General features: G+C 41.9%; 1 protein-coding gene and 1 pseudogene across 4 annotated transcripts; both read left to right on the top strand.

Annotated features, from left to right (window-relative positions):
- Positions 1–32,559: 32,559 nt before the first annotated feature.
- Positions 32,560–36,637, top strand: LOC101842445 (annotated as a pseudogene).
- Positions 36,638–85,242: 48,605 nt separating this feature from the next.
- Positions 85,243–126,837, top strand: Klhl24 (kelch like family member 24). Of its 4 annotated transcripts, none has more exons than XM_021231522.2 (9): positions 85,243–85,356; positions 90,564–90,626; positions 91,531–91,571; positions 97,686–98,666; positions 108,223–108,407; positions 109,967–110,085; positions 115,418–115,606; positions 116,818–117,006; positions 120,967–126,837. In XM_021231522.2, exons 4-9 carry the CDS (start codon positions 97,747–97,749, stop codon positions 121,165–121,167), a joined length of 1,803 nt encoding a protein of 600 aa, XP_021087181.2. In that variant the 5' UTR covers positions 85,243–85,356; positions 90,564–90,626; positions 91,531–91,571; positions 97,686–97,746; the 3' UTR covers positions 121,168–126,837. The 4 variants fall into 4 exon arrangements, with proteins under 4 accessions (XP_021087181.2, XP_012974159.2, XP_040607038.1 ...); XM_040751104.1 differs by lacking the exon at positions 91,531–91,571 and adding an exon at positions 86,461–86,560 and having other exon boundaries at positions 85,253–85,356; XM_013118705.3 differs by lacking the exon at positions 91,531–91,571.
- The last annotated feature ends 1,804 nt before the right edge of the window (positions 126,838–128,641 follow it).

Raw genomic sequence — 128,641 nt, 5'->3', positions numbered from 1 at the left:
TAGTAATAATTGTAATTTTTAAAATCTCACTATCTTCTGAGTGTTGGTGGCTCATCCCTTTAATCCCAGCACTCAGGAGGCAGAGGCAGGCAGATCACTGTGAGTTTAAGGCCAGCCTGGTCTACAACAAGTTCCAGGACAACCTCCAAAGCAATACAGAGAAACCCTGTCTCGAAAAATAAAACAAACAAAACCAAAAATCTCACTATCCTAGGGGTTTATGATACTTAGTGCATATTAACCTTTATTGGAATGCAATGGCATTAGGAAGGAACTTCTTGTTTTATAGCTAAGAAAACTAAGGCTCTACTCAAGGGAGTGTCACGGCCCATACTGATTGCCTTTAAAACTTGTTCCCTCCAAGAGGACTGGCACCTACAACCTGACCTCTGACCTCTACAAGTACACTGTGGCACATACGTGCACCCCATAAGTAAAAGGGAGGTTTTATATGTAAAACATGATATCAATATCAGTGTGCAAATTTGCTTTAATCTTCAATAAAATGGTAAAATTATGCATATACCAGAGAATTGTTTTGAAATAAATTTCTTTGTAATTAAAATAATGTTTCCTCCAATGCAAAAGACTACCGAGGCTGATATACTACGTTGACCTGAAGTTCCGTCTCCCATAGAGAGAACCACAGGGATTGCCTCCCTAGACGGAGTAGCCCTGTGCACCTGGACAAAGCAGCTTCCATGCTGTCCTCTGTCCTGCTGCACAGTGCTGCACCTCTGCAGGGGTTCCCCTTCCGCTGAGCTGCTTTGTCTTCTTTGGACCACTGCTCCTAACATGAAGGTCTCTGAAAATCCTCCAAAGCTTCTTTACCTGGAGCTCTTATAGTGACGATGCTTTTGGCTTCCATGCCTTAGCAACAAGAATCTCAGTGGAGGAATACAGCATGGGGCCTCACACTTGATGTAGCAGTTGCTACTATCAACTTCAACTTTTAAATTTTTTTCTTTTTAGAATTTCATGAGTAAGTACCATATTTATATCATTTCCACTTTTCTGTATACCCACACCAACTCTTCCCACATTTCTCCTTTCTCCCCACCTCAAATTTTGACCTCTTCTTAATTATTACTGTTACATACACATGTACATATATATATGCATATATATATATGCATGTAAGTACAGCTGTTGGATCCATTTACTGATGCTTATATCTGTGTGTGTTTAGGGCTGATGGCTTGGGACTGGATGATCTATCAAGGATCTTGTTCCTAGAGAAGACTGATTCTTCCTCTTTCAGTAGCCATGGATTATCTTTATCTCTTCATCTAGGAGTAGAGCTGTAGTGGTTTGTATGAGAATGGACTCCATAGGCTCATAGTTTGAATGTTTGGTCCCAGTTAGTGGAACTGATTGGGAAGGATTAGGAGGTATGTGGTATTGTTAGAGGAAGTGTCACTGGAGAAGGGCTTTGAGATTTAAAAGTCTATGACATTTCCAGTTAGCATTCTCATTCTCTCTCTCTCTCTCTCTCTCTCTCTCTCTCTCTCTCTCTCTGCCTTTTGCTTGTGAGCCAGTAAATAAGCTTTCAACTATTGCTCCAGTGTCATGCTTGCTGGCCGCCATGCTCCCAACCATAATGCTCATGAACTCTAACTCTATGAAACTAATGAAACTGCAAGATCCCAATAAACTTTTTTTTCCTGTAAGTTGCCTTGGTCATGGTGTCATGACCACAATAGAAAAGTAGACATAACTCTTGTAAGACTTCCCCCATTCATATTGGCACACCAACCAGTGCAACATGTTGCCTTCCCTGCCAGCCACCTGGGCCCTGCTGAGCTGTCTGAACCCCCAAATAATACACATGACACTATATTAATTATGAAGCTGTTGTCCATTTGTTATTGTTTCTCATTGGCTATCTGTGACTTAATTATTGACCCATAATTACTAACATATATGTTTATGAGGACTTATCTTTCTGAGAACACAGACTCTTTCTTGTCCCCTCTTCCCAGGAATCACATGTCAACTGCTCAGATCAATACATTTCCCAGAATCCTCCTAGACTCCTTGTCCCACCTATCTTGTTTGCCTATTGGCCAACAGTGCTTTATTGACATATACACAGGACTTCCCCATCATCTCCTATTTTTCTGTCTAAATAAAAAGAAAGGTTTTAACTTTAAGATAGTCAAATTATGAATAACAGAACAGTTATCAAACAAGAACTATAGTTACAATATTTTGTCCATTAACATTTAGTAAGATTTAAAGACATATCATCTATCCTATCTTTATGAGCCTAAAGTCTTATATGAAACTTATCTTTTATCATAACTAAGGAAAACTATAACTACAACTATCGCTCTTCAACTCCATCAAAGACCAAAGAAGGATAATATATAAGCACTAGAATTGACAGAGACATCTCACTACCTGGACAGTCACCCGAAATCCCTCTGTAACACTGGGGCATCCATCTTCAGCCAATAGGGCACAATGTGTCTGGAAGACTTTTCAGCAAAGCAGGAAATTTCAAACTGTCCATCTGCATTGGCAGTCTATCAGTCATTTTTCTGTGTTCTACAGAAAGTCTGGCAGACTCTTCCATGAAGCAGGAACCCTGTAGGACTCTTTGAGTTCAGCAGTCACTTTCCTGTTGGTCCTGCATGTCCAGTTTACACAGCAACAATCAAACAGTCCAGGCAAGAGCAGTTTCTTGCCCAAATGGCTAATCTTTCCATGTTGAAAGCAAACTCCATAACGAGTTTCTTCGATGCCCATCTTCCCCTCAGATGTAATTGATATGCCAGGAGCAGACATTTCTCATTGTCAAGAAAAACCCTAAACCATTTTAAATGCCGTTTTCTGAAGGTCTTTGAAAGGTTTGAAGACTATCTTAAATATATCTCTGTATATCTAGAAAAACGTAACTTACCTAACTGTAAGTTGTGACTACTATGAGTAACCATCTATAATCTGTACTTAATTATACATTATATTTTTAAAGATCAGTATAAACACAATACTTAATCAAGAGGAGAAATACACATATCACAAAACTGACCTTAAATTTGTATCAATAAATGAAAAATCCATTCCAAGACAAAGTATTCATTTCTATATCATATTCCCTTTTTTCCCTTTAGAAAAATATTCACTGTGATCATTACCATTTATAGCCAACCTTGTATAAATGAAAAAAAACATTTAAATAGTATTTGGAAATTTGGGCCTTGTTCATATTCCAAGCTGCTTCCTACTGGATGGGGACGCTGTCCATACCATGGGGAATCATAACAAAACACAGAAACCTACATAAGTCCTTGTTTTTGTGGTCTGTACAGCTGTATCGTCCCAACTGTTTCAGATGCTGGATTGCCCAGGACATTGCTTCAGGAGGTCTTCCTTCATCAAACCACAGAAGCCTGGAAGAAATCTACAGCTTTTCATTTTCTGTGGAAATATAAATAAAATATTTTTCCCAAGTAACCTGTCCTTATGTTTAAATTTAGAAGTCAAAGTATTTTTAAAATATATACTTTGGATTAATTTAGCAGCATTTATAATCAAGTATATTTCAGCAGCTGTTCCTTCCTTAGACGTTGAACAACTGAAAAACACAATAGCATACAGTATCCAGACTGTGTTTTTTCATCTTTATGTGGCTTATATTACTCTGTATGTTTTACTTTTATTTATTTGTTTTTTCTCTGAGACACGGTTTCTCTGGAAATCTGCCTGTCTCTGCCTCTGCAACAAATCCTATCGGTGTGTGCCACCACAGCCGGCTTCTGTATTTCTTTCATCGCTATCCTGTTTCTTTTTCTCTCTCAAGCCAATGTATATTTTTAAACCTTTAGAGGTTTTTCTTCATCTGAATCTGACTTTACTGTAAATCTTTATGTTTTTCTGGCCATGGGTCTGTTATCTGCTAAACAACATTGCTAATCAAAACTACAGCTGTTTTAACTGTGGCTTTTCCAAGATGGCAAGCATAAGTTTACAGCCAGTGCTGGCCAGCAAGTCTCTGCTTGTCTCTAGCAAAACAGAGCTCACCCGAGAAAAATGCTGCTAGTAAGTAATCGTAATTCTCTCTGCTGTTTTGTTTCTAAAATCCTTTTTAAGCTTTTGTCTTTCTACGTGGAAATTCATAATCCCACTCCTGACACCAAACCAGTGTTGTCACTTTGCTGCTTTTGTTTGTTTTATTAATATTTCAATGGGTGCAGCTTCCCTATCATATTAGAAGATACTGTCTCTCAGCAGATGTCCTGATCCTCTGACTCTTAAAATATTTCTACCCGCTTCTTCCAAGAAGCTCCTTGATCTGAGTATAAGGGTTGTGCCAAAGATGTACCTATTGGCATAGGGTACCCAACTGTCAGTTGTTTTTGGCATTTTGACAAGTTACAGATTTCTATAATAGTCCACATCTGATGCAAAAAGAATCTTTTTTTTTTAATGAAGAGTGGGAGTTACACTTACCTGAGGGGATAAGGCTTAGTGTGTTTAAATTTAAGAAAGTGATAGTAATAAATTCTCCTAGGGGCTATGATGTCACCAACCATGGATAGTTGGCTGGGTAAATAGTACCAGGGATGATTTCCTCCTATTTATCAGGTCTCAAGTCCAATTAGATGGCTGTTGGTTACTCCTAAGGTATAAGTGCCATTTCTTGCACCTTTGAAGCCATCTTGCTTTGCTGGTCATTGTTGTGGTGCAAGCTTTATAGCTGGGTGAGACTGGTTGATTTCTCCATTGGCAGCTTATGTAGCATCTTTGAGTACTACTAAAGTTAGTCTTCAAAGAGAAGGCTTCCAGGTTAATTCTAGCCTTATTCCTCCATGTCCTATGTCTGAAGTCTGCTTTGTCTTTAGTAATACAGTCTTACCCTCAAATTCTGGGAGGCAACCAAGAACAATGGCAACAGCCTATATCACTCTGTGAGTGTCTTTGACCCTCTGTAGTTGATGGCTTATACATTTTTTAAAGATGCACTTATTTTTATTTTATGTGAATGGGTGTTTTGACCTGCATGTATGTCTGTGTACCGCATGTATGCAGTGCCCAGGGAGGCATCAGATCCCCTGGAACAAGATTTACAAGCCATTGTAAGCCAACCAAAGGAAGTTAACTACACTTAAAAAACATAGGCAATAGATAATCCCACTATACCAAAGCCCAAAAAGGGGGGAGATTCACACACAATACCAACAACAACAAACCCCAAACAAAAAAGAATTAACAGTCAATGGTCATTAGTATCCCTCAATATTAATGGTCTTAACTCGCCCATAAAAAGACACAGGCTAACAGAATGAACTCGAAGACAGAACATCCTTCTGCTGCATACAAGAAACACACCTCAACTTCAAAGACATATGTTACCTCAGAGTTAAGGGTTGGGAAAAGATTTTTCAATCAAATGGACCCAAGACTTCAAACTAAAATCAATCAAAAGAGATGAAGAAGATCATTTCATATTCATCACAGGAAAAATCCATCAAGATGAAGTCTCAATTCTGAACATCTATGCCCCAAATACAAATGCATCCACATTCATAAAAGAAACATTACTAAAGCTCAAATCACATATAAAACCTCACACACTAATAGTGGGAGACTTCAACACCCCACTCTCACCACTAGACAAGACCACTAGACAGGAACTTAACAAAGAAACAAGGGAACTAACAGAAGTTTTGACCCAGTATGGCTTAACAGACATCTACAGAGCATTCCATCTAAACACAAAAGAATATAACTTCTTCTCAGCATCATATGGAACCTTCTCTAAAATTGACCAGATACTTAGCAACATAGCAAACCTCAACAGGTACAAAAAATTGGAATAACCCCCTGTATCTTATCAGACCGCCATGTTTTAAAGTTAGAATTCAACATCAACACAAATTGCAGAAACCCTATAAACCCATGGAAATTGAACAACGCACAACTGCACCTGGGTCAAGAAAGAAATAAAAAAAGAAGTTAAAGACTACCTATAACTCAACGAGAAAGAAGACACTTTCCAAACTTATGGGACAACTTTGAAAGCACTTCTAAGAGGAAAGTTCATAGCACTAAGTGCCCACATGAATAAACTGGAGAACCGTCACACTAGAGAATTAACAGCACACCAGAAAGCTCAAAGAAGTAAAAGAAGCAAACTCTCCCAAAGGAGTAAATGCCAGGAAAAATCAAATTGAGGGCTGAAATCAATAAAGTAGAAACAAAGAAAACAACACAAATAATCAATGAAACAAAGAGTTGGTTCCTTGAGAAAATTAACAAGACAGACAAACCTTTATCCAAACTAAACAAAAGACAGAGAGAGAGAGAGAGAGAGAGAGAGAGAGAGAGAGAGAGAGAGAGAGAACACACAGATTAAGAAAATCAGAAATGAAAAGGGGAACATAACAATGGACACTGAAGAAATCCAGAGAACTTCAGGTCACATTTTGAAAACCTGTACTCCACAAAATTCAAAAATTTAAAAGAAATGAACAATTTTTTGGATAGATATCACTTACCAAAATTAAATCAAGAACAGATAAGCAATTTAAGAAACCTATAACCTATAATGAAATAGAAGCATTGGTGGCACACGCGTTTAATCCCAGCACTTGGGAGACAGGGTCAGGCAGATTTCTGTGAGTTCGGGGACAGCTTGGTCTACAGAGTGAGTTCCAGGAAAGGCTCCAAAGCTACACAGAGAAACCCTGTCCTGGAAAAAAAAGAAAAAGATAGAAGCAGCCATCAAAAGTTTCCCAACCAAAAAACATCCAAGGCAAGAAGGTTTCAGTGCAGAATTCTACCAGAATACTCCTCAAAGTGTTCCACACAATAGAAGCAGAAGGATCATTGCCAAACTCTTTTTACAAGGCTACAATTACCTTAGTAACCAAGCCATGCAAAGACACAACTAAAAAAGAGAACTACAGAACAATATCCCTCATCAACATTGTTGCAAAAATACTCAATAAAACCCTGGCAAATCAAATCAAAAGACACATCAGAGAATCATCCACCATGATCAAGTAGGCGTCATCCCAGGGAGGCAGGGAGGGTTCAACATATGAAAAATCTATCAATGTAATCCACCATATAAACAAACTGCAAAAGAAAAACCACATGATCATCTCACTAGATACTGAAAAAGCCTTCGACAAAATCTAACACTCCTTCATGATAAAGGACCTGGAGAGATCAAGGATAACAGGAACATGCCTAAACATAATAAAGGCAATATAGAGCAAACCAACAGCCAACATCAAACTAAATGGAGAGAAACTCAACTCGATTCCTCTGAAATCAGGAACAAGACAAGGCTGTCCACTCTCTCCATATCTCTTCAATATTGTACTTGAAATTCTTGCTAAGAACAATAAGACAACAAAAGGAGATTAAGGAGATACAAATTGGAAAGGAAGAAGTCAAACTTTCACCATTTGCAGATGATATGATAGATAACATAAGTGACCTGAAAAACTCTACACAGGAACTCCTACAGCTGATAAACACCTTCAGCAAAGTGGCAGGATACAACATTAACTCAAAAAAAATGAGTAGCCTTACTATATACAGAAGATAAATGGGCTGAGAAAGAAATCACAGAAACATCACCTTTTACAATAGCCATAAACAACATAAAATATCTTGGGATAATACTAACCAAACAAGTGAAAGATCTGTATAACAAAAACTTTGAGTCTTTAAAGAAAGAAATTAAAGAAGAAACCAGAAAATGGAAAGATCTGCCATGTTCTTGGATACACAGGATCAACATAGTAAAAATGGCAATCTTGCCAAAAGCAATCTACAAATTCAATGCAATCCCCATCAAAATATCAGCCCAATTCTTCACAGACCTTGAAAGAATAATATTCAACTTTATATGGAAAAACAAAAATCCCAGGATAGACAAAACAACCCTGTACAATAAAGGAACATCAATTGGCATCACCATCCCTGACTTCAAGCTCTACTATAGAGCTATAATAATGAAAACAGCTTGGTATTGCCACAAAAAAGACCAGTAGACCAATGGAATCAAATTGGTTATCCTGATATTAACTCTCTCTCTCTCTCTCTCTCTCTCTCTCTCTCTCTCTCTCTCTCTCTCTCACACACACACACACACACACACACACACAAACACACACACACACACACACACACACACATGAACACCTGAATTTTGACAAAGAAGCTAAAACTATACAATGGAACAAAGAAAGCATCTTCAACAAATAGTGCTGGCATAACTGGATGTGGACATGATATAGAAGATAGAGCCATACCTACTGCCATGTACCAAACTTACATCCAAATGGATCAAAGACCTCAACATAAATCCAACCACACTGAACCTCTTAGAAGAAAAAGTGGGAGGTATCCTTGAGTGAATTAGTACAGGAGATCACCTCATGAACATAACTCCAGTAGCACAGACACTGAGATCAACAATTAATAAATGGGACCTCCTGAAACTGAGAAGCTTCTGCAAGGCAAAGGACACAGTCAACAGGACAAAATGGCAGCCCACAGAATGGGAAAAGATATCCACAAATCCCACATCTGACAGAAGGCTGATTTCCAAAATATACAAAGAACTCAAGAAGCAAGTCACCAAAACACCAAACAATCCAATTAAAATGTGGGGTACAGAACTAAATAGAGAATTCTCAATAGAGGAATCTAAAATGGGTGAAAGACATGTAAGAAAGTGCTCAACATCCTTAACCATCAGAGAAATACAAATCAAAAAAAAAACTCTGAGATATCATCTTATTCCTGTCAGAATAGCTAAAATAAAAACTACCAATGACAGTCTGTGCTGAAGAGGATGTGGAGAAAGGGGAACACTACTCCATTGCTGGTGGGAATGCAAACTTGTGCAGCCAATTTGGAAATCAGTATGGAGGTTTCTCAGGAAAATGGGAATCAGTTTACCTCAACATCCAGCAATTCCACTCTTGCACATATACCCAAAGGATGCACATTCATACAACAAGAATGTCTGTTCAACTATGTTCATAGCAGTGCTGTTTATAATAGCCAGAACCTAAAAGCAACCTAGATTCCCCTCAACCAAAGAATGGATGGAAAATGTGTGGTACATTTACATAATGAAGTATTACTCAGCAGATAAAAACAATGAAATCTTGAAATACCCAGGCAAATGAATGGAACTGGAAGAAAACATCCTGAGTGAGGTAACCCAGTCACAGAAAGACAAGCATGATATATACTCACTCATATATGGATATTAGACATAGAGCAAAGGATTACCAGCCTACAATTCACACCCCCAGAGAAGCTAGAAAACAAGGAAGACCCTAAGAGAAATACATGGTCCCCCGAAGAAGAGAAACGGGACACGAACTCCTGAGCAAATTGGGAGCATGTGGGGAGAGGAGATGGAGGTAGAAAAAAGAGAAAGGGAGAAGAGGAGAGGGGAGGAAAATAAGAGGGATCAGGAAGATTGAGACAGAGAGGAGGAATAGAGGAAAGCAAGAAAAGAGATACCTTATTAGAGGGAGCTAGTATAGGTATAAAGAGAAATCTGGCACCAGGGAAATATTCAGAGATCCACAAAGATGACCCCAACTAAGAATCTACACAGTAGCAGAGAGGCTGCCTTTGATTCCTTTCCCCTATAATGGGATTGATGACTACCTTAATTGCCTTTCTAGAGCCTTCATCCAGTAGCTGATGGAAGCAGAAGCAGACACACACATCTAAGCACTGAGCCACACTCCTGGAATCCAGTTGTTGAAAGGGAGAGGGGATCAGCAAAGCAGTCAAGACCATGCTGGAGGAACAACAGAAATAGCTGACCTGACCTAGTGAGAGCACACGGATCCCAGCTGTAGAGCCGGGTAACAAGCATTGGACCAAAACAATCCCTCTGAATATGAGTGCCAGTTAGGAGGCCTGGGCAGTCTATGGGACCTCTAACAGTGGAATCAGTATTTATCCCTAGTACAGAAATGGACTTTGGGAGCCCATTCCTTATGGAGGGATACTATTTCAGCCCAGATACACAGAGGAGGGCTTAGGCTCTCACCCAAATGATGTGACAGACTTTGATGATCCCCCATAGAAGGCCTCACTATCCTTGTCAAGTGGGTGGGGGTGGGTTAGGAGGGCTTATGGGGGGCATGAGAGGATGGGAGGGAGAGGGAACAGGGGATTGATATGTAAAATAAGATTGTTTCTAAATAAAATGGAAAAAATTAAAAATAAAAACCTTAAATCAGATATAGGCACAAATGCTGAAAGATCAAAGAAACAGGGCAGCCAGTCACCAAATCTTCAGATCAAATGGGCAATCCAGTCTCTATGAATCCTTAGACTGAATGCACTGAACTCTTGTCTCCTCCCGCTTTATATTCCTCTCTCTGCCCAGCCATATCCCTTCTGGTCTCCACCTCCCTATTGCTCAGATTAAAGGCATCTGCCTCCCAAGAACTGGGATTAAACGTGTGAGCTACCTATGATTGGCTCTGTTTCTCTTTTAGACTGGATCAATTTTGTGTTGCCCAGGGTGGTCTTGAACTAACAGAGATCCCCCTGCCTCTGTCTCCCAGGTGCTGGGATTAAAGGTGTGTGTCACCACTGCCTGACCTCTAGCTAGTGTGGTTAGCTCTGCACTCTCATGTCAGGCTAGTTTTATTTGTTAAAGCACAAACAAAATATCACCACAGATGCCCACTCTTCTCACATTCCGAGAAGAAACTGCTAGGAGACTTGGCTTCTGCCTACTGGGCAGTATTATTTATTTTTTGCATAATTCTAGAGGACCATAATACATAATAGGAACAACTGCTGTGGAAAGTTTAACTATGTAAACATGTGCTATATTTGTTTATGGTACAGAATATTACTTTAACTGTGCAAAGGTGTGCTGCATTATTTGTGTCACCTTGCCTGCCTAAGGCATCTAATTGATCTAATAAAAAGCTGAATGGCCAATAGCTATCCAGGAGAGGGATAGGTGGGTCTAGTAGGCAGAGAGAATAAGTAGGAGGAGAAACCTAGGCAGGAGAGAGTGTGTGAGGGAGAGAGAGAGAGAGAGAGAGAGAGAGAGAGAGAGAGAGAGAGAGAGAGAGAGAGAGAGAGAGAGAGAGAGAGAGAAGAAAGAGGTGAGAATGAGGGAGAAAGAGAAGGATACACCCAGGGCCAAAAGCAAGGCAGCTACCAGCCAGACATGGAGGCAGCAAGAAAGTAAGAGATACAAAAGGAAAGAAAGGTGAAAAGCCCTGAGGCAAAACATAGATAAAAAATAAATAGATTGAAGTAAGAGCTAAGCTAAGGCCGAGCATTCAAAACTAATAAGTCTCTGTGTCATGATTGGAAGCTGGTTGGTAGCCCAAAAGAAAGCCTGGTACAAACAACTTAAGGACCAAAAGATTTACTTTGACCTATAGTTTCAAAAGATTTCAGTCCATCATAGAGAAGTCATGACGGATCCCATGGTGGTGGAATCACGTGGCAATGGACCAGGATGCAGTCAATGAGAACAGAGCTATAGTCTTCAAAGGCTTTCCTAAAGATTCCACAGCCTGCCAAAGGAGCACTATCACTAGGGACTAAGTACTGATAACACAAACGCAGGGAGGAATCTGACTCTACCTTTGGTCCCCAAGGGCTCATGGCCATTTCTTAATACGAGGTGCATTTAGTTCAACCTTAAGAGTCCCTCATAGTCTTAGTAGTCCCATGATGTTCAAAAGTCCAAGTCATCTGATACTCAAGGCAATCTCTTAGCTGTGAGCCCCTGCAAAATGACAAAGAAAAGGTACCTACTTCCAAGATAAAATGGCACAGAGCCGCTGGGCGTTGGTGGCACAAGCCTTTAATCCCAGCACTCGGGAGGCAGAGGCAGGCAAATCTCTGTGATTCCGAGGCCAGCCTAGTCTACAAAGCGAGTGCCAGGAAACCTCCAAAGCAATACAGAAAAACCCTGTCTCGAAAAACAAAACAAAACAAAATGGCACAGAGCCAACATTTTCGTCTCAAAGTGGAGGAACAAGGAAGCAAAGAAATGAATAAAAACAAGTCCAAAAACTGACAGGTCCAATATGGTGCCTCTGTACTCCCTTTTGGACTAACCACAGTTACCTGCAGGTTTCCTCCACAAATCCCCCATACTCCTGTAATTTCCATTATCCTGCCATCTACAGTGCTTTGGTTTGACACTCACAATTCAAGAGTTAGCCCTTCTTCTGTTCCCTGCAGGAGTCTAACTCTGCTGCATGGTTCCTGCCTCCAGGCTTTCCTTAAAAGTTTGGGCACCAGCGAGCATCCGTGACACTAACTCATGCACTCTGTGTAACTGCAAAACCAGCACCTTACGTAGGACACAGGTTTGACTGCCCGTTCAAGCAGTGTGCCGGTCCTGTTGAGCTGAGGCTGCAGCTGCTTCTGAGTCCTTGAGAAGCTGGGCCTGGGGAAGCAGTCTACCAGGCGGTCCTGCCTCAGCAAGAAATGTGCTCTCCCTTCTCAAAGGCGAATCTATGGAGTGGATTTAAAGTTTTACACCTCAGAGCCTTGCCAAATCCAAAAACACCCTCAAGGCACATTTCCTGTTGTCCCAGGGAGTTGTTAGTCTCTTAGGGAAAGGATTTATTTGGCTTGCATATCCAGATCACAGTTAATCCCTGTGGGACATCAGGGCAGGAACTCAAGGCAGAAACCTGGAGGCGGGAACTAAGCAGAGGCCTTGGAGGAGTGCTGCTTACTGGCTTGCTCCCTATGTCTCCCCCTACCTGCTTTCTTGAACAACCCAGGACCAACTGCTGCGGAGTGTTACCACCTGCAGTGGGATGGACACTCCCACATCAATTATTAATCAAGAAATTGCCCCCGCAGAAATGCCCACAGACCAATCTGATGGAGGTAATTCTTCAAATGAGGGGCCCTCTTCTCAGGGGACCCTTGTCAGGTTGACAAAAATGAACTGTCACAACTTCATTTTCATTATACTAACACCTTTAATGGGTAGGGCTTCTCTGCCCAGCGATTTACACACTCCAGCCAAAGTGCACGTTTTTATCTTTCTGCTACACCTTATGCTCTCAATTCTCACAGTAAAACTGGCTCAAAAGAGCTGTCAGTCACTGTACCGGCAGTCACACTGCTATGCTGTCTTGAAATTTCCTCCACCAAACCAATCAGATTGTTACTTTGGATTTCAGACTTACTCAGATCTTCAGGACATAGTCAAAATGTAGACACATTCCATCTCAGAAAGTGACAAGAAGATAATCTGGCCCAATTCCCACAGAATTCCTATTTTAATCTGAAACTTCATGAGTGTGGTTTTCACTGTCCATAGTTGTGGTGGCATTCTTGTCTTCCAAATTCCCACCGGAATCACCCTGTGAACTTCCTTCCTGCATTTTAGGGCTACTCTAACACACATCTTCAGATTTTCCCTTCTTCCTCTGCAAACCAGTTCCAAGGGCTGAAGAAACATATGCTCAGATTTAGTCAAAGTGATGACTCTACTCCTGGTATCAGTTTTCTGGGTTAGTTATATCTGGATCATTCTGGTCATAATATCTGACAGAAAAATATTTAAAGAATGGAGATTTATTTTGGTTCAGGACTTCCTGTCCATTATGGCAGGGATTGCATTGGATAGTGGGTCACTCTCCAACACTAACAATATGTGGCATATGTTGTTCATGTGATAATGGATCAGGAAGCTGAGAGGGCATCAGCAGCAGGTTATAACCTTCAAAGATCTGCCCCTGAATGACCTACTGATAGCAATTAGGATGTATCTCAAAAAGTTCCATAGCCCCCCCAAATAACACCCAGCAGCTGAAGAATAAGTATTCAAAACATAGAATCATGTGGTAAATTTTCAGATTCAAACCACAACAATAATTCTAACTATATCCTCTGGTAAGGTTAAAGAAACCGTACAACCATACAACCCAATCTCTTCAAGGCAACTTGTATCCCATAATCTCTCAAACTATAAAAAATGAGGCCAAAAACTGCTCTTTCTACCTCCCTACTTCTCCCTGTCACACACAGAAAAAAATAGAAGAATAAAATTCAATTTCTCATTCATAATAGATTCTGTCCACCAAACTCCTTTATTATTTTCTTTTTTCTCACATGCCCCAAAACCACTAACTTAATCAGATGTCGGATCCTTCTCCTTACATATCATTTACCTAGTCGACAGCTACATACAGAATTGTATCATAGGCCTAGGGACATCTGTTAGTAAAGAGTAAAACTTACAATCACTTTATTTATATGTCTACATGAATATGATCTAAGATTCATCATTAACTAGTACATAGTCTTTATAGGCACCAATTCCATCCTATGGATTTTTTTCTTCCTATAAGACAATAAAATACATAAGCCACTGGCAAAAGTTTGCTGTTTATTTTTGAGACAAGGAGAGTTCCACCTGCTTCCACCTCCTGAGTTCTGGTATTAAAGGTGTGTACCACTATGCCTAGCTAGACAAAGCTTTAATACTGTGTAGACAGTTTAATTATATGCCAGTTAACTTTATAATGCCCACACAAAATAGACTGTGTTCCCACAGAAGTGGGTAGTTGTCATGCTTAATGTTAATCATCAAATTGACACAATCAGAAACTACCATAAACTCAAGCCCCCAGGCACACCTGTGAAGACTATCCAGGTTATACTGGCCTTTGGGCAGCCTGTGAGAGAGTATCTTCATTAATTGGGAGACCCACTCTAAAAATTGGCAGAAGTACTCCATGGGAAGTAATAAAATTTTATGAAAACCCACTACTTTGTAAACCTTTTAAGAAATATTTTTTAAAGAAGTTTGAACTGAGGAACCCTAAATTGTCGGACAATGTTGTTCCCAGAAGACATGGGTCATTAAATGGAAATCTCAGTATCAAGCACAGGATACCTTCCCATGCGTCATGGAGGTCCCAAAGACAAACAAAACAATAAGCTATAGCCATTGCTCTTGGTGGTTGTGCCGTTGTTATTGTCAACTCGATACAACCTGGAGTCATCTGAGAAGAGGAAACCACAACTGAGAAAATTCCCATTGAACTGTAGGCAAGCCTGTGGGGCATTTTCTTGATTGGTTACTGATGTAAAGGCCCATCCCAATCTGGACAGTGCCATCCCTAAGTAGGTGGTCCTGGATGTATAAGAAAGCAAACTGAGCAAGCCAATATCCTCCCTGGAGAGTTGCGTGGGGATTGGGTGGGGGGTTGCGGGGCTGGTGAGGAACAGAGGAGGAGGGGAGGGAGAGGGATCTGGGATTGATATTTGAAGTAAGCTTGTTTCTAATTTAAATTTTTTAAAAAAAGTATTCCCCTATGGTCTCAGCTTCAGTTCCTGCCTCTAGTTACTGCCCCAGCTTTTCTCAGTAACGGAATGGGAACTTGGAGTTGTAAGATGAAATGAACCCTTTCCTCTCCAAGTCTATTTTGGTCAGAGTTTTATCCCAGTAACAGAAACCTAACTAAGATAGTTGCCTGCCATTGCTAGATGGTAAGACCCTATTGCTGAAGATGCCACACACTTTGGTTGTAAGACAGAGAAATCAGTATTGAACTGATGTGGAAACTTCCTCCCTGCTGGCTAGGTTTCACAGTGTCAGAAGGCAGTGTGCGGATTCTGGCAGTAAAAAGACACCCATGGTCTGACTCAGCGCTGAATCCTGCATTCATACTGGCTGGTACAATGTGCTCCCTGTGCAATGGTGACATGATAGTTATGAGAGTAACCAACTGCTTTCTGACTAGATTTGAGGCCTATTCCACAAAAGGGAATTTATGCCTGGTACTTTAAACCTGGTCGGAAGCCATGTAGAGGGGAGCTACTCAGACATGTTACCAAACCACCTTTGAAATATTTATGTGTACACCCACAGATGAGTGGTGCTCTCAACCTTGGTTAAAGAAGATTCTTTTTGTAATGGACAGTAGTTTATGCAGAGACATATAACTGGTGAGAGTGCTGATAATGAGTGCTGTAACAGGCCCCCAGACTTGAGCACAACTAACTCCATGATGAAAGTGCTATTCAGGTCATAAAACTTGAATGTAGACAGCACCACCAGCCAAAACAAAGACAAAGACCTAATCCATCAACGTCCACAGCTCTAGGAAAGTACTAACCTTGCTTTTTGGTTTCTGTAGTATTGCTTCTGGCTAACTGTTCTGTTAACTGAAGTGACTCCACCGAGAACAAGGTTTCTGTGCTTAGAAGCTCACCTTGAGAAAGGCTCCAGGATACACTGGGATCCTGAACACCCAGTGGACTCATTGGCCAGCTAACATACTTTCTATTGGCTAAAGCCCATGTCTGAGCAATCCTTTTTGGTGGATACCTGCAACATTTCTGGAAGTCCCCTTGGGATCCTCACAGACCAGATCTCAAGACACTGGGGGTCTCAGATCAGCTTGGAGAGAAGAGTCTAACGGTCAAGTAGTTCCTTGTTTTGTTTCGTTTTTAACTTATTCTTTGATAGTTTTATGCATGTATGTAGCGATGTTTAGTTTTTCTCACCTAACCTCTATTGCCTTATTTTATTACCCCACTTCTCGTGTTGGAACTCTACTTCTCAACAAATCCTCTTCTTGTTTTCACGCCTTTGGTGTGTGTGACTGAAAGTTTAAACAGGGCTCCCTGATGACTCTCCCTCCTTCAGCTATCAGCAGAGTCATAGAAATTAGTATACACAAAGAAGAGACACTCTGAATTCTGATCTGCAATCTATAATCAGTTTGGAGGCACCACTTCCTATGTCCCTGATAGCAAAACAACTTTAAGGAAGTGAAAGTGCTGGTTTGAATGAAAATGGTCCCCATAGGCTCATTTATTTGAATGTTTAGTCCTCAGTTGATAAACTGTTTGAGAATAATTAGGAGGTGTGGCCTTGATGGAGGAGGTGTGTCACTGGGAGTGACTTTGAGGTTTCAAAAGCCCAGGCCAGGTTTGTGTATCTTTGTCTGCCTGTGGATCAGGATGTAGCTCTCAGCTACCTCGCCAGCACCAAGCCTGCAGGCTTATCAGCTGCCATGCCCCATACCACTGGTGACAATAGACAACAACTGTAAACAAGCCCCATCACAACCGCCCCTCCAATGAAGTTGAAAGAGACTATGAAAGGGGAGAGAGCATCACCATGACTTCAGTAAGAATTAAAACCTAAAAGGAAGGAAGGCAAAAGTGACAGGGACCTTTTTAATCCTTGAGTCCCTTTTGAAGGGAAGGCTGTCTCCCCAGTAAAGGATGGTTACTTGTAGATTGCATTTGTTTTTCTTCTTTTAATTCTTTCTAATCTACTCTGTTTCATGACTTTCTCTTTCTATTTTGGTCACAGTATTGAGATCTGAAATTGTACCTCTGCCCCTGAGCAGAGACATGACTTTCAGAACTAACAGGCATATTGTAAAATTACTACCTAGCAAGAGATTTTCTAGTAAGGAACAGACTGTAAAGGTGTCCCCTTACTTAAGAGTTATTTGAAGCACTGCAGCTCCCATCCTGGCAAGAGCCAGCCCACCCAGAGACTACCAGCATCCAAGTCCCACTTTCCACCCATGGGGCAGGCTAGGTAAGTATGGGACTGTTTCCAGCCTGGCTTCCGGTACCCTGAGCAGAACCGCTGGAGACCTGGGGACTACACATAGTGTATCCCATCCCAACAGACTCCAAGCTACCCAAAGATTGCCAACATCCTGGTACTGGGACCGCCTCCAGGCACGCAAGAGGAAAGCCACCAGAGTATTGGATCTGCTCTTATCCACTGAAAAGGAACTGTGGTCACATACCCACCAAGAGAGGAAGAGACTCCTTCTGCACCCACTGGAAGAAATGATGGGAAGGAGACAATACAAAAACACACCCAGCAACAGAAAAGCCAATATGAGACCACCAGAGACAAGAGACTCTATACCCACAAGACCTGAACAGCCCAATGCAGATGAAACAGTTGAAAAAGATCTTAAAAATTACTTCATGAAAATGGCAGAGGCCCTCAAAGAAGATATGAGAAAATCCCTTAAAGAAATTGAAGAAAAAAAAAGAAAAAGCAAGAAATGGAAAAAAACAAACCAAAAAATCCAACAAATGCAAGAAAGAGAGGAAAAAAACAAAGCAAAAATTGCAAGAAACAATTCAAACAGTGCAAGGATTGAAAGCTGAAATAGAGACAATAAAAAACACAGTCTGAAGGAATGCTGGAAAAAGAAAAGCTGGGCAAATTGTCAGGTACTACAGATACAAGCACAACCAACAGAATACAAGAAATAAGAGAGAATCTCAGGGAAAATAGATTCATTGACCAAAGAAAATCTTAAGTCCAACAAATCCCTAACACAAAATATCTAGGAAATGTGGGACACCATGAAAAGAGCAAACATAAGAATACTAGGTATAGAAGAAGGTGAGGAAAACAAACTCAAAGGGGCAGAAAACATATTCAACAAAATCATAGAAGAAAACATTCCCAACTTAAAGACATGCCAATGAAGGTACAAGAAGCTTACAGAACACCAAATACAGTAGACCACAAAAAAAATCCACTTGTCACATAATAATCAAGACACCAAACTATAGCGGTTATCGAGGCTATATAGGGAAAAACAATATATTTATTTATCAGGGAGAGAGAGAGTCGCACATACCAGGAGTTATGCGGGTAGCTTTGTGGGGTTCACTCCTACACCAAACATACAGAATAAAGAAAGAATATTAAGAGCAGCTGAGGAAAAATGTCAAGTAACATGTCAAGTAACATATAAAGGCAAACCTATCAGAATTACACCTGACTTCTCCATGGAAACACTGAAAGCTAGAAGGTCCTGGATAGATATTATACCAACACTGAGAGACCACAAATACCAGCCCAGACTATTATACCCAGCAAAGCTTTCAATCACTATAGATGGAGAAAACAAGATATTCCATGACAAAAACAGATTCAAACAATATATATCCACTAACCCGGCTCTATAGAAAGGTCTGGAAGGAAAACTTCAATCCAAGGAAGTTAACTACAACCAGAAAAACATAGGCACTAGATAATCCCACCTTACCAACAGTCAAGAGAAAAGAGAGGTGGAAATCCGCAAATAATTCCACCACCATTAACCATTCCAAAACAAACAAGAATGAACAATCAATGGTCATTAATATCCCTCAATATTACTGGCCTTAACTCGCCCATAAAAAAACACAGGCTAACATAATGGATTCAAAGACAGAACCCATCCTTCTGCTGCATACAAGAAACACACCTCAGCCTCAAACACAGACATTACCTCAGAGTTAAGGGTTGGGAAAAGACTTTCCAATCAAATGGACCCAAGAAACAAGTGGAGGTAGCAATCCTAATATCTAACAAATTAGACTTTAAACTAAAATCAATCAAAAGAGATGAAGGAGGTCATTTCATACTCATCACAGGAGAAATTCACCAGGATGAATGTTTCAATTTTGAACATCTATGCCCCAAAAACAAAGGCATTCATGTTCATAAAAAATTACTAAAACTTAAATCACATATAAAGCCCCATACACTTTTAGTGGGAGACGTCAACACCCCACTCTCACCACTTGACATGACTTCCAGACAGAAACTTAACAAAGAAGCAAAAGGTCTAGTGGAAGTAATGAACCAATTGGGATTAACAGACATCTATAGAACATTCCATCCAAATAAAAAAGAGTATACCTTCTCTCAGTGCCACATGGAACCTTCTCAAAATAGACCACATACTTGGCAACATATCAAACCTCAACAGATAGAAAAAACTGAAATAATTCCATGCATCTTATCAGACCACCATATGTTAAAATTAGAATTCAACAGCAACACAAATTGCAGAAACCCTACAAACTCATGGAAATTGAATAATGCACAATTGCACCATTCCTAAGTCACAGAAGAAATAAAAAAAAAAGAAATTAAAGACTTCCTAGAATTCAATGAGAATGAAGATACAATATACCCAAACTTATGGGGCACTTTGAAAGCAGTGCTAAGAGGGAAGTTCATAGCACTAAGTGCCCACATGAAGAAACTGGAGAATAGTTACACTAGAAGATAAACAGCTCAACTGAAAGCTCTAGATCACAAAGAAACAGACTCACCCAAGAGGACTAGATGTCAGGAAATAATCAAATTGAGGGCTGAAATCAATAAAGTAGAAACTAGGAAAACAGTGATGGGAAGTCCTGTGTATATGTCAATAAAGCACTGTTAGTCAATAGGGAAGCAAGATAGGTGGGACTAGGAGTCGAGGAGGACTCTGGGATGGAGAAACAGCAGAGCCATGATGTAGCCGCCATAGGGTTAAGAAGTTCAGACCCTTTCTCTGGTAATACAAATACTTAGATTAACAATTAAGGAATAATACTTAAGTCAGAGATAGCCTGTAAGAAACCAAGAAAATGGCCAACAGTTTCAGAATTAATATAGCCTCCTCTGTGTTCATTGGGGACTGATGCTGCTCTGGAACCAGGCTGGTGGGAAGGCTTCTCTCTACAAAACAATACAAAGAATCAATGTAACAAAGAGTTGGTTCTTAGAGAAAATCAACAAGATAGACAAACCTTTATCCAAACTTATGAAACAACAGAGTTTTAACATGCAAAATAACAAACTCAGAAAGGAAAAGGGGGACATAACAACGAACACTGAGGAAATTCAGAGAATCAATAGGTCATATTTTGAAAACCTGTACTTCACAAAATTTGAAAATCTAAAGGAAATGGACAATTTTCTGGATAGACATCACTTGCCATACACGTATGAACACCTGATCTTTGACAAAGAAGCTAAAATTATACGATGGAAAAATGAAAGCATCTTCAACAAATGATGCTGGCATAACTGGAAGCTAACATGTAGAAGACTGTAGATACATCCATATCTATCACCATGCACAAAACTTTGATCCAAATGGATAAAAGACCTCCACATAAATCCAGCCACACTGAACCTCTTAGAAGAGAAAGTGGGTGGTACTCTTGAACAAATTGGCACAGGAGACAGATTCCTGAACATAACTCCAGTAGCACAGACACTAAGATCGACAATTAATAAATGGGACCTCCTGAAACTGAGAAGCTTATGTAAGGCAAAGGGCACAGTCAGCAAGACAAAAAGGCAACCCACAGATTGGGAAAAGATATTCATTAACCCCACATCTGATAGAGGGCTGATCTCCAAAATATACAAAGAACTCAAGAAGCAAGTCTCCAGAACACCAAAGGATCCAATCAAAAAATGGGATACAGAACTAAATAGAGAATTCACAACAGAGGAGGCTAAAATGGCTGAGACACTTGAGAAAGTGCTCAACATCCCTAGCCAACTAGGAAATGCAAATCAAAACAACTCTGAAATACCATCTCACTCCTGTCAGAATGGCTAAAAATCAAAAAACACCAATGACAATTTATGCTGCAGAAGATGTGGAGAGAGGGGAACATTCCTACACTGTTGGTGGGAGTGCCGACTTATACAGCCACTTTGGAAATCAGTATGGAGATTCCTCAGAAAAATGGAAATCAGTCTACCACAAGATCCAGCAATTCCACTCTTAGGCATATACCCAAAAGATGCACATTCATACAACAAGTATGTCTGTTCCACTATGTTCATAGCAGCATTATTTGTAATAGTCAGAAACTGGAAGCAACCTAGATGCCCCCCAACTGAAGAGTGGATAGAGAAAATGTGGTACATTTACACAATGGAGTACTGTTCAGCAGAAAAGAAAAACAAAACAATGGAATCTTGAAATTTGCAGGCAAATGGATGGCACTAGAAGAAACCATCCTGAGTGAGGCAACTCAGTCACAAAAAGACAAACATGGTATGTACTCACTCATATGTGGATTTTAGGCATGAATCAGGGGAGTGCCAGCATACAACCCCATTGCCAGAGAGTCTGGGAAACAGAACCTTCATCCAGTGACTGATGGAAACAGAGGCAGACACCACAACTAAACACTAAACTGAACTCCTGGAATCCAGTGACAGAAAGGGAGAAATGATGACCAAAGGGGTTAAGACAGAGCTGGTTTAACCCACAGAAACAGTTGACCTGAACACGGGGGAGCTCTTGGACCCCAGACTGATGGCTGTGTGGAAAGCATGGGACTGACCCAGACCCCTGAATGTGGGTGTCAGTGAGGAGTCCTAGGTAATCTATGGGACCTTGGGTAGTATTTATCCCTGGCATACAAATAGACTTTGAATGTCCATCCTACAATGAGGGATGCTCTCTCAGCCTGGGCTCCTGGGGGAGGGCCCCCCTGCCCTAGATGAAATGACAGACTCTGGAGATCCTCCATGGAGGGCCTCACCCTCCCTGGGGATCAGAGTGAAGATTGAGTGGGGGACTGGGGAACTGGGGGGAAGGGGGAGGGAGAGGGAGCTGGGATTGACATGTGAAGCAAGCTTGTTGCTAACTTAGATTTTAAAAAGGAAGAAAAAAAGAGTTATTGGAGTGGCTGTGGGGATGGCTCAGTGGGTAATGTGCTCGCAATGCAATCATGAGGACTTGCGTTCATATCCACAGCATCCACATGCAACCAGGGTACAGCAGCGCAAACATGCAATCCCAGGGCTGGGGGCAGAGGCAGAAGCCATCAAAACGGAAAGGAAAGCCAGTCAGGCACTTTTGGGCAGGGAACTAACTCAAAATGAACAGGCCCCCACCCTACACAAAGATACAGGCAACCAAGGGATGCTGAGAGGGGGAGAAGTAGTCTTCCCTGGGGGAGAGCACACCAACTGGTTATCCAGTGGTCAACTTGGAAAAGGTAGATACAAGTAACATTGTATAGACTGAGCAATTTGTATTTATGTATTTAGGAATATCTATGTATGTAACAACAAATAATGAAAACTGTGACCCTGGACTTAAAGGAGAGCAAAGATGGGTATTTGGGAGGGGTTGGATTAAGAAACTGGAAGAAATAAGTGATCTAGTTTCATTATAATCTCAAAAAGAAAAGAAAAATCTGAAGCTAAACTAAATCTTTCAAAATGTATTAAGAAAAAAAAAACAGAGGATTTCAGAACAAAATAATTTAGCACTTCTCAATGTGGAGCCAAATTGTATAACTGTTATATTATTACGTTTGTGGAGCTGAATTGTTACATTGTTTGGGTATCACTAAATCAGGGAAGGCCCTTGCCTCCTACCTGGTCTTAACACTGCAAAGCAGAAGAGACAATAGTCAGCTCTGTTGTCAGCTATTTCCTCTGAGACAGCGCATCCACCTTGGAAAGAAGAGGCTTAAGAAAAAGGACCTTCTAAATGGGGAAACATCCCATCCTTTGTGGAAGCTCCTTAAGCTTAAAAAGTAACAACTCAAAGGCTTTAGAAAGTCCCTGAAGCTGACCGGATACACCAGGTCCCTTTGTCCCAAAGTCTATACAGGTAGTGAGGATACTGAGATACACTCTCAACATTGGCCACATTTCAGAGGAGATTCTCAGACAGGTACCATCCTCCAGCCTGCTGAGCAGACTGAAGGTTGGGTGATGTTCTCCAGCTTTCCAACTTCATAAGATGTCACTCATGCCGGGTGGGCTTTGGGTGTGCTTTGGGTGGGCTTTGAGTCATTTCTGCTCCATGAGTCACCCATACTCCTGTGAGCAACCCCAATAAAGCTCACTGACTCACCAATCACACCTTACTGGTATCCTTATTTTGGTCTGTCATTGGTTCCCTACCTGAGGTGAGTAGACATTTGTTCATGTTTTCCCAGGAATAGTGTCTCACAACAGACACTATTCCCCAAAAGAAGAAGCAGGACCTGCATCTTACTTTCCCACATACCCTTGTCCCTGAGGTAGAATGAAGGAAGAGGGACAGAAGGACAGGCATGTAAGGTGAGAGTGCATTAGAGGTGGGAGACAGAATCTATGCTCAGCCATGCCTGCTCTGAGTTAGCAGAGTCCGTGCTGTTTGTTGCTCAGACTTGGCTATGGACAAGCAATACTATACTGTGAACTGTTGGGTAGTGCTGAGTCTCCAGTAAGCTGTAAAATCCACCACCAAAAAGAGTGCTAATAAGCAGGCTGTTTGATGAATAATTCTCACATTCACAGCACTATTATTTACAATTTCCAGATGGTAGACCCAAACAGGTGTTACCTGACAGATGCATGGATAAATACATGGAATGGAATATTGTTCTCCCTTTTCAAAGAACAAAATTTTGATGTATGCTGTAATATAATAAACCTTGAGGACATTATGCTAAGAAAAATAATCCCAGCATAAAATGACAAGTATTGTATGATGCTCTTCATATGAGGTCCCTGAAACTGAATATTCGTAGAAATAGAAAGTATAGTGGTAATTGCCAGATGCTGAGAAAAGGGAGACATGCAAATTCTCATTTAATGGGTACAGAGTTTAAGTTTTGTAAGATGTACAGCATTCTGGAGATTGGCTATTAAACACGGTGAAAGTAACACTACTAATATATGCACTCCAAAAACATTAATATTTTAACAACAACAACAAGATAAAACACCTAAAGAAGAGGTCTTTCTTTCCAGGTTTGGTATATTTAGGTTATTAAGTAGGGGTATTCCAAAGTTCCACAAGTATTAGCATTAAATGTTGTATCATTGACAATATCTCGGGTTATGAAAGCAAGAGAGCTGGCCCTGGCCCTCATCTGGGCGGTACAGTAGAGCTGACCCTGTTGGCAGGGGTGTGGGTGAGTTGGCTATAAGAGTGGGAGAGCTGACCCCGCCACCCTGTCTGCCATGTGGCAGCTTGGATGAGAGAAAGATGCCCTATCTCCTCGCTACCTTTGGCAGGCAAGAGTGCTAGCCTAGCCTCAGGGACAGGAGAGCCACAGAGCTGACCCTACCCCTCACCAGCTGCAGCACTCAGGAGAGTGTGTCCTGCACCTCACCTGGGCAGCACAGTAGAGCTGGCCCTCGTGGTGTGGGTGCAGGAGAGCCTCGGTCATGAGAGCAGGAGAACTGGCCCCACCCCTTGCTGCTTGCTGCTTTGGGTGAGCTGGGGGGTGGGACAGTACTGAAGAGCTCACCCTGGTGGTGAGGATGAGGGAGATTTGGCAGGCTGACCAAGCCAGCTGCCACCCAGGCCCAGAAGCAGGGCTGTGAGTTGGCCCATCCCAACATCCCCCCCAGCTATGAACTGCTGGAGCATGTGAAGAGGCCTGACCTGCAGAACCAAAGCTGCAGGATCTCCACCACATGGAGCAACAAGCGAGTATCCAAGAGGAGCCCCAGTGAGGGCCCAGTATTGATCATTGCAATGAGCATTCGCAAGTAAGGATGTGTGACCTAAAGGGCTTACTGTGTAGCTCACTGTGTCACACAGCATCCACAATGAGACATTTTTCTTTTGAATTTTTTGTTTTATTTTGAGAGGGAGGGTACAAGAGCAGAAGGCATATGTGAAGATATGGGGAGATGAATGGGATCGGGATGCCATGATATAAAATCCACAAATAATCAATAAAAAGTTAAAAAATAAAAAGAAAATATCCCTAAATAAAATAATATTAAGCTTAGATTTTAAATAGATAGTTGATGAAAGTTGAATCTTGAAACATCTAAAATCACCAACAATGATTTTGTTCATGAAAGTGGTCATAAATGTTTAAATACATTGCTTTAAAAAAGCTAGTAAGGACATTTGTAAATAAGGAAATTTTGAGTGTGAGCTTTATTCCATGATATTAACCAGTGTTGCATTTCCAACATGTGATGATAGCATTATACCCATGTCCATCTCCTTGGAAGATATATGTTCTTATAAAACGAGGCACCATGACATCTGCCACTTATTTCCAAGTGGTTCAGCAAACAAAAAATATTTCACATAGATACCAAAAGCAAAACATAATGAAAACTCATCACACTCCTGTTTAATATTTCAAACTTAAAATGTTTGGGGAGCTGCACAAGGATCAAAGGAAACCTCCAGGAACATGATTTGTGTGTAATTTGTCCCTCAGAGGTTCAAAATGAACGTTGGCCATGGTGCACCAGTACTGAGAGCTGAGGGAACCTTTGAGAGGTGGGTCCTAGTGAGTGGAGATTAAGTCTTTGTAAAAGATGGATGTTTTTCTTGCAGAAATATGTTCATGTTCTCTCGGCATGCCCCACTATCCAAGTTGCTCTGCGTAAGTCTGGAGCTGCCCCTAATCTCTCCCAGATACACTACTCACAACTCTTCCTTGTATTCCCAGTCAGAGAGATGTCACCTGCCATGTGGCCTCGATGAGAGTCAAGCAGATGCTAACATCACCCTCTTGAACCTCAAGAACTAGGAACAAAAAAAAATTGTTTTATCACAAATTACCCAAAGCACATCCAATATTTTGATTAGCAGCATAAAACTGACCAAAAGAGACGGAGGCTCCCCAAACTGCTCAGGCAGAGTGCTTGGTGTCACCACTATCGATGCCATTGTCACTGCCTCCTCAATAAGTCAATCTTACCAAAAGTTCCAACTGCGTACAAATTCCCCAGAAATGGTCACCTCTGGGTGTACCATCCACTGAAGGTAAGAACAGGGCACAGGAGGGAGCTGGGAGCTGGAGGCTTTGGACTTCTGCCCAGTCTCATTGTGAAACAGACAGGTGGCCTTTCACCCTTAAAATACGTCAGCCAGGGAAACGAGAGGAGATCAAGATCGTTGAAGCTCAAGCTACAGAATTTCAACACACCTCTAGATAAGATAGGTAAGAAACGAGGAAGAAGTTAGGTTAATAAGATCTGCTTTACTGTTTCTCCATGTCATCTGCATCTATGATATGCTGAGAGATTCCAGAATTTGAATTAACTAAGGTTTTTCTAAACTCAGTATCTTACTGATACAGTAAATATGATTCAGTCATTCTAATTGTGTGAGGTTCTTGAAAAACATGGAGAAATATCTAACATACTCCAAACACAGGTCTTTTAGATAGCTCCAGTTTGTGTCAATGGCACTGCTCAGCATTGTGGAGATACATACATGAAAAGAGGAAATATCATTGAACTGTACTCACTAGTCAGCCTAGTTCATCACCACATTTATTTTTCCATGTTCAAATATAGCAAGAGAAGTTGAGGGTGGTGCAATTTGAACGTTAAACACTCCATGGACATTTTGCAAATTGTTCCTTCGGTATGGGAAAGTGAAGGTGTATTTGCGATTCTAACTGCAAGTAGAAAAATGCAGCCATCATCTTTACAAAGGGATAACAGATTTTTGAGTGTTTGTATCTGAGGTGATAATCGTATCTAGCATTGGGCAGTGGTGGCACACACCTTTCATCCCAGCACTCAGGAGGCAGAGACAAGTGGATCTCGGCGATTTCAAGGCCAGCCTGGTCGATAGGGTTAGTTCCAGCACAAGCTCCAAAGCTACAGGGAACCCCTGTGTTGCAAAAACAAAAGCAAACAAAAAAAGAATCTTCTCTAACCTGGGAGAGAGGGTATGAAATCCACTGCCTCCTTTAGGAGTCTAGCAGACGCCTGTGTAAGCAGAAGAGCAGACTATCAGGAAGGGATCAAAATCTAGAGTCACATAAACATGAATTTAATTCTTAATTATTGCATTTACCAGACTATGTTCTTGAGTGCTTTGCTCAAAGTTTTTAATTCTTGGGGTTTTTTGGCCTGGGTGACTTTCTTTCTGTTAAAGAAAATTATTTTAAGAAACTTAAAATGATTTACATGTCAATCAGCCAGTACCAAAATAGTTTTCGGTGTATCTGGAGGGAATTTCTCTGCTTTTCTTTGCATAGGATTCAGAAATTTCTTTATTTAACCGAAGTTGCTATTCATTGAATATTACTATGTCAGGTGCCAAGGACATTCTATAAGAATGTCTCGCTCAAGAACTCTCCTGAGAGATCATTACAGGAAGTCATTTCTGTGTCTAAATTGGCCAATACAACCTCTTCACCACACCGCCCCCTTTTCTTTGTCTTTGGGATCTTTTCTGAGTTAATGTCATGTCCAAGGGGATACTAACAAAGGAAATTTTCAAGTTGGTCTTTTTTCCAGAATTCAAACTTAATTGATATTTACAAAATGTCAAGTCGTGTCCTTTCTACAATGCACTCATAAGACACAGAATCAGTATCTCCCCCAAGCCTTGCACTGAAGGATGCCCCCAACCTCGTAAGACAAACGCAGACAGAAAAACCTTGCTTGTGGTACTATGTGGGGGATAAAGCCCAGAATCCTATGGACCCTTTTAGACACAATTTTTAATGGTATGTTTTTACTTTATAATGTTCTTCAATGTAGTTGTTTTGCAGAACAACAGAAACTCATCAGGTGAGCACTCAGAGCTGCCTACAAGAAAATCCTCATGGGTGATAAAATGGGGTATTCCTATATCATGGACGGTACAGTGGGAGACTCCTACAGCAATCTTTCTGTGAATGTGTTCAGGTGTCCACAAAACCTCTCCCACGTGTCAGTTCCCATGAGATGTAATAAAGTACAATGGGTCAGAGAAGCACTTGGAGACAGACCACCTGAGTTTGAAACTCATTTTTACCACTTGTTAGTATGACCTTCAACAGCAACCTGGAGGCAGGATATGGTGCAGAGGCCATGGAGGGAAGCTGCTTACTGACTTGTTCCCCATGGCTCCATCAACCTGTTTTCTTACAGATCCCAGGACCACCAGCCTAGGGATGGCACTACCCACAATGGGCTGGACCGTCTCCCATCAATCACTAATTAGGAAAATACTTTACAGGCTTGCCTACAGCCTAATTTTTTCAAGACAGGATTTCTCTGTATTGTTTTGGAGACTGTCCTGGAACTCGTTCTGTAGACCAGGCTGGCCTGTTTGAAGGCATGGGCCACCAACGCCCGGCTTCACTTTTACCAGTTTTAAAGCCAGCTCCATTACATCTCCAAAAAGATGCTGGTAGAGCCAGCTGGGTCCTCTTCCTGAAGTTATTGTCTCTGTGATGGCTTAGCATTCTCTTTTCAATTAGTAAGTTGGCAGTTCTGTGTCATCTCAGTATTCTCTCATGTTAAATTATTTTTGTTAGAAAATATCTGCTTTCCATATTTTAATTGGCTGCTGCCTGATACAAGTATTACCCAACTCATTTCAACTAGCAATAATTTTAAGTAACAATCTAAAAAGCATGTTTTAATCTACCTATTTATTTTTAAATCATACAGTTATCAAACTTTTTGTAGCTAGGAAGTTGAGGGGTGAATTTAAGCGAGTTGTTGCAGCTCTCCGGTTAGATGGTGACAGTGTTTGCATTTGGACGGAGGAAAGCTAATTGTGCATTAGGTGTTCTTAATCTCTGAGCTCAGCAAGAATTCCTGATTCTGTGAGACTGCAATGTGATTAAGACAAAGATGAAACTAACTGAGGAGGCTTGGAGTTGCAATGTAATTGGGAGACACCGGCCAAGTTGTCTCACCTGATTAGTGCTGGAAGAACTGAAGTAGAAAGCCAGCGGACTCGAAGCGGCACAGCACTCACATGCAGTTTGCACAACAAGGCTCATTGTTATCACCACAGCCGCTTCGAAATAGTTATGAACTTACAGATCATCAGGGAAGCTGTCTCCGGGAAAAAAAAACTGGTAAAAGTGCAAACAGAACTGAGCTACTTCTGGGATGAACTTTCTCTGCCAGAGGGAAGTGACAGCATCACTGGATGAAGGCAACAGAAACAAGAAACCAAACAGAAGGAAGCAAAAATTCACAGAGACAAGTAAATCCTCACTTTCTCAGCTAGCCCTGCCATCTCCCACCAATGCCTTTGAGTGACAGAGCCTATGTGGCTGGGGATGTCTATCAATTGTAGGTAGAATGCTTGCCGAGCATCGGGAAAGCTCAGGGTTCTACTTCAAGCATCACAAAAAGCAGAGTCTAATAGGAAGTGAGTGGAGGAAAAAATGAATCCTTAGGAGTTCCAGCTCCTGCAACACAATACTAAGTATTAAGGAGACAGCAATGCACAATACTCAATGTTTCTACTAATCACCAACATCATAACTACCTTGTTCTCCTCACATTTTACAGCTGGTAAGAATACAGTGTAGTAAACATTTTAAACAATGTATCAGATACACTGGGAACTATTAGCAGCACTAGTATCTGATGGGCTGGCCCTCCCTATCCTCCAAATGTCATCCAGAAAAAGATGATGTGTATGTGCAGTATGTGTGCTGTGTGAAAAACAAAGGAACTGATAATTCACGGCCAGACTTGATGACCAGCCTTTCCTGTGGTCCTTTCCACAAAAGGACTCGGTTACCGACTGCTGCTGCTTCAGTGTCCGGGCCATAGCTACCACATCCTGCTGAGCATCCTTAAACGCCTCTGCTAATGAGAGCACCACTAATGAACTGTTGTCACGGATACCAAGCCACCCCAGGGGCCACGGCCACCCGATGGCTCAGAACTAACATTTGGGCCAGCGAACTGCACACTGTACATGTGAAAAGCAAAGGTGGAGAACAGACCAGGGCAGAAAAGCATGGAGACAGGTAAAGGAGCCCTGAACAGGAGAATGGCTCCTCCTGCACCATTGCCAAGCAGAACTGTAAGGGAGTGCTGGGCTGTGGATCCAACACTGTGATAGCACATGATCCTCAGGTGGGACAGTCATCGCAGTCCTTTCAGAATAGCGATTACAGAAAGCCCCGGCCTTGGAGAGTTCTGTTCACTGATTCATTAGGAACAACTGTACCTCGCTAGGGTGTGGCACTGGGGTGTGGCACTGGCAAAAAGCAGTCTGCGCTCACAGCAACACTCGTCTGAAAAGGCACCCTGACTTCACTCGCCTGAAATACTGAACTAGTAGTCTGCCCCTGAACCAAGGAAGACTGATACAAATGGCAGGCTTGGGGGAGAGGGAAAATCATCCCAACAGGAGAAAAAAACATACTAAGAGCATAAGACTTGAATTCCACCTTTTTAAATTTGTCTAACTTTTTTTTCTAAATGTGATATTTTATCGCTATTTGCAACCTTGTATTAGTCATTAAGCTACTGTGTTTTGACTTCTGTCTCACCAGAAAAGACTTTTGTGGCTTTACTTCCTACGCCCACATTTCAGTACTGATGGCAGACTCCCTACTACTTCTTATGTCTTCAACCTGTACACTTTCCTTCTCACTCATATTTTACCTACTTCCTCCTTCCCTCTCCTTCATTCACTACTTAAATATTGATACCTTTACATCTAAAGCAATGTCAGGAATGGTAGTGCACGCCTTTTATCCCAGTACTTAAGAGGCAGAGACAGGCAGATCCCTGTGAGTTCCAGGCCAGCCATGGCTCCATATTCAGTGCCTGTCTAAAAAAAAAATTAAAAAAACAAAATAAACATCTACAAACTTTTCCCCAACCAGGATCCACATGCTACTGTCCCTGTAAATGCTAACAGGAACCCAAGCAAAAGCAAAGTATTTTTTGTAGCTATAGGGGATGCTGCAGTTGTCTCCTCCATAAAAAGCAGCAAGAAACACAATTTCTAGTGAAGCCAACACTCCTGGAGGACTCACATGCAGTTAAAAAAAAAGAAAGAAAGAAGAGAATTGGAAAGGAGGAAAAGTAAAACTGGGAAACACATGGGGTGCATAAAGCATATCAAAGAGACGCAAAGAATATGATAACGCAATGCACCACAACACATTCCCAGCCCTACAACTTGCCAATAGCAGAAACAAAAGTCACTGAAATAACTGAAATGTCAGAGAAAGAATGAAGAATCCTATTTTTAGAAAGAATCAATGGCCATAGTAAGCAGATGAACAAATTAAGGAAACCGGTTGAAGACCGAGACAAAACAGTTGCTAAAGTGAATGAGATGGCTCGTAACTTGGAAGAGAAATTCAAAAACATGGAAGGAAAATTCAGGAAGGGAGCATTGAAAAGGACCAAACAATGCAACCTTTGACCTGCAGTCTGTCTGTCCTGTCTATCAGAGGTTGTATAAGGATGGCATAGAGATAACAGGAGTGACCAACCAATGACTGGTCCCACCTCAGACCCAAACCCCAAGAGTGATCTTTCTCCTGACATTGCTAGAGTGGCAGGACCCAGAGTCTGGGTGGCCTAGAGACAGGATAGAACCAAACATGATGGGAGGAAAAATGTCAACATAATACGCCTGACAACATTCTGCTATACTCATAGATTGGTAATTATCCCATTGTCATCAGAGAGCCTTCATCCAGTAACTGATGAAAACAGATGCAGAGACCCACAGCCAAGCTCGGGTTGAGCTCAGGGAATCCTATGGAAGAAAGGGGGGAAGGATTGTAGCAGCCAGAGGGGTCAAGGACATCACAAGGGAGCCCACAGAAACAACTTACCCGGACTCACAGGAGCTCATAGAGACTGAACCAACAACCAAGGAGACGGCATTGGACTGACCTAGACCCTCTACATCTGTGTGACCATTATGTAATGTGGTCTACTTGTTGGACTCTTAGCAGTGGGAGCAGGGGCTGTCCCTAATGCTTTGGTTGGCTTTTAGGAACCTATTCCTCATACTGAATTGCCTTGCCCAGCCTTAATACAAAGGGAGGATCTTAGCCCTACAGAAACTTGATATGCCCTGTGTAAATGTCAATAAATTACATCCATGGAGGCCTGACCCTTTGGGAGAAGAAACAGAGGCTGCAGGTAAGGGGAAACTTTGTCCGGGTGTAAAATGAATGACTAAATCTAATTAACAAAAAAAAAAATTAAAGCATTGTCAACAGATAAAACCAAGCATAACAAATTTGGGAGGATAAAAGAGAAAGTTAAGACACAAAATTTACATACATACTAGTGAAAAAAATATCAATGAAAACAGTTGGTGGTGCACACCTTTAATCCCAGCACTTGGGAGGCAGAGGCAGGCGGATCTCTGGGAGTTCGAGGTCAGCCTGGTCTACAGAGCGAGTCCCAGGACAGTCTCCAAACCAATACAGAGAAACCCTGTCTCAAAAAACCAAAAAAAAAAAAAATGACCAATATCTCCAGAAAAATATAATGCATTCAAAAGAACAACCATATGATTCCATTGGATGGAAAAGGATGACATTTTAAAAAAAATTATTCACTAAAATTACAGCAGAAAATTTCCCAAGAAAAGAGAAAGAAGTTAATATACAAATGCAAGACGCATTTAGAGTCCCAAATACACATGACCAGAAAAGATCCTCTCCACAATATACAGTAATCAAGATGTCAAAAATATAAAACAAAGAAAACAATATTAGAATTACAAGAGGAAAATATCAGCTCATATAATCTTCTCCTTTGCTTTTGTGTTGCTGGGATAAACACCATCAAAAGGAATTTATGGAGGAAAGGATTTAGTTCACCTTCTATTTCCAGTTCACAGTTCATCTTTGAGAGAAGTCTGGAACCCAGGGCAGAAACCACAGAGATTTCTTACTGGTTGCTCACCCTGGCTCATGCTCATCCAGATTTCTCAGACAGCTAAGGACCACCTTCCGTGGGGCAGCACAGTCCATAGTGGGCTGGGCCCTCCCACATCAACCAACAATGAAACCAATTCCCCCAAAGACATAGCCACAGGCATAATCCCTTAATTGAAACTACCTCTTGCCGGGTAACCCTGGGTTTTGTCAAATGGATAGTAAAAATTAACTAGGCATATACAAAGGCAAAAAAAAAATCATGGTAATATCTCTCATCACCATCCCTGAAAGCAATGAAAACATGAAAGGAACTATAACCAAGATTACTAGACCCAGCAGAGCTATATCTTAAAATTGATGGTGGGCCAGGTGGTGGCAGTGGTTCATGTCTTTAATCCCAGCATGTGGGAGGCAGAGGCAGGCAGATCTCTGTGAGTTCCAGGCCAGCCTGGTATACAAAATGAGGCCAGCCTGGTATACAAAATGAGTTCCAAGACAGCCTCCAAAGTCACAGAGAAATCCTGTCTCGAAACACCCCCCCAAAAATTGATGGTGGACTATGGGCTGTATCACCCAGGGAAAGTTAAAAAGGTTTCAAGATAAGCATAAATTAAAGCAACTCAATTAAGCCATTGCTATAGAGAATTACTTTTAAAAAATACAACACATTAAACGTAAAACAACACATTTTGTGAGACAAAAGGATAAACAAAGAATAGGGAAGAAATCAACCAACACAGAAAAAAAAATCTAATATAGACAAAGGAGAAGAAAAGAAATACCAATAATCCAACCACACAAAACATCAACTAGCAAAATCATAGTATCGCCAATCATTCTGAATAATAACCTTAAATATAAATGACCTAAACCCATCATTAAAAAGAGCCACAATAACTGAACAGACTTTTTTTTAAAAAAGTTCCAATTAGCTTTTATCTTCAAGAAATGCACCTAGATATCTAAAAACTGAAAGTTAGTGGGTGGAAATCAATCCTCCAAACAAATGACATCCATCAGCAAGCAATTATAGTGATTCTTATACCTTATAGAATAGACTTAAAACCATAACTAATCAGAGAGATAAATGGAAACACTACTTATAAGACTCACCAAGAACAATACAACAATTATAAATAATAATGATATATTGGGGCTCTCAATTTCCTAAAACATTAAAAAGTATAAAATGTCACAAAGGTCTTCACACAATAGTAGTGGCCATACCTTTAAACCCTGCACTAGGGTGGCAGAGGCAGACAAATTGAGGTTCAAGGCCAGTCTGTGCTACAGAACAAACACTAGGACATCCAGAGATACACAGAAAAACCTTGTCTCAAAAATAAATAAATAGGGCCTCCAAACTAAAAATCAATAAAGAAAAGGTAGTCTCAATTGAGATATTTTCCGGACCAGAACTTGAGAGATAAATTATTTTATACATCAACAGAGTTTAATAAATAATCCACAGAATTATTCAATACAACACATAGAGTACACAGTCTTTTCGGTAACGAAGGGAACACTATAAAATTGTACACATTTGTCTTAGTTTGCTTTCTAGTGCTGTGATAAACACCATGACCAAAAGTTTTACTTCATCTTAAGTCTTACAGTTCATCATAAAGGGAAGTTAGGGCGGAGACTGAAGGAAGGAACCTGGGGGCAGGAACTGAAGCAGAAGCCACAGGAGAGTGACACTTAGCATTTCTCATCAAAGCTTGCTCAGTTTGCTTTCTTACATACCCTAAAACTACCTATCCAGGGTGACACTGCCCACAGCGAACTGGACCCTCCCACATTGATTACCAATCAAGAAAATGCTCCACATACTTGTCTATGGGCAAATCTCATAGAGGTGAGATTCTTTGCTTAATGTCCCCTATTTCAAAATGGCTTTAACTTGTGTCAAGTTGACAAAAAATAAAAAAACAAAACAAAAATCTCACAATTGATCCCTTGTTAACGTGACACATAACTATTAAACCATAATCTTTCCTTTCCTTTTTATCCCCAAGATGTCATGTTAATATAATGCAAACTATAGTACATTTTTTGCCCTGAACTCTTTTTTTTTCTTTTTTTAAATTTAAATTAGAAACATGCATACTTCAAATGTCAATCCCAGCTCCACCCCCACCCCCACCCCCAGCCCAATCCCCACATCTTTCCCCAGGGAGGGTGAGGCGCTCCTTCAGGGGATCTCCATAGTCTGTCATTTCATCTAGGGCAGGACCGAGGCCCTTCCCCATGTGTCCAGGCTGAGAGAGCGTCCCTCCATGTGGAATGGACTCCCAGTGTTCATTTGTATGCCATGGTGAACACTAATCTACTACCCAAGGCCCCAGAGATTTCTGAGGCCTCCTCACTGACACTACATTCATGGAGTTTGGATCAATCCTCTGTTGGCCTCTCAGTCATCAGTCTGGAGTTCAAGAGCAAAGTACCACAGTCTTTAAATTTTCTCTTTGAAAAACACCTCTAGAATTCTACATTCTTGCTCTATTGAGCAAGATACCCAAAGAAAAGAAGGCCAAGGGGAAGAAGGAGACCCCATTCATAAAAAACAGGAGGCCTAAAGGTGCTGAGTTTTGTTTGAGAAAAGGCCTAGGAACTCTGGCATTGGGCAGGACATCTAGCCTGAAAAGAGATCTCACACACACTTCATCCAGTGGCCACATTACGCTAAGCTGCAGTGGCAAAGGTCCATCCTCGATAAGCAGCTAAAGTACTTCCCAGGCCCTGGACCAGCCAACAGCTACCCAGCTGCTTAAGCTTGCCGACAAGTATGGGCCAGAGACAAGGCAGGAGAAGAAGCAAAGCCTGTCTTAAGAAAAAAGCTGCTGGCGAAGGGGCTGTTACGGCTGCCACCTGTCCTTTAAGCAGAGGTCAATGCAGTCACTACCTTGGTGGAGAAGAAGAAGGCTCAGCTGGTGATTACCTATGATGTAGACCCCACTGAGCTGGTGCTCTTCCTGACGGCCCTCTGTCCCTAGATGGGGGTCCCCTACTGCATCATCAAGGGAAAGGCCAGGCTGGGGTGACTGGTCCATAGGAAGACACGAACCACTGTAGCCTTCACACAGGTTAACTAGGAAGACAGGGGTGCTCTGGCTAAGCTGGTGGAAGTATTAGGACCAATTACAACAACAGATATGATGAGTTCCACCGTCACTGGGGAGTTAACATCCTGTGTCCTAAATCTGTGGCTCGCATTGCCAAGCTAGAAAAGGTAAAGAGCAGAAAACTAGGCTAAATGCACATTGCTAAGTTCTCTATATATAAATATAATTAGAAAACTATCTTTTAAAACAGAAGTCTAAGTTCTCTTTAAAAATCTAATGTCTCTTTAAAAGTCCAAATATCTCAAAGATGGGGCTCCTTCAAAATAAAAAACACATTAAATAAATATTTTCTTACTCTAATAAGGAAAAGCTAAGGCATAGTAAAAAAGAAAAAAATCATAGCAAAGAAAACCAAACTCCAATAGTGTTAATAACTCAATTTCTGAAGTCTGGAACTCACTTATGATCTTCTAGTCTTCAAAGGGCTTGGAAAGCTCCAATTCTCTAGCTCTGCTATCCACAGAATACACAATTTGTCTCATAGACTCAGGCTAGCTTCACTCCACACCTGCCACTGTCCCTGGCAGTCACCCACAGTCCTGACAACTCCAATATTTGGGGATCTCCACTGCAACTGAGGCTGAACTGTTATTAGTTGTCTCTACTGGTCCCTCTTTATGGACTCCAACCCTGCCACATGGTGCCAAGCTTCAGCTTCTCTCCATAAACCCTTCCATCCTGCAACGTCCATGCTGCCCAAACATGGGAGACTCTTACACATTAACCAAGTTCTCGTCCCAATATGAGATTTAGCCTTGGCCCCTTTGGACCACAGTATCTAGGTGTTGATCCTGAGGAAATATTTCTCAGAAAATTTTGGCCCAATGATGCTAGCCTCTTGTTAATCACAGCCGATTTTTCAGCCACAGCTAAGCAGCATCATTTGTTCTAATAATGAAAGCAAAGGTTTCACTTCAATATTGTTGATCTTTGTTAATCACAGCCGATTCTTTGGCCCCAGCTGACCAGAAACCACAGATTCTTAATTCAAAATATCACTCAAAGAGCCCTAAGCAGCTTTGTTTCCTTCTGACATTTCACAAGCCATGCCTCTATTTCTACATTGCTCTCAGCATTATCTCCCAAGTTGTCACAGGACAGTCTCCAAGCTTTGAATGGTAATGGGTTTTCCAAGCCAAAGTTCCAAACACTTCCACAGTCCTCCCCACAAACAACCTGATCAGGTCTGGGTCTGTCACAGTAAACCCCACTCCTGATACCAATTTCTACATTATTTTGATTTTCTGTTGCTATGATAAAATATGAACCAAAACAAAGTTGTGGAGGAAGGGGTTTAATTAAACTTGCAGTTTACAGTTCATCATGAAAGGAAATCAGGGCAGGAACTCAAGCAGGAACCTGGAGACAGGAACTGAAGCAGAAACCATAGAGGAGTACTGCTAACTAGCTTATGCTTCTATTAACAACTCAGGATCATCTGCCCCAATGTGGTACTGTCCACGATGGGCTGGATTTCCCACATTAAGCATTAACCAAGAAAATAGAAAATGCCCCACAGACTTTCCTGTAGGCAATACATAAGCAAATCAATAAAAAAAATCACAGGCTCAAACCAAGACTTATGAAATAAAAAAGAAAACAAAACAAAAGATGAAAGGAAGAAAGAGAGAGAGAGAGAGAGAGAGAGAGAAAGAGAGAGAGAGAGAGAGAAGATTCCTTGTATCTTACCAGACTACACTGGAATGTAGCTTTTTTTCGAGTTGACAAAAAAAAATTAACTAGAATATCATATACAATGACCAAGTTGGTTTAATCCAAGAAATGTACACTTTGTTCAATATACACAAATTAAGAAATGTAATACAATATATAAATAATTCTAAGGACAGAAACCACATGGTCAACTCAATAGACAGAGAAAAGACATTTGATAAAATTCAAAAAGCTTTCCTGATAAAAGCAAATGGAACATATTTCAAAATAATAATGGTTGTGTATGGCAAATCTATAGCCAGGATTATATTAAATGTGGAAAATATGGGGATACTGAGAGATTTTTCTCTGAAATTAAGAATGAAACAAAGTTTCTGGAGTGTTTTAAATAGAAATGGCCTCATAGACTCATGTGATTGAGTGTTTGGTCAACAGGTAGTGGTATGGCCTTGTTGGAGGAAGTATGTTACTAGGGAGGTGGACTTTGAGGTCTCAGAAGCTCAAACAGCACACTTCCTGCTCCCTGCAGATCCAGATATAGAACTCTCAGCTCCAGCACCGTGTCTGCCTGCATGCCACCATGCTTTCTGCCATGATGATAATGGACTAAGCCTATGAACTCTAACCCAGCCCCAATTAAATGTTTTCCATTATAAGAGTTGCTGTGGTCATGGTGTCTCTTCACAGCAATAGAAACTATAAGACAGTTTTCAAGGCTAACCATTCATACTCAACACAGTCTTAGAAGTCTTAGCTTAAAGTAGTAAGACAGGAGAAAGACTTAAAAAGTATAAAAGGTGAAAAGGAATTTATAAAATTATCCCAGCTCACAAACATCATGATGCTATATTTAAAAAGACCTACAGATGTTAGAGGAAAATGTGTAGATCTTATCAATACTTTCATAAAAGTTTCATGATATAAAAATCAACATAAAAATTCATTAATTTATCTGGGTGTTGGTGGCGCATGCCTTTAATCCCAGCACTCGGGAGGCAGAGGCAGGAGGATCTCTGTAAGTTCGAGACCAGCCTGGTCTACCAAGCGAGTTCCAGGACAGCCTCCAAAGCCACAGAGAAACCCTGTCTCGAAAAAAATTCATTAATTTTCATATACCAAAAATGAATTTGTTGAGAAAAAATAGGAAAAATATTTCAATCACAATAACATAAAAAAGTACTTGAAAGTAAACCTAAAGCATTAGCACACTTATTTCATCTTTATGTTACTTCTGTTCTTCAGGGGAATGATTGTCTGCACTTTGGAGTTATGCTCTCAGCAACATTCAGAAGGGCTGAGACTAGGTCTAGTAGGCAAGTATCTAAGGGCAGCAAGCCAGCAGCTGTTCTTAGAGTTATGAAGTCAAAAACAATACTGCTTTGATTTCCAATGTCTGTGTAATTTCACTGGATGAGAAAAAAATCCTATTAAAAGGTAATTTTTACTGTCTTATGTGTGTGAGTTCATTTGAAGAGAAGAATCTGCAATCACAAAGTTTTAAAATATAACAGTAAAAGCAAATAAAGTCTACATCATGTTTTCATAGAAACTGCAAGCTAAGATACTTTTAATATTTTAAATGCTTTTGAAAACTTGAAAATAAGGCTATTTCTTTAAGCATAAAAGTATAAAAGAATCATTTCATTGTTCATAAATAAAATACTATTGAAATACAAAAAAGGAAAGAAAAGAAGCAAAAGAACTTTACAATGTAAACCTTAAAATACTGAAGGAGGAACCGAGGAAGACACAATACCTTACCTCAAATTATACTACATAACCACAATGACAAAGCCCATATGGTACTGGCCATGAAAATAAATATATAGACAAATGGAACAAAACAAAGGATCCAGAAATAAACCCACACAGCTATGGAGACCAAGCATTTGACAAATGTGTCAAAATATACACTAAAGAAAAAGAAACAGACAACTTATTCAATAAAAGATGCTGAGAGAACTGGATTACCCACACACACATACACACACAGAGAAAAAGGAAATTTTGTATATCTCTTATACAACACAAAAAAAGCAATTCAAATTGATAAGACTTCAATTTCAAACCTGAATTGTTGAAACTTCCAGAGGAAATACAAGCAAACACTTCAAGATATAGACATACACAAGAACCTTCTCAACAGGTTGCTAGTAGCATCAAGAATTGATAAATGAGATTATATTACATTTATAAGTTCAGTATAACAAAGGAAACATCAGCAGACCAAGCTGACAAGCAGAATAGGAGAAAATCTTTGCTAACTATACTTCAGAGATGGGATGAATGTTTAGAATCCATAAAGAACTGCAAAAATTACACACACACACACACTCCCAGTCAATAAATGGGCTAATGAAATGGGCAAACAGTTCTCCAAAAAAGAAACACAATCTACCAGTGAATACCTTTCTAGTGTTCTATATCTGGGCCAGCAAGGTAGGTAAAGGTACTTGTGACCAAGCCTAATAACCTAAGTCAGATCTCCAGCACCCAAACAATGGAAAGAGAAAGCCAACTCCCACAAGTTGACTTCTTAACCCTACTTGTGAGCTCAAGCAGGAAAATACAAATTAAAACTACCTCAAGATTCCATCTCATTACAGTAAGAACGACTGTCATCAAGAAAACCAATGACAACAAATGCCTATAAGCACATGGGGAAAGAGAAACCCTTACTCACCGTTGGTACGAGTATACCTGGGACAGTCTCTGTAGAAACTGGTGGGAGGTTTTCTCAAAGAGTTAAGGATAGGATTCCCAAGAGGCCCAGCTATCCTGCTTCTGTGTGCATGCCCAGAGGACTCCACATCACACTACAGACATGCCTGCACATCCATATTCAATGCTTCTCTACTGACAATAGCTACAAACCAGAATCCACTTCACCTCAATGTACATCAGTAGAGGATGGATGGTGAAAATGCTGTCATATTGTTGAGGGCTGGACTGATGACCAAGGCTTTCCCTGCAGTCCTGATGTATAGATAAAGAACACAGCTCTTTCTCAAAGCCAGGAATATACATAGCAGAGTCTGTGATGGCCTGGAGCCAGGGCCTTGGGCCAGCTGTAACTCCAGATCCTGAAAACCTAGCTTTTCCTTCCCTAGGGGGCTGTGGATATCAGTCCCGAGGCCACTGAGTGCTCACTCAGTCTGATGCTCTTGAGATGCCCTGTGTTCTCCTTGTGCCACACTGTTTAATCAGCTTCTCCATGGCTTAGTCCCTGTACATGACTGTTTCTGCTGAGTTTGCCCGGTGTTGCCCTGAAATCGTACATTAGATACTGTGCTTCTTAATCAGCTTGCTTGCTGGGCATAAGACATATATATATGCACACCTACTGAGCCACCTGTTCTATTAATCTCTGATCCTCTGGACCTTCCTTCTCACTGAAGAACCACCTGATGTTCCAGTCACATACAAACAAAAGGATTTTACTAAGTCATAAAGGAAACTGACATTATGGGGCTTCTAGGAAAATGAATATTAGATAAGGTAACCATGACTCAGAAAGACAAATACCATGTGTACTCTCCCACATGTGGAATTAGCTTATAATGTGTGTGTGCATGCCATATGCATGTGTGCACATGTGTAGTGTGTGTGTGTGTTATAGGTACTGCAATTAGAATGGGACGGAGCAACCCCAGGATGGGGAAAGGAGGAAGTGTTGAAGAACCGGAGAGTTGAACAGAGCACGCATAACTGAAAACAGAAGCAGAAGCTGCTGGGTGTGGAAGGGTAAGGGGTGGAGCATGGGAGTGGGGACGAAGAGAACGGGGAAACAAAGACAAATTGTGTTCGAAAATGACATGATGAAACCTAGTGTTTTGTTCACAATGTGTTATTTCACTTATCAACTTGATGGGATTTAGACTCACCAGAGAAACAGATCCCTGGCCATATTCGTGATGGATTACCTAGATGAGTATAATAGATGTGAGAAGACAGATCCTAAATATGGCAGTACAGTCTGTGGCCTAGGTTAACAGACTAAATCAAAAGAGAAATCAAACTAAGCACAAACATCTGTCTCAGGACTCAGCTACCATGAATTCCCCACCATGGCAGACTGTGGACCCTTAAACTATAAGTAAACATAAACCCCACTTCCCGAAAATGTTCATGTAATGCATTTTATCACAGCTATGAGAAGAGTAACAAATACTTCAAGTTCTTAAAAGTAAAAGTATTAGTTAAAAAGCACTAAAAATTAGGAGTCAAGGGTTTGCAAGTGACTTACACTGGATAGCTCAGAGAAGGAAACTCCAACTTATTTGCCCATCTCATGCAACTAGAAGTGTCGGAGCAAAAACCTGAAGGGAGGAGGTCAGATTCCCTATGCCTCGGACTCATCCCTCAGTTACAAAATAAAAGCAATAGCGCCTGTGCCTCCTCCTGCAGAGCTGTTGTGAAGACTTAATGAGTTAACATCCATAAGCTGCTTACAAAGCAACCTGGTACACAGTAAGGGCTCAGCAAATATCCATTGTTAAGTGCTAAGGCTGGAACTCTGGGTATTGTACCAGGTATCCAATCATGTGTACTCAGTATGAAAACATCACAGCAATTGGCAAGTAAAGGTATAAAAGCAAGGATAAGATTGGGGAAACTTCCTATATTTTCATCATGGTATACTCGCTATTGAATCTTTGAGGAGACAGCTGTATCAGCAACTCTAGGGATACATTGTTGTGCATCAGCCATGTGGTGGTTGCTGGAGACTGGACCTGATAGCTCCTCATCACAGATGCTCCTCTACATGAAGTCATGGGTAGGGAATGACAACCCAGGTATGTAGTATGATGGAGACATAGCATATTCTTCAAGAGTCTGTGATGGCCCTAGACTTAAGAAAGCCAGAGATAAGTCACAATGAAGGAAGACATGCAGGAGATTAGGCAAAGATCCTAAACAATGGCACCCACATGAAAAAAATTATAAAGGTGAGAGGGAACAAGGAGTGTTCAAAGAACCAAGGGAAGCTGACAAAGGCATCACAGTTGGAGTGGCCCTGCCTAAGTCCATTCCTGGAGAAACAGGTGGTCCCTGCACCCTGAACAGTAACTAGACAACAGTGGAGACCAGTAGTCTTGGAGATCAGTGACAGTCAGATGTGAGCTTAAGATCAGCTCTGGGTGCCACGTGGGGAACAGCTTGGAGTATGGCAGGAGGTGAGAACACCAGAGAGTCTTCCTGGCAACCAGCAAATGAAAGATAATGGCAGTCCAATCAAGGATGTGGCCAAAGAAATTCAGAAATGGACCCAAGAAATATTTAAAATGTAGAAACAACAAGATTGGGCTGTGAGGAAGAAACATAGTAGACCTAATATAGAGATTGGTGAAACTGTCTAAGTTCCTACCTTGGGTATCTGGACAGATGCTGATGTCCTTTACTGGGATGGGGACACAGGAAGCAGAGCATGTTTAATGAAGGAAATGACAAAGTTAGATTGAGTGTGAAGTATGTAAGGTCATCCTGGTGAATACAAAATTAACTAGAATCCCTTCCAGTCATCTACCATGCTGTGAATATCTCCAGCAAAAACAACACTGAAATTTAATCCCCATCATGAATATTAAGAAATGAGAGCAGGGACTGGAGAAACGTCCTCAGCAGTTAAGAGCACTGAGTGCTCTTACAGAGGACTCAGGTTTGATTCTCACTACCAACAGGGCTATTCCCAACTGTCTAACTCCAGTCCTAGGAGGAATCTGACACCCTCTACTGGCCTCCATAGACACTGCATGCATGCTATGCACAGACAACAGGCATAATACTTATCACATTTAATCAATCAATCAATTAACGGGACCAGATAGGGTCTTTGAAAAGTGCCCCCATGAGTGAGTTGCCCCATTCTCAGATTAATCAACATAAAAAATAAGCTTTTTGGCACACTTGCTGTGCTGGATAGTTTTGTCAGCTTGAAACAAGCTTAAGTCATCAGAGAGGAGAGAACCTCAGAGATCATGTTGTAGGCAAGCCTGTAAGGTATTTTCTTAATGAGTGATTGGCAGGGGCAGGTCACACCCATTGTGAGTATAGCCATCCCTGGGCTGGTTATCCTGGGTCCCAAAAGAAAACAAGCTGAGCAAGTCAGTAAACAGCTCCCCTCTGTGGCATCTGCATCAGCTCCCGCCTCCAGGTTCCTGTGCTGTGTGAGTTCCTGTCCTGACTTCCTTCGATGATGACATCAGTGCTGTGGAAGGGTAAGCCAAATAAACCCTTTGCTCCCCAACTTGTTTTGGTCATGGTGTTTCACCTCATCAGTAGTAACCCTAACTGAGACATTTATGTTTCAGCATATGATGCCCTGTAGCACCTGACAGTCTTTAGAATTCCCATAAGAAAGTAGGTCCTCACCTCATGTGACCCCTTGTTCTTGGACTTCTCCACCTCAGGAACTATAAGAAACACATTTCTTTTCTTTTGGAGGGTAGGAGGGATTTGGTTTTGTTGTTCACTTGTTTGGTTTGGTTTTTGTTTCATTTTGGTGTTTGGGGGACAGGATTTATCTGTGTAGCCCTGGATATACTGGAACTCACTCTGCAGATCAAACTGGCCTTGAACTCAAGAGATCTGCATACCTCTGCCTCCCAAGTGCTGGGATTAAAGGCAGGTGCTATCACTGCCTGACTACATTTCTTTACAGTTTTCTTAGTATAAGGTATTCTGTTGTAATAACGCAAAGCACAGGAAGATAACATTACATGTATTACTTTCCAACTTCAACTGGAAAGTCCTAGCTTTCCAAGCTTCTCAGCTATCAACCAATAAACGCTTTGCCTATCACCTTCCGTCTAGACTATTCTTAGCCTCGTGTTTTATTGACGGATAAATTTAAATTTGCTCTCCTGCAAAACCCATCCTAAGTGAGAACACATTGTGGATTACCAACACACATTGACTCTCAACTCTGTTTAAAACAAGCCATCAGTGCTCAACTGATATTCAATTCAAACCGAATTTTTGTTTTGTTTCACTTTGTTGTGTTTTGCTTTATTTTTGGTTTTTTTAGCATATCGGTGTTTTACCAGCATATATACCTATATATCATGTGTGTACCTGGTGCCCTATGGAGCCAGAAGAGGGTTGGCTTCCCTGGAACTGGAGTTACAGGCAGTTGTCAGCTGCTACATGGATGCTAGTAACTGTACCTGGATCATCTGGTAGAGCAGCTGGTGTTCTTAGCCACTGAGCTTCTTTCCAGCCCCATTTTTGTTCTTTATAGTGCTCCCACTAGCCAGGGCCGAGGTCCCTAGTTTTTTGCAATGCCCTTTTGTCTTTTTGCTCCACAAAAAAAAAAAAAAACTGAACAGTAACAAACTTGATTTTTTTTTATTCTTTAAAGCAGAAAGTCTAAGTTATATAAATCAATTTTCTTTCTTTCCTTTTTACTTTTTTTTTCTTTTTTAGCTTTTTGAGATGGAGTTTCTCTTTGGAGCTTGTCCTGGAACTAGCTCTTGTAGTTCAAACTGGTCTCAAATTCACAGAGATCTGCCTGCCTCTGCCTCCTGAGTGCTAGAATTAAAGGTGTACTCCACCACCACCTGCTTCAGTTTTCTTAATCAGAGTTTGGGGTTGGAGCTCAGTGAAAAAATGCTTGCCTGGATTTCCTAATCTGAGAATACTAGCTGAGCCATCTCAACACGTGGTTATTTTTAATTCAGATAAAAGTACACTATGTCCATGAGGCACATGAGGTGCACTTAGGGATGAAGTTGGCCTGTAGGGGGAGGTAGGGATGTCAGTGAAATACCGTAGCCTTCTGCACTGAATAGCAGTGGGAAGAAGTGGCAGAGCTTTTCAGGTGGACGCTTTCCCTGGGCAAGAGCTGCTTTCCATGACCGTGATCCTGAGCAGAAACTAAAGCCTTCCATACTGTGGATGGCTCACCCAGGGCAGAAGTCTCTACTGAGATCCAAGCAGCCACAGCCCCTCGAACCTTACTTCCCTCACCACAGGCAGGCTGGGTTGGATTTGCCTCCTATTAGCGCTCCTTAAAACTCTAGGCTTCTCTATCACATTTGACACTCTCTACCGGAAATACCTGTTCAGGTGACAAGTTACCTGCTACACCTATGTGTAATGTGAGGATAAGAACTGTGTCTTGATATCTGGGTGGCCCTAGTATCAGACACAGTGCCTGACATATATGTTAATATGTAAAACACAATATATAAACTAGTAAATGTCCTAGACACACCTTTCTCTGGCCACCGAAAGTTAATGAAGGCACTTTGGAACTTATATGCATGTAAACATTCAATTTTAGAAAATATTGATTCGTAGCTCCACTCCAACATAAGAACAGAACCTGGTAAAGAAGAATTTTTGTATGTACCCCAAATAAATGTGGCTTTATCTCTGCTCATCTGTGTTGATTTCTTTCTCTTGTCTAGGTCCATGGCACCCCATTAATGTGTGCTTCAACTTTAAAATCACATCTTTGCATGCATACTTCTATAAAGTACTCACTACAGGTGGGGTATACAGCATTAACTAGAATAGACTCAGGCCTAGGCTGCTGTGATCTTTGGGTTTTTTTGTTGTTGTTGTTGTTTTTGGTTTGGTTTGGGAGGGCTATTGTTTTGTTTTGTGTTCTGTTTTTTGACACAGGGTTTCTCTGTGTAACAGCTCTGGCTGTCCTGGAACTTGCTCCGTAGACCAGGATAGCCTCAAACTCACAGAGATCCACCTGCCTCTGCCTCCCAAGTGCTGAGATTTAAAGGCGTGTGCCACCACTTGGTGGCCCCTGTGACCTTAACTCTAAATGTTTACTGATATTTCCATTCCTCCATATCCCCAGAGACCATGAAGCTACCTCATGGAGATAGGATAATTTTACCTTTAAAATTGTAATACATTGATAAAGCAATCCCATGTCAATTTAGAAGCGTCAGGAAGGAGTTTAGAAGTTCTAACTTAAATAACACGTACTAAAGTCTTTCACTTTTCCCAGGGCCACTGAGAATTGGTCAATCCAAAGGGATCTAACTTTTGCTTGGCCTTCTATTTCCATATCCACATAGAGCAGTGGTTCTCAACCTGTGGGTCAAGACCCCTTCCAGGGTGGAATGACCTTTTCACAGGGTCACATATCAGATATCCTATATATCAGATGTTGCATTACAATTCATAACAGTAGCAAAATTACAATTATAAAGTAGCAACAAAGTAATTTTATGGTTGAGGGGGTCACCATTACATAAGGAAGGTTGAGAACCACTGCATTATAGCACAAAATTACCACAATTTTGTGATAGTTAACGAGGGATGATATACCCCACCCTCCTGTGGCATCTCTTACTGAGGTCTTACTGGCCAGTTTACACGCCACTTTGTGTACATTTGGGAGTCCTTTGGGCAAGTGAATCACAAAAAGGCATCTGGCCCTGCAGAGGGTCACACACACAGGTACACAGCAGCTTAGACAGGATTTCAGTCCCAAAGGAAATATGTGCTTTTCAGCGTTGTCCCTCAGAAGCCCAGACACAATTCTGTAGGCCACATGTTGGGAGCAAAAACAACTCCTTTACATTACAGATGTTTAAATTAACACTTCTGAATGAGGAAAGCAGTTTTCCATGGGACTTACTAAGCCAAAAGGAAATCACTTCCTAAGATCCCAATAGCAGCCACAGGATTTACAGCATGCCCCAAATTCCTCAAATGTCTTCGGAGACTGCAATTACTTCCTACAAACATCTCTGCAGCTTTTCAAAACCTATGACTTCACCAAACTCTCAGCACAGTCCCTTCTTGTGTAGTTGGAGGCAGGAGGCAAAGACTCTGCCCCTCCCTGGGCTGATATCAAGGGCAGTGCTCCCACAGTTTGCCAAAGTGAGATCACTAAAGAAATGCAGTCCAGTGGTCTTTGCAGCTCACAGAGCTGCATTTCCCAGTAAGTCATTTTTCTCAAGAATCAGGTTCACAAATCTCATCCTAGCCTCTCCTTATACTGAAATAAACCACTTGCTAAGTTCTCTACCGTCAACTTCTTTCTAAAAAGAATTTTTAGATTTGTTTTATGTGTATGAGTGTTTTGCCTGCATGTATGTATGTGCATTGCCATGTGTGTGGCAGGTGCCTGTGAAGGCCAGAAGGTTCTGGATTCCCTTGGAACTGTAGTTACCTACGGTTGTTAGCCACTATGTAAGTGCTTGGAGTCAAATTCAGATCCACTAGAAGAGTAGCCAGTACCCTTAGCCACTGAGCCATATCAACTACTACTTAATGTCTGTAAAGCAGCAATAGAACATAGACTTAGCTTCCTTCTGCAACTTGGGCTCCCAGTAAGCCTCCTGGGGAAGTTGCTTTTTGTTGATCCTGGTATTATGCATATGGCACAGATCCTTTCCCTGGTGACCATTGGAGTAACTAAGCCACCATAGAGGCTTTCCTACAACCAGCTCAGATACTTGTGTAGACTGAATGTTCTCCAAGTCCCTCTGACACTGTTATGTGATGACACTCTTCCTGGGGAGATGAGAAAAAAACATCTACTGAGCCCAGATACAGAACTGATGACTGACCAAAGCCAGGATCCATCCAAGTCACACTTAGTAAACCTTAGTTTTATTGGGGTTACTTACAGGAATATGAGTAAAGGGTTACTTACCAGAGCAGAAATGATTTGTCTATATCACTAACTCCGCCCAATATGAGTACAGCTCACAAAAGCTGAAAACCTGGAGCTCTCTGCACAACAGCTCAACAGGTTGAAGAGTGTCTCTTTCTGGATGCTCAGTTGATCTGAGCGGCTGCTTGACCAGCCGTTGCCTCTTCCAGGATGCTCAGTCTAAGCCTCTTCTAAACAGCTTAGCTTCTCTGAGAGTGGCTCTCAGCAGTCTTTACTGCTTGTATACTCTTGGGGAACAAAGGGACCTAGGAAATCTGGTCAGTTTCAGGGACTTCCTGAAGCTATTTTGAGTTATTTACTTCCTGGCTTAATGAGCTTCCCTGCTGGGTGTAATGCTTGAATTTCACTTAGAACATCTAGTTGTTTGACCTCCCTACAAACAATCCTGTCATAAAATGTCCTGTTGTTTCACCTCCAGTTGTGGAAGGTCCTTCTGTATGCTGCAAATATGTGTTGATTTTATTGGTTGATTAATATAGCTGTTTTAACCAATGGATAGGCAGTATTTAGCTAGGCAGGAGTTCCAAACACGGAGACAGGAATAAGAAAGAAAAGGACAGACACCATGTAGCCACTGGGAAGGTAGGATGCCCAGGCATTCTCCAGTAAAACAAGGCGATACACAGATTAATAGCTATGAGATAATAATTAAGAGAGAGATAGCCAGTAAGAAGCCTAAGCCATTGGCTAAACGATTGTAACTGATATTGTCTCATAGTGGTTATTTCATTAAGCAACTGTAGGACCTGGTGGGTGGAGAGAAAGCGGGTCCAGTGGGACCCAGACTAGATGGGAAAATGTCCTTTACAACCTCCCTTTTCATACCCTATGTCTTCAAAGAGTTCCCCCAAGAGGGAAGGATATAACCTCAGAAGAAACTGCTACATAACAGACAACCAGGGATCAGCAGGCCTCAGCATCCACACCAAAGCCACAGCACGCTGACCTTGCCACTGTCCCTCATCTCCTCTCCTCTCCCACCTCCCCAGGCATCAGCAACCTCCAGGTCCAAATCTTCCTTGTGATTTTAGATAAGTCAATTAACTTCTCTCCAAGTCACCCAAGCCAATCTTTCTAGGTCTTTACTGAACAACTAAGCCATTTGTTCCTTTGACAAAGGCCTTGATGTCATAGTTGGTCTCCTTTAACACACTCACCCTCCTTGCAGATAGGCACTGTTCCACAGACCATTCACTGTTTGCTTTTCTGACAAGTGTATAGTGGCAATCAGGCAGAAGAACCCTTTTCTTCAACTTCACTAAACAGAAAGCATTGTCTTCTTCTTCTTCTTCTTCTTCTTCCTCTTCCTCTTCTTCTTCTTCTTCTTCTTCCTCCTCTTCTTCTTCTTCTTCTACTTCTTTTTTTTTTTTTTGGTTTTTACGAGACAGGGTTTCTCTGTCTTGTTTTGGAGGCTGTCGGTCCAGCCTTGCCTCGAACTCACAGAGATCCGCCTGCCTCTGCCTCCCGAGTGCTGGGATTAAAGGTGTGTGCCACCACCGCCCGGCAAGCATTGTCTTCTTATTGCATGCACTGACGATAGAGCACTCAGCTTCTCAAACTTAGAAAGTCCTGCAGTTGTCAACTACCTGCTTGTGTGGACGTAATGGTTTACAGTGCTAAGAACTGAGGCTTAGTAGCAGAAAGATGTCAGTCTAAAATGCTGATCAGGCTGTAACATGAGTTCTGATAGGACTCATTTCTTGGATGAACAGACTGTCTCAGGAACCTATTTACCCCTCACACACACACATATCAGAAGAAGCTGAAATGGAAGAGACTCTCATTTTTAGCACTTACTGAGTCTTGGTGTGTTTGTGCCTCATATGCATACATAACACATGCATATATGTGCAAATACAGATATATGCATATGTTTGTGCATGCACATCTTTTCATGGACTGCTAGAGCTCTGACAGTCTATGATGATCATCTAAAGAGCTTTCTTAGAAAGATCTATATCCAGGACCCCCCCAAGCCAGCTGAGTCCTTCCCTATGTGGTAGGGTCTCAGCTCTATATTTCATAATGAGTACATTGTAAAGTGCCAAGGCAGTTTGGACGTTCATACAGGTTTAAAGCTCTTTGGAAATACTTAGAGCCTTTGCTACTCAAATGTGAGCAAGAACAAAGGCGTTATGGAGGAGATTTCCAGACTTACTGAATCAGAGTCTGCTACTTAGGAAGCTCCCAGATGAGTCATGTGCATGCTCCAAATGGGAAACTCTGATGCCTCTCCCTGATTTCACAGCTGAGACCAGGAGAGGCCAAGTACCATTAGAGGTGAGGACTCAAATGAACAAGAGTCCAGGTCTCTTTACTGAAAGGCCCTTTATTTCCATTACATTATTTTTTATCTAGAAAATGATTAGATATTCCTTTAAAATGTGACATGTTTACCACAACTCTCTATGTCTTACATCTGCTTGAATTATATCAAAATTTAAACACATATGACTTTTGGGGCTCATAGAGAACACAATGATCAGCTATCATAACAATAACAACACATGATGACCTTGTAGATCAGCTATGGAGAAAAGATGGAAAGCATTCAGCTAAACAACGGCAATTTCCCTTGTGAATCACAGACAACAGTAATTGTGGCTAATGTTGATAGAGGGGACAGAGACTGACTCCAACATATCAACTCTGAGTTTTGGGACCAATCAGAATTCAGCATTGTGGTGGTTTGAAAGAAAATGGCCCCAAGTGAGTGGCACTACTAGGAGGTGTGGCCTTGTTGGAGGAAGTGTGTCACTATGGGGGTGGGCTTTAGTTCTCCTATGCTCAAGTTACTCCCAGTGTTACAGTCCAGTTCCTGTTGCCTTCTGATCATGATGTAGCCAGGACCATGTCTGCCTGTACACTGCCATGTACCACCATGATGATAATGGTCTGAACCTCTGAACTATAATCGAGCCACCCCACTATAAGTGTTGCCATGACCACGCTGTCTCTTCACACCAACAGCAATACAAGCATAGGTTAAACCTATAGGAGGACATTCTATCTGCAGGGAGGTTGTTCATGAACTTTAAAATCACTAGGTACATTCATCTGAGGACAGTTTGATTTCATTACCCTAGGTAATGAGAATGAAAATAAATCCCAAAGATACACATAAGCCACAAGGTATATCAATGAATGAGTTATCCAATTCTTCTACAGGCCTAAATCCTTGAGAGAATCTCCATCAGTTTCTAGGCTCAGCCTTCTACCCACATTACTTTTATTTAGTCTTTACATATACCCTTAGACACACCCACAAGCTCCAGGGGGCAGGAAGCTGTCTCAGAAACAGGTTATCCACAGCCTTCATTTTGAGCTAGTCTCTTGACCAACTCACTATGCTTTATTCCATCCTGCTTATGCTTCTTATTTTGGGGACATTTGATTTCTCTGTCTTGGCCAAATCGCTACTTCAATCAAACATCCTTCCCCAGCTGACCTGACAATAATCCTCCTGCCCTGGCTCCCTCTGCTCGGTAGAACTATCTCCAATCCTGAGAATATCATCTAATTACCAGAAATCTACAATCTGGCTGCTAGGAGCACACATTCTTCCCAGATCCTTTGTTCTAGCCGGTTACAACTGCAGACGGGCTCTCAGCATTGCTGCAGTCCCCAGACTTTTGACAGAGTCCTCAGGAAACAGGCCTCAGTCTGGGTCCCAAGCCCTGATTGCAGGGTAATAACCAGGCCCCTCTTTGCCCTGGTGCCTTTCCGCAGAACTTCCCTGGCGGTTGTTTAGGTTCCTCGTGAAAGTGATCATCTCACGCCTACGGCTCTCAGGAGAGGCAGGATGGCTGCTGTTCTTGGCTTCCTGACAGATGAAAATGATCTACATCCAAGGGACGCATTCCTCGTATGAGATGCTCCACTCCTCCAGTTTTCTCTAGCCATGGTGAACTCAAAAATAGAAAGCCAAAATATATTCTCCTACCAGCAAGGATTCCAGAGGGCAAGTGGTCAGAGAAAATGTCCCCCCTTGGTGACCTGTAGAAATGATCTTTCAGGCCTTTGACTGCTAGTTCCATGAAGCCAGCTGGAAGCCAGCCCCAGGTTGGGGTTGCACCAGGAAAAGAGGCAACAGCTGTTACAGGGTAAAGTCAGGCAAAGCACAGAGGGGCCAGCAGACTGCCACAAGTCAATGCAGGTCAGAGAGGACACAGATCAGCACAGACATAAAGCAACTATATTAGTTAGGGTTTTCTAAAAGAACAGAAAGTGTGTGTGTGTGTGTGTGTGTGTCTGTGTGTGTGTGTGTGTGCATGTGATCTATTACAACTATTACAATGGCTAATAGGCTGTGACCTAGCTAGTCCAACAATGACTGTCCCCAAAGGAAAGGCCAAGAATCCCAAAGTTGTTCAGCCCAGGAAACTGGATGTCTTAACAGCCCCAGTGTCATGCTGGAGACCCAGAAAATTCCTTGAGAGCTGCTGGTCTTCAGTCAACATTGGAATCCTACAGAAGTAGGTTCTAACACAAATGAAGAATGCCTCATCCAAAGGACAGATGAACTTGCTAGTGAGAGTGAGGGCAAGCAGGCAAAAACAAAAGCTTCTTCCTTCAGTGTTCTTTTATATAGTTGCCACCAGAAGGTGTGGGCCCAGATTTAGGATGGGTCTTCTCCCTCTAATGATCAAATCAAGAAAATCCCTCATATGCATCACAAGTCCACCCTTTGTCAACTTGACATACAATCATGTTTCTTACCCTTTGTCAGCTTGTCATACAATCATGTCTCTTTACGTCATGTTTGATTTCCTAATGAAAACAAAAGTCAGGTCATCATTCCGTCTAATATGATATAACTATTTCACATATAACTACAAATGTATTATATATTTTTGAATAGGTGGCAATGTCCTTTGTGAGTTGTCTTTTAGTGTCTCATAGCTTAAATACGGTAGTAGTCACTGGCATTATCTCAATATTTATTGCATTATGTGATAAACAAATAGAGGAAAGAGGACACAAATATGTGTTTAAGATTTGTATGCACAAACATCTTCTTAACAAAATAGGACATAAACAATCGTGTCCATTAGAATTCTTATTTTTGTAGCTGGTCACATGGCTGTGGCTAGTATTTATAACTACCTTCCTCTAATATCAATTCTGTATTTCCTCCATCCTCCACAAGTCCGTCGATAGGCCTTGGTTCTTTCCTGAAAGAATGACACATACCTTCATTCCTGAAGGTATGTGCCCTTTGTCATCCTGTCCAGATTAGGTTGTTGCACATTCCCTCCAATGTCCACAGGACATAATAACAGAGAAATACCCTAAAGGATCGCCTGCACTCCAGACATAGTCCTCCTTCCTCCATTGTGGAGAAGCAATCCAGTTTCCTCTTGGTGATCTGGATCAATCACCCCTCCAAACACTGTTACTCCTCTCTTAATTGTTGGTTTAAGGGCATCAGAAGCCCACAGTGGCCGGGGGAAATCTACAATTCCAGTTTAATGAATGTTCCCTGACCCAGAACCAAAACTTCTAGGCCAACAAAACTTAAAGTCACAGGAACAAGAATTTTCCTAGTAGTTCACTATGGGTAAGAGTGGGTGGAGGGAACCTTCCCATTTTCACTTCTTGATTCCTGGACCCATGAATCCTGGCTATGGGAGAAATCATACAACATATTGGACACTGATTCAAAATATATACCATCTTCTAGAGAACCCTGCCTCAGGCCTCCAGGATGCTACCATCTAATTGGTGTGGTAACTGTGTCTTCAGCTGGCTCCCAAGAGACATGAATTTTACCCTAGATGAAATTGTGTCTCATACTTTTATCCTTGCAATCATAATCTTTCTGGATTACTAAGAGATCTTGTGCTGTGTCTTCCTGTCTTATTTTCACCTTGTCTGTGTGAACCAAAATAAAGTGACCATGGATAATGTAGTTAGGAGCATGCAAGATTCTTTGAACAAGTCAAGCTTTTGGTGATACCAGTGGAATTCAAAATCCTTACCAAAGACTTGGAACCATTGTGAAATGGTCACAGGGAAATCTGACTCAGGTGCTGGAAAGAGGAAAGCCTGGCAGACCAACGGTCAGAGATTGGAGTACTCGGTAGGTACCCTACACTGTGGAGGGTCTCAATCCATAAGAAATCAGTCAGACATAGGAGAGCTTGAAGGTTGAGCCAGAGTAAGAATAGAGGAGAAAAGGATGGGAGATACCAGAAACGAAGGAGTCAGTATAAGTTGGAGGAGAGATCTGGCACTAGTGAGATCTTCACAGATCTATAAGAATGACACCAACTGGCATTAAGGCTACCTTAAATGTCCTCCCATGGTAATAAGAATGATGACTACCTTATATGCCATCCTAGAACTCTCATCCAATGGCTGATGGAGGCAGAGGCAGACACCCACAGCCGTGAACCGAATTGAACTCCTGGAACCCAGTTGCAAAGAAGAGTGATGACCAAGGGAATCAAGATTGGATTGGCAAACCCACAGAGGCAGCTGACCTAAACAAGGGGGAACACATGGACCCCAGACTGATGACTGAGGGGCCAGCATGGGACTGATCCAGACAACTTCCCACCAAACCTGGGTGACAGAGAGGGGGTCTTGGCAATCTGTGGGACCTGGGAGAGTGGAGTAGTATTTAATCCTGGCATACAGAAGGACTAAGGTACCCATACTACATGGAGGGATGCTCTCTCAGCCTGGACACATGAGGAAGAACCTGGGCACTTCCCGGGATGATGTGACAGACCCTGAAAATCACTCATGGAGGCCCTTGCCCTCCCTGGGGAGCAAAGGTGGGGTGGAGTGGGGGTGATGGATTGGGAGGATTGGGGGGTGAGGGGGGTGGGAGGGAGAGAGAACTGAAAGTGACATGCATAAAAAGTTAAATAAAATATATGGAAAAAATTTAAAAAGAAAGTCAAGAAAAAAAGAAATGAGTCAGAAAAAAAAACCTCTTAGAAAATGAGTAGAACGTGTTGCCTAAGACAATGCTGGCATCTTTAGGGTCATATGAAATAGTCAGACTTGGGTAATCTTTGGTCCTTTAAACTGCCTAAATCCCCCTTACTTTCCCTGTTCCCATCTATGAGCCTGAAAGAGAGCGGCAGGACGTCAGGAGGACCCCAATACAGAGGGTAGAGTGATGGCAGTTGTCAGCTAGTCACTCATTTAGGCTACCGTTTGAGGTGTGCTGGGGTCCCGCTCCCTTCTGAACAGGAGAGGGGGGCAATGTTTCCCTCATTCCAATAACAGGGCTCTAGCAATATGAAAACACAACTCCCACCTCAAAGGGGATAAGAAATAGTTTTCTCTGGAGCCAAATGTGAGTGGTTATGGTCTGAGAACACAGTTAGGCTACCCCAAATCGGAAGCAGTTTCAAGATGTTTTTTATAGAACAAAACAAATAAAGTCACAAATCAAGGCACTTTCAAAAACACTGCTGGAAGCATTAAGCATGTGATTCCAGCAAAGCTGCCAACCCTCAGCTACAGGCTTCTGTTCCTGTGACAGCTGAACTTCTGCTCAGTGATTTTTATCTGTCAGGGAATATTTGGTCTAAAACAGAGGTGGGTATCTTAGTTAGGGTTCCTATTGCTGTGAAGAGATACCATGTGTTGGTGTTATTTATAAAAACCCAGAGCCAGATATCAGGGTAAATGCTGAAAGATCAGAGAGACAAAGGAGCCAGCCACAGCCAACTCTTACCTTGCTGATTTCTCAGCCAAAAGGGGACCGAGTTCCTGTCTCTGCCCCATCTTATTACTTCCTGTCTGTCTGTACAGACCTCCAGACCTCTATGGTTAACTAGTAGCTAACTCCACCATCTAATATTCAGGCAGGCTTTATGTGTCAGAGCATCACAACCATGACCACAGAATTCTTTTTAAAATTTTTTTATGAATGTATTTTTTACATTCCAATCCCAGCTCTCCCTCCCTCCTCTCCTCCCACCTCCCCCATTTCCCCCCACTCCACCTTCATCTGCTCCTCAGAGAGGGTAAGGCCTTGCCTAGGAAGTCTACTAAGCCTGTCCTAACATCTAGTTGAGGCAGGACGAAGGCACCTCTCCACCCCCAGACCTCCGTGTCTAGGCTGAGCAAGGTATTTCTCCATACAGAATGGGCTCCACTAAGTCAGTTTGTGCATTAGAGTTAGATCTTGGACCCACTGCCAATAGCCTCATATATTGTTCCAGTCACACCATTGTCACCTATATTAAGGGAGTCTAGTTTGTTCTTATTCCGACTCCCCATTTGTCAGACCTGAGTCAGTGATCTCTCACTAGCTCAGGTCAGCTGATTCTATGGGTTTCCTCATCATGGCCTTGACTCCTTTGTTCATATTATCGCTCCTCCCCCACTTCAATTGTATTCCAGGAGCTTGGTCCATTGGTTAGTTGTAGATTTCTGCATCTACTTCCATCTATTTCTGGAAGAGGGTTCTAGTTTTTCTGGGGTTATGGATTGTAAACTGGGTATCTCTTGCTTTATGTCTGGTATTCACTTATGAGTGAGTACATACAATATTTGTCATTTTGGTTTTGGGTTACATCACTCAGGATGTTTTCTTTTCTAGTTCTGTCCATTTGCCTGTGAATCTTAGGAAATCATTGCTTCTTATCATTGAGTAGTACTCCATTGTGTAGACATACCACATTTTCTTTATCCATTCTTCATTTGAGGGGCATCTAGGTTGTTTCCAAGTTCTGGCTATTACAAATAATGCTGCTATGAACATAGTTGAGCAAATGTCCTTGTGGTGTGAGTGTGCCTCCTTTAGGTATACACCCAAAAGTGGTATTGCAGGGTCTTGAGGCAGGTTGATCCCTAATTTTCTGAGAAATCGCCATACTGATTTCCACAGTGGCTGCACAAGTTTGCACTCCCACCAGCAAGGAGGAGTGTTCCCCTTTATCCACATCCTCTCCAGCATAAGCTGTCATCAGTGTTTTTGATCTTAGCCTTTCTGATCCATGTAAGATGGAATCTCAGAGTGGTTTTGATTTGCATTTCCCTGATGACTATGGATGTTGAGCATTTCCTTAAGTGTCTTTCTGCCATTTGAGATTGCTCTGTTGACAATTCTCTGTTTAAATCTGTACCCCATTTTTAATTGGATTATTTGGTAGTTTAATGTCTAGTTTCTTGAGTTCTTTATATATTTTGGAGATCAGCCCTCTGTCAGATATGGGGTTGGTGAAGATCTTTTCCCATTCTGTAGGGAGCCATTTTGCCTTGTTGATCATGTTCTTTGCTTACAGAAGCTTCTCAGTTTCAGAAGGTCCCATTTATTAATTGTTGCTCTCAGTACTCCTGGTGTTTTATTTAGGAAGTGGTCTCCTGTGACTTTGCATTCAAATGTATTTCTCACTTTCTCTTCTGTGATATTCAGTGTAGATGGATTTATATTGAGGCCTTTGATCCATCTGAACTTGAGTTTTGTGCATGGCGATAGATATGGATCTATTCATATTCTTCTACATGTTGACAGCCAGTTACACCAGCACCATTTGTTGAATATGTTTTCTTTTTACCATTTTATATTTTTAGCTTCTTTGTCAAAAATTAGGTGTTCATAGGTGTATGGGTTGATATCAGGGTCTTCAATTCAATTCTATTGGTCCGCCTGTCAGTTTTTATGCCAATACCAAGCTATCTTTGATACTATAGCTCTACAGAAGAGCTTAAAGTTAGGGAAGATGGTGCCCCCAGATGATCCTTTATTGTACATCACAGCAACTCTTATAAAGGAAAAACATTAAACTGGGGCTGGCTTACATTTTCCGAGGTTTAGTCCATTATCATCATGACAAGAAGCATGGCAGCATGCAGACATAAATGATGGTGGAGAAAGAGCTGAGAGTTCTGCATCTTGATCTTTAGGCATCAAGAAGTAAACTCTGTGCCACACATGGGAGACCTCAATGCCCACCTCTACAATGACACACTTCCTCCAACAAGACCATACCTACCCCAACACAGTCACACCTCCTAATAGTGCCACTCCCTATGGGGGCCATTTTCTTTCAAACTACCACAGTGGACAAGGAATGACTTAGGATAAGTTGTTAGACTCTGAACCTGCAGCATTCCAAACTCTCCACAGTCATGAGCATTTTAATCACTCAGCATTTGTGGACACGAGGCTCTTTCCAGAAATTCTGTATCATAGACTTAAGTCACTGTGCAGTCTCAGAGAAAAGAGAAAAACCCTGTTTCTCAAGCATCAGGCTCACCTTAGGCTGGTCCATCATTCATAGGAAGAAGTTACATTCAGGAGTAGAGACATCAGAATTCCCAAACAAAAATATCAGGGACTGGTTCTGTGGGCTTGGATGAGTGTGACTGATTCCCAAAGATATTCAATCTGGTTGTGCCAATCACCCCCTCCGTACATCAGAGCCACTGCTCTGGACAGAAGACTGAGGAGATCACATCAGGAATATATTCACACACACACACACACACACACATTGATCTCTTCCATTTTTGTTTTTGTTTTATGAATGAGATTAGAGATATTTGGGGACATAAGCAAAACTATCAGAGACAAGAGCTACAGGCCATGGGTAAGCATAGACACTCCCTCTACCTCACACTAAGTCCAATAGAATAAGATCACATCAAGCCATGCTAAGGTCTCCTTTCTAATAGGCCTGAAATTCCCTTTCAGATTCTCAGATAAGAATGAGGAGGGGAAAGAATTCTCCCACTTGCTTTCACAGACAGAAAGCAACATTTCAAGATATCCTCCTAGCCTTCCTATTGTAATAGGAATTATTATATCCTCAGGTCCTCGAGTGAAGGGCTCTGCTTTTAGTTTTTATTTTTTATAGGAGGGAAGATACTAAAGTCTATTAAAAGGTTGTCTGCCTCCATTTGAAAGATACATAAACAGACTATGGGTACACCACAAGTCTTGTCAATCCAAGTCTAATCCAGGAGGATCTCAGGTTAGAGACTGGTAAAGGAATATACTTCTGTTGGTTTGATTTTAAGGGCTGGTCACTTACTAATGACCTTATAATGTTTAGAGATATAAGAGGGTAGCCCTTCAAAATCAAATTTATCTCAGATAACATTTCTTTTTTTGTTGTTGTTTTGGTGTTTTGCTTTGTTTTGTTTTGTTTTTCAAGACAGAATTTCTCTGTATAGCCCTGGCTGTCCTGGAACTCACTCTGTAGACCAGACTGGCCTCAAACTCAAGAGATCTGCCTGCTTCTGCCCCCTGAATGCTGGGATTGGGACTAAAGGTGTGCACCACCAACACCCCACATTTCTTTTTTTTTTTCCACATTTCTTTTTAAAAAGGTGTTTTCTTCCTCTTGTCAACCCTGGTTCCCAGTGTGTGAACCAGCAAGTGATCAATCAGACTCATTTGAAAAAATCAATACAGATTATTAGGAAGCCACTTGGGTCTAGCCTGTCACCACTGGGCTCCATCACAATTCTACACCAACTCCCTGGAATACACTACAGGGAGAAAATGACTTTTTGTGTATACACTCTATTGGTAAATTTCCCAGCACTGTTTAAGCTCACTGACGAAGAGTCTCTCAACCAGTAACTTTACATAATAGTTTTCTCAAAGAATCCTTGATTTCAGGGGTATGTTGTGAACACAGACTTGAGCAAAGTTTTGTTATGTATCTCTGATTACCTCTGCTACTTGTACTCATTCAAAATCAGTTGGGTTAGGTCACTCTCTAAACTGTAGAAAGCAAAAAAGTATTTTTGACTGACTTGTGTTTTCTAGAAGGCTTACATGGAAACTTTACAAAACCTCATAATTTTACAGTATACACATAGGTAAAAATTCATTACAATGCATTATGTATGTAGTTTGGATTCAACATTCTTTTAATGATAAAATTTTAAGCCAGATGCAGATCTCAGCACTCTGGAGGCAGAGTCTGGTGGGTATCTGTAAATCTGAGGCCAGCGTTATCTGCATACAAAATATCCAAGAATCCAGTCGTTGTTCAGTCCACAAGCTGAATGTCTTAGCTGGTCTTCAGCATACACCAGAGTCCCAAAGAAACAGGTTGTGATGCCAGTGGAGGAATGGACTTCTCAGAGAGAATGTGAGCAAGCAGGCAAAGAGCAAAACCTTCCATCTCCCACATCCTTTATAAAGGCTGCCAGCAGAAGGTGTGGCCCAGATTAAAGGTAGATCTTCCCATCTCAAAAGATCCAGATTAAAAGTGGATTTTCCCACTTCAAATGATTCAGTTAAAAAATAATCCCTCACAGGTGTACCCAGCTGCTTAGGCTTTAGTTAATTCCAGATGTAGTCAAGTTGACAACACAACCAAGAACAGCCATCACACCGTCCAAGGTCAACTAGGGCCCAGTGAACAGTGAGACATCTTTCAAAATAGCCTGTAGCTCTGGTGAGTCATCTTTCCTCTGGTTCAAGGAGGCCTTTGAGACCCTACTGGGTACACGCCAATGGCTGAATCTAACCAGTGTGTGCATTCGATGAGTAGGAGGGTAGACACAGAGGAAAATTTCCTCCGTATTTCCACAGTCAAGCAAGACCTTTGACTTATCCTCACATAGCTGGAACAACTGTCAAAAAGAAGGCCAGAGGAACCTGTGGGTCCTCTCAACCCCTGAAGATCAATCAGTCCCTCTCATGACCTTAACATTAAAGAAAGGAAGTCATCAGTTTTGGCCACTTCATGTTCTTAAACACCCAACAGTGAAGTATACCCAAATTTTAAATAATTGGCATGTTTAGTAGTTTAAGGGATAACACTCCCCAGGCTTTAGACTTAAATCCATGTGAAATGTTATTTAGACATCTATTTCTCACTAATAATTTTCTTCGTGGTGAGGAAGTGCTGCCCATATATAGAATATTATGATGCATTATGCTGGCTGTGCTCCACACTGTAGCACCTTCCTGCAGCTTAGTAAAACAGGTACACCCACTTAAATGCTGAGCCCAAATCTAAATGCGTTTATCAACGATGGGTCAGCCTCTCTCGATTGTCTGTCACAGCTGTATCATGTCTTCCTGCATTCCATGTTCCCTGATTAAATGAGGTTACCAAATACCTTGCCAAACTCACAGGACTGGGAGAAATTATTCAAGATACCCAAATGGTGCATCCCTGGGAAACCTTACAAAATGAGACCCGTGGGATTATATTTCTCTCCTCTCCCAGATGCTGATACCTGGCTATGCTCTCAACAAGACTGAAATCAAGATTTCACTCAAGTTTAGCCCATAGTGCCAACTTGCAGCAGGTGTTACATCTGGTACATTGGCAGAGACACTTATTGCAGGGAGGGCACTGCCAATGAAATTTGTTTTATTTTACTTTTCTTGTAGATTTCAGGCATTTGCTCTCACATGTAGGAGTCTGATGTAAGGAACAGCTGATTAAACGGAGATTTCACAGTTACACTTTGACCTGTGAAACAAACTTATGTCAGTCTGGATGCAGAAGAGACCATTTCTCTGACCCTGTTCCTCAGTGTTCCACATAAGGTTAAGATTATTAAGATCCAGTGGTCAGTTTCCTAATTCAAGCTAACAAATTACAAAAAAAAAAACACTGCTGGAGCAGACATTACCTTAAAAACACACATTTCTGTGTATAATGATGATAAGAATATATCCAACCTTGTCAATATATATGACAATGCATGTCTAGAATATTTTTTGATAGTTCGCCTGCATATTACCCCTCCTTTGATTTGGGTTCTTCACGAGAAGACAGATAATTCATTTGATTATACTTTTGGCAGGTGTTATTTTTATTACACGTATTTTTGAAGATGCTATCTCTGGTATAGAAAACACCCAAAGGAGTCAGGTCATCAACAGATAGCTGCCCCTCCTCCCAATTCCAGTTCTTAACCACTAAGCTCTATTGCAGTCTCTTAGACTGACCATCCTCAAGTACATCCTGATGGCTGTTGCCTTCCATAGCAGAGAGTAGCTAAAAGAATTAGTTCCCCAAACTTTAAAAGCGGTTAAGGTGTTTTCTGAGAGTGAGGAATAAGGGAATAGGAGCTCCCAGGTAGGAAGATAGACAAGGAAAAGAGGTTCTGGGTAGATTCATGTCCTTTTTGTTTGTTTGTTTATTCTTGTTTTTGTTTTTGGAGACAGGGTTTCTCTGTATTGTTTTTGAGGCTGTCCTGGAACTCGCTCTGTAGAACAGGTTGGCCTCAAACTCACAGAGATCCACCTGCTTCTGCCTCCTGAGTGCTGGGATTAAAGGCGTGCACCACCAACGCCCTGTGATTCATGTCCATTTTTATTTTATTTTAGAGATTACAATTTAGTTGCAACATTTCTCCTTACAAACCCTTCCATATACCCTCCCTTCCCTCATTCTGATTTCCCAAATGAAGGCAATAGCTGGTCAAAATTCTGCCTAATACAAATATCTCATGTATAACTGAAACCACTATTCTCCCAAAATAATGACAAAGTTCTTTGGGGAATTCTAAGTCTTTAAATATCACATAACTTAAAATAATACACTTCCTTCTTATATAATCTTATTCAATGCTACATACAAGAAATAAACCACAATTATCTGCTTGATATATGGACTAACATTCTTTTATATATTCTTCTAACTTCATTTTTATTTAACATAATTTCTTTATTGATTCCTTGGGAATTTCACATCATGAACCCCATTTCCACCCACCTCCCAGTCCCTCCATACCCTTTGCAGCACCCTCCAAAAAGAAAATTCAAAAAAATCAAAAGAAAGCAAGCAAGAAAACAAGAACAAGAACAAATCAAACCCCCCAAAAAGCCTCTTCCCTTCTCCATCTTTTCTGCCTCTCCAACACCTCTTCAATCCTCCTGGTGGCATTGAGTGTGGTGTGTCACATAGTACACCCTTTTGTCCAATCAGCTTTACAAGCAAATGTTCATTGCAATGAGTCACCGGTCTGGTTCCTGCCTCAGCTTTCTGGTTCACCATCACCACCGTACCCTCATCAGAACTCCTCTGGGATACCAGTCCCTTCACAAGCTCCAGCAGATCCTAGATGAGGTAAGTGTCAAGGTAAGTAAACCCAAGACCTGACTGTGGGCCTGGGTGGTAGCTGAGCTGGTCAGTCCAGTCCACAGGGGCCACTCTCCTAAAGTAGGGGGGGCGGGGCCATCCAAGGCATCTCCCTTCCCTGTGGTGAGGGGTGGGGCCAGCTCTCCAGAGAGGGTCAGAGGCAGCTAGCTCTCTTGCTGCAGTGTCCAGTGAGGGGTAAGACCAGTGTAAAGAGAAACCTTCCCGCCACCCAGGTTCCAGAGCCGCATCAGTCCCAAATAAACACACAGGAGGCTATATTAATTTTGAAGCTGTTGGCCTTGCTTGTTTCTTACTGGCTATCTCTGACTTAAGTATTTATCCCATAATTGTTAATCTAAGTATTTCTCTTACCGGACGGACCTCTTATTTCTCTGGTGGACTACATGATGACTCCCTGTGTTTCTTCTCCCAGAGTTCTCCTCAACTCCTAGTCCCACCTATCTTGCTTCCCTATTGGCCAACAGTGCTTTATTGACATATACACAGGACTTCCCCCCATCAGACCAGCTTTCTCAGTACCAGTGAAGGGCGGAGCTGGTTTAGTATGGCCCTCTGATTTCATCATGCATGGTTCCTATGGTCCCCTGAAGTGACACAGGCCACAGATATCAACACAGACCCCAGCTGCAGCTGGATCATGGACTCAAACATGACCCTCAGCAGCAGCTGCAGCCAATGACATCCTGGCTCTGAGTGGAAGCACTGGCCACTCAGATCGGGATGACTCCTGTGGCAGCAAAATCCCTGGGACACCACCAAGGCCTCAGGTTGCATACCCAACCCCAGGCTTCATTGTGACCTTCAGTGGCAACACGGGCCTTGAACTTCAACAAAGACCCCAGCTGCAGTCGGACCATGGACCCAGACATGGTCCTCAGCAACAACCGGGTCTGGATGTCACCATTGCCCCAGGTAGTAGTGCAGGCCACTCAGATCAGCATGGCCCTAGCAGCATTGTGGCCTCCAGATAGGGATCTCCATAAAAGAGTCCTAGTGGCAACGTGGGCCACAGACTTCAACACAGACCCCAGATGCAGTGGAACCTCAGAATGAGGCATGGTCCTCGGCAGCAACCCAGGTCTAGAAGTCACCATGACTCCAGGTAGCTTGGAAGCCACCCAGATCAGCATGGCCCCAGGTGGTGTCTCAGACCCCTAGGATCAGCATGGCCCTTGATGGCAACAGGAGCCAGGGACATCAACAACACTGGCTGCAGGAGGGCCACAGACCCAGACATTGTCCCCAGCCGCAGCCCTGGTCCTGACATCACCATGGCACCACGTAGTAGTTTGTGCCACTCAGATCTATATGGCCACGGTTGCAGCATGGCCCTTGGACACAAACATGGCCACTTATAGCAGCCCAGACACTGGACATCCTGTCGGCCTCTGTTGGCAATATGGGCCATGGATGTCCATGTCACACCCAAACACACCCAATAGTCCTGTATCAATATGATGATGAACTGGGTTTAGTTTGGTTACTTGACATGTAAGGCTTCAGGAAAGAAGATGATACTCTTTAGCTATTTTATGCATATCTGAAACTGAGAAATTTTATTTCTGAGTTCATTCTTTTGTTATTTTTTTCCAGAGATCCTAGAAGCAATGGATCGCCATCATTTTATCCCCTACTTTTCTAGAAATGCTCAGAAGTTTTACATAGTCACTAAATTCCTTTACTGGTAATATCAGGTGTGCTTATCTTGCATGGTTCATTAAATTGACTGTACCACAGATGATCGGTGCTTTTCACATTAACTGAGGGTCTCTGGTAGCTTTGGTATAATGAAATTGGAGAGTCAGATCAGATGCCACTGATCGCACCAGAGAAAGTCATCCATAAAGCAATGTTTCTTTAGAGCCTCTCCACAGACCACAACTGTTCATCAGGGTTCTCTAGAAGAATAGAACTAATAGGAGATATATATATATATAGTATAAATGGGGGATTTATTACATTGGCTTACATGCTAAGAGTTGGGTAGAACCTGGTATCTGTGTAGTCCACAAAGATGGATATAAAATATCCTAATCTGGGGCTGAAGGCCCAGAGCATACCTGGAGAGCCACTGGTCTTCAGCCCACACTGAAAAGCTAGAGTCTGTCGGTCAAGGATGGCCAAGGCATCGAGACAGATGCCACCACCTGTTGGGCCCCAGCCCCATGGGGTCTCTGTGAGTTGCTGGTCAGCCTACAAGTGCAACTTGTTTTCCAGTCCAAGTGCTTTCTGTTTTCTAGTCCTGGCTTACTGCCCTGGCCTTGACCCTCTGACATCAACATCCAGCAGGAGAAAAACAATGATCTCTTCTACCTGGGGTTTTTTCCACTGTGCTGTAAACTTGTATAAAAAGCTCCTCCCTCCTACAAGGGAGAGACCTCTTAGCACTTGCAATGAAGACACACACACACACACACACACACACACACACACACACACACTCTCCTGGCAATAAAGGCAGCACATGCATTCTCTTAGTACAAACAAATGGACGTCTTGTCTCTCTTTTCCTGATACCCTGGACTTGGTTGTGGCGCTGGCGCGGCAACCACCAGCAGGAAAAGGGAGCAGGCAGGTAGCACTGTTTCTTCCTTCTGTGTCTTCAGTCTGGACTGCCCTCTGGAATGTGTCACCTCTGCTTTCTCCCTTAGCTATCCCTTCCTGAACATACAGTCACACAGACTCTCACAGAGGCAGGGCTCTCAGTTGATTCTAGCTCACAGGTTGACAATCAGGATTAGACATTGAGAGATCCCAACTCAACATTTTTAGACCCCTAGTGACTAGCCCATCACAGAGTTGAAAGACCCCAGGCGGGGGACTTTCACGGGAGGGAGACCCGAACCCAAGGAACAATGAGACCACGAGCTTGGATGCAACAGCAAGAGGCTTTATTTACACACGGGTACCCGGGCATCTCAGTCTCGGGGGGCTGAGCGCCCTGAGCTGGGGACTCAGGGGTCCTTTTATAGCAAAAAGCGCAGTACAGAAGCGAGAAGCCTAGTAACAGGACCCTGATTGGGCAATTTAAATGAGGCTAGGGCTCAGAGCGAGTTTTCTTGGAACTCAAGTCTCGGCCTTGGCCCTATCTGAGGAACAATAGGTCTCTGTGCTTGCTCAACCTTGCTGGGCTGGCTATGCAGACACCTGTGTCCCTGGGCAGAGTTCCCTTCTGATAGCAATGACTATTCAGCCATGAGGACCTTGAGCTGAGCTCCTTGCTGATAACAATGACTATTCAGCTGTGGGGGAAACGGAATTTTCCATAAGCCTCAGCTGCCTGTTTAGACTGGGCCGGGGTCTTTCAGAGTAACTCGTCCTTCTGCCCTCTCCTGAGAAACCGGAGACCTCAAGATAAACTTAAAAGATAACACTCCCTGATCCAGGAACTAGCTCACCACATTCCTGCTCAATGTTTAACTGTACAATGCCCAAAGAATGCTTGCTTGAGATAATCTTCCTGTTAAGACATAAGCTATCATTTAACTTTCCCATCCTTTATGATGTATGCCTAACTCCCCCATTCGGTTTTTCCCTTTTAAAAAGCCCTGACTGCAGCTACTAGGGGTCGAACTCCTCTGCCCCTGTGAGGGTTATGAGCTTGGCCCCCAGTGCACTGGTTCCCCAAATAAACCTCATGTGCTTGCATCAAGAATGGTCTCTCTTGAATTATTGGGGTGTTGGCTTATCCCGAGACTTGAGTGAGGGTCTCCCCACTCTGGGGGGTCTTTCAACATCAAACGTGTCACTTTATCTGACTAAAAGAGCATGTGGCAAAATCCAGGCTGCCCCTAGAATTTCTAAGAATAGGTAACAAGTAAGTAACAAGATATGTGGCCATTTCTGTATGTTTTAACCTACTGTCTGACAAAATTACTTTTCTTGGAATATTTAAAATGTGTAAGTGAACATAAACATATTTAGGATAAATTTTAAGCTTGTAATCATGTTGTCAACACTATAGGAGACACTGGCCTCTCTGCCTGTGTCCTTTCTCCATGCTACTGCTGCTATTGCCTCTACGGGTTTTCAGGGTCCTTATCTAGGCCAAACATAAAAAGATATAGCTATAGACTTAATTCTAAAAAATAAGGAATGGAAGAGGGGAAAATCATTTTAAAACCAAGCAATTATTGCATGCTTAGTATGAGAAACAAGACCCTCACTTCATGATAACGAATTCAAGAGACTTCAGGAATCCTTGAACAGGAATTCCTGGAGAGAATCTGTGTCTGCAAATCTGATAGATTACAAGTCCAGTGATGTAGAGGGGTTGGGCTGCTGCAAGTCCAGAGCCATTATCATTTATCTTGGGGACATTTAGCCCCCTAGAGCCATCCTTGCCCATCTCGGTGTCAGACCTAATATGCTGATAAATGGGTAAAAGCCTCTTGGATTGTATTAACTGAACAAAACCCTATTCTCCACCAATCAAGTGAGTAAGAACACTACCAAATAGCATCAAAGGCCACAGCTGAGAGTTTACCTGGCCATAAGGGACGCTGATGCTTCCACCAATTAATGTTAAGATGCCTTGCTCTGTAATCTTAAAAATTTCATGAAACTGCTTCTATGCTAGATTTTTGGGACAACCTAAATCTGTATTCCCTCATACTTAGCTCCAGAATAAGTAATTTCTTATGACCTTTGAGGTGGGAGCTATGCTTCTTATGTAAACACTGCACAAGTAAGGCAAATTTTATTCTCATTTCTTCAGAGCAGGGTGTCATCCCAAACGAAGGAAGAAATGGCTGACACACTAACTTGGCACCAAAGTGATGGTTACTGTCCTGCATGGACTTCCCTGCCCCTTCTCTTTCCAGTTAGCAAGGCACTTCAGGAAGGTAGACACTTCCTGTACCCACCTCAAATCATACAACTTACTTGTTTATTTTATACTTGGTTTCAGTTTGCCTTATCTAATGTACATCCTGGGCCTTGGCATGCTCTCCACTTCCCAGATACATGGGCATAGTCACTACCAAACTGTCAGCAACTTTTCAACCCTAAAATAGACTAAAAAATGCCCAGGAAGACAGGCACCAACCAGCTGCTAGGCCAGACAAGAGTTCAGTGCCTCCTGCTTATTGTGATCTGGTAGACACAGTCTATGTAAAGCACCTCTGGTATTGGAAATAAACCAATTATATTATTTCTTACACTTGGGGCCTTACAAGAGGAACCCTAAAATCATAGAGCTATGAGAAGATGATTCGCATTAATTTCTAAGATAAATACAATATAAATTCAACCCCTTTTACGTTGTACTTTGGGCAAAAACTTATCTCTGTGTCTTCAGCTTTAAAGAAGGATCCAATAACTTGAGTAGATATGTACTGTAAGAAGAAAGAAGCTGAGGAGCAGACAGACTTGATCTCAACAGGTGGAGACTGCCTTGTCAGAACATCAAGGCACCCCAGCCTTTTCACAGGTTAAAGGTCAAGTGTGTCTAGAGAGGCCAGGGGCATGTGCATACACAAACACACACGTGCAGGCAGCTACCAGGAAGTTACAGCTATTTTTTTGTGGTTTGACTGGGCGCAAGGTAGGTTGTTTTCATATTGTTTTCGCAGGTGAATGCTCAGGTGGCCTAGGTCATTCTTTATGGCTAGGGCTATATCCTGACTCAACTTCTCATGACCCCAGGCTATTTATTATCCATGAGCAACTGAAGTGACTACCATATCCTCTACAAGGGTGAACAGGGAACATAAAAGTAAAGAAGACAGAAAAAAGTGGAGACAGAAATGCCAGACTTTCATATCACTCTCAGTTGCCTTGTAGGCCCCAATGAGATCCTATGTTGCCTATGATCCATAAACAGCCTCCTGAGTTCTCATTGGAACATATGGTTATTTTGCTAAGAAAGGAATGTTTCTGAGTGTGGTAGTACCTACCTTTCATGCCAGCACTTTAGAGACAAAGGCAGGCAGATCTTCCTGCCTGGTCTACATAGCAGGTTCCAGTCAGAGATACATGGAGACCATGGAGAGACCAGAGAGAGAGAGAGAGAGAGAGGGGGGGGGAGGGGGAGGGGGAGGGGGAGGGAGAGGGAGAGGGGAGAGGGAGAGGGAGAGGGAGAGGGAGAGGGAGAGGGGGAGAGGGAGAGGGGGAGAGGAGAGAGAGAGAGGGAGAGGGGAGAGAGAGAGGAGAGAAAGAAATATTTTCTAAATCTTGTATGAAAAAATAGAATAGAAACTAATAAGAAAGAAGATGATACAAAAATTACAAAATATATTTTGCTAAGGATTATTTTTAAATATGAAGAAAAAAAAGAGACCACCATTCCAACGGAAATGTTTGGACAAAGCAAACTTTACTCTTGAGAGGGTGTACTCAGGAAGAGCAAACACCTAGCAAGACAGGAAGTGCATTTGGTTTTGATTCTAACACTGGTGGTAACAGTGTCTTTTCCCAATTGACTGGGAGTCAAACTCACAATCTTATGCAATTTGCTAGTCTAAAAAGAACTGACTCATAGGAAATAGGAAGGAAGAGGAAAGGGGTCACTATCCTCCATCAAGTTCCTAGACAGTGGGCCTTTCAATAAACAAAGGTTTTCCTGGGTGGAGAGGATTAAAACTTTTCAAGTGTTACATGGCGAAGGAAACAAAAAAGATCTTAGGTCCTTGTCCTAGAAGAGGGCATTGTGCGTCCTAGAATTGAGTTACATGTGGTTGTGAGCTTCCATGTAGGTGCTGAGAACTGAATTCAGGTCCCCTAAGAGCAGAAGGTTTTTTAACCACTGAGCCACTTCACCAGCAACTACAGCTTAACATTTTTAATGTTCACGGAAACATAGTAAGCCAATTGGTTGGACTCAGTTCATAGTTCCCCCTCTTTCTTAGGTGTTAGAAGTTTGGTTTTAGCTCTTAGAAGAATTTGGATCTGAAATAGATGTACCACAAAAATCAATTCTTTTTTGGAAGAGTCCAAGTAAGTCTTTGCCAATTTAAAAACTGGAATTGAAAACAGTCCAAATGATACTGACTAATGAAATTTTTTTTAATGAAACTAGTAAAACCTTTGAATGTTTAAAAAGAACATGCTATTCAAATAAGGCAGAACCCTGGGTAAGTAAACTGTTTTAACAAAACATGACCAACGAGAGGACATAATACAATCCTCACCACTAAACGCTAAAGAGCTGTTGAGTTTTCCTGCTTAGGGTGCTCAGCTGTTGATGTAGTTAAAGTTGGGCATCATTCGGCCTTTCTGAAGTCCATGAGAACATTGGGTTTCAGACAGAGTGGGGAGGTTTAAGAAGACACTGAGATGGATCACCTGGGTCATATTATAAGAGATGTTAATGCCTTGTTGGGGGTGGATAGCTTGACAGCAGTGGGGAGGGTCAGGGAGAGTTCAGACCCAGGGGCCCCACCACAAACATCTGGGAATCAGAGAGCACTTGGCAGAAGTGAAAGTCTCTTCATAGAGCCCTCTAAAGATGAGAAATTTCACACCAAGAGCCAGCAGCTGGGTCTCACACCCAGGAAGGAAGCAGATGTGTTTGGTGTGTGAGAAATTCCACATTTCAGCTAGGAACTCAGTGACAATGCCCCAGTGAGGTTCCTGTGAGAGGATTCTGACATTACACTCTTACAGGTGTGTACTCAGGAGTTGGCTCAAGCTTGAGTTAAGAAATACAAATCTAAGAGTTCTCATCCCCTGAAGCTTTTCAGTACAGGGTTGGTTGGAAGTACCTGATTGATAACATCTGTTCCTGCCAGGATAAAGGGACTCTTTGATGTGGTATATATTTTAATTGACAAAGCCACCCAATTTTGGCTTTCATTCCTCTAGTACAGTGGTTCTCAACCATCCTAATTCTGCGACCCTTTAATATAGTTCCTCATGTTGTAGTGACCACACCATAAAATATTTTTGTTGCTACTTTATAACTGTAATTTGGCTACTGTTATGACTCATAATATAAATATCTGATATGGAGGGGAGCTGATATGTGACCCCTTGAAAAGAGTCATTTGACCCCAAAGGGGTTTTGACCCACATGCTGAAGCCCTAGTGCTTCGGCTCCTGACAGCTCACTGAGTAAGTTCTGTTGCCAGATCTCGATTTTTTAAAGTCCCTTAAAGAATGTAAAATGCTTAAAATTAAAATTTTAAAATGTTCCCCTTTAGTAGCAATGGTCTATATATATAGTCCTTTGTCCGTTTTTACATTTTTTTCGTTTTCTATTTGTTTTTGTTTTGCTTGTAGCCCTGGCTGTCCTGGAACTCACTCTGTATATAGACCAGGCTACATTTGAAGTCACAGAGATCTGCCTGCCTCTGCCTCTCAAGTGCCATGATTAGGCACGTACCACCATACCCAGCTTTGTCCATTTTTAAAAATAGGATGGACAATAGCTGTTGTATAAGGAAACTATTGATATTTTCAGGAGGAGGCATGGCGGTGTCTTTCACTAAAGAAACAGAAAACTTTAGTCAATGTTGGCAATTTCTTAGGGCCATCTGTACATTCAACCAATACTCTATAGGACTTAAGGTCGTAGACACGCAGTAGTCACATTTTGCAAATAGACATTTGCCCACTAAATTAAATTTTAAGTTGTGACTTCCACAACCTATTTACCAGTACCTTGGCTTCTAGCTGTACCCTCGTCTTTCCTTTTCCATTTTGGAACAATCTTTCACCTAGAGGACAAAACTAATTTACAATTTAAAATCTTTTCTTATCTAAGAGTCTATTAAAAAATCTTGGGGCTAGAGAGTTGGCTCAGCAGTTAAGAGTATTGGCTGCTCTTGCAGAGGACCCAGGTTTGATTCCCAGCACCCACATGATGACTCACAACTGTCTGTAACTCCTGGTGCCATTTTCTGGCCTCTGTGGGCACCAGGAACACTCATGTTGTACATGCAGGCAAGACCCTGCATGTATGTCAAGATAATGTATGAATTATCAAACATGAGTCTTTCCTATTAAATACTATAAAACTTGTGTTTAGCCATACTGTGCTCTTTGTTATTTCAAGGTCAGATGTAATGCTCCCATCACAGGTTAATATTATGTCAGATATAGAAGGTACAAAAAAATAAAAAATCATACTCAAATCATAATGGCTGATAATTTCAATATTATCAAAAATTTATTCCTTAACAGCCCCCTCTCTGAAGATCGTTCTCTTACACACTCAGCCTCAACTCCACAGGTCCTAGGAACATAATCCTTTCTAAAACCTTGGGACATGAAACAAAGCTTGACCTCTATATGCACAAAATGTGAAGCTGTACCAACAAGGAATCTATAAATTGAGTTTCCCTCCTCCAAAGGCCATACCTGTTAAGGATTCTTCAATCTAATTAACTGATTCTAACTACCAAGATGAACTTTTAATTCCAGCACTTAGGAGGTAGAAGCAGGCATATCTCTTAAAGTTCAAGACCAGCCTGGTCTATATAGTGACTCCCAGGACAGCCAGAGCTGCATAATAGAGATATCTTATCTCAAAAATACAAGAAGGAGAAAAAGGAGGAAGAAGAATCACCATCACCACCACCACCACCACCACAATGGTGCAAAGTGGAATGTTGTATATCTGGACCCAAGTTATCTTTTTCTAAAAAAGAATTTAGTTTCATTTTATGTACATGAGTGTTTTGCTGGCATGTATGTGTGTGCACCCCATAAGCCCAGCAGAAACCAGAGAGAACATTGGATTCCCTGCAACTGGAGCTACATATGGCTGTGAACCACCATGTAGGTTCTGGGAAGCAAACCCAGGTCCTCTGTACTCTTAACCACTAAGTCAGTTCTCCAGTTCCTGAACCTAAATTGTCTTAAGCTACCATTAACTCCTTTAATGGCCATTCACTGCTGACTTCTGTGGAGGGCATGAAGTCCTTGCTCACAGATAAGCACTAGGTAAACTAGCAATGTTGAACACATAGAGCACACAGGGTTGTCTCTTCAAAAGAATCATTGTATGATCTATTTACCACCCAGAAGCTAGGAAGGGATGTGGTTAATAATCTGGTGATCTCTGTGATATCTGTATGGCCAGGACACATCTAGATCCCTCAGACCCTTACATTTATCTCAGTCATTATCTTAGTTATGGTTTCTATTGGTGTGAAGAGACACTATGGACATGAAAACTCTTATAAAGGAAAACATTTAATTGGGGCTGTCTTACAGTTCAGGGGTTTAGTCTATTGTCATCATGGTGGCATGCATGCAGACATAGTGCTAGAGAAGCAACTGAGATTTCTACATCCAGATTTGAAGGCAGCAGGAAGAGAGAGTGACACTGGGTCTGGCTTGAGCATCTGACTCCTCAAAGCCCACTCCCCCCAATGACACACTCCAACAAAGACACATCTACTCCAACAAGGACACAACTCCTAATAGCCCACTCTGAGCCTATGGAGGACATTTTCATTCAAACCCCAGACATCCTCCCTAGACTCTTGAACATTGTTTCTCAGTCAACCTATAGAACCCAGTTTTATGGAAGAGGTCACATGTACTTTACAAAGAGTTTCAATGTCTTAAGCTTGGTTATACGCACAGGATTTGAGTTAATTATCATTAGAAAAGTTTTTTACAAATTGCATTGTGCTTAATTTTGCCTAAAATAAATTTCTCAGTGTCCAACTCTTGAAGTTTGAATCAACACCAGCTACTGAGTTATATTTAACTGGACTCCTTTCTTACCTTATGTGGATCAACATTCTATTGGCCATGGTGCTTGCTGAGATCTCCACAGACCTCTGTGTCTCACCTCTGTGTAATATCCTTATCACAATCAATATTTGGGACTATCAGGACAATCAAAATACTTTGGGTCCTATTAATCTAACGGATCACTATCTTCCATCAGTCCCCAATTAAAAATATCATCATATAACAGATTCACCCACTTTGCTGTAGCATAATGCCTTAGTTTTCTATTGCTGTGAAGAGACATCATGAACCAGGCAACTCTTATAAAACACAGCATTTAAGGGGGGGGTTGCTTAAAGTTTCAAAGTTAGTTCCTTATCACCACAGTGGGAAGCAGACAGGCAAGGCCCTGGTGCAGTAGCTGAGAGATTTACATTTTGATCCACAGGCAACAAGAGAGAGTGTGGACCTAGTGTGGGCTTTTGAAACCTCAAAACCCACCCCCAGTGACACACTTCCTCCAACAAAGCCACACTTACTCCAAAAAGGCCATACCTCTTACTCCTTCTAATCCGTCTCAAGAGTTCACAAACTGGGGACTGAGTATTCACATACTTGCCTCTACGGGGGCCATTCTCATTCAAAACACTACACCTGGTGTTCCCACTTACATATTTGAAAAGTGCCTTGATTTGTGACTTTCTTTTCTGCTCTAAGTATAAACACTCATGAACTGGTTACCATGTGGGAGAGTGATGTCTGAAGTAACCTAATCCATGCCCCAGACCAGCTCCAGAATAAACTACTTCTTACTCCTTTGAGGTGAGAACTCTGTTTTTGTACTGACATAATATGCGCATGTGACATGTGTTCCTAATTTCCTCAATTTTATAGTTGGACACCGGTAGGAAAAACTTACTGCTGGATATGTGGCTGTGTCTATGTGCACCAGTGAAGTGCAGAGTCATTCTGCCTCTGTATCTGTACTCAAAATTGAGCCAACTGCTGCACTGGTAGACACCCAGGACAAGGCACAGCCTGAAAGCCACTGTTCCACACAAGTTAAAGCTGAGCAGTAACTTAGACTAGGGCACAGCCTCATGCCCACACTATGCAGGAACCCACTTTGCAATTACTGGCTTATCCTCCAAGCTTCGTCTATAGCTACACCCCACTTCACCCAGAGCTACATGGAACTCAGGAAGTTTGTTGTTACTTAACCCTCCTTCAACATCCTACCTCACAATTACACAATTACAGGGGCAGAACAGCCGCTCTCACGAAGAGAAGCCCGGCCCCAGAGCAATAGCCCTCTCACTTTCTCAGTCACCTAAGTCATATGCAAACTCACTCAAGGGACAGAAATATTTGGTCCTCCCTGGGACTCAAGCTGTACCAGCAATGATTTGCTGAATAACTAAGTGGTGGTCCTAAGGGCATTGCACACATAGAGTGTATTGTAACACACAATACTGATGCGAAGGACCCAGCGGAGAACAGTGCTGATTTGCCTTTCTATTGCTTCCTGCCCATAGTAATCATCTGTTCCGCATTTTACTTCCCTGTTCATTTACCGGTAACACAAGAATACATTTAACTAAAATGTTGACCAGCAGTGCCAGACAGTATAATCATCTATGGTCACATACAAACACCTGGCAAAAGCCAGACTACCAAGTTTCATTTCCTTAGGAAATTTCAACAACTCATTAATCAAAACCTTACATGACCCAAAACATCCCTAATGTCCCCAAACCAGCTCCCCTATTGTTTAAATTCAAACTGCTGAATTAGCTACATTTTCTTACTAATATAGATTTGGTTGAAATAAAGACTACAAATAGTAAAGAAACAAGCCAAACTGTTACTCTTTTAAAAAATGGACAAGAAGCCTGGTGTGGTGGCACTTGCCTATAATACCCACTCTTGGGACACAGAGGCAGGCAGATCTCTTTGAGTTCCAGGCCAGCCAAGGATATATAAGTGAGGCCCTGTCTTTCCTTTCCTTTCCTTTCCTTTCCTTTTCTTCTCTTCTCTTCGCTCCTCTTTTCTTTTCTTTTTCCAAGTCAAGATTTCTCTGTGTCGCTTTGGAGGCTGTCCTGGCACTAGCTCAGTAGACCAGGCCTGCCTCTGCCTCCCAAGTGCTGGGATTAAAGGCGTGTGCCACCACCCAGCAGCTTGAGGCCCTGTCTTAAATAGAAGACGTTCCATATTTTACACAATGGAATCTTGTTCAGAGCTGCAGAACTATGAAATGAGTCAAGCTGGAAAATTGTACACTGAGAGAGGTAACCCAGGCCCAAAGAGGCTCTGTGTGTTCTCCCATTTGTGCACGTTAGCTTCCAGTTTCTTTGTGTATTTAAAGCAGAACACTTGTAAAAGTCAGGAAACTACAAAGGGACTAACGAGGGAGTCAGATGCCCAAAGAGAGGAGGGACAATAGATCATGGTGATATGAGAGGGGACATATCATGAGACGGCTTAACAGAGATGGGTGTACGAGGTAAGGAGAGGAGGCAAATTAATCAAAGGGTATATGAAAGACAACCATAGAAGCCAGGCAGTGATGACGCACACCTTTAATCCCTGCACTCGGGAGGCAGAGGCAGGCGGATCTCTGTGAGTTCGAAGCCAGCCTGGGCTACAGAGCAAGTTCCTGGGCAGGCTCCAAAGCCACAGAGAAACCCTGTCTCAAAAACCAAAACAAAACAAAACGAAACAGCACCATAGAAACCTATTACTTTGCAAACCAAGCTCTTGCAGAGGGCCTGAGTTCCATCCCCATTATGCATGTCAGATAGCTCACTTCCTGTACCTCCAGCTCCAAGGGATTCAACAACCTCTTCTGGCTTCTGTAAGTCCAAGCACATATGTGACATACATTCACACAAGCATGTACACATATACATAAATACAAAACAATGTAATATACCTAACTGTTTAGGATGGAAGAGAGCTACCCTGCATGGCTTAGAAGCCATGGGTTAATGAACAAAATCCCTGGTGCCAAGTGTGAAATACCTCCTTATGAGTAATTGGCCATGGAAGCCCCAGAAGCTACCAAGCAATACAGGCATTTGCCATTCCTCTTGGTTACCCACCAGAATTTGATGTGGTGGTGCTATTGTTGAAGACACCACTCAGCTTGGATGTAGAGAAATCAAGATGAAAGTGAGTTAGAGGCGTCTCCCCTGCTGGCTAAATCATAATGCTGGAATGTGCCTTACGGACTGCTGAAAAAATGGCAATAGTCTTCCCCAGCTGGGAGCCCATGGAGTACAGTACCAACCCACTAGGCAAGATATGACCAGTGGTGAGACAGTATCACAACTATTCCACAGATAAGCAACCACTCTCTGACTGCATTTGAGGCCTGCTCCACAGAAGGGAACAAGTGCCTGGTACTGTAAACCCACTCAGAAACTAGGAGCTTACTACCGGTTGCTTAGCTGCTCTCACGTGGCACCAAACTGCCTTCTAAATGTTGATATCTGTAGACCAATGGCACTCTGAGCCTTAGAGAAGCTGCTGTGCAGCGAACAATGCATTTAGTGAATGTAAACTCACTGCTGCCCAAGGTGATGGTTGAGTACTCAGCCCTAAACAGGACATTGAGGCCACCCTCTCGAAGGCTCCATCACAGAAGAACGTGAGAGCCAGAAGATGGGGAAGGGCTGTGAAATGCTGTCATCTAGGAATGGTATAAACACTGCAATCATGATCTCACTGCAGTTGTGGCTGGGCTGCCTGCATTGGGCCTGCACAAGAGGGTGTGCCAACAGTCAAAGATGAATTGGGAAACAGCACATCAGGCCTTACCCCTCCCTTATGAACTACTGACTACTAATACATTACAAGGGATGGGGGAGGTCATCGTATGGTCAGTTATGCAACCACTAGTGAGCCCACTGGGCTCCACTGGATCTTTAGAAACCCAGGGTCACACAGCTGACCCTGGTTAAATGCAGCGGGCCACAAAATAAAAACAAAGAGAAAGAGCCACTGCCTGCACTGGGAAAGAGATATAAAAGGGTGAGTGGTGACAATAATCGGGATGTGTTATATACGTGGATGAAATTGTCGAAGGACAAATTTAATTAATAATAAAAGAATCGGGAAGAGAAGATTGGGACATGTGATTGAGTTCCTGCAGGGTAGAAAAATCTGAGGGTGCTATTAGCACCAACATGACCACCCCACACCGATTGCAAGTGTACACCCATTGCCAAGTGCCTCTGTAGAATCCAGGGGCCTCAGTAGGTCCTATGCATGCCCCAACCTTTGCCCCATACCACTGTGGATCTGCAGGGCACAGCAGGGCCTCCCAGGTTTGCCCTCAGCATAAATTTAGCTAATGTCCATACAGCAGGGACCCTTTGGGAGCACCGGATATGGGAAAGGGAAAGGGAAAGAGACACTGAATATTGCTTGTTCCAACCTAGAATCAAACCTCTCATGGAAATTTGCCCAACCATTTCCGTCTGCTCCAGAAAGAAAGACTACATGAGTGCTGGCAGAAGTCAAGACAGTCTAAGGGTATAGCCCTGGCAGCTGGCAGCCAATACACATACTGTATTCTGCACCTAAGCTCAACTGACTGCCAAGGAAAGAGGAAGAAGGTCAGGCATACTGTGGATCCCCTGGGACACTGTAAGCCACATGAAAGGGAAAGAAAGGGAGAATCACCCCCGACACGATATAAAGTTCCCAAGGGAAAAGAAAAGTACAAACTAGGAAGAGAGATAACAGACCACCTCTCATTAGATTGTCCAGATATTCCAAGTGGGGATCTGATTTGGGGGAAAAAAACCTGCAGGAGTGTCCCAGGATTGTCTGCTGAAGCATCCTGATACATTTGGGCACAATGAAATGGACCGGGGACTCATGGTTAGAAATAGAAAGAGATGCTGCAGAAATGGCTCAGTGGTTAGAGAAGTTGCTGCTCTCTGAGAGCACCCACATCAGGTAGCCCACAACCACCTGGAACTCCAGGTGATGCAACCCCCTCTTCTGGCCTCTGTGGGCACGTGCACTCACAGGGACATGCCCACACAAAACCATGGACACACACATATAATTAAAAACTAAAACAGACCTTAAAAAGAAAAACAAAGTAGAGGGAATAGTAGGGATGGAAAGATTTAAATAGAATTAGGGGATGGGAAGGGGTAGGTAGAGGTTAGAAGGAGACTCAACCAAAGCAATAATGTATGGGAGAGAGCCATAAGGAAGCCCACTACTTTATAAGCTAACTAAAATATGTAATTTTCTTTAAAGAGTTTGGACAGGTGGTTGGAAAGATGGCTTAGCAGTTAAAAGCAATTGCTGCTCTTACAGAGGACCCCAGGTCAGTTCCCAGCACCAGCATGGAAGCTCACAACCATCTATAACTGTATTTCCAAGGGATCCAATGCCCTCTTTTGACCTCTTTTGGGGCACTGCATGCATGTGATATACAGACATAGACACAGGCAAAACGTCCACACACATAAAATAACAAATCTTTAGAGAGAGAGAGAGAGAAGAGCACAGTGGCACCCACCTTTAATCCCAGCACTCTGGAGGCAGAGGCAGGCAAATCTCTGTGAGTTTGAGACCAGCCTGGTCTACATAGAGTGTTCCAGAACAGTCAGGATACATAGAGAAACCCTGTCTCAAAAAGACAGACAGACACACGTGCATGGGCACGCGCGTGTACACACACACACACACACACACACACACACACACACACACGGGGGGGGGAGGGGAGTTTGAACAGAGCTAATTTGAACACAGGTTCCCTGTATGGGCAGATAATTCTGTCCTTGAACTTTACACCATCCTGCCTCTGTTTCCCAAGCACTTGGATTACAGGTGTTGGCCACTTTTAGTTGTGACGTTCTTTTCTCTAAAATGGAAAATAAAAATGTAAAATACTGAGACATTGTATTAGAACTAAATTACGTTAATGGAAAAAGGAAAGTTTACCCTGGAGTTTCATTTTATGAATTACATCCCGGGGCTGGAGAGTCAGCCCCACAGGTAAAGTTTTATGAGCACAAGCCTGTCGGCCCACATTTAGGTTTCCAAGGGCATTATCAGAAGGCAGACACTTCCACAGCAAGAGGGGAGGCAGAGCTAGAAGCCATCCAGAAGCTCGTGGGCCAGCTGGCAGAGCAGCAGAAGAAGGGGCCCTTCCTGACCAAGTGGAGGGTGAGAACGATCTCCACAAATAAATAAGTGTGAGGTAGACGTCTACTGAGAAATATGCAGCTGAAATCTTGGATATTATTTCACTTTCATTAATATAGTAATCTTCAAGTCTTGCTTTAAAAGTAACAACTTTTCCATCCAATTTCATGAATAAAAAGCAAGGTGCCTTCTGATGCTTTACTGATCTTTGTGACAAAGGTCACACACAGTTCACCCTAAAAAGCGTCTAAATTTAGAGATTTGTCACTGGAGCAAAGCTGCCATGCACTCGTAATAGAACAAGACAGGCTCTGCAAACTATGCCAGGCATGTGCTTGCAGTGCTGTCACAGCAAGGCCAGGCTCTGTGCCTGTGTGCTGGTGACCTGAGAGAACTCAGCCTTCTCTAGGCCAGTCACAGAGTGATCTAGAACTGGAAGCAAATAGATGCCTTTTAAATTACTTCTAAAAGAAACACTGGGGGTGGGGGAGCTTGAGGTGTAAACCCAGGGGCAGAAGTCCCAGATAGTTGTGTGTGATGTCCTAGATTCCACCATCCACCACTCAGCATGGTGTCGTGTCACCTTTGTGTGGAGATATTCTAGGGGCACAGGCACACTTTCCTATCCCTTTAGAGGACAGGACTCCGGGTGGGTGTTCAGAGGGCTAGTTTTTGTTTGCTTTTAATTAAAGTGGGTTTAATATACCAGTATTTGTAGATCAGTCGTTTATTGTTTCATTGTAGTTTCCCAAAGCATTTTAAATTACAGTTGTCAGAAGGGGTATTAAGATCGGTAAAGCCTATTTCCATGATACTAGCATAGCAAATTACCATTCCTCTAGCTATTTACGGTCTTTTCCAGCATTTTTAAATGCAGTGTAGTTTTACAATAAATTATACTGCTCCATCACATCTTCTCTGATAATGTCCTTTGTGCAAGAAGGTAGAATATAGAATAACAAGTCTAAAGAGGATCTACAGAAGCCTAGAGGGGTGGTACATGCCTACAAACCCAGCACTTGGGAGACCGAGGCAGGAGGATTGCTATGAGTTTTAAGGTCAGCTTGAGTTACATAAGAAGAAACAATAAAATAAATGAGGAATATTTAAAAAGCCAAGCAAAGTGGCTCATTTCTGTAACCCCAGGACTTAAGAGGCTGAGGCTGGAGGATTGCTACAAGTGCAGTGCCAGCCTGGGTTTCATAGTGAGTTCAAGGTCAGCCTGAGCTACAGAGAAAGACCCTGTATCAAAGCCAAAAACAATCAAAATAGGAACCAGAGACGCAAGCTTCACAAACCCTTTCTCTAGTCATGTGAAGCTTGCATTTACGTTGAGTTATGCCTGTAGTTAACATACGCTTATTTCTGTGACTTTTTTTTTAACTTTGAGTTGCTTTGTTAATATACAGGATAGTATATATCTTTCTACTTTTCATCTATTTCCTTCTCAAGGACAAAGCATAAAGGAAGGAAGAGCATAGGGAAGCCGGAAAGATGGATTAGTGCTTCCGATAGTGTAGTGTCCTTGCAGGGAACCAGAATCCGCTCTAGTATTTGCCTTGGAACCACCTGTATTTCCAGCTTCATGGCAGCCAATGCCTTCTTCCTGGCCTCTGTGGACACCTGCTCTCATGTGGTACACATACAAATACTTAGGCACATAAATATATACATAGAATAAAATAAATAAATCTTTAGAATTGGTGAGGGTAAGGACGGTGACAATTCTTGGTTGTTGTGACATAGCCGTTCTATCCTGAGTAATGGACATATGCTTTTTTTTCTTATTTGACCCCTATACTTACACAAAGTACCTTTATCTTCATTTTATTTTTATTTTGATTGTCTTTATTTTTTTTCATAAGACAGGGTCTTGCTATTCAGTCTAGACTGGCTTCAAACTCCTGATCTTCATGTCCTAACCTCCTAAGAACTGAGATTACAAGTGTGTAACCCCTTACCCCCAGCCCTAGCCTCATTTTGAAGATGAGAAAACCAGCTGAGAAAGACTAGTGTATTCAAGTATGTGGATACTAGGAAGCAAAGCTAAATTTTGAACCTAGCCTTTGACTACAAAGCATCACTTCAAACAAGATAGAAGCTAACAGCTGTCAAAGTGCTGAACTTGTGGAACGGAGTGAAAAAGCAACATACCTTAGGGTGATCCCTGGGCTGGCCAGCCAGGTGTGGAGACTGCTGCGATCTCATTGAGAGCTTCCAAGAGGGGCCACTACTTGAAATGGATGCCCAGACAGAGCCTCTGATGTGCACAGCACCAGGTGAGATGCCAAAATGAGAATGCTTGGACTGACACTGTTGCTCCAGCTTTTAACAAACACCATTTCTTAAAAGTTGATGAGTTTTTTAAGGACAGAAAGACAGGTCATTCTTGGCTAGATTCAGCACTTTCTCTTCATGAGCACTGTGGGATTCACGGGATGACTGTCCAGTAAGTAATCAAATGATCAAAAGTGGCAAGATAAATTCTTAGAACCTGTTGGCATCTCCAAGAAGGACAGTGCCAGGTGTAGTAGATCAAGCCAAGACTGATGCATACTTTTAGATGTAACTGAAGCAAGAAACTGGGGCCAGGGACACGAACTCTATAGAAACTGTGTGGTGGTTTCAATGAGAATGGCCCCCATAGACTCGTGTTTGAATGCTTGGTCCCTAGTTAGTAGAAATGTTTGGGAAGGATTAGGGGGTGTGGCCTTGTTGGAGGAGGTGAATGAGCTTTGAGGTTTCAAAAGCCCATACTAGGGCCAATCAGTTTCTCTCTCTCTCTCTCTCTCTCTCTCTCTCTCTCTCTCTCTCTCTCTCTCTCTCTCTCTCTCTCTCTCTCTCTCTCTCTCCCTCTCCAGCACCAAGCATGCCTTGCTTGCCTGCCAGCATGTTCCCTGACATGATGATCATAAATCAATCCTCTGAAACTATAAGCAAGTCCTCAATTAAATGGCAGCTCAAAACTGTTTACAATTGTAGTCTCATAGGATCTGATGCCCTTTTCTCGTGTGCAGACATATACATGGACAAAACACCCATATGCATAAAAATATAAATAAACAAATCCTTTTAAAAACTAAGAATAAGTAGCAGCAGACAGAAATAACATCATCAAATTGGGCACTCACAACATCCAGAGGAGATACTAGGGAAGTTGAGGCAGCCAGCAGGAGTTGCTGCTTGAGCTTTCTCTCTATGAGTGAGCTTCCTATAACTGAACTTCCAACTTCACCCCTCCCCCTCCCCCCCCCCCCCCGCCTCTATTAGAGATGACTCCAGCTGTTTTTTGAGGACACAATGTCTTTCATGTTTTACTGTTCTCTTCCCCCCACCCCCATCCTCAGACACTTTGAGGCAAACATGCTTGGGGCTGAGTTGGGAGGGAAGGCACATCATTTTAAAGCCAGCTTCTTTGTAAACTCAAACAGCACACAATGATTGACTAATGCAATGTATGTTACACTGACATGCAGGAAGCCCTGGTTCCCTCCATAAACTGAGCATGGTAGTATATAACCCGTAATTCTAGTACCTAGGAGGTGGAGGCAGACAGGTCAGAAGTTCAGTGTTGTCCTCAGTCACACTGCTGCTAGAGAACCCATGCCTTCTAAGTACCAGACCCAAAGGAGAAGAGAGGGGAAGGAGGGGAGGGGAGTATGAACATGAATCTCCTTGTCTTGACAAGAGCAACCAAAGGTAAGAATTCTCAAAGCTGATAGTGACAGCTAGTCAAGCCAGAGTAGCAAGCAGTTTTATTTATTGCAGGCCTGGCCATAAGCCATAGAGAAGTCAAAGAGATATTTCCCCTCCCACAGGAAGTACTCAATAAATAGGCACTTTTTAAAGGTTGATAGGAGATGAAAAGGAGAACTAAAAGCATATTAAATGCCCTGGGCATCAACTTTCCTCGTTATCTCCCCCTTGTGGCAACACATTTCCCTTTTAACAGAGGCATAACTGTATTAATGAAGTGCATAACAACTTTGCTATCAGAAACCAGAAATAACCAAAGGGCTTCAAGATAGAAACAAAACAATGTCTTGAACGAAGTTCTATGTGCCTTGGAAAAATCAAGGTTTGTTACAACTTTTGCTCGACTTATGCGTCTGATTAAACAAAAGAAGGGTCTGATACAAGCGACCTTAACAGATTTACAAAGAAAGTCAGCTTCCTCTGCGCTGACGGCAGTACATTCCACCTCTCGGGCCCTCACACTTGCCAAGTGTGTTAGAAATTGTTAACTAAAACAAACAAGCCTTAGTCCAAGATCTAAGGTCAGCTAAGTCCTGGTCTTGTGCTTTGGCTTTGGGATGTAGAGGGCTCTTTGAAGACAATCAACATACCACTTGGGGCTTGCTCAAGATGCATTCCTTTACCCTGACTCTATCTTAAATAAATGTTTCGAATTAGCAACGCGGGATGGGGCTCGCCCTCTAGCGGAACCCAGGTTGTCTAGGAGCCCACCAGGAGGAAGAACTACATCTCCCAGGGTGCTCCGGGAAGGGATGCCTCGCCTTCATTGGCCAAGGGTGGGTGACGCTAAGTGTTTTGGCCCAACGGTCACATGTTTCCTTTGTTGTGAGCAGTGGCAGAGACTGGTGGCTCCAGGAGACGCCGGCGTAGCAGAGACTGCGGGGTCGCCGCTCGTGCCGCTTCCAGCCTGAGCCGAGAGGTACCGGGATGGCCGCTCCAGGCAGCCCGCGTCCGCGGTGCTGACCACCGGCACCTGCGGGAGGGAGGCGAGGCCCCCGGCAGCCAGAGGCCGGGCGTGGGGACCGGGCGGTGACTAGCCCCGCGGCGGTGATGCGATTCGGGCGGAAGCGCCCCGAGTGCTACGGCCTCGGATCTGGCGTTTCCATGGGGGTGAGGGCGACCGCGGGTGCTGTCGCCGAGCACTGACAGAATCAGGGAGCTGGGGCCACAGCCGCCCGCCGTGCGGTTGCGAAACCTGCCAGGCGTGGTCACCTGACCGTTACCCGCCCCCGCTGAGCCTTTGTTTACCCGGAGCGAGGCCGCGGGCCGTCCCGGGGGAGCCCCCGCCCGGCCGCCCGCTTCCTTCTCCGCCGGGCTCTGCTTCTTAATTTAGTTCCCGATGTCCCCGCCCCCAAGTCCCAGACACCCGAGGCGAAGACCGTTCGGGAGCCCGGGATTGGACGCCGCCGGCAGGGCCCGGCCGGCGAGTTCCGAGTTTTTATTGGCGGGGCCGGGTGGCTGGGTGGCCCGCGCCGCGCAGTCCCGCCCTCGCTTGAAGGTGACCTGAAGGACGTGGGCGCCGCGGGAGGGGGCCACAGTGGGGGGGCGTGCCCCGCGGCGGCCAAGGCGAACGCCGAGCCGACGGGGCACCAAGTGACCGGTCAATGCAGAGAAGTGCGCTGCCGCCAACTTGGCCTGGCCTGCTCGGCGCAGGCTTAGATAGTAAAGGTTGAGCCACAAGGCCACATTTGGGGAAGCCTCGCTGTCAGCTCTAGCGGATTTTAAGGATTAATTAGTTTTGTTCTAAACGGCGTGCTAGTGTTTAGAGCTGACGCCGGGCAAGTCCAGCAGGTGATTGGTTGATCAGGGGTTGGTTTGTTTTTCTTCGTTAGGGTTTAAAATCTACCCCTTGCCACTTAAGATTTAAAAGATGGCTTTAAAAAAATAATGTGAAGTTATTGGTTTAGAAAAAAATAATAATGTGAAGTTGTTGGTTTAGAAGTCCAAGTTCTGTATGTTTTTGTATGCGCGTTCTTAGTTTTCCCTGTTTTCCAATACACACTTTCGTGTTTTAATCTTCCAGGTAATTTAGACATTTCTGAGAAATGTGTTGAAGGCATATTTTGGAAAACTAAATTAAGATCACTGAAAGGTCGGCCATTTTCAGCCAGAGGATGTTAAAGGTGGTTTTCCCAAGCTCTTAAGTTTATGGGGCTCTTATGTTTTGTCATTTTCATAGCAGAAAAAAAGTGAGCTTCAGTGAAGCAGGTCTTACTGGCTACACATTCCTAATAAAGTTTATAAAATATTTCTGTGCGCATTGGTATTTTGCCTGCATGTTTTGTCTGTGCGAAGGTGCCAGATTCCTTGGAACTGTAATTATTACAGGCATTTGTGAGCTATGTGGGCTGTGAGAACTGAACCCAGGTCCTTTGGAAGAGTAGCCAGTGCTCTTAAGCACTGAGCCATCTCTCCAGCCCCTCTTAATAGCTTTTTGTTTAAGATGTATTTATTCCGTGAATGGTGTTTTGCCTTCTTGTATCCACCACCTGCGTTCAGTACCAAAGAAGGCCCAAAGAGGGCGCCATAGCTCCTGGAACTGGAGTTACAGATAGCGCAGGTTATGATCTGCCTTTTGGGTGCGGAGAATCAAACCTGGGTTCTCTGCAAGAGCGACAAGTGCTCTTAACTGCTGAACCATCGCTCCAGCCCTGCTTACTATTAAAAATTCATGTAATGATGGCTGTATCAGAATAAGCAGCTGTCTGATCAGAACACATAATCACTAGTGTACTAAGGGTACTAAATAGATCTTAATATATACAAATGCTTTCCACTATATAAAAACTACCATTTGGTAAGTCACATTTCTTCAAACAAAGCCTGTGAGTTGTCTCTAAACAGGAAGAAGAAAAGAATACTATTATAAGAGTTATCAGTTCTATCTTGGATTTTACTGGCTTTTGTCCAAGCTGCTAAAACCTTAATGCTTTTTCAGTGTGCTTTTTAACTTCCTTGTTTTCCTGCCATTTCATTAAGATTCTAAGGTCAAGCCTTTTGAAATAAACACTTAGCAAATACATTGCAGCATTTATCCTTGTATGTACTTTACTCTTACCTTGAAAATTTAAGACAACTCTTTTCATCAAGTACATAGGTATGGACTCTAATGAAAAATGTCAACAAAAATGTCCTCACAAGCATTCATACAAAAAACATTTCATTTCTTTTGTGACTGCAACAATGACACTAGACAGTTGGATGTTTTAACATCTCTGTTCTTCATGCTATAAAACCCCTGATAGCTCGGCAAAGCTAGTCCCCTGTGGGTAATTCCACTTATTTGGAAGGCTGAGACAGGACCAGCCTGGACAACCTAAACATCATGGATAGGGGGCAATAACAGAATAGGTAATAAACTCAGAGTTGTAACTCTTCCAGCACACCCTCCTCACTCCCCCTTGAGACTGAGGATTAGACTCAGAGCCTTCTAGCATGATAGCCACTGAGTTCTCTCTAGTTGGCTGGTCATCTTAGATAATCTACATTTTAAGAGTGGAGGTCATGTCTGTGAGCCCAGCAGGGGGATCTAGATTTTGTGCCAAAACTGGAATACACAAGGAGACCCCTGTCTCCAAATAAAGTCATTAGATTTTGTTGGAGTTTCTAAAATTATTTCTGAATAATGTATGTAGTACTAAGTTAAATAAAAGTCATTGACTTCCAAGTGTATATTAAAGGGTCATTTAGGATTCAAGGCAACACCGTAGCTTGTTTAGTTTTAGTAAGTCAAAACTTATTTTGATAGTAAGAAAATTAACAATCAAAATTCTGTTTCTCCCTCCCACTCACAACAGGATTTCGTTTTGTAGCTATAACTAGCCTGATACTTGCTATGTAATTCATAATAGCCTCTAATTCACAGTGATCCTCCTGCCTCAGCTTCTGGAGTGCTGGGATTACAAGTGTTAACTCTCTTACTTTGCTAGGCCTTCATTTTTAAAGAAAAATGCAGTAGGTCCTGGAGGGATGACTGACAAAATGGTATTGTTTCCATGTCAGGTCTAGTGAGGAGCATAAGTTAGGCACAGCTTTTTAGACAGTGAAAACATGTGAAATTTATATATAGTTGCAAAACATATTTTCACATAAGTGTGAAATTGATACAAATATGTAAAAGCCTGATTAGTTTAGTACTTTGTAAAGAATTTAGTCTGTTGGAAGCATTTGCTAACATCCTTTTGCATTACCATTAGATCTTTAAAGGTAACTCTGCTCAGCTGCCCTTTCTTGGTTCTGCTTTATCCATGGTGGTTTGAGAAAATGTGATGTGGAACGTGATGGCATGGATGGTTGGCAGGCTGTAGGAGCTATACTAGTAGATTGCCATAGCTTCTTGTTCTCTGTCTTTCGAAGGCCTTAGTGAGTCCATACTGACTGACTGTGACCTTTTTGTAGAGGGTTCTTAAGGGAAACAAAGCTTGCTGTGTTACCACACTGTAATCACCCTTTGTACAGCTTCTCCAGCCTTCATACCGTGACCACCCTGCTCTTGCCCTTTACCTGTTTGATCTTCAGGGTTACCTAACTGGGCATGGTGGCACCTGTAATCCCAGAGGCAGGCAGATCTCTGTAAGTTTTAGACCATCCTAGTCTACATACTGAGTTCCAGGCCAGTCAGGGCTACATAAAAAAAACCCTGTCTCAAACAACAACAAAAATATCAATTTAAAAAGAGAAGAAAACAGCTTAAATGTTACCTAAAAGTCCTGCAGAAAATGCTGGATGGGTTATTTTCTACTTTAGATGGTATAATTCTACACCAAATGAATCATGAGAGGCTCTATTCCAATTTGTGTTTGAGTTCTGCTAGAGAAATGCTGAGAATTTGGATTCATATTAGTGTTGGAGATCTTGTTTGATTCTAGTGTTAGCCAAACCTACATATCTTAAAATTGAATTTGAAGCTAGCATTTGCTACTACCTGGTGTCAGACACAAAAGGATTCTCTTTCATTGGCTTGGGCCTTACTAAGTACTGGTAAAGACTACTATGCAGTAAGATTAACCATCCTGTAACTTGACCAAGATGCAATACATTTTTTCTTCATTGTTTTGTTTCTTGTTTGGTTTTTCAAGACAGGGTTTCTCTGTATTGCTTTGGAGCCTGTCCTGGAACTCACGCTATAGACCACGCTGGCCTCAAACTCACAGAGAACCCTTTGCCTCTTTCTCCTGAGTACTGGCATTAATGGTGTGTGCCACGAATACCCGGCAAGATACAATATTCTTTATCAAGTGTACCCACAAATTAGACTTCCTAATGAAAGTAGGGACATATACAAGATAGTATTCATGTCCTAGTCATAGGGTAGTCCTGGTATAAAGATGTGATTGTGTGTATTTTAAGTTGGTTATTTATATTTGGTCTTGATATCAAATCTGCCTAAAATTAAGAATTTACAAGTTCACATTATGAATGACTGGATCAGAAACCAGAACCAACCAATTAGTATTTAAATATAGTTGTTATTCTGTGTACAACTCTAAATCCTGGTAGTTTCTCTTAAGTGTTCTTCTACACACACACACACACACACAGAGAGAGAGAGAGAGAGAGAGAGAGAGAGAGAGAGAGAGAGAGAGAGAGAGAGAGGTTGTATTGAATTAGTTCTTGTGTTGACATTAACTACATAAGGTTCAATAAAGCAGAAGAAATAGAAATATATATTTAAATTATTTGATAGGCTTGGAGATTCTATTAAAAATGGATATAACAAAAGCCTAAAAGTGGGTGGGTTTTCCTTTATTCCCATGGTTATATATATAGTGCATAGTAAATAAACTGTTTACTTTGGTCATGTTGATACCTCAACTCTTAGAGTGACTTAAATTCTATCAAATTTGAGTAAAATGTAAGTTTTTAGGCATTCTTCAAATATTCAAACTGGAATTATCACAGGGTATACATTTCTTCATCTCACTATCAAATATAGCTTACTGTTACAACGAATAGGAAATTTGAATATAAATATATTCGTTTGCTTTAAGAAAATGTTACTATTGATGATCTATATGAAAATGAACTTGCAGTTAGGAACTGGAAATGACTAAGGACTGTTTTCAGCATATTCCTAATGTATTTGAACTGACAGTGTCTAACTTATGTCACTGCTCTCTGTTTTAGGTGTGGAAATTTAAATAACGCAAGTACGTTGCCTGGAGCTTTGGTCAAGCAAATGCTGAGAAGGTATATTTATGTTATTAGGTATTTATTTTACATTGTTAATTAGAGAGTTTCAACCATTTCAATTCTTTAATCTGGGATCATTTGGTACTAGTCAGGTAACAGTGAATAACAGTGACCAGTTCTTTTTTTCTTACCTATTTTTCTTTTTCTTTTTTTTTTTTTTTTTGTTTTTGTTTTTGTTTTTTTCCGAGACAAGGTTTGTCAATGTATCCCTCCTGGCTGTCCTAGAATTCAGGCTAGCCTGGAACTCACAGAGGTCTGCCTGCCTCTGCCCACCCCAGTGTTGGGATTAAAGGCATTTGCTGTCACTTCCAGGCCAGATCAGTTCTGTCTTAAGACAGAATTGGGCTCAGTGTGGTAAGGCACACTTGTAATCCCAATACCTAGGAAATGTTACATTTTTAACTATTGCTAGTTTATTTGTAAAACATAAATTAGTAAGTAGTGGTGGCACACGCCTTTAATCCCAGCACTTGGGACATAGAGGCATGCAGATCTCAGTGAATTCCTGGACAGCCTGGTCTACAAAGTGAGTTCCAGAATAGCCAGGACTGTTATACAGAGAATCCCTGTCTTGAAAACAAAAATAATAATAAATAAAAATAAGCAGGCAAATATTTTATTTGTAAAAATAGGGAAGCAAAGGCTGACTGGTTGGTTATATATGGGAGACCAAAAGTTAAACTTTGAAAGAATATCTTATTTTAAGATGACTCTGTGCAAATCATTTACTCTGTGGTAAATAGTAAGAGTTTCTTTTGGTTCTGTTGCGGAAGGCTGGTTAATAGAGTTTTCTTAGAAAGTCCAGAGATACCAAGTTTTAATCAACCTCTGTGTCCCCAACTTTACCCACTACTCCATACATTGCACTAGCTACAGAAAACTATTCCTTGTTTTCCTGTAGGTGTCAAGGAATGCCAATGTGTGTTGGGCCAATGAACTCTGGTAGGTGAGGGGTTGAGAGCCATAGGTCTCAACCTTCCCGATAACTGCGACACGATACTTTAATACAGTTCTTCATGTTGTAGTGACTCCAGCCACAAAATTATTCTGTTGCTCCTTCATAGCTGTAATTTTGCTACTGTTATGAATCATAATAGAAATATGAGAATTGCTAGCTTAGAGAGAGGGTAGTTTTGTTCTTGTTGGCTGGCTAATTGGTTTGGTTGATTCATTTTGAGTTTTTTTCTTAATCTAGAAGCTATTTCTTTTTTTTTTACACATTTTATTATATATTTAAATTAGAAACAAGCTTGCTTCCCATGTCAATCCCAGCTCCCTCTTCCTCCCCTCCATGCCCACTCCACCCCACCAAACCCCCAGCCCCCCACCCAATCCCCACTCCATTGCCCAGGGAGGGTAAGGCCCTCAATGGGGGATCTCTAGAGTCTGTCATTTCCTTCTGGGGAGGGGCCAGTCCCTCCCCAAAGAGTCCAAATTGAGAAAGCATCCCTTATTGTGGGATGGGTCCCCAAAGTCCATTTGTGTGCCAGGGATAAATATTGATCTACTACCCAGAAACCCCATAGATTGCCTGAGTCTCCTCACTGACACCCACATTCAGGGGGTCTGGATCAGTCCCATGCTGGCCTCTCAGCCATCAGACTGGGGTCCAAGATCTCCCCCCTGTTCAGGTCAGCTGTTTCTCTGGGATTCACCAGCCCAGTCTTGACCCCTTTGCTCATCACTCCTCCCTCTCTCTCACTGGGTTCCAGGAGTTTAGTTCAGTGTTTAGCTGAGGGTGTCGGCCTCTGCTTCCGTCTGTCACTGGATGGAGGTTCTAGGATGGTATTTAAGACAGTCCTCAAAATCATTATTAGGGAGGGGCAATTAAAGTAGTCTCTCCACTACTGCTTAGTTTGCCAGTTGGTGTCATCCTTGTAGATCTCTGGAGTTCTCATTAGTGCCAGATCTCCCCTCAAACCTAAAATGGCTCCCTCTATTATGGTATCTCTCATCCTGCTCACCTCTATTCCCCCAACTCAACTTTCCTGCTCCCCCATGTCCCCCTCTCCCTTCCTCTTGTCTCCCTCTCTTTTTCCTGGCTCCCTTTCCCCTCCCTCACCCTTTACTCCCAATCTGCTCAGGAGATCTTGCCTCATTCCACCTTCTCTGGGGTTCCATGAATATCTCTCTTAAGGTCCTTTCTGTTTCTCTGCCTCTCTGGCAGTGGGATTGTAGACAGGCACTCCCATGATTCATGTCTAACATCCATATATGAGTGAGAACATACCATGTTTGTCTTTTTGTGGCTGGGTTACCTCACTCAGGATGGTTTCTTCTAGTGCCATCCATTTGCCTGCAAATTTCAGGATTCCATTGTTTTTTTTTTTTCTGCTGAATAGTACTCCATTGTGTAAATGTACCAGATTTTCTCTATCTACTCTTCAGTTGAGGGGCATCTAGGTTGCTTCCAGGTTCTGGCTATTACAAATAATGCTGCTATGAACATAGTGGAACAGATGTCTTTGTTGTATGAGTATGCATCTTTTGGGTATATGCCTGAGTGGAATTGCTGGGTCTTATGGTAGACTGAGTCCCATTTTCCTGAGGAATCTCCATACTGATTTTCATAGTGGCTGTACAACTTGAAACTCCCACCAGCAGTGGAGGAGTGTTCCCCTTTTTCCACATCCTCTCCAGCATAAACTGTCATTGGTGGTTTTATTTTAGCCCTTCTGACAGGAGTAAGATGGTATCTCAGAGTTGTTTTGATTTGCATTTCTCTGATTGCTAGGGATGTTGAGCACTTTCTTAAGTGTCTCTCAGCCATTTTAGTCTCCTCAATTGAGAATTCTCTGTTTAGTTTAGTCCCCCACTTTTTAATTGGATCCTTTGGTGTTTTGGAGACTTGCTTCTTGAGTTCTTTGTAAATTTTGGAGATCAGCCCTCTGTCAGATGTGGGATTGGTGAATATCTTTTCCCAATCTGTGGGGTGCCTTTTTGTCTTGCTGACTGTGTCCTTTGCCTTGCAGAAGCTTCTCAGCTTCAGCAGGTCCCATTTACTAATTGTCGATCTCAGTATCTGTGATACTGGTTTTATACTCAGGAAGTGATATCCTGTACCAATTCCTTCAAGGGTACCTCCCACTTTCTCTTCTAACAGGTTCAGTGTGACTGGATTGATGTTGAGGTCTTTCATCCATCTGGACTAAAGTTTTGTGCATGGTGATAGACATGGATCTATCCAGATTTAACTACAGGCCACCATCCAGTTATGCCAGCACCATTTGTTGAAGATGCCTTCTTTTTTCCATTGTATAATTTTAGTTTCTTTGTCAAAAACCAAGTGTTCACATGTGTGTGGGTTAATATCAGGGTTTTCTATTCAATTCCATTGGTCTATCTGTCTATTTTTGTGCCAATACCAAGCTGTTTTCAGGACTATAGCTCTATAATAGAGCTTGAAGTCAGGGATGGTGATGTCTCCGGACGTTGCTTTGTTGCACAGGGTGGTTTTGGCTATCCTGGGTCTTTTGTTTTTCCATACAAAAGTTGAGAATTGTTCTTTGAAGGTCTGTGAAGAATTGTGCTGGGATTTCAATGGGAATAGCATTGAATCTGTAGATTGCTTTTGGCAAGATTGCCATTTTTACTATGTTGAGCCTACCTACCCAAGTGCATGGGAGATCTTTCCATTTTCTGGTGTCTTCTTTAATTTCTTTCTTTAAAGACTCAAAGTTCGTATGATACAGGTCTTTCACTTGTTTGGTTAGCATTACCCCAAGGTATTTTATGTTGTGTGTGGCAATTGTAAAGAGTGATGTTTCTCTGATTCTTTCTCAGCCCTTTTATCGTCTGTATATAGTAGGGCTACTGATTTTCTTGAGTTGATCTTGTATCCTGCCACTTTGCTGAAGGTATTTATCAGCTGTAGGTTTTATTGTCAGCACCAGTAATTATATCACTGACCAAAGTCCCAGTGGATTATGTGAATTTTTTTGAACCTGAAATACAGTAGTGATGATGATGATAAACAAGGTGAACTGATACAAAGAATAAATTCTTGATTTCCTAAATTCTTGATATGGGAAAGTGGCTTTTATCTTATCCAATCATGATGTAGAATAGTAGAGATTCAAATATGAATTCCTTCCCATGTCATAACCATTTCTCTGTGTGTGTGTGTGTTTGAGACAGGGTCTCAAGTATCTCAGGATGACCTAAACTCACTCACTCTCTCTCTCTCTCTCTCTCTCTCTCTCTCTCTCTCTCTTCTCTCTCTCTCTCTCTCTCTCTCTCTCTCTGTGTGTGTGTGTGTGTGTGTGTGTGTCTTTCTCTCCCTCTCCTTCTCCCTCTGTCCCTCTCTCCTCCCCTCTTGCTGTCTTGCTCTCACTGAGGACAACCTTGAACTTGTGATCCTCCAGTCTCTACCACACAAGTGCTATGTTTGCAGGCATGTACTACCATGTTTAGTTATTCCTGATCCTCCACGCTGTCCTCACTCTTAAAGGAAATAAGATACAAAATGTTCTTTCATTATATCAGAATCTTAAGTGCCAAAAACTTTAATATAAACTAGAAGAGGTCTATAATTTGGCATCTTGTCTATGCTGTCATATATTGTCATGCATTATCATTTGGTAATTGTGCTCTGTTGAATTCGTCTGGAATTATTAACCAGATAGTCTGTAAAAAAGATTACAATATTAGTGCACCTAAGGTTAGAAGATAGGTGTTTGTTGCTCCTAGGTTTTGTTTGTTTGTTTTTCAACTTGACACCAGCTATAGTTATTTGGGAAGAGGAACCTTAATTGGGAAAATGCCTTCATTGGATTTCTTGTAGGCAAGTCTATAGGACAATTTTTTTGATGGTTGATGGGGGTGAGCCCATTCATATGGGGACAGGTAGTCCTGAGTGCTATGAGAAAGCATGCTGAAGCTGGGCAGTGGTGGCACACGCCTTTAATCCCATCACTTAGGAAGCAGAGGCAGGCAGATCTCTGTGAGTTTGAGGCCAACCTGGTCTATAGACCAAGTTCCAGGACAGGCTCCAAAGCTACACAGAGAAATTCTGCCTCAAAAAGCCAAAGAGAGGAAGGGAGGGAGGGAGGGAGGGAGAGAGGGAGAGAGAGAGAGGGGGGGGGGAGGGAGAGGGAGAGGGAGAGGGCAGAGAAATTCTGCCTCAAAAAGCCAAAGAGAGGAAGGGAGGGAGGGAGGGAGGGAGAGAGGGAGAGAGAGAGAGAGAGAGAGAGAGAGAGAGAGAGAGGGAGAGGGAGAGGGAGAGGGAGAGAGAGGGAGAGGGAGAGGGAGAGGGAGAGAGAGAGAGAGAGAGAGAGAGAGAGAGAGAGAGAGAGAGAGAGAGGAGCACGCGCGAGCAGGCTGAGACATAGGATACAATCCAGTAAGCAGCAGTCTGTGTCATCTGCCTCAGTTCCTGCCTTGAGTTCCTGCCCTGACTTCCCCAGTGATTGACATGCTATGAGAGTCATAAGCTGAAATGAACCCTTTCCTCCTCAGTTTGCTGTTGGTTGTGGTGTTTAGCATAGCAATAGTAAACCTAACTAATACCGTTTCCTCCAGGTTTCCATTATAAATAGGTAGTGCTGGGATTTATTTATTTATTTATTTAATTTGAAGGGGGGTTTCAAGACAGGGTTTCTCTGTATTGTTTTGGAGGCTGTCCTGGAACTCCCAGAGATCAGCCTGCCTCTGCCTCCCACGTGCTGGGATTAAAAGGCGTGCGCCACCAACGCCTGGCCTGGTAGTGCTGTTTTAAAATGTTAAATGTGCCTGTAATTTAGGTACTCTCTTTATTTTCACGTTCATTCAGTCCTTCATTGTGCTGGAGGGCATTAGTGTGCGGCAAAATGTATCTGGATGTCAGAAAACGACTTGTGCCAGTCGGTGGTGGCACATGCCTTTAATCCCAGCAGAGGCAGGCAGATCTCTGAGTTTGAAGCCAGAAGGGTCTACAAGAGCGAGTTCCAAGATGCCTTGGACTCCACAGAGAAACCCTATCTCAACAAAAAAAAGAAAATGACTTGCAGGAGTCATTTCTCTCCTTCCTACTACATGGGTTCTGGGGACCCAGCTCAGAGTGTCGGGCATGTGGGCAAGGACCCTTACCCACTGAAACATAGTAATAGCTCCCATCTGACTGAGAAGTGCCCCAATACCTCAAAGATAACTATGAGTAACCAAAGGATTTAGTCACTCGACTAAGACAGTTCTTTTTTATTTTCTTCAATGGTGTTACTTATGTGTATCCTTGGCTAGCCTGCTGGAGCTCTCTATGTAGACCAGACTAGCCTAGAACTCTTAACAGAGCCAAGCATGACCCCAAACTCTTGAGTTCCCTGCCCTGCTTTCCAAGTGGTGAGATTACAGATGTGTACCATGAACCTAGTTTATGTGATAGTAGATCAAACCCAAGACTTCATGCATACTTGGCAAACACTACCAACTGAGCTTTGCCCCCACCCAAGTTCATAAACTATGCCATCTTGAAGATATCCTTGGGTTTAGTTACTAGGGTCTTAGCTTGTTTTAAGTATTTTCTTTGAATACAGCACTGTGTAAATTGTTCTACAAATTCCTGATTATTTCTTTAGGAATGTGATAGAAAATGAGGCTGGTTAGACAGTTTACATGTTTTTAAAGTATGGTGATAGATAAATACTAGCACTGCTATATTAAGATAATAATTGTTCAAACAAAAAAGATAACTTTATATTAACATTCTGCCTATAAGCCATGCATGGTGGGGTGTACCTGTAGTCATAGCTTCCAGGAGGCTGAGGCAGGAGGAGTTCCAGACCATCGTGGACTATATAGTAGAGACTTTGTTTCAGACAAATGAAAATAACAGCTAAAAGATGAAGTTCGGTTCTGTATGGTTTCTTACCTCTGCCTTCAGGAGACAATGGAAACTGTTGGCCAGGAGGGGGACATTATAACCGTTTGGGCTGAGAACTGTTCTAATCCTGCAATTGCAAGATTTTTTTAAATCAGTTTTTATTAAAGTAAAATAGTATATGTTGTAGACTATATTAATCATGTGGCTTTGTTATGTTTACATAAAGATGAAATTGTCTAATTATTTTTATTTTTCTTTAGCCACATAAAGAAGATCCCTGGCAGCCATTTCTCAACAATTATATAGTCAACTGATGTAACAATGGTACTAATATTGGGACGCAGACTAAACAGAGAGGATCTTGGGGTGCGTGATTCCCCAGCAACTAAGCGTAAAGTTTTTGAAATGGACCCCAAATCTCTGACAGGTCATGAGTATTTTGACTTCTCTTCAGGATCATCCCATGCTGAAAACATACTCCAGATATTTAATGAGTTCCGAGACAGCCGCTTATTCACAGATGTCATCATCTGTGTGGAAGGAAAGGAGTTTCCTTGTCATCGAGCTGTCCTCTCAGCGTGTAGCAGCTACTTCAGAGCCATGTTCTGTAACGACCACAGGGAGAGCCGAGAAATGCTGGTTGAGATCAATGGCATTTTAGCTGAAGCTATGGAATGTTTTTTGCAGTATGTGTATACTGGAAAGGTGAAGATCACGACAGAGAATGTCCAGTACCTCTTCGAGACCTCCAGCCTCTTTCAGATCAGTGTTCTCCGTGATGCGTGCGCCAAGTTCTTAGAGGAACAGCTTGACCCTTGCAATTGTCTAGGAATCCAGCGTTTCGCTGACACCCACTCACTCAAAACACTCTTCACAAAATGCAAGACCTTTGCCTTACAGACTTTTGAGGATGTGTCCCAGCATGAAGAATTTCTTGAGCTTGACAAAGATGAACTTATTGATTATATCTGCAGTGATGAACTTGTTATTGGGAAAGAGGAGATGGTGTTCGAGGCGGTCATGCGCTGGGTCTACCGAGCTGTTGATCTGCGTAGGCCACTGTTGCATGAGCTCCTGACACACGTCAGGCTCCCTCTTTTGCATCCCAACTACTTTGTTCAGACTGTTGAGGTGGACCAGTTGATCCAGAATTCCCCCGAGTGTTATCAGTTGCTGCATGAAGCAAGACGGTACCACATACTTGGCAATGAAATGATGTCCCCTAGGACTAGACCACGCAGGTGAGAAGACGCTGGCCAGATATAGCTAACAAAAGTTTTGGTTTTAAAAATCTATCTTAAACTTCTCAGCCCATTTAAATGTTTAGTTTATGTGAGTCTTAGGCAGTTGAAGGTCTGCTTGGAGGCTTGGAGCCATAGCTTAGTTTGTAGGGTACTTACCTACATGACTTGGTGTGGAAGCACACACCTGTAGTCAGTACACAGAGACCGGTGGATCCAGAGTTAAGGTTATCTTTCAGGTATGTATGTAAAACCTACTTTCAGATCTGTGCTTCATGGCAGTCTCAACTTTCAGTGATTTTTTTTTCTTTTTGGTTTTTTTTTTGTTTTTTTTTTGTTTTTGTTTTTGTTTTTTTTGAGAGCACACATTATGGAGCCCAGGCTGGACTTAGACTCTCTTTGTAGGCTGACATTGAACTCCTGATCCTCCTACTTCTGTCTCCAAGTGCTAGGATTACTGGCATATGCCCCATGCCCAGCTCAGGCACTTTGTCTGAATTTGAAAATTGCATCCACATTAAAGAATAATTAGTAAGCTTATGTTTGGAGTGAAGTGTGACCCTTAGTATTATACGTATTATTTTTATAGATGCCTATAGACTTAAGTCCTCTTGCCTGCACAGCAAGTGCTCTTACCCACTAAGCCATCTCCCTGACCCTGTTTTCTAGAACTTTTAAGGAAACCAGCTTATTTCTTACAGTGAAAAATATATGTCATTTGCAGTATCAACCCGTTTGGAAACTAGCATGAAGAACTAAAGTAGAACTCCGCTACATTTGAGGCTGTTGTTGATACAGTAGCGGGTGCTTTTCCTGCATAGGCATTCCTTGATCCTTGATGCTTTCCTTACAAGTCTGCTATCAACCCCTGGTCTTGCCTGTTACTGTATTGTTTCATTAATTACTAGAAACTGTCCAAACATGACATATTATTTGTATAGATTTTTATCCTTTCCATTCTCCACTATTTAACTCCAGTCCCCTCCTATGACTTCAGCTTCTGTCTTCAGTCATGACTGCAACTCCTCTAATGGAGTCATGGGCGACCTTGTTTTGTCTGTTAGTCTCCTTTCAGTCTGGAGCCAGGGTGTGTTTCTCCAGGATGTTGTGTTGATTCTGGTGCTGGGGACAGAGTTCATGGCCTTGTAGTGCTCCTACCACTGAGCCACACCCTCAGACCTGGGAGCTAACGTTAAGTTAACTGTCATATCTGCCTACACCTCCGTCAGCTTCTGAACACCACTGGCCTCCTGAGCTGCCTGTTCGGCAGTTCTTTCCAGTTGCTGGTCCTGACTCCTGCGTCCGCTCTGTAGTGTTACCTGGTCAGTTCGCATCCTTTGTCTGCCTCACATACTTTTCCTGGGTGACTTCATCTCATCATGCCCTGAGCTGCATACTGCCAGCTCTGACCCTGAGTCCTTAGCATGTATTCTCTCACTTATTCGTTCATATTTCTTTTAAATTTTGAATAATTTTTACCTAACTCCTTTTTACATGATTTACATAATTTATATACATATTTATTACTTGATTGTGTGTATCTTTTAGAATAGCATAAGCAAAATAACTTTCACAATTAAAGGTAATAATTCATATTGGCTAAAATCCAATCCATATTTAAATTGTCTTTTAATATATCTGGATTCAGAATCTCCCATTATACCTGGTTATATATAAGAAGTCTCTTTTATTCCAAAACTGCTTTTTCACGTTTCTGACTTGATAGAAAACTTTCTATAGCCCACCTTCTAGATTCTTCTAGCTACTTTGTTATGACCTCCTTTAGATGTATTTAGTTACATATACTTCCTAGAAAGTGCTAACTGCAGACTCCCTTGGTTAAGTACTGAGCTGAACTCAAGAAAGCCAGTAACAGAGAGGGAGGACTGATGATCAAAGGGATTAAGTCTGGGTTGGTTTAACCCCCAGAAACAGGTGACCAGACAAAGGTTAACTCTTGAATCCCAGGCATCAGCCTGGGAATCCAGCATGGGACTGATCAAGACCCCCCTGAATCTGGGTGTCAGTGAGGAGGCCTAGGTAATCTATTGAGCCTTGGGCAGCAGATCAGTACCCATCCCAAGTATACACACGGACTTTGGACTCCCATCCAACAATGTGAGGTGCACTCTCACCCTGAACTCTTGGGGAAGGGTCTAGGCCCTGCCCTATATGAAATGACAGACTATGCACACCCCCATGGAGGGCCTCACCCTCCCTGGGGAAATGAGGGGATAACGGGGGGGGGGGGGGGTTGGGGGGAGGGCATGGGAGGAAGGGAGGGAATGGGAGAGGGACCTGGAACTGACTTGTGAAGCTACCTAGTTTCTTATCTAAATTTAAACTGGAAAATAAAATTAAAAAAAAAAAAAAGAAAGTGCTAACTGACTCTACACACTTCAGCTTGATAGATGAATATTTGGGGCTAGAATTCATCCTGTTATTTGTGTACATTACATTGCTTATTAAAAGGGCCTCATACATATTATCATGTCATCTTCCCAGCTCTCATTCCACAATAATAATAGGAAACTCTTAGTCCTAGGAACTGCTTTGTGTACCATAACACATATTAATTCATTTAAGTTTCAGAATAGCCATGAGTTAGTATTAATAAACACATTTTACAGATCCCAAACTCAGATTGAGAGAAGTAACTTGTTCACAGTTTAGTCAGTGACTTCTACTAGTACACATACTGCCTCCTTGGTGACATTTAAATTTGAGTATTTCCAAGATATTTTATAAAAACGAGACTGTAAGACTTTATTGAATACTCTTGTTTGTTTTTGAGACAAGGTCTCATATATCCCAGGCTGGTCTCCAACCCTCTAACATGGCTGAGGATGACCTTGAACTGCTGACCACGCTTTCGGTTACTCGGTACTGGGATTTAGACCTGGGCCACCATACAGGCTGTTTCTGTTGCTTTCATTCAGTGCCCCATAGCATTCCTAGTTTCCTCTTTTCCCTAAGTACTTGATGCAGATAGGAAACCAATGTGAAAGGTTGTTTGGTGGTTGTTGTTGTTGTTGTTTACATTGCTGCATTATGGGGATTGAACCTCTGAGCTACTTCTCCAGCCCCTCCAGGAGGCAAATTTAATATTAGTGCAGAAAACATATTAACACCTGCATGAGGATGCACACCTGTAATCCTGTTCTCAGGTGGCTGAGGCAGGAGGATTGCTTTGAGTTTGAGACCAGCCTGAGCTATATAAATGAATACCAGGCCAGCAAGGGGTGCACAGTGAGACCTGTGTGAGACACAAAGGGAAAGGGGTGGGGAACTATGCTAGTTGGTTATTGCATTTTTTTTTTTCTTTTTGTGTAAGCCATGGTGTATGTGTGGAGTAACTTCTCTCCTTCTGCCATGCAGGTCCCAGGGGTCAAACTCGGGTCATCAAGCTCTGTGACAGTCACCTTTACTCTCTGAACCTTGTTGACAGCCTTGAAATACTTTTTTTCCCCTAGCTTTGTTTTTGTTTTCTGAGACGTAGTCTCTTGTAATCTCTGGTTTTAAACTTGCTATAAAGCCTGAGCTGGCCTTGAACTCCTGCTTCTCCCATTTCGGCTGTCCTGTACCACGCACGCTATACCCTGAATGAAGATACCTTTGGAACTAGTCATCAACTTGAACAATTCAGGCCTCAACTAGTAAATATGTGTCATCCTTGTATGCTAAGTGCTGCCTCAAAGCCTTTCTTTCACCTGGAGAAAAGTGACGTCTCTGAGGCGGGCCTCTGCCACAACTTTGTCTCAGTCCATAAAGTTGCTGGTCCTGCCATAGCATAGCATAGCATAGCATAGCATAGCATAGCATAGCATAGCATAGCATAGCATAGCATAGCATATCCCTGACCTCTTTTTTGCAGTCTAATTGGAACCTCCATTGCACTTCATTTTGATGTCTTTTTAAAGTATCTGTGTGCATGTGTGTGTTAACGTGGGGGAACATTGACATACTTGTGGAGGTCAGAGAACAATTGTGTGAGTTAATTCTCTCCTTCCACATTCATGGGAGTTCCAAAGTTCAAGCTCAGGTTGTCAGGCTGTATATGGCAAGTGGTTCACCCACTGAGCCATCTCAACAGCCTCCAGTTCAATTTCTTATTCTAGCCCAATTCCTGATTTCTGTTACCCCCCTCCCATTTTTCAAGATTGTTTCTCTCTGTGGTCTTGTCTGTCCTAGAACTCTCTCTGTAGACCAAGCTGTCCTTGAACTCACAGTTCTACCTTTCTCTATCTCCTGAGTGCTGGGACTAAAGGGGTGCACCATCACTCCCTGCCCTATAAATAGCAGACATTTAAACTACTGACTGTTGGGGCGTTTGGGTGTGATGTTTTCGTGGATCTCCAGTTTGGATTGTACCTACCACAGTGATTACCTTCAACTTCCCCTGGTGGTGCTGATTCTCTGTTTTGATAGCACTAGGCTGCTGCAAAATGGGGTTCCTGAGTAGCAGCATGGATAACGTTGAACTGGACAAGTGTTTGCTAATGTGATAGCCATATGTAGCAAATTGCTCATATTAGGGTCGGGGGTGAGCAGTCGGAATAGTTAAGACTTTGCACATTAATTATTTTGAGGTTACACTCAGCAGTTAATTATACACTTGAATCTGACTTCTAATATTTATGTATGCTCATTTTTATGGGAGTAAGTACAGATAGGGGTCGTGGGAGGAGAACAGGAGGTTTTAAGTAAGGGAGGGGGTTGGGAAGAGTAGCAGAGGACTTGAAAATAGAAGGGGGCTTCTGGGGAAGGAGCGGGGGGGGGGGGACCAAACAAAGCAAACCGGCTGCTCTGTATGCTGAGTTATTTCTTGTACACGGGTGATTTGCTGCATGCACGTCTAGATGCAGTTCCCTCAGAGGACAGAGGAGGGCACAAGATCCTCCCTAGCATTAGACAGTTGTGCTGGGAATCGAACCCAGGTCCTCTAGAGGAACAGCAAGTACTCTTAGCTGCTGAGCCATCTCTCTAGCCCCTAATTTTTAACTATGTTTATTTCATGTGTATGAGTGTTTTGTCTGCATTTGTGTATACCTGTTGCCTGCAGAGGTCAGAAGAGGGCACTGGATCCCCTAGAACTGGAGTCACAGATGGTTGTGAGCTGACATATGGGCTCTGGAACCAAACTCTGAGTTCCCTGGAAGAACAGCTGTTGATCTTAGCCAGTGGGCCCTCTCCAGCCCCTTTATTTTTGTACAGAAAATCATAGTTGTTTCTGCTAATATTCCCTATCCACATATTTTGTTAATGAGACAGGATCACATTGTATAGCACAGGTTATCCTTGAACTCTTAAAGACCTACCCAATTCTGCCTCACTTCCTCTTTTCCTTTCAATCCATTGAACCTCTAATGTATCAGAATTCTTGTTGCAAGTTATAGAAACTAGCTCATCAACTCAAGTACAAAAGAGAAATGTGGTAACACGATACACGAATCTGCATCTTGTAGAACCTGAAAAGCAAAAAAGTGGACAGTTCATTAAGACAGACAGACGGACAGGGAGGGAAGAAGGAAGGAAGGAAAGAAAGAAGGAAGACCAAATCTGAAAAGCCCTCAGAAACCAAGCACTGCCTTCACCCCACTTCCTGCTCTTCTCTGCATGGCTGTTTTGTTTGCTGTTATTATTTTCAGTGAATGTGCTCTTACTGCTTTCGGTGAACATGGCCTCTCAACTGTTGGAGGATATTTGATCACACTGTGAACCTGAGATTTCATTGTTTACTGGAGGAACCTGCTTCTAGCTGTGGTGTGACTCAGTCCTAGCACACACCTTTAATCCAAGAGTTTTTTCCTTGAATACTGTAAACAGGATTAAATAAAATCTTCCATAGGACAAGATGCCGTAAGTGAAAGCTCTTTCTTGGACACTGGTTGAAGAGGAAGCAGCTGGATGCTTTCTCAGCCTCTCTGAGCTTGCGGATTTTCACCCCAGCATCTGCTCCCGAGTCTTTATTGGTAAAATAGAATGATAGTGACTTAGATAAAAATAACAACTCAAGGATTTGCATTTGTATATTGAGTGACTCAGATTGAACTTCTACTTCAGCCAGACATGGGACAACATTATGGCCACCTCAGAGTAGAATCGCTAAGCTAAAAGGTGTTAACTTAAAATATCACCCCATGATAGGCTAGTGAAACAACCAGTGATGGTCATTAATGGCAAGGCGATGTAGATGTCCCTTTGAGCTCCACAGAGAAACAAGCACAAAGGGCAAGAAGGGCATAACTAGCCAGGCTGGATCAAGGAGTCTCACCCTAAGCAATTTATTTTTGACATATTTAGGCACAGTACAACTTTGGGAAAAAGTTCCCATGTGACAGTTATCACAACAAAGCTTATGGCATGACTGCGTCACTCCTTTGCAAAGTACATTTCTTTTGCAAAGTACTGTGAACTCTTCCACAAGACTGTGTTCTGTTGAGTGACAATGCTCAGGATAAGAGTCCAGGAAGGAAGGGTTTGTAATAAGCATAATAGTAAACTCTTCTGCAGAGTACATGAAACCTCTTTCTTAAGAATGGGTTCTGTTAGCCCAGAGTGGGTGATGCACTTGAGAGGCAGAGGCAAGAGGATCTCTGTGAGTTCAAGGGCAGCCTGGTCTACAGAGCAAGTTGCAGGACAGCCAGGCTACACAAAGAAACCCTGTCTTGGGACACACCCCCAAAAAAGAAGAGGAATAGGTTCTAGTGTTTGAGAAACCATGCTTGGGAGTCTGGAAGATTCTGGTGAAGCCTGGCTCTACAGAATAGTAATACACCAAGTTATAAAGAATATCCATTCAACCTTTTGGGTAGAAAACAGGTATGTACATACCTTTCACTGAAAAGAAAAGCCTGTGTGTGTGACAGTCCTGTTTTTCTAATGCTCATCTGAGCATGTGTGCCCCCTACAGAATGTCATTTTTTTTCTTTATTTTTCTTAAACTGGGATAGGTTAGGGAGTGGATGGAGTACTTATAACCAATTGGAAAAACTTAGGAAAGAAAAAAAAAGCCATATTTTTACCAGGACTCCTAGGGAATAACACTCTTGAATAAAGCATTTTGCTTTCTTCTGTTTTTATTATTATTGGGGGGGAATAACTAGAGAGAGAACCCTGGACCTCACATATGCTGTTACCTCTGCCACTAAGTTACTTATAAGCCCTATTGTCTTGCTGTTTTTGTTATTGTTTGACAATTGCATATATGTACATCATGTGTTATGATACTAATCCATTGCCTGCTCTTACCCTCTCTTATTTCTGCTGACCCCCTTCCTAGCTAGCCCCTCTACTTTCATGTTGGGGTGGGGTAGTATTTACTGGCATTGGACAACTTCCAGCACTATACTACAGAAGAAAATGACTTTCCTTCCCCTGACAATCATTAACTGCCAATAGCAGTCAGGAAAGGAGGGAGCCTCTCCATCCCCACCTCCTCCATGATGGAATGTTGAAGGGTAACCACAGCTACCATGTGTTCATTATTGTTACAGCCATGACGTGTCCACAAAACAGTGTTGCGTAGCACTCTTTCCCATCCTACAGCTCTTAATTCTTTCCTTGTGAATGTTCTCTGAGCCTTGAAAGTGAGTGACAATTGTCTCACTAAGGGTACTGCACTTACTTGTTCCCAGCACTTAAACCAGATGGGAAGCCCTGTGTTAACCACCACCCACTGCAGAATGCTTCCTTGATCAAGGCTAAGAGCAGCACTTTGGGTATAAACATAAATAACTTACTAGGCAGTTTGGCTTGTGTTTTTGAAGCAATGTGAGCCTCCTGCCTCTGCCTCCTGAGTGCTGGGACTAGAAGCATATGACAACACACCCAGACCCCATACACATTTAAGCTATCACTGAACAACAACTCCTCCTCCTACCCCCCCACCTTCGGTTTCTCAAGGGTTTCTCTGTGTAGCCCTAGCTATCCTGGAACTCACTTTGTAGACCAGGCTGGCCTCAAACTTAAGAAATTCACCTTCCTCTGCCTTCCGAGTGCTGGAATTAAAAGTTGTGTACCACCATGGTCTGACTAAACTTGTTAACTTTAAATAACATGAACATCATGTTAGTTCCCGTGATAAACTTTTATGTGATTGCTACTTTTAAAAGGAAACATTTTGATTCTGCATCACTACATCTGTTCCTTATAAAAATCGCATTCCTGGTGCGATTCCCGGCGGAAGACCCTGGCACGCAGACTGATTAACTCCCTTATCTTCTAGTCTATGGCTGAGACCAGAGGGCCACAATCACAAGGATTCAAGTCTAGCCTTAGCAGCGATAGTGAGTTCCTGTTTCAAAACAACCAATAAGGGTCAACATTTAGGTCAGTAGCCAAATGCTTGCCCAGAATGCACAAGGGTCTGTGTACAAAGCCAGTACCCCACAAAGAGAAGAGAGAGGAGAGCCAGCAAGCAGGTTAGTTGTTGAGGCCACCTGTGCAGCATGTTCTGTCAGGTCACTCACTCACTACAGGAAGTCAGTAGAGCTAGTACTTGAGAAACTCACTCAACCTAAACATTTTCTTACCAAAAAACTATTGATGTTCAAGTCAATACTGCTTAAACAATAACTTGAATGGGTGCTGCAGATATTTACTTGTGTAATTATGATTTATTCTTCCACTCGTTTCTTCATTTACTTATTCTAGGGCTGGCCAGTCCTGTCTTTAGATAACACAATAAATTGATGATATCAAATCTTACAGACCCTAGAACTGTTCTGTCTCTGTAAGGCTAAAGTCACATACCTCCATTTTTATCAGATGCATGTGTGCCTGGGTGTTGGAATGGATTAACTTACAGATATTTTTGAATTTTGTTTTGGCTCATATATTCCTAGCTGGATGACATGAGAACCTCGCACATAAAATAACTTATTTCTGAAGAAATACTCTTAAATACATACACTACAGATTAATTTTAGAATTAGCAACAATGAAAAGTGGTAGAGTTCTTGGAAACCCAATGACCTGGTTTCAGACCCTAGTACTGTAACAAAACAGAAAGCTTCAGAGGTCAAAACCCAGAAAGCTAGTGCTAGTGTGGTGTCCCTTGTCTTTCTCTCAGCGCCCAGGAGGCAGAGACTTGCAGGTCTGTTCCAGGCCAGCCTGGGCTACATATTGAGATTCTGTCTCCAAAAGTTTAATGGCGGGGCAGGCTAGAGAGACGAGTCATCCGTTAAGAGCACTCGATGCTCTTGCAAAGGACCTGGGTTTGGTTCCCAGCACCCACATGGTGACCCACAGCCATCCCTAACTCTAGCTACAAGGTTTCCAATACCAGTGCTATCTTCTGACACAAGCAAATACATTCAGGAAAGCATATGTAAACTTAAGAAAGAATTTGAAAAATATCCTCACAGATATTTTCTGTGGAATAGTGATGTCACTAATAATGTTCTCAAATAACTGCCAGCCTATACTGTTTGGCACATCTGTAAGAATAAAATGCCTGTCATGGTGTGTTGTTTGTTGTTAGGGCTTTGAACTACCTTGGGTGTATTTTAATGTATTACAACTATTTTTGCATTCTTAACAATAATTATTTTAGGTCTACTGGCTATTCAGAGGTGATAGTTGTGGTTGGAGGCTGTGAACGAGTTGGAGGATTTAATCTCCCATACACTGAGTGCTATGATCCAGTAACAGGAGAATGGAAGTCCTTGGCCAAGCTTCCAGAATTTACCAAATCAGAGTATGCCGTCTGTGCACTAAGGAATGATATTCTTGTTTCAGGTAAATAAAGAACTACTACATTACTACAGTAGCTACTATTTTTGATTTGGATACAGATTGACTTTTTAAAAGTTACTTATGTATGGGTGCTCCATCTGCATGTATGCCTTTATGCCATCAGATCCCACTAGCAATGGTTGTGAGCTGCCACCATGTGGTTGCTGGGAATTGAACTCAGGACCTGTGGAAGAGCAGTCAGTTCTCTTAAACTCTGAGCCATCTCTCTGCCCCCAGATTGACTGTTTAAAAATGGATAGTTTATACAATACTGAAAAGACCAATTTTGCCCTTGAAAACCAGAATCATTTGCAAAAGATCTTCCAGAAAATGCTTTTGGTCATGATATTTTAAATGCTTTTGCTTATGCTTAGAGTCTATGTGTCTTAACTGTGTGCATGTGTATAAGCATAAGTTTTCTGGCCCAGTAGGTCCCATGGCCCTTGAGCCTCAAATGAACACACAGACGCTATATTAATTATGAAACTGTTGGCTGATGACTAGGGCTTCTTACTGGCTAGCTCTGTCTTGATTATTAACCCATTTCTATCAATCTAATGTATTGCCACGAGGCGGTGGCTTACCCGGCAATGCCTGGCATAGCGTTACTCTTCCTGCAGCATCGTGACTGTCCAGTGGCTCACTCTGCATACCTTTCCCAGAATCCTCCTCCTCTCCTAGCCCTGCCTATCTTTCTGCCTGGCCAATCAGTGTTTTATTCATCAATCAATGAGGGAAACATATGTACAGAAGACATCCCCATCTGTCTTTGTGTGTGGGTGTATGTATGTGTGTGTGTTTTTGCACGCACGCACTGTGTGTGCATGTGTGCGTGCATGCGTGAGAGCATAGAAGTGCCTGCAAAGACTGAAGGAGGTAGTCAGATTTGGAGCTGAAGTCCTAGGCAGGTGTAAGCTCCATGGCTGTACTAGGAGCACTCTGACCAGGGAGCTAGCTCTCCAGCTGGAAACTGTAAAGTCAGAAGTACTCATACAACTAAACAGGTTTAATTTGCCTGTTTTCTAAAATTCCCTCCCAAAGTTTATCAGTTGAAATTTTTCTATAAAGCTCTTAAGTTGAACATATTTACTGTACATGATGTCCTAAAAAGTCAGACTAAATGACAGGTTTTCAAAAAGTATATCTAGTCTATGCTTTGAAGCCTGTTGATTGACAAATAGTGTAATTAGCCTTGCAGATTATTGTTTTACTACTCAGTGACTGACACTACAACATACACCTGATTTTGTATGGCTTTTAAAACGTCTTTAGAACAGTCCTGCTGTTTGTAGTTATCTGGTGGTTGATTGGTAAAACTCACTGTATTTTATTCTTGTGGAGCTTATGGTTGTTATTTCTCAAGATAACAACTGGCAGAATTTAAACCTGCTCTGTGTAACTATTTCCACTAAGCTAGAGAAGGTTCCTCTATTATTTGTTGAACTAGTTCTGAACTCAGATTGAATGGGTAAATTCTGCTGTGTTTCCCTGTATGCTAATGGCATTGATCTGTTGGTCCTGTTTAGTGACGTTGCTGACTGTGCACTGTTTTCCATTTGAAGGTGGAAGAATCAACAGCCGTGACGTCTGGATTTATAACTCACAGCTAAATATCTGGATCAGAGTTGCTTCTCTAAATAAAGGCAGATGGCGCCACAAAATGGCTGTCCTTCTTGGTAAAGTAAGAGAAACAGCTTTTTATTACTACTTCTGGTCCATGTCCAAAAGAAATGCATCTTGCATTTCCCTCTGGGTATTTTGACTTCAAGTGGTATTTCCTTCCATTCCTAACCAAGATAAACTAAAGACGTAAACAATATGACACTGTACGTCTTGAATAGATATTTTGTTCTCCTGATTTTGTATTTGTGGCAGTACAGCACATTTCTCACACATTGGAATCCAAATGCTTAAGAACTAGAAAGGCATTAATTATATCTGATACAAAACCAGGCCAGTGTCTAGTCCACACAACTTTTTCCCTTTTACTGACTTTGACAGTCAGGTAGAAAAATGTTTAAGTGGTATTACTTAGCCTTCTTTATTTGTACAAGAGGGGATAAAACTAAGATAAACACTCTAACGTGTGTGTGTATTCCGCACGCCTAAATTTCCAGGTAAACACATGTGACACTTGGAGACCAAGGGAAGATGTCAAATGCCCTGCTCTATAACTTCACTTTATTCTTTTGAGGCTGGGTGCCAGCCAGCAAGCCCCATCCCCCACAGCACTGCTGTTACAGGACAGTGTCTTGTTTTTCATGTGGGTGTTGGGGATTTGAACTCGGATCCCTATGCTTTCACAGCAAGCCCCCTTACTTGCTGAGCCACTTCCTCAGTCCCTTCACCAGCATGTTTCACAGGAAATCTGTTATAGACTACAGCTAACAAGCGTATTAAAGTAGATACTACTGGATGCCAAACAAGATGCTCCATCTGTAATCCTGGCTCTCGGGGGCTCAGGGGCTCAAGGCAGGAGTGTCACAAGTGACAGGCCAAGCTGGGTTACACAGTAATACTGTCTAAAACTAAAAATTCACAATTTGGGTTCTGAACCATCAACTACCATTATTTAATCTGAACCTGGTCTGTGAGCTAGTGATTTGGATTTTTTTTTTTGAGGTAGACTCACTATGTAGCTAGCCCTGACAGGTCTGGAACTCACCAAAATCTGCCTGCCCCTGCCCCTACCCCTACCCTTGCCCCTGCCCCTGCCTCGAGTGCTAGGATTAAAGGTGTGCACCACGCTGCACAGCTGGCTTTTGGGCTCTTGAAGCTCTCCACTTGCTTTTTAACATTGACCAGGGAGAGACGCACCACGTGTGCTCCTGAGGGACTTGGAACTGTTAGCCATTCCCCAATGATCTTCATCACTTTGTCCAAAACACCTCAAATTAAGTGAAGTGAGTCTTCCCTGGCCTGTAGACCCCATTTCTGAGAAAATGTGGTGTCTTGGGCTTTACTAGGACACATTTCAGAGCCACCAATGGAAACCAGAACTTAGTTAAACCAGAGGTGGCTTCCCTGACGGCTTCCCTTCTCAGCCTCTCCTTCAACTTTTTCCCACAGAGGCATTTAAACCTTCATATTATGGAACACTGAAGCTCCTTGGACAATGTCAAGGCTATTTCTTAGCTGAACACAGTGATACACACCTGTAATCACAGTGCTTGCAAGGCAGAGGTAGAGAATATCAAAAGTTAAACCAGCCTGGACTATAAGCAAATTTGGACTATACCTCTCAAAAAAAAGTAGAGAGGAACATGGGAATCCTAAGCCCAGTGTATATTATACACTTATATAAAAATATCCTTATATACAATGAATCACAAGCAAAAATTTCGTATCATTAAAGGAATTAAAAATATTTGTAAATGAAAAGTCAACATCTTGTTTGAGATATACATATGTGATTGCCACGTGTGTGCAGGTGCCTGTGGAGGGCAGAAGAGGGGGTCATCAAATGCCCTGGAATTGGAGTTACTAGCAGTTGTATCCACCAGGCCTCTGTATGAGTACAAAGTGCTTGTAACTCAATAGCTGTCTGTCCAGTCCCTGCCTTTGGCAACAGATCTCGTGAAGCATAGGCTGACTTCCAACTCTGTACCTGAGGATGACTTTGAACTCTGGCTCTCCTTCCACCACCTCTAAAGTACTGGAATTGCAGTCACATACCCCCACTCCAGTATCGTTTAAAAGAAACAGTAATTTCCACTCAGTGTAGATAAAGCATTCACCACACAAGTTTGAGGATCAGAGTTCAAATCCAAAGAAGCTACATAAAATCAGGAGCAGTAGCACACATGTAATCTCAGTTCTCCTATAGCAAACTAGGTGGTAAAGACCAAAGAATTCCTGGAAGCTCCTGGGCAACTAGTCTGGCATACACAGTGGAAGACACTCCTACCTAAAAAGGTAGAGTGCTCGACTTGCACTCAAAGTTGACCTCTGACCTATACCAACACATGAGATACAGCAGTGGAAAGAGATCAACTGCAGAAAGTTGTCCTGTCACTTCTACACAAACACAAGACACATAACAATAATTTTCTTTCTAATGGCAAAGCAGGCCAGCAAAATGGCTCATTGTGTACCAGCACTTGTGGCCACATCTGACACTGAGTTTTCTCTTGGAGATGCATGCCATGGAAGGAGGACACCTACTCTCAAAAGTTGTCCTTTGACTTCCACACATAACACAGTGGAACTCATGTGCACACAGCAAATTTTTAAAAATGCAAAGTGCTAAAATAAGGGATTACAAATGAAGTATAACAAATTTAAATAATTTGTAATTATTTAAGCTGTAAATAAAAAGGATAGCTGTCTCAGGATCCATTATATGTTAGTGAATTCTTAATTTATTTGACAAATGTTAGTATATTTGATGTGGTGGTAATCAAAGCAAGCTGGACATGGCACTTGAGAAGCAGGACTGTCTCATTGAATGAGTAGATAGATAGACAGACAGACAGATAGACAAACATGGTAACACACATTTGCTCTGCTGTCTTCACCTGAGGGCAGGGGCATGAAGAGTGAGAGCAGCTGAGCTGTCTGAAATCCTATCTCAAACAACAAAAACAGTTCAAAGCTTAGAAGGACTTTATGTAAAAATAGCTTTTCATCGTTTAGACAACAAGTACACAACTCATGGGAACTATTATTCTGGAAATTAGAATGGGGCTAAATTCAGACCTCCTGTGAGATTATTGACCTTTATAAATCCGTTTATAGGAGCTAGAGAGGTAGCTCAGCAGTCAGAAGCACTGGCTGCTTTGTAGAGGGCCCCTGGATTCAGTTCCCAGCAGCACACGATTGTAACTTCAGTTCCAGAGGATGCAGTGGCCCTTCTGGACGGCAAGTACACATATGATGACGAGCATGCATGCAAAACACTCACACCTTACATCTTAACTAATCTACAAAGAAACGTAGGATGGTGTAGAGTGAAGCAGCTTGGATCGGGGAAGAATCATTAAGGAACATTTAATACGAGCCTGGCTTTGTGGCACATGCCTGTAATTCTAGTTCTGAGGGTGCTGAGGCAAGAGCATAGCAACGTTAAGACCAGCTTGGGCTTCATAATGATGAGACCCTGCCTCCAAAAAAAAAAAAACCTTACACGGTTACACAGGAAGCAGTGCAGCAGCAGAAACTCAGATTTGCTTAGTCCTGAAGCATCTTAACATTGATGTGTATGGTGTGGGTCTGTTCTTTATGTATGTGTGCAGGATATATCATGTTTAGTCTCTATTGAATTATGTGCCAGGTGTGTGTGTGTGACTCATGCTAGTAATCATAGACTTGGAAGGCTGAAGCAGGAGGATTGCCACAAGTTTGAGGCCAGCCTGTGTTACAGAGTGAAGTCTTGTCTCAGAAATCACAAAAAAAGGGTATGTGACAATGTTCTGTATTATTATTGCAGTTTTTAAATAAAGGAGTGTGTGTGTGTGGGTGTGGTGTTCTTTGTTCAATGTATGCATATGTCTGTGTCCTTGAAGGCCAGATAATGGTGTCAGATTCCCTGGATCCAAAATTACCCTTTGTGGGTGCTGGGAATAGAACCTGGGTCCTCTACAAGAGCCCTTGACTGCTGAACCATCTCTCTAGCCCCATATTCGGTTTGTTTGAAACAAGGTCACATTACACATGAGAAATGTGCAATAGAAGTAGTGCTGGCTACTATAGATAGACGAAGGCACACAGATAAATTGCGGACAAATTTAAATCACGAAGTGTGAGTTTAGCCCCACTCTTAAGCATTCACTGATGATCTGTGAAAGCATTGATGGTGTCTGGGAAGGTTGGCATGTGGTTAAGGGAGCTGTGGACTGATGTGGACCCTTGGGCAGATGGTAATGATGGAAAACAGAGAGAGATCCTGTGGCAGACCCAGTTGAACTTCATGGTTGATTAGATGTGGCAAAAAGAGTTGATGATAACTGCCCATTAAAGGAAATGTGGGTATGACACTGTAAAGCTTGAGTAGAAGTTTCTAATAATCCCCATGGTACACGGGAGCTTGTTTGCATGTAAGCCATTCACTAAATGTCTCGTTCATGGTGTTGGCTGTCATGTAGAGGTGTTGCCCCCCACTACTGATGGAAAATGTTGAAAAGCTCTTTGAGCTCACTGTGTCTCGGGTGTTTTTCTAGCCACTGTATATGCTAAAAGATGGGCCTTGCCTTCAGAGAGCTCACACTCCTGACACTTACTTGGTGTTGTAGTTGTATAGCTTTATTACTTTATAATCAAATATCCTATTGTTTTTTGTTTGTTTGTTCGTTTGGTTGGTTTGGTTTGGTTTGGCTTGGTTTGGTTTGGTTTTTCGAGACAGGGTTTCTCTGTATTGTTTTGGAGGCTGTCCTGGAACTCGCTCTGGCCTCGAACTCACAGAGATCCGCCTGCCTCTGCCTCCCGAGTGCTTGGAATTAAAGGCGTGTGCCACCAACTCCCGGCAAAATATCATATTGTTAAATGAGCAAAAGTTGAAAAACTTCATTCCCATGGATATGGTAAAGACTTGTTCTTCAAGGGGGGGTTAAAAAAAAACATGGTCATTCATAGATAAAGCACAGGTAAACAGTAAGGTAAACAAATACGCAGTATGCCTGTGTGATTAAAATGTCACTGACGGGAACATACCAGAAAAGGCTCTTACTGGGATTGTCAGAGTGGTGCTAAGAAATGAAAAAGCCTCAGAAAACTGAGCTAACTACACTGTAGTCATAGCTGTCAAGATCATGGATGAGAGGGATCCTCTAATGTTAACTGAGCAGATAAACATTTTAGACTTGCTAATAAGATTCTTTTTTGTTTGTTTGTTTGTTTTTTGAGACAGGGTTTCTCTGTGTTGCTTTGGAGCCTGTCCTGGAACTCACTTTGTAGACCATGTTGGTCTCGAACTCCCAAAGATCCACCTGCCTCTGCCTCCCGAGCGCTGGGACTAAAGGCGTGCACCACTAATGCCCAGTGCTAATAAGATTCTTTTCACTGCATTTTACATATAGGTGTATGTTGTCGGGGGCTATGATGGACAGAACAGACTTAGCAGTGTAGAGTGTTATGATTCCTTTTCAAATCGTTGGACAGAAGTTGCACCACTTAAGGAAGCTGTGAGCTCTCCTGCGGTGACAAGCTGTATAGGAAAACTGTTTGTGATTGGTGGAGGACCTGATGACAATACTTGCTCTGATAAGGTAAGTTGTGTGCTTAGAGAATTCCTCATGCCTGTTGAGTGGATAGATGGCTAGGACATGGAGTGTGAGGGATCTTTTAAAAACTGTCTAGCGTCCTGTTCTGAGGAAAAGCACTAACTTTCAAGTTGCCACAGTGACACCATAATATAGCCAGTAATTTGCTATGTGTGACAAATGTGATTTAACCTTTTTGAAATGAGGCTAATCTCAGAATAAAAACCTTTACTGTCATCTACAGGATTTAAATGCAACACAGAAATTGAACGAGCAAAGGTCAAGGCAGTAATGATACTGCTTCTGCTTCCAGCTAGGTCATTTCTTTAAACCTTTGGGTGTTTTGGATTTTTTGTTTATTTTGGTTTTGTTTTTGTTTGTTTTTAGAACAAAAGAAGAGGAAAGATTGCCTCTTCTGTAACTAGAAGATGGCCCAAAGTAGCTGTAGTCATCCAACTCAGAGACAAAAGAACGTGTGCCATCCTGGCATTTCAGGAAATGTCATGTTTATTCTGAGGAGGGGTATCCAATGGCTAATTGGTTTAGTGATGATAATAAAATTTCATCAGTCACTTCATCTATTTTCTTACTTACTGTCAATATGTCATCAGATGGTAAAGGTGCTTACTACTAAACCTGCTCATCTGAGTTCAAGCCCCAGCACCTGCAGTAGAAAGAAGGAGACCACCAGCTCTGCAGGTTGTCCTCTGACCTCCATGTGGGCACTGTGACAATAAGTAGATAAAGTTGCCTATTTACAGTTTATACTAAGAATATATTACATTGAAATTGCCTGGTGTTCTTTTGAAGTAAGGACTACTTAAACACATACAGAAATTATATTCAGATTGGTACATGATTATCTTACATAAGGCAATTTCAGAAAAACTTAAGACTTACTGTTAGTGTACATTAGTAAACATGGAGGCCATTCCTCTTGGAAATAATCTGTATATTTTGTTAGTATCTTCTGCTTGATGGCAATAATTAGCAATTCTTTGGTGATTTTCTTTTTCTTTTCAAACAAAGGAGTTTATCCTTCACCCAAAAGCAGGAATTTTCTTAATTCATAAATTTTATTAATCAGACTAACCTCATTTAATTCTTTGAATTAAAGGCATTTGCTTTTTAACCCTGTTTCTATATATTGACAGATTTTTAAAGCAAATTTACATGTTTGTTTAGACATCTTACTCCATGTTTTTCTGTATCATTAGGTTCAATCTTATGATCCCGAAACCAATTCTTGGCTACTTCGTGCAGCTATCCCAATCGCCAAGAGGTGCATAACGGCTGTCTCTCTGAACAACCTGATCTACGTTGCTGGTGGACTGACCAAGGCGGTGTATTGTTATGACCCAGTTGAGGACTACTGGATGCATGTACAGAACACATTCAGCCGACAGGTAACAGCACAGAGTCCAAACAGAAACTGAGAGGAGATATGTGACATGATTAGTTACTTGAATTTCACTCTTCACATATTTCATAATTTTTTAAACTCCCTCCCAAGGAATTGTCTTTATTCTTTTTTGTTTGTTTGTTTTTTGTAGTGTTGGGGATTTGGGGATTAGGTTCAGAGCCTCATGAATACTAGGTAAACATCTACACTGAATAATGCTCTGCCCCAAGGATTATCTTTAGCAAGTGAACCTTTTTAATCAGCCCAACTTGAGGTAGCCATTGTATTTAGGCTTTTGACTAAAAAAACTCAGTCTTCACATTTTTCAAATTCTTGTTCCAATCTTCTGCCCCTTCCCTTTCATATTTCAGAAGAGAAGAGATCAAACTGAGGGCCCTATAAGTAGAGACTTTTTGTTATAAAGGAAATGTATGTGCTCAGGCCTCGTGCATCCACATGTTCTGCATCTCCTTTTATTCTATTCCAGAAAGGCTCCCAGCTTGCAGGTTCTTGGCTCTGCTCACCTTCCTTTTACTAACAAAATGCTGCTTTACTGCTGAAATTCTGTCTCTCCTTGCATGGTAGTATGTGCACGGGGATGTGGGTGCCCAGAGAGACCAGAAGAGGGTCACTTCCCTTTAGCTTCAGTTACAGGTGATTGTGAGCTACCTGATGTGGGTGCTGGGAACCAAACTCCAGCCTTCAGGAAGTGACACAAGTGCTCTTAACCACTGAGCCAGCCTGTTTTCCCAAAATGTATTTTTTTCTTTCGTTTTATCTGTCCTTCCTTCCTTCCTTTCTCTCCTTTTCTCTTTCTTTGGTCGGGTAGATTTTGCTTTTCTGTCTCTCTTTTACTTCCTTTTCTCTCTCTTTTTTTAAGACAAGGACTCACTTTGTAGTTCTGACTGGTGTGGAACTCACAGATCTGCTTTCCTCTCCCTCTCAGTGCTGAGATTAAAGGTGTGTAGCATACCAGCCTCTTATTTATTATGTATACAGTGTTCTGCCTACATGCCAGAAAAAGCCCACGAGATCTCAGTATATGGTTGCTGGGAATTGAACTCAATACCTGTTTAAGAACACATTCTTAAAGATTGATAGTAGTCATCTGTTGTTTTCATTTTTTCCACTCCATCTTTAAATATGAGTGTTGCTTAGACCTCTTTCCGCTGACTTAGCTCGAGTTTACTCCTGAGTTACTTCATTTGCTGCTCAGGACTCACCTTGTTTCCACCCTTGTTCCCACATGCTACAATGCATTGCCCATGGTGCTCCCTACTCTCCTGCTGTCTCTTCATCCAGAGGCCCCAGAAACCTCACTAGGTTTTTTCACTATCTCTGAAAGAGCGAGGCTTACGTACTGGTCCTGGCCTCTAGTCTAGCTTTTCTAAACCAGTTTGCTACGAGATGCTGTAGCAAATCTCTTGTCCCCTTGACCGAAAGCCTACAGAACGAACTCCATAACTCACCACTTTGTTCTAGACCTTCTGTTGTCTCATCTTTGCTTTCTTTTCCACTTACTCATAGGCAAAAAGCTTAAGAAATGATTGCTTTGTTCTTTTGTTTGTTTTTAGAGACAAGGTTGCTCTGTGTAGCCCAGGCTGTCCTCAAAGTTACAGAGATCACCTGCCTCTGCCACTCAAGTGCTGGGACTTATGGCGTTCAACAACCACGCCCAGCTGATTGCTTGGTTTTTTCAGTTTCATTTTCTGTAACTTTATTCCCGTTGTATTGTGTGTTATTTTTATTTTCTGTGCAAATCATGTGTACATTTTTTACCTTCTGTACTTGTAATTCCACTCATCTTTTAGCAACAAACTCGGATTACCTTGATCAAACTGACCTTTTTCCCCACCACTATTTTCTTAGTATTCACAGAGTATAGCAGTTGCATACTCCTTAAATTTTTTGCTTATTTTATTTTGTTGATTGGTTGATTTTGGTTTTTTGACTAGTTTTCAGGTAGCTGGAACTAGCCTTGAACTCTTGATCCTCAGGCCTCCATCTACAAAAGGTGTGTACTTTAGTGCCAGGATCTCTTAGGAGTTTAGTTTTTATTTTTTTAACATCTGTATATCTGTGTGTATGTATGTGTATCACAGCAGGTGTGGAGGTCTGAGGGCAATATGCAGGATTCCATTATGTGGGTACTGGCATGGAACACACGTTGTTGGGATTGGCAGGAAACACCTTTTAATCAGCAAGTCATCTACCAGGTCCCCCTTATGGTTTGGTGTGAGTCAATGAGTGTGTGTGTGTGTGTGTGTGTGTGTGTGTGTGCGCGCGCGAGCGCGCGCGCGTGCGTGCGTGCGTGCGTGTATACCATGTGTATAAGTGTCTCCAAATACAAGAAAAGGATCTTGAATCCCTGGAATGGTTGCTTAGAACTGAACTTGGGTCCTCTGGAACAGCAGCAAACACTTTTAACCACTAAGCCATCTCTTTAACCTGCCCTGGATTTTTTGTTTGTTTGTTTCTTTTTAGATTTAATTTTTATTTATGGGTCTCTGTGAATGTATGCCACATGTGTGCAGGTGCCCTTGGTGTTCAGAAGAGGGTGTCAAATCTCTTGGAGCTGGAATTGCAGGCGGTTCAACTGCCCGGTGTGGGTGCTAAGAACTGAACATGGGTTCTCTGAAGAACAGCAAGTGATCTTAAGCACTGAGCCATCTCCAGTCCCTGCCCTGGTTTCTTTCTTTTGTTTTTCTTTTTTCTTTTTTTGGTTTTTCGAGACAGGGTTTCTCTGTGGCTTTGGAAGCTGTCCTGAAACTAGCTCTTGTAGACCAGGCTGGTCTCGAACTCACAGAGATCATAGAGACCTGCCTCTGCCTCTGCCTCCCAAGCACTGGGATTAAAGGCGTGCGCCATACTGCCTGGCCCTGCCCTGGTTTCTTAAATGTTTATTTCCTATACTGGCATTCAGCCTTCTTTAGGAAGGATACTGTTGAATTAGCAATTCATTTTCTCTCTGTCTTACATATACTCATGTTCAGAACATATTTTGCTGCATTGGTGAACGAGTGAAGAAGTAAGTTCCCTGACCAGTTGGCTCCCACATGGTGGGCTTGAGTCTCCTCCAGCATTGCACACGTGCTCCTACCCTGGTGCACACAAAATGTAATGTTTTCTTAAGTAAGGGGGGAGCATTATTAAATCAGTGAATATTTCTTTTCCTTCTTGAGTACATTAAGCATTTAAACTGTCATTAAAGTTTAAAATACTTACATGAAGGCAAGTTTGTAATCTTAGCACTTGTGGGTGCTAAAACAGGAGGATTGTTGTTGGTTCAAGGCCTGCCTGGGCTACAGACTAGTAAGATTCTATAGTTTTTGTTTTTAAAGATTCATCCTTATAAGAATATTTCTTTTGCCTAGTAATTATTTACACACAAATACAATTTGGCTAGGGATCTCATTGTGTAGAATAAATTAAAACGTATTGGTGGCATTTCTATGTCCCAGCTAAGACCTCTAATAACAAGTTTTCTTTTAACTATGATTAAAATCTGTTTTTCTGTGGGTGGTGGTGGTACACACCTTTAGTCCCAGCAGAGGAAGGAAGCAGAGAAAGGAGGATCTCTGAGAGTTTGAGGCCAGCCTGGTCTACAGCATGTGTTTCAGGACAGCCAAGGTTACACAAAGAAACCCTATCTTGAAAAACCAAACAAAAAAAACCTTTCTGGTTTATTTATTTTCAACTTAAGTTTCTCTAAAGGAACTAATGCCCCTATTCCTTGGTCATGTGATAATTATAATAGCTTCCCTTCACTGCAGTAAGTTGTTTAAAGCCTACCATGCTCTTCATGTCTTGGCCTCACTAACTTTGTTCATGTAAATATTCAGCACTCAGGTATAACAGGCGCTGGGCAAAAAGATAGATGAGCTGCTTGTACTATATTAAAGCATGTTGTTGCTTCAAATCCTTTATCATCAATAATTAATTTTTTATGTATTTTGTCAAACAGGAAAACTGTGGTATGTCTGTGTGTAATGGTAAGATCTACATCCTGGGTGGAAGACGGGAAAACGGAGAAGCCACGGACACTATTCTCTGTTACGATCCTGCGACAAGTATCATCACAGGGGTTGCTGCAATGCCCAGACCAGTGTCCTATCATGGATGTGTAACTATTCATAGATATAATGAGAAATGCTTTAAACTTTAAACCCAGGGTACCTCACACAAGAAGCTATGCCAGTCCAAGAGGAAAGTTTAAAAACTACCAAGTGAGAACACATCTCTGTTGTGCTATATACAAAAAATAAATAATCCTGATGCCTTTCCACCCAAAATATCAGTATCTCAAGCTGTAATAAATCCTTTCATGTAACTGGGGGTGAGGTGTGTTAAACTGATGGTGGTTAAAACCAGGCATAGTCGTGCACACCTTTAATCCCAGCACCCAGAAGACAAAGGCAGGTAGATTTCTCTTGAGTTTGAACCTAGCCTGATCTACATGACAAGTTCTAGATCAGCAAGGGCTACACAATAAAACCTTGTCTCTAAAAAGATAATTTGCCTATGAATACACTTTTGCATCTGTGAAAAATTATGTGGGGTAGGAAAAGACATCCAGCTGTAAACTTCTTAGGGATTTGTGAACTGTCTTTTAGGAATGTTTATTTCTTTTTTGTCAGTTATGTAGAGAATAATTGTGTGACTGAAGCTTCATTTAGTTTGAGTTTCCTGATGTTAATGTTTAGGACTCATTGTGAGGGGAAGAAATGAGTTTTAAACATCTGTCACTGACTTTATCCATACTGGTTAATTTCATTGAAGGTATTTTTGTTTGTTTGTTGTTTGTTTGTTTTCTAATTGTAAAAATGTAGTGACAAGTCAGCTACCATAAAATACCGAGTTTTATGACTTCATAGACTGTTGTCTGTCATTAAATACTTTTTGTGAGCTTATGTAAGAGATATAAAAGGAGATTCAAATTACACATTAGTTCCTAAGGAAAAAATGAATATAACTAGTGGAGAAGAAAAAAATGTGATCCACTTTGGTTCTCAGGGTTTTTAATGAATCGTTTGAGTCCACTAAAGAAGTTCTTTCTTGAAACTAACAGAGAAGTTGAGATTCCTTTTACAGAGCCAGGAGGTGATGCACACCTGTCTCCAGGCTCTGAAAGGTGCATCCAAAGAAACTAAATTGGGACTGAAGAGATGGCTCAGTGTTTAAGAGCACTTACTGCTCTTCCAGAGAACCCTGGTTTGGCTCCTAGTACCCATATCAGATGGTTCACAAAGGCCTATAATTCTAGTTCCAGAGAACCCAATGCCCTCTGGCCTCCCTGAGCACCTTCGGCATGTGGTGCACATAAATTCACACAGACACACATATGTACATAAGAGAAATCAACCTTTAAAAAAACAAAAGTATGTTTTGTAATACTGCTGTAAGAAAAACAAGACAGGCTTGCTGCCTAGCAGCCCAGTAGAGTTGCCCTTCCTGGTTTGATGCTCTGCTGAGGACCTCTTCTCTGCCTTGTAAGCATCTACCAGTCCTAGGAGTCTCTACACCTGATTTCTAATAACCTAGAGCAGAGGCCACTTTTCTCAGTGGGGCCACTTGTTTGTAAGTTAGCACTGAGCAACACTGGCCAGCAGCAGTTCCAGTCTTCTGAGGAAATCTCTTACTTGGGAGCCATTGTATAAGATAATTGGTCAACATTTTCAAATTTCTATTAGATTTTTTTTCCTCCAGGTTTTTCACCTCATTTACAAAGCTTACCAGTTTTCAAAGGGAAATAACAAAAGTTTTTTCTTAGAAATATACTGGGTAAAGCAGGAACTAGCATAACTAGTTATTGTAACTTCTGCGTGGACAGATAACAGTTCACAATGCTGTAGGCTGTCCCAGGTAGCTTGCTGTGTTTAACTTCCCTTGTCAGTGACTATAGTGTCATTAGATTTCTGCCAAAATCAAGGTAATCATCAGAAGCCTAACACTGGCAAACTTCTTCCTCCTCATCTTAGACTAATACAGACATTTCTTAACAGTCAGTGCTTATTTGAAATCTAAATTCTGAGAAAAACACTAGAAAATACACTTATGAAATTGTTTTCAAGTCATAAATTTTAAATGACATAACTGATAACTATAGAAGCAATTCAGAAAACAATTATCAGTCAGTTGAGAGACAGTTGTATGTACAATTGAGGGTATTTGTACTGTAATTTTATAGTATATACCTGCATTATACTTTTATTAGATAATGCAAACTGATTCAGAAATTCTTAACAGTAAAATGTGTGAACAAAGGTGGTTTTGTAAATGCTTAGGATTCTACAAATGCTAATTGTTATTCTCATGTATATTTGTAAGATTGTGTCCATTCAGAAACTCATCATATAAAAGACTTTCTCAAAGTAAATTTGTATTTTATTAATTTTGTCTATTGTAAAAGTCTGTTGTAAAATATCTACTTGTATTTTGTAATATTTATCTTTCCTTGTGTTTATTGTAGCAAATTGGAAAATATCCTGAAAAGCTGAATTTGTTTAAACAAATTAATTTTTCTTTATGCAATTTAAAACCACATAAATTGAGTAGTTGCAAATTATGTTAAGTCACAAGAAAGTATCTTGAATTGTAGAAAATTAATTTTTTAAAACTGCCCAGTTGATGTTTTAACTTCTTTTAATTAGTTATCTTTCTTATATTTTAACTTCCTTTAATTACTTATTTTTCTTTACTAATTCTTGATAAATGGTGGTAAGCAGCCCTGGTTTGAGAAAAATTATTTTAGAATTTAATTAGTACATTAAAAGGGAAGTATCAACCATCTTGGTGTCAGACTATATTCATTCTGTCCTCCCATAATTGGCAGATTTTCTTTTGGTAGGTGATACCTCTAAGTTATGTGTATGTGTTTATATGTAGACAGTTTGCTTGTGTACATACATCACAAACACCCATTGATTTTTTTTTGCAGAGACAGATATTAGATAAAAATTAGTTGATCATATTCTATTCAATGCAGAAGACTAAATTTGAATACTTCTGGAGTACTTTTTGTTGTGAGACAAGATCTCTGTAGCCTGTGCTAACCTCAAACTCTTAGCAATTCTTTGCCTTTTGAGTGCTGCAGGCACAAATGGAAGTCAGCACCAGTTCTCTACAATAGTGGTTTCATCTGACAGTACAGATCAGGGCATGAGGCTCTGTGCACCTGTGTGATGGCAGTGTTAAGGGGCAGAAGGCAGACTGCTCAGATCACAAGAGTCAGCTGATCATCTCAGCTGGAAAGAACTTGAAGGTGTGTTTTGTGGATCAACAGGAAGTTACACTTGGTTTTTGTGTGCATTTTGTCATGAACTTCAAATCTTCCAACTCTTCTTCATGTATGTGACAAGGTGGCCTGAATTCCTCCTCTTCTACGGTGCCATCCCCACTGACTTTACTAATAGATGATTTGGATTTTCCGTAGTTGTTTTTGTAGATGATTGGGGTCCAGGTGTTTACTCCATTTCAATCAGGTTTAAAGACGTAAATGCTCAGGGAGGATGTGAGCTTGCCACTGCTGCCTGTTTGGGGAGTGTGCAAAGTGTTGTCTCTTAAATGCCGTTCAGTTGATGACTCTGGACTAAAATTCTTCTAGAAGCTTCACACTTGGCTGTGGTTGCGGTTGAGCAGTTGCTCTACTTAGAAGAATGGCAATGCTTTGTGAACTGATTCAGTCTCCTGGTGAATTGAATTATATACCTGCTGTCAGACTCCATTTTGAAACTCAGGAAAGACAAAGGTGGTTTCTCTACTTTTGTCCGTGTCCAGACCGGGTGTGTGCTGCTTTTTCCTGATCTGACAGTAGATTCTAAAAATCACTTTTAAGAGCCCATGCACAAAGAGAGGAGGGGAGTTGTTCCTTTAACGTCTTAGGATGCATATGTGAAAAGGATACATACCCCAGACTTGATGTGGTACCAAGTGATAACATAATGTCTAGAGGTTTCCTGTGGACTGCCTTGTTTCATAGTCAATCCAAATCATTACTAGTTAACATGATTTGGCCTTGCTAGACTTAATTACGCATAGCTGAGTATGGTGGCAATGCCTGTAATTCCAGCCCTCAGGAGTGGCGGCACTGGAGGTTCAGGAGAGTTCAGTGAGCTTGGGGCCAGACTTCGCCACATGAAATAATAATGAAATTTTTGGCGTTAGGTAGAAAGCTAGAATTGTATCACTTCACCCATTATTATGTTAGATAAAAAATTCACTATACCACATAACCATAATGAAGCAGTTTGGCTGACCTGTAAAGCAATAGATTCGACTCACTAAATATACTTACAGCCACATCTAATGCCATGTATCAGACACCACTCCAAAGAGTGTAAACTGATAATACCAGAGATATTTTCAAAATATTTTAGACATTTTAGAGTGTTGTATTTGTAAGCAGGTAGGAGAGATGGTTCGGCAGTTAGGAGTTCTAGCTCTTCTGCTCTTGCGAAGGATCTGGGGCAGGTTCTAGGCACCTTCATGGTGGCTCACAAGCATTTGTAACTCCAGTTCTTGGGGTTCTTATGCCCTCTGACCTCCACAGGCACACATTTGTTGCATATACATTATGCGCAAACACTCAAAGTACAAGTAAAACACTCATACACATCTAAATCAATGAAGAATATTAAAATATTGTATGTGAACCTTTTTATATTTGTGTGATTACCTTAAATATTAAGCTTACAAGTGCCAAAGGTGATCCTAAATTTTTTAAAAGTGAAGTCATAACTTTCTATTATTGTTCCAAAGAGTTTTTTTAATGCTTGTGCCTTGAATTCCCAGTGCCATTTCTGTCTGTTAAAATTCAGCATACATAAACTGTGGATGTGCTCCCAGTGCAGTTAATGCACTTCTTATTTTTTGTTGTTTAGTTTTATTTTTAAGTTTTCTTTTTGAAACTGGGTTGGTTTTATCTTTTGAATCAGGGTCATATATAACTCAGACTGGCCTAGAACTGTTTTTGTGTTGCTGAAGATGGTCTTGAACTCCAGTTGTTCTCTCTGTGACTCCCAATGGCGCGGATGATAGCATGTGCCGCCACACTTGACTGTTTGGGCTCTTGTCTGTGAGTTGGTTGTTTGGTTGGTTGATTTAATGTGGCCCTGGCTGACCTGGAACTCAGTACATGGCCAGTCTGGCCTTGAGCAATGGCAGTCCTTCTGCCTCTGTCCTTAAATGCTAGGTTTATAGGTGTGGGCCACCACACCCAGCTGCCCTGAAATGCTTTTGTGAGTCCCAACTATGTAGTTGCTTGGCAGAATGAGACTGTTAAATGAGGTTGGTTTACATTTTTAACTCTTGGTACCTAGGTGCTTTTGAAATTCTCAGATAAACACCCATTTGACTCTCATAAAGGTCATTGAAATATCTAATAGTGAAGAAACTGTAATTATTTCTGTTCCGTCCTTATAGTAGTAATTAGTTGTGCTCTAGGGTTTTCCTTTGAACTTTCTTACTTTCTTGAGAAAGCACTTTGTTGTCTTCATCACCACCACCACCCCACCCCCACCACCCCCCCACTCTCCTACCCCCCCACCCCCCCCACCCCCCCGCAGTGAGTGACTCTCCAGAGTTAGCTGAGGTAAGGCTTTCAGAACTGAGCAACTGTAATGTGCTTTATTGTAACTGCTTCACGCCTATTGCTTTCAGTTTGACTCTTCAAAATGAAAATAAGAATGTTTTTTCTATGTCCTTGTTCTCAGTTCAGTTGTAGTACATTAATTGTCTAATGGCACTTCTTCCATAGTTTAAATTTTTAAAAGTTGTATCTAATGTCTTTTAAATATTACTTGACTATATGGTTGCATTAAATTTTGTTTACCAAAAATCTGATGAGTTTCAGTTTTGTTTTAATGTACCCAAGTGATTGTGTGAAAAGGGACAAGGGGAACATCAGACATTTATATTTACCAGAATAACCCTAAAATAACTCAGGACATAAACAAGAAATAATAGTGATTTGAGGAAAGGAGATGGTAGCCAACAAGAATACTCAAGTTGTGTGTTGAGCGTGGTCCCTGGTGTTGAGGAGGAACTGTTCACATAAAGCGTAGCTGGGGTTTAATGAAGATTTGTTAATAGTTTACCTATGAGGTTTAAGAGAGTGGACACAGAATGCAGGACACCGACCCACCCAAGGGCATGGGTGTTGGTTTCACAATCAGCCTAATACCTTGGAGGGCAGGAAGGGTATTGGATCCCCAGGAACTCAGTTACAGCTGTGAGCCCTTGTGCCTGCAGGGAACTCCCAACCCTGGAGTGGTGGAAGTTTTCAGAAAGGCTTCTAGTCTGTTCCTGTATTCCTTTGCTTTGCCATCTGTAGCCAGGAACTGCTCACAATGCTGGCTTCTTGTCAAAATTAAATAGTATACTCCAGTTTTATGAGCTGTGTCTAGGGACTGGCTGCTCTGTGGGCAGAATCCTGCCTGGCTTCTTTGAGATCATTTGCCCTCTTATTTATTGTGACGGCAGAACACATTTTCCTTCTTGGGGCATTCTCATTAAAAATCAATCTGGAGCATGATGATACAGACCTTTAAAGCCACTTGGGAGGAAAGGGCATGTGAATCTGTGAGTTCAAGACCAGCCTACTCTACATAGGCTTCCAGCCAAGGCTACACAGTGAGAACCTGTCTCAAAAAAAATTACATATATACGTGTGTGTGTGTGTTGATACATACATATATATATATATGTATATATTAGCCAGTGATTTTTAAAAGGATTTTATTTATTTATTAGTTATATATACAGTGTTCTGCCTGCATGTCAGAGAAGGCACCAAATCTCATTATAGATGGCTGTGAACCACCATATGGTTGCTGGGCATTGAACTCAGGACCTCTGGAAGAGCAGCCAGTTCTCTTAGCCTCTAAGCCATCTCTCCAACCCCAAGCCAATGAATTTTTTTAAATATCAGATATTGTCCCAAAATCATGCTCTGTTTGAAGTGTAGATTCACCTTTATGGGGGTAAAAAGGAGAAAATGATAGTTCCTGTGGGGAAACCAAGGACCACTGACAATATCTCGTGAAGAATTGGGAGTGCAGCCAGGATGTAAGTCTAGAGCACTTGTTCCTTAGCCGACTGTGTAACTTTTTTCTCTTTAGGACCTAAGTGGAGGACGAGTTCTTCAGAAATGTTGATTAAAGCAGCCTTAATAACTTCATACCAGATACCTGAGGACAGTAGCACGTGTTAGAAGTCAGATAAATGGGGAAAGAGCTTTTACTTTCTCAATGGTTTTAAGTTAGTTTGCCCTTCTGTACATGTTTATTAGCTCTTTGGATATGGTAAAAAGAAGCTTCCCCAGATTTTTTAAGTTGTAACAAAGTCAGTTTTTAAAAATAAAGTTTTGAATCCTTTTTTAAAATAATGAAGCCTAGTGGAAGGCAGATAATTATGCATTGCTGCCCTTGTAAGGGGTTGAGTAGGTCCACTCTGACAAGAACAGGTTGATATTTAGCTCTGTCTGCTCTGTCTCTGGCTTTCTGTGATCATCAGCTCTCATGCTTCCGCCACCATGACGGCATCTATGCTGTAATCAAGACAGAGGGCCCCCATGTGAGCTAATGGGTCGTCTTCACCCATTTAAGCTGTGAGCAGAATAAGACTTGTTCTGTATAGACTAC

Source organism: Mesocricetus auratus, unplaced genomic scaffold (genome assembly GCF_017639785.1).
Source record: "Mesocricetus auratus isolate SY011 unplaced genomic scaffold, BCM_Maur_2.0 Super-Scaffold_100008, whole genome shotgun sequence".
In the NCBI taxonomy this organism is placed as follows: Eukaryota; Metazoa; Chordata; class Mammalia; order Rodentia; family Cricetidae; genus Mesocricetus; species Mesocricetus auratus.
The sequence above is the reverse complement of the archived record's forward strand: the minus strand, read 5'-3'. Positions and strand labels throughout refer to the sequence as shown.

Bases quoted from the DNA above. Each gene is read 5' to 3' on its own strand.
- Klhl24 (XM_013118705.3), top strand. From the start codon at position 97,747: ATGGTACTAATATTGGGACGCAGACTAAACAGAGAGGATCTTGGGGTG. The intron at 115,607-116,817 runs GTAAGTTGTGTG...CTGTATCATTAG, and splicing joins ACAATACTTGCTCTGATAAG to GTTCAATCTTATGATCCCGA. The intron at 117,007-120,966 runs GTAACAGCACAG...TTTGTCAAACAG, and splicing joins AGAACACATTCAGCCGACAG to GAAAACTGTGGTATGTCTGT.